General features: G+C 31.9%; 5 protein-coding genes, 2 long non-coding RNA genes and 2 pseudogenes across 14 annotated transcripts in view; 4 read left to right on the top strand and 5 right to left on the bottom strand.

Annotated features, from left to right (window-relative positions):
• The window catches only part of LOC114402620, a 4484-nt gene extending 945 nt beyond the window's left edge, over positions 1-3539 (bottom strand). Inside the window, exons 1-2 of the long non-coding RNA XR_003664481.1 lie at positions 3487-3539; positions 3028-3083 (exon numbers count right to left, since the gene is read on the bottom strand). This is a non-coding gene — a long non-coding RNA (uncharacterized LOC114402620). The remainder of the gene's footprint in view (positions 1-3027; positions 3084-3486) is intronic.
• Positions 3540-32984: 29445 nt separating this feature from the next.
• LOC114402257 (cyclic dof factor 1-like) lies at positions 32985-36346 on the top strand. The gene is made up of 2 exons (XM_028364766.1): positions 32985-33306; positions 34738-36346. The coding sequence occupies exons 1-2, from the start codon at positions 33127-33129 to the stop codon at positions 36004-36006; spliced, it is 1449 nt and encodes a 482-aa protein (XP_028220567.1). The 5' UTR covers positions 32985-33126; the 3' UTR covers positions 36007-36346.
• A 6888-nt stretch (positions 36347-43234) lies between these two features.
• Positions 43235-47664, bottom strand: LOC114402918 (annotated as a pseudogene).
• Positions 47665-53315: 5651 nt separating this feature from the next.
• On the bottom strand, positions 53316-57597 carry LOC114401362 (ATP-dependent zinc metalloprotease FTSH, chloroplastic-like). Of its 2 annotated transcripts, none has more exons than XM_028363871.1 (3): positions 56404-57596; positions 55859-55987; positions 53316-53633 (listed from the first exon to the last, which is right to left on the bottom strand). In XM_028363871.1, the coding sequence occupies exons 1-3, from the start codon at positions 56539-56541 to the stop codon at positions 53607-53609; spliced, it is 294 nt and encodes a 97-aa protein (XP_028219672.1). In that variant the 5' UTR covers positions 56542-57596; the 3' UTR covers positions 53316-53606. The 2 variants fall into 2 exon arrangements, with proteins under 2 accessions (XP_028219672.1, XP_028219671.1); XM_028363870.1 differs by lacking the exon at positions 53316-53633 and adding an exon at positions 53650-53828 and having other exon boundaries at positions 56404-57597.
• Positions 57598-67238: 9641 nt separating this feature from the next.
• LOC114401539 lies at positions 67239-69358 on the bottom strand. The gene is made up of 3 exons (XR_003664293.1): positions 68232-69358; positions 67919-68076; positions 67239-67846 (listed from the first exon to the last, which is right to left on the bottom strand). It is a non-coding gene; the product is annotated as an uncharacterized LOC114401539 (long non-coding RNA).
• A 5882-nt stretch (positions 69359-75240) lies between these two features.
• On the top strand, positions 75241-90372 carry LOC114401759 (GPI-anchor transamidase-like). 7 transcript variants are annotated; one of them, XR_003664365.1, is made up of 7 exons: positions 75241-76819; positions 76978-77255; positions 77561-77618; positions 78503-78580; positions 78716-78804; positions 87877-87994; positions 88357-88446. XR_003664365.1 is itself a non-coding variant. In XM_028364337.1 (7 exons), exons 2-7 carry the CDS (start codon positions 76811-76813, stop codon positions 88514-88516), a joined length of 672 nt encoding a protein of 223 aa, XP_028220138.1. In that variant the 5' UTR covers positions 75241-75627; positions 76725-76810; the 3' UTR covers positions 88517-88720. The 7 variants fall into 7 exon arrangements, 6 of the variants coding, with proteins under 6 accessions (XP_028220138.1, XP_028220137.1, XP_028220142.1 ...); XM_028364337.1 differs by lacking the exon at positions 87877-87994 and having other exon boundaries at positions 75241-75627; positions 76725-76819; positions 88357-88720; XM_028364336.1 differs by lacking the exon at positions 87877-87994 and having other exon boundaries at positions 75241-75850; positions 76725-76819; positions 88357-88720.
• A 4861-nt stretch (positions 90373-95233) lies between these two features.
• Positions 95234-100775, top strand: LOC114401797 (annotated as a pseudogene).
• A 1948-nt stretch (positions 100776-102723) lies between these two features.
• Positions 102724-103654, top strand: LOC114402623 (probable calcium-binding protein CML45). Its single transcript, XM_028365271.1, has 2 exons — positions 102724-102825; positions 102981-103654. The coding sequence occupies exons 1-2, from the start codon at positions 102781-102783 to the stop codon at positions 103437-103439; spliced, it is 504 nt and encodes a 167-aa protein (XP_028221072.1). The 5' UTR covers positions 102724-102780; the 3' UTR covers positions 103440-103654.
• Positions 103655-108587: 4933 nt separating this feature from the next.
• LOC114402958 lies at positions 108588-111178 on the bottom strand. Its single transcript, XM_028365668.1, has 3 exons — positions 110267-111178; positions 109487-110092; positions 108588-109185 (listed from the first exon to the last, which is right to left on the bottom strand). The coding sequence occupies exons 1-3, from the start codon at positions 110781-110783 to the stop codon at positions 108851-108853; spliced, it is 1458 nt and encodes a 485-aa protein (XP_028221469.1). The 5' UTR covers positions 110784-111178; the 3' UTR covers positions 108588-108850.
• Between the last annotated feature and the right edge of the window lie 33001 nt (positions 111179-144179).

Here is a 144179-nt window from a genome sequence, read left to right as displayed (position 1 = left end):
AAAATGCAACTGTCCTTTATTTCAAAGACAGATTTTTGGAGAATTGTTCTAACAGGCCAACACTGGATGGTGTTTACTTCTCCTCTCTGGATCTAAGAGACAAAGAAAGCCTTGTGTCCAGATTTAATGGATTGGAGATCAAATCTGCAGTTTGGGATTATGGGGGGGACAAAAGCCCTGGCCCGGATGACTTCAATTTTAATTTTATTAAACACTTTTGGGAGATTTTGAAACCAGACATCATGAGATTCATGGATGAATTCTATATCAATGGATCCTTTCCAAAAGGAACTAATGCTTCCTTTATAGCCCTCATTCCAAAGATTAATGACCCTCAATCTTTCAATGATTATAGACCCATCTCCCTTATAGGGTGTGTCTATAAAATTGTGGCAAGAGTTTTGGCCAAAAGGCTGGCTGCTGTATTACCTCACCTTATAGATGAAAGGCAGACGGCTTTTATGAAGGGGAGACACATTCTTCATGGTGTTTTAATTGCCAATGAGACTATAGCTGAGGCCAAATCTAGAAGTAAACCTTGCATGGTCTTCAAAGCCGACTTTGAAAAGGCATATGACTCGGTTTCTTGGTGTTTTCTTGACTACATGCTTAAAAGGATGGGATTTTGTGAAAGCTAGAGGAAATGGATAAATGGTTGTCTAAATACTGCAACTATATCCATTTTAATTAATGGGAGTCCATCTAAGGAGTTTACTCCTAAGAGAGGTCTAAGGCAAGGTGATCCCCTTGCACCTTTTCTCTTCAACATTGTAGCGGAAGGTCTCACAGGCTTGATGAGGTCAACTTGTCTAAGAACCTGTTCAAAAGCTACCTAGTGGGATCTTTAAAAGAAGAGGTGAACATCCTCCAATATGCTGATGATACTTTGTTTTTTGGAGATGCTACTAAGCAAAATGTGAGAACCTTGAAATGTGTTCTGAGGTGCTTTGAGGAAGCATCTGGTCTCAAGATAAATTACTCTAAAAGCCACTTTGGTTGTTTGGGTAAATCAGCAAGTTGGTGCAGGGAAGCTGCCCAATTCCTTAATTGCAGTACTTTGGAATTTCCTTTTACTTATCTTGGAATTCCAGTTGGGGTGTCCTCTAAGAGCTGGATCGTGTGGCAGCCTATTGTAAGGAAGTTTGAAGTCAAACTTGCAAAATGGAAGCAAAGAACTCTATCAATGGGGGGCAGAATCACTCATATTAATTTTGTCCTCTCAGCCTTACTTATCTACCTTCTATCCTTCTTTAGGATCCCCAAAAAAGTGGTGCAAAAAATTTTCTCCATCCAGAGAAATTTTCTATGGGGAAGTCACCAAGAGGCCAACAAGATTCCTTGGGTGAAGTGGGACAAAGTTTGTCTTCCTAAGAACAAAGGGGGTCTAGGGATTAAAGACTTATCTTTATTTAATGCGGCTTTACTTGGCAAATGGGGGTGGCAGCTGGCTAACAATCAAGACCAGCCTTGGTCTAGAATTTTAATCTCTAAGTATGGTGGGTGGAAGGAGTTGATTTGTGGTGGAAGGAGGAATTTCACTTCCCAATGGTGGCAGGATTTGAAGAGTATCTTCCAGCAGCATCACAATGAATGCTTAACTGATAATTTAAAATGGAGAGTGGGAAGGGGGTCCAGCATCAATTTCTGGAAGCATAAATGGATGGAGGACAACTGTACTTTCCAAGGAAAATATCCCCAGTTATATTTAATAAGTAAACAGCAGAATTCATCAATCAATTCTATGGGAGATTTTGTGGAGGGTAGGTGGGAATGGAAGTTATCATGGAGAAGGATTTTTTTTTATCATGAAATTCAATTGGCAGCTGATTTCCTAGTTGAGATCGATTCTGTTCACATTCACCAATCCAGCAGAGATTTCCTTTGGTGGAAGCCAGACACTAATGGAGTTTTTTCAACAAATTCTGCCTACAAAGTGCTGCAGGAGGCTCACCATAGTGATAGTGAAGACAATGTTCTTAAAATTATGTGGAAATTGAAAATTCCCCCAAAAGTGAGTGCTTTTTCTTGGAGACTTTTCAAGAATAGACTTCCTACTAGGGACAATCTTAGAAAGACACAGGTCACAATGCTTTCTTATAGCTGTCCTTTATGTGACCATGAAGAAGAATCGATTTATCATCTTATGTTCAACTGTGAAAAGACTAGGAGTCTTTGGTGGGAGACAATGAGATGGGTTAATAGAGTGGGTTCCTATTCCATAGATCCAAAGAATCATTTTTTACAATTCACCCAGTGGAATAGCAAAGATAGTACCAACAAAAGATGGGAACTTCTGTGGCTAGCCCTGTCCTTCTCCATTTGGCACCATAGAAATGCCAAGATATTCAAGAACCAGCCGTTCACTCCTGAAAAGGTCATGGATGATGCCTTGTTCCACACCTGGTCCTGGATAAAATGTGTGGAGAAGGACTTCCAAATGCACTTTAATTTCTGGTCAACCAATCTAAAGGATGTTCTTTCTTAGAGGGGATGGGTTTGTATTTTTGTGGGCTATATTCGGTCTCTCCGAATGGGATGCAGACTGTAATTGTCTTGCTTTTTAACTTTGTATCTTCAGTACACCTAGTACTGAATTTCATATATAATATATTGATTTTTGTTGTGCAAAAAAAAATGTCTCTTTGTAATCTGTAGTACCACTGGTACTTCTAATTATCAATATAAATTATCTTTGCAGTTCGAAAAAAAAATATTAAGCAGAACAGTACCACAGGTATTGAAAATAAAAGATACAAGACACAAAAGTGCCACCTTCCAAAAAGCAAAACAAACCCAACAATAACCCAGCACAAGGACCCCAATACATATAATCAGAAATTTAACCTAAGGCCATCATAAGCACCTTTTGAGGTTCAAAAGGAATGCCATGAAACAGCAAGGAATTCCTAAGCAATCAGCAGACCTTTCTATTTCTATTTTTTACACATTTAAAACTCAAACATATAAAATAAAAACTATATAACAAACTAACAAAGATAAAGACAAAAAAAGGAAATATAAATTCACCTCAGTTGGTGCTGCTGCCCATCATTTCACTCTCACAACAAATAGGAATCATGTACCTGCATGGAAGAAATAATCACACAACACACAATGATCAGAATAAGCAAATGCATATAATTAAGCATGATACAATATCAATATTCATGGAAGTAACAATGACTTGTCAAAAATTTGGATGAAATTCAATATGTAAATCAAAGCTTTGTCCCTGAAACCCTCTATGTAAATTTGACAGCCTCATGTCTCCCTTCCTGAAAACCCACTAAAAACTGCCTAACCCCCCCTGCTGTTACTCCATAATTTATTCTGCAATAACTGCTTAAGGCAGTTACATATGGTCCTAAATCACTACACATTCAGTTACGATTAACCCTTTGTGCCTAACTAGGGTTTCGAAACATCAAAACAGAGACAGACCATTGAACAATGGATTTTCATCATTAACATACAACAGAGACATACCTTCGATGGAAGCGCAGACACGAACTCCACAAACGCGAACTCGACAATGTGGTTGCAGTCACGGAAGCGCAGCCCAGTTTGCGACAAACACGAACTCAGGCAGAAGGAGAAACAACAATAAAGCCCTGGGTTAAAATGACGAACGCTTAATGTTAAAACGACGAACGCCTAATGTTAAAACGAAAGGACGTACCTCAATGGATAAGTGCCAAAGACGATCTCCACAATGTGGTTGCAGTCACGGAAGCGCAGGCGACTTTGACACAAGGAGAAAGAAGAAGAACGATAGGGTTCAAGCGCGGGTTGTGCAATTTCAGAAGTTTAATTTATAATGATAACAACATCGGTTTTTTTAAAATAACCGATGTTAACATCAACTACGTAACATCGGTTATAATAAAACCGATGTTAACATCGACTCGATAACATCAGTTTTTACAAAACCGATGTTAACAATGGCATACTAACATCGGTTTTGGAAAAACTGATGTTAACTAAGTCTACTTATTTACAAAAATGCCACCGCGCTTTCGTTAACATCGGTTTTAGCTATAACCGATGTTAATTGGGCGATGTAGAAAGCTGTTTTTTTAGTAGTGATAGTGGGTTGCGATTGGATGAGTGTGTAAGAAATTTTACATTGCCATTGTATAAACCTTTTTCTCTAATGATTATACCCAGCTCAAGGAAAATGACCTCCTATGAAGAATACATGTAGTCTATGAAAAAAAAATACTAAATTTCAATTTTGATTCCCTTTAACTCCTAATACACAATTTTATCTCCCTATTTTTTTGTGATTTTAGTCCATAGATATATGAAAATCTAAAATTTTGGTTCAATTCTCAATTTTACAAATAATTTTTCTTTATTTTAATTAACTAGAGTATTTTTTTATTGCTAAATGTTAATTTTCATCTCATCAAAATAATGACACATCATCACTCACTTGTCAAGTTAAATTGAAGATTTTTTTTGCTTCGGTAGTTGAATTAAAGATTGAACTAAATTTGAGAATTTAACAAAAAGTATGAGTTTTCTAGAATCTAAGGACTAAAATAAAGAAAAATAAAAGAAACAAATAATAATTATATATATATATATATATATATATATATTACATACTCATCACTCAGTGCTTAAAAGTTAAAATTTTCATATTTATTTTAGGTTTAATTGTAAAAATAGTCCTCCTATTTTTTCCAATTCACTAAATCGGTCTCTCTATTTTTTTAATTCACTATCAGAGTTCCTTTTTTTTTTCAAGCTAGTTCGATATCGGTGCAGTCACATGGGTAAGCTGTAAAATTAAATGTATAGTATAATTGTATACATTTAATTGTAACCGTGTAAAACTTATTAAATAAGAACCATGCCTAATATTATTAAAATATATAATATATTTTATAAGATAACATTGTCTATTTATTCATGTTTTAAAATTTTGTAAATAATGAAATACATATTTAATTTTATTGAGGTCATTGTTGTTAGATATGTTGTTAGTATATTATTTACAAAAGACTAAACTATGAAGTAAAAATCTAAAAATGCTAACATATTGAAACACATTCATGACAAATATATTGAAAAATAATTGCAAGACTAATTTAGAGCATCAACTTGACAATGTCATATGATAAATGATTAATAAAAACATGAGAATAAATAAAAGTATTTTTTTAAAATTAGAAAAAAAAAATTAAACCCAATAAAATAAAATAAAAATTATTTAATCTTATGTTTATATATAATTATTAAAAAAAAGTACAATGATGGTTAAGAAAAATATGACAATGGAGTACCACGAGATTGTATGTTATTCTTTATCCTTGTTCCCTAACCGTCTTTTCATCCACATCCCTGATTTTCGTAGATACTTACACAATATGATTGTTATTGTGTAGAACTTATTTAATGTGAACCAAAATTAATATGATTGAAGTATATAATATATTTTATAAAATAACATTGTCGATTTAGCTTTGATGATATACACGATTATTTATGTTTTAAAATTTTATAAACAATGAAATAAATATTTAATTTTATTGAGGTTATTGTTGTGAGATATGTTGTTAATATATTATTTACAAAAAAGTAAACTATGAAATAAAAATCTAAATTAAAACTGCTAACATGTTGAAATGCATTCATGATAAATATATTGAAGAATAATTGTAAGACTAATTTGGAGTATCAACTCGACAATGTCATGTGATAAATGATTTAATAAAAAACATGAGAACAAATAAAAGTATTTTTAAAAAAATTACAAAATAAAATTAAACCCAAAAAATAAAATAAAAAGTATTTAATTTGATGTTTATATATAATTATTTTTTCAAGATGTATGATTGAAGGTTAAGATAAGCATCATAGTGGAGTACAATGAGATTGTACGTTATTCCCTATACTTTTCTCTAACATCGTCTCCATCTCGTTCCTGGTTCTTGACGATGATAATAAACAAATATATAATAGAGAAAAGTAATATTAATAACAATAATAGCTACCATATATAGTCAGTAACATAATATAATTGTAAATATGTAGAACTTATTTAATGAGAACCAAAACTAATATGATTGAAATATATAATATATTTTATAAAATAACACTACCTATTTATCTTCAATGACATTCATGGTTACTCATGTTTTAAAATTTTATAAACAATGAAACATATATCTAATTTTAGTGAGGTTATTGTTGTTAGATATGATGTTATTATATTATTCACAAAATACTAAACTATGAAGTAAAAATCTAAGACGACTAACATATTGAAAATGCATACATGATAAATATATTGAAGAACAATTGCAAGACTAATTTGGAGCATCAGCTTGACAATGTCATGTGATAAATGATTTGATAAAAATTGAACATGAAAACAAATCAAAGTATTTTTTTAAATTTAGAAAAAAAAATTAAACCCAAAAAATAAAAACATAAAAAAAGTATTTAGTCTTATATTTATATATAATTATTTTTAAAAGAATATATAAATGATAGTTAATAAACATGATAATAGAACTACGAGATTTGTATGTTATTGTTCCCTAACATCATCTCGATCCCTACCCCCTAGTTTTGGACGAGGATAATAAATAAATATAGAAGAGAGAAAATGAATATTAATAACAATAATAGTTATCATAAATACTTATATAACATAATTGTAACAGTGTAGAACATATTTAATGAGAACTAAAACTAATATAATTGAAATATATAAATATATTTTATAAAATAACACTATCTATTTAGCTTCGGTTATATTCATGGTTGTTAAAGTTTTAAAATTTTATAAACAATGAAATACATATTTAATTTTATTGAGGTTATTGTTGTTAAATATGTTGTTAGTATATTATTTAGAAAAGACTAAACTATGAAGTAAAAATCTAAAATTGCTAACATATTGAAATGTGTTCATGATAAATATATTGAAAAACAAGGACAAGACTAATTTGGAGCATCAGCTCGATAATAAATAATAGTTATCATAGATACTTAGATTTTTGACAAATTTTTAGATACTTACCATAGATTTTGTAAAACTTCGTTGGAATGAACGATAGAATAATTGGTGTATATATATCGTTTATGGTACAAACCAAATATCAAAATGACATTATTTTTATATAAAAAATATACTTATATTTCTATTTATTTAAAAAACAGTATTTATTATCATAAAAATCAACCTTAAGTGTTAAGGAGTTTATAACAATTAACACACATTATTTAACTAACTACTTTAAATTCCTTGATGTTAAATTTAAGTATACTCAATAATATAAAATTTTAAATATTTTTTCTGTTACAAATAGATGTTAAAATAATTAAATAATATTGAATTTAATATTATAATTATGTATTATTTATTTTTTTAAAATTACTAAATTAATTTTATTTTTATCTACTTGTTGTCATTTTTTTCCTAGAACTCCACATCTTCGTGTTTTTTTTATAAATAATACATAAAATAATCTAATTATTATTATAAAAATAAAAGAAAATAGTTTTTTTTTGTTATTTGTCGGTGTGTGCAAGGAAGAATTTTTTTGTGTTGTGTGTCGCGTACTCTCTTCTCTTTAGATTTCGGATTTTTCATCACCTAATTTTTTCTACCTTTATGGTAAATAGGTCGGAGAGTGACAAACTTACCTTGCTATGTGATCCAAGAAAAATTTGTCAATATAGTTGTATTTATACAATCTAATGACAATCTGATGACAATCTTCATTATAAAAATTAATTTAATAAATAAAATTAAATAAATGATAAAAATAGGTTAATCTATTTGATCAAAAATAAATTGAATAAGATAATATAGTAATTGCATGGTCCAGTTAGTGTAATTATGTTCAAAAATTTTAATAGTAATCCAAAGTAGTTCCATTACATATCATTTATCCTATAGCATGCACAACACGCCTTTGGCACGTCCTGAATGAGGAGATCGGAGTAGCTTTTCATGAAGTGTAGAGTCATGCAAACCAAACCGAGTAGTAGGCAATCTGGGTTGAAGTGTTGAGTCATAACATGACCAATATTATATACTATTCATGTTTTTGCACATCCAAAAGAGGAAGTAGATGAAAATGCCTTTACTAAAAAGTGTGTTTTAAATTAGTTCATAGAGCTATAAATCATGTAAGAAATTTATTCGCACGCTAATAATTTTATTTTTGTTAAATTTAACAAAAAAAAAATTATACCAATATTTTTCTGACCTTTTTTTGTATCATCCAATACTTGCATATTTTTAAACATAAAATAGATGGAAACACCCTGTTCAATCGAAATTCTTTCGAGATTGGAAATGTGATGAGGTGTTTCAAATTAAATTCATTTTTTTCCTAGAACGACGACGCTATAACTTTGATAATCTTCTCTTCTATTTTAACTCCATATCTGCATTTTTAAAAATAAATACTAGATAAAATAATCCGATTATTATTATTATAAAAATGAAAGAAAATAGTTTTTTATTTGTCATTGTGTGCAAGGAAGAGTTTTTTTTTTTTTTTTTTGTGTCGTGTACTCTCTCCTCTTTAGATTCTGTATTTTCTCATCACCTAATTTCCTCTACCTTTATGGTAAATTATTTTTAGATTCCTTTTCAATAGTTTCAAGAGTGACAAATTTACATTGCTGTATGAACCAAGAAAAATTTGTCAATATAGTTCCAACAGACCAAATATTAAGGCCAAATCTAACAAAACTTATCCTTATAACTAATTTGAGATATCTAGACAATCCTTTGACTTCAGCAAACATCATAGTTATCACTTGGTTCCAAACTACATTAAATAAATACACACAGTGTTAATAGCATTAGTAAATCTTAAAATATCATTCAACTATCAAAATAAGAAATACCTTTTCCAGAAATCATTAATCTCTTCGATATCTTCATTAATAAAAAGCTTTGACCCATACATTGAGTTTTGAATGCCAATAAGATAATGTGAAAACTTTGCTAATGAAATCACAACAAACTAAGATCAATATAATTCATGAATAGAATGATAAAGACTGTATGCACTAGCATATTACTCCATAATGCTTTCCCCTCTTTGAAAGGTGTTGCATTTAAGTTGTGTTGGCCATAACTAATTCTACACATCAAACCAAGTAATGTAAGTGTCAAACCTGTGAAAAAAAATAATAATTAGTCCCTACAAACATGGGTAGCAGAGTAAAATATTGCATAATTCACCACACAACTCAAAGATCACTTGTTGGTGATATTGCTGATGTAGTGGTTTCATTCAGGACCCAACATACAGTTTGCTGCATATTTTGAAGCAAAATATATGTATGTATGTATGTATGTATGTATAATATCTCATGACCTAAATCACTTGAGGACCTCCAATTCTTTTTAGTGCTAATGCAATAAGTTTTTATCCACACATAATTCCATAACAGAAACTGTTTGGAACAACTTTAATCTTGAACACAAATTGTCTTTTGAGCACTTTGTTAATTGCATCAGTAAATGACATTAGACAAAATTCGTCATCCTGCATAAACATATTTAAGATATGCGTGCAAGGAAGAGTTTAATATGTAAATTAAGGTAGTGATATTTGCCAATGAAACTTATTTTTTTACCTGTAACCTACATGGGCAAAATAAACACAAAAATCAACACACAAGCCAAAATAGAACCAACACTAAAGACTATTGCATATCTTGTATAGGCCACAACCATAAAAACACCTCCCTGAAATATCCTCAGTCTACGATGTCACTAGTGGAACCTCTACATTACACAAACACATCACGTGAGTTTGGGACTCAGAGTCGTACAATGATGCACTCATTTCCATGGGAATACGATGCCAACAAGGAGGTGGCAAACGCGACGAGGAGGTTACTCGGTTTGTGTTCCAGGGGATTAAGGATTATTGGTAATGTGAAGGTTAGGGATTTGGGAGTAATGACAATGTTTGCGTTTACGGGTTCTAGGGAGGAAGTTTACTGGACGATGCAAATGGGTGAGGTGATCTTTTTTGTCATCAGTAATTGTTACTAAGATAATTACTAATGAGGATTAATTTAAACGACCAATTAAATGTGAACACGTGGCAGTCAATGTTTTACACTAATAGTCAACATCCAATTTTTGCTCTCGGAACTCAGATAGTCAATTTGAAAAAAAAAAGGAACTCTGATAATGAATTAAAAAATGGGGGGGGGGACCAATTTAGTGAGTTGAAAAAACTAGGGAGATTATTTTTTGCAATTAAGTCTTTATTTGATAATGCTTATATTTTTAAAATTTATCACATTTTTCTATATATATTTTGTGTTATATCGTATTCGTTTCATCTGTTTGTATTTATGTTTTAAAGTTAAAGTCTATTTACTCTTGAATCCTCCAAGTAAATTTTCTTTTTGGATCTGTCGGTAGGGAAGTGAAACTGGCAATGCTAATTCATTGAGTTCATTGGCCTAAAATATCTATTATAGCATTTATAATGCATGAATACTTAAATGAGTTGTTTATTTAAAATTTGTGAATCCTATAATGTCACATAAATTTAAAAAAATTACAAAAATTTACTCAAATACTAAAGTTGCTAGAGTACTTAACTTGAATCACATTAAATTTTGTAATTAAAAAATAGTTTTTTAATTGCTAAGAATGAATTAAGCTATGGATGCTCATTAGTAAGAGCATTTTCAATGAGTGAAATTTAAGCAATTCATTTTGAATTTTTTACTTTATGTTAATTGATCCTTATAATGTCACGTCACAGTTAAACAACTCATATTTATTTTGCTTTTATGGTATAGTTTTAAACAACTCTTAAGTTATACCCCTTAAATGATTCTTAAATGATAAGAAAAAATTCTTTTTTACTTATAAACAATTGTTGCTTATATAAGCAATCAAAGCTTAATTTTAAGCCGCCTAATATGACATGTAGATAATTTTCAATGGTAAAAAAAATTAAGCAACGATTTCTATAAATAAGCAACTAGTATTCGAGACACTCTAAACAACTCAAACACATTGTCAAGTCATTTATTCCAATAGTAAAAATTTATTAAACAATATTACTTAATTTTAAACAACTCATAAAATACCCGCATTGAAGATGCTCTTACTACAATTTGGAATATCAAACTTATTGCTATTGGTTTTGACTATTGGAAATATGCATTTTTTTTTGGAGCTTATTGAAACTACTATCCTCACTCTTAACTGTGATGTGCTATTTAATTTTTTAAGAACATCTTTCATTAAATAATACATTTTTATTGTCAATCAAATCAATTAATTCAGAATAATAATTCATTAAAACTAAACTCATTATTTTTTAGGGTAATATTAGTATAAAGTATTCATTAATTTTACTGATAACAAGAACTTGACTGATCACATTTAGTGTGATCTTTTCTTTCAATTATAGTTTTTTTTTATCTTAAGACTCAAACCTGAGAGCTTGATTAAGGGGATTGGATCTAATTTTACTCGGACTAACAACTTGTTAGTAATTTAACTCATTATTTATCACTACTTTTATATTTTAAACCAAATTCTTAAATATTTAAGTCAAATAATTAGTAAACTTTACAAATTATAAAACAAAATAAAAAAACTTTTTGATGTGTGCTCCTAATAATTTCTTGTCAAAACTAACAAAATGAAATTACCTTACTATTATGAAAGTTTTGCCGAGGTCCTTTATTCTCTGTCAATATACATTGCTTGATTCATAATCTCTATTTATTTAATTAGTGAACTAAAAACTTATTGAGTTAGTCTACATTACATGACTGGTTAATATACTTAGCTAAAGAGGAAAATTCAATTTAGGTAGCCTCTGAAGATTAATTTTAATGGCAGCCATGTTTTGTTTCCATTTATCTTAATTAGTCTACATTACATGACTTGTCAAGTCTGTGTTTACAAGTTTTGAGATCTTAAGCAAGTTTTTTATTTGAGTTTCATTTTAATACAAATCATCAATTTCTATTTTATTCTTCTAATTTTGTGAATTATATTTGTTAACTAAAGTTTAATAATGAAGTAATTTTAACATTTCATTATTTAATAACTTATTTAATCATCATCTTATAGGATATTTTATCTCAAATTAAATCTTAAAAATGTAATATTTAAAAAATCTTTTCAACAATCATTGATGATAATTGCAAGAAATAATAATAATATTCTATAAGCATTACATTTCTACGACAGTTATTAACCATTGTCGTAAGCCACATAGTAGAAAGTCTTCACTTTCTATTTTTAAGATAGTTTTTAGCTAAAAATCGTTTTAGAATGCATTTTTTTATATAAAAAATTAAAATATATTTGAGGATTCTAAGACAGTTTTTTGAGAAAACCGTCTTAGAATGTATTTTTTTTTTTAAAAATAAAATATATTTAAGGATTCTAAGACGATTTTCTCAATATAGACATTTTAGGACGGTTTTTCAGATAACCATCTTAGAATGTGTTTTGTTTTTTTTAATTAAAAATTTCATATACATTTCTTGCCATGAATCTTAGATTTCTATTCCTAGCTAGATGTTATTTCAATTTCATATATTCTGAAATAATAATAATAATAATAATAATAATAATACTATTAATAGAACTAATAATAATAATAATAATAATAATAATAATAATAGGATAAAATTATTAAGACAAATTGATATAAAAAATTAGGAATATACTCTTCATGCTAATAGATACGAAAAAAAAAGGAACAAAAAACATTGTCCCCTGAAACAAGCATAAAATTCAAAAGACAAACAACCCTAGGATGACTTACTTCTCAGAGAGCAAATTTTCATCTAATTTCCCAAACATATAAGTGATTTTACTTAAAAACATAATCATTTATCAAGAATTTAACTTGGCAAAACATCATAGTTGCTATAATATTCATAGATGATAAGCATGTAAAAAGGATAAAGGATAGTACTTCAAGTTAATATATTCAATATTACAATGCCCATCTAGAATACCAATATTATAAAACACTTTTTTCAACCTATCACATACAATTTAAGAATTTCAAATATAATAGAAAATGTATATTAAAATTATTTGGTTGCCATCAATTTTCTATTGGTAAACAAATCGTTCAAAATTTATTTTCCTAAATATAAATTACAACTTACGTTGACTTTTATCTATTAATTTGACAACTTATAATTTCTTTATCTTTTCCTTTTTAAACAATTGTTGTAAATATATATCCGGCTATTTAAAGTCAAGATATACCTATTGCTTTTCATACATTCTGACAGAGATCTGGGATTATAAATTCATCAGCAACAAAAATGAACAGCTATGAAACCTTAACCCAAAGTTCATCAACTACGCATGGAAAGGTGGAAATTGAATGGGAGAGAGAAGAGAGAAAAGGGTATCGGCAATGGTGGGAACATAGCTATCATCGACGTCTTGTTTTAACACTGAAAATGAATTTTCTCATTATAAAGATTTCATAGACGCCGACACGACGAGGCCTAACCTCCAAAATTGTTGGTTTTGAGGAGGAAATTATAAAAAAACAAAGGAGAGAAGAGAGACAATACGTATGCAGAGGAAATAGAATTATTCTATTCTAATTCAAATTGTTCTCAACAGCGATACAATAAATAGCAAAAGATAAACTAATTAGATAACAAGATATTAGCAAAACAGAATATTAAAACTAACTTGCTCCTTAAAGATAAGAATCACTTATTGACTAGGCTAATCCATTAAAAATGTCTTACTCCTAAAATATAGGAAATCAACTTATTTACTAAATCCTATTTTAAAAACTGAAAAATAAAATATTATGCAGTTACAAAAGTATATCTTCAACACTCCTCCTTGCTTTTGGAACTGCAAACTCCAATTCTTTGAGTTCAAGTTTGTTGATAGGTAGTGACTTTGTAAACATGTCAGCCAGTTGATTTTTAGACTTACAATAAATTAAGTTCACTTCACCACTTTGTTGCATCTTTATCAAATAATAGAACTTGATGTTGAAATGTTTAGTCTTCCCATGACACACGGGATTGTTTGCAATAACAATGGCTACTTGATTGTCAACAAAAATTTCAGTTTTGTTCTTTTGAGCAAATAGAATGTTTGGCCTTGTTGTAGTGAGATACATTAGACATCCAATCAAGCTCCCATAATATCCTTCATCAATGTTATCAACACCTTCTTCCTTGCTAAACTTCTCCTTTTGATTCATTGGTGTGCTAACAGACTTGCATTCTTCCATTTGAAACTTTTTCAAATTTTCTTTTGCATATTTCCTTTTTTTCATGTTTAGCATTCTTTAAAGATGGCAATGATCAAGTCTCTTGTGCCAGAGTTCTATGGGTGTGACTTGAGTGAAATAAGCTTTTACCTTTCATTTTAACCCTTAGAACTTCCCGGCCAAAATTGTCATAGATAAAGCAATGTTGATGTTCAAAGGACACTTTAAATCCCTTTTTAATCAACTGACCTACACTTAGCAAGTTTTGGTCAATGTTAGGTACATAAAGAACATCTGATATTAATTTGGTACCTGAACACGTTGAAATTGCAACAGTTCCTTTTCCTTTTAGTAGAATATAGCCACTATTCCCAATTCTTACCTTTGAGACACTAGTTGGCTTCAAATCTTTGAATAAAGTCTTATCATATGTCATGTGGTTCGTACAACCACTATCAATCAACCAACTTTCACTTGATTCACTACTCAAGAAGCATGTGGCCACAAACAGTTGGTCCTCTTCTTCTTGATTAGCAATCTGAGCTCCCTCATCATGGTGATTTTTGTTGGCGCAGATCACCGCTCATGCCCTATCTGGTTGCACTTGTTACATTTTGCATCTGGTCTCCTCCAACATCTGAAAGGTGCATGACCTTTTTTGCCACAATGTTGACAAGGTGGATAATTTTTCTTTTTATCCTTACCTTGGTTGTTTGCACTGTTTTCGCTACTTGCTGGTTGATTCTTCTTGAAAAAATCAATTTTGCTTTCATCAACTTCATGATGTTTGGCGGGCAAAGCACCTTCGACAACACGATCTTGCCTCATCAACCTTCGCTGCTCTTGAGCTTGCAGGGCATGTAGCACTTCTGCCAATGTGATTTTCGACAGATCCTTTGTGTTCTCCAATGAAGCTATAGATGCTTCATACCTCTCCGGCACCGTTACCAAAATTTCTCTACAATTCTCGAATCAGCAAAATCACTTCCCAACAACTTTATCTTGTTGGCAATACCCAACAATTTGTTTGAGTATTCTTTGATTGTCTCCGACTCTTTCATCCTTTGAAGCTCAAATTCCCTCCTTAAATTTAGCACTTGCATGCTTCATATTCTATCATCTCCAGCGTATTTCTCTTTTAGATAATCTCAAATTGCTTTGGGTGATTTAAGAGTCATGATTCTGATGAATATCATTTGTGAAACACCAGAGAACAAACATGACCTCGCCTTTGCCTTCTTCATCTTTCCTTCCTTGTGATTTTTAATTTGGGCCATGGTGGGATTTTCAGGCAGCGGATATATTTCATAATCCTCTTCCACAGCATCCCACAAATCCAAAGACTCCATGTAGGATTGCATTTTCACTTCCCAAAGATCATAATTCTCTCCATCAAAGATTGGAAGAGTTATGTGGGAAAAACTTGCTTCACCTTCCATGGTACAAGTCCCATAAGAATAAGGCTTTGATACCAATTGTTGGTTTTGAGGAGGAAATTATAAAAAACAGAGGAGAGAAAAGAGACAATACATATGCAGAGGAAATAGAATTATTCTATTCTAATTCAAATTGTTCTCAGCAACGATACAATAAATAGCAAAAGATAAACTAATAAGATAACAAGATATTAGCAAAATAGAATATTAAAACTAACTTGCTCCTTAAAGATAAGAATCACTTATTGACTAGGCTAATCCATTAAAACCCTAGATCGATGGTGACACAGATTTATCTAGCGAAGGCGACGCGATGCGTCGCAAGGAAGGAGAAATGAGAGAGGAGATGGAGTGATAAATGAGAGAGGAGAGGAAGACATAAAATTTAAAAGCACTAACTTCTAAGACAGTTTTATGAAAACTGTCTTGGAATAACAATTATTTTAAGACGATTTTGACGAAACTGTCGTAGAACGACAGTTTATAAGACTTCGTTTAACAATCTTGTAAATACGAGATTGTCACCGCATGACATTCTAAGACGGTTCCATATAATCGTCTTAGAATGTGCATCGTAAAAAATAATATTTTTACTAGTGCTTAGTCGCTTGCATCTCATCAAATCCTTAGAAAGTAAGATAAAATCCTATGGTTAATCAAGATGGTAAAAACTTTTAGAAAGACACCCTTTTCTAGGATAACATGTATCATATTCTTGACAATTCACTACCTATCAATGTACAATCCCATCCTCATATGAACTACATGCAATGCCCTTGAAGCAATACCATCTACCATCCACTCAATAATGAAGCTCTACAACATTTCTAACAAAATTATCACCATAAAAAAAAGATTCATTAATGGTATAGAAGCACTAAAGATCCTCCCAATGACCTCCTGACACCAACCAACTAGAGAAACACAAGAATGGCAAGGAAACAACACAAGGTGACGCAACACACACAATGTCACAACTAAGTAAAATGTTAGTTTACAACTTTAAATTTGTTAGCTTTTCATTTCATTATTGGTTTTATTATAGCAAAGACTTCCATTATGTTCAAATAATAATTGATCATTTATTTAATGTTATAATTAAATGACATGAATTTTGTAATTGACAAGGTCAAAACACTAAAAATGGACACATAAGGGAGTGTTTGGTTTAGTTGTTTCTTGTTTTTATTTTCAATGAAAATAGAAAATGGTGATGGAAATGTGTTTGGTTGGATTTTTGGAAACATTTTCAGTAAAAATATTTTCTCAAACGAACCAAAAAATGAAAACAATAAAATTCCGCTTCCAGTGTTTTCAGTTTCTTCTTTTTTCTCACCCCTTCCAATTTTTCCCATACACTTCTCTCTCTCTTTCTTTTTTTCTTCTCTCCACAGACAACAAACCCAACTCAGTCACATACGCTTCTTTCTCTCTTTCAATCACATTTTTCCTCTCTAAAACCAGTCTGCCTCACACCTCTCTCCGTCGATCCTACTCCACCACACCACCACCATTGCTTCGTCGCACCACTACCGCCACAACACCATTCCCGGTTGACAATCTCTTGGTGAGATTTGCTTCATGTCTCCTTTTTTCCCCTTTTTTTTGCTTCCGGAGTCCATTAATGAGAGTTTTAGGGTATTTTATGTTCTTCTGATTTCTTTAATGGGGATGATGATTCTTCATTTTAGGGTTTTTATTTAAGGGTTTTAAGAATTGGTTTGCTTAATTGTGTTATTCTTCTCATTTCGCTCCAATCTCTTTTCTTATACTTTGAGCGTTGTTGGAGGATTGTCTTCTCCGTGGTTAGCCACCATAACAAGAATTTTTTTAAACGGGGATGGTCAAACCAAACATGTTTTCATAATTCTAATCTTTTGAAAATGAAAATAGTTTTCAGAAAATGAAAATAGAAAATGAAAATGCAAACCAAACACACCCTAATATATTTAACTGGCCACCAAATCTAACTAAGCAACCCACAAATATCATCAACCCAATGAGAGGAATACTCAATCTAAACCTTTAGGGTAAAAGTAAACCACTTTGTCCTAGAAGGCCCCTAATACGATGACCAAATGAACTTAGTCCCTGAAAATGATCCATCGTAATGCAGATGCAAAGAAAAATGCACAAAGCACCCAAGAGAAGAATTAAATCATCGAACATTAATGGCAAAAACCAATGGAGGCCTAAAATGGATAAAGTGTGAAATCATCCCAAAAGGAGTAAGTCACACATGATTGATGCATGAATAATCTATATGAAATAACCCCCTAAAATAAAAATCCCATTAGTAGCTCAAAAGAAGTAAACAAAAATATTTTTTCCAATAAATTATAGAAAACAGCAAAACCTAATCCAACAATAAAATTGGAGGTGACCACATCGTTCATCACTATTGTCGCCTACACTGAAAGAGTACCACTAAACCATCATTTCAATATGATCTTGTATGAGCACAATCCTGCTAGATCCTTGTTGTAAGTCATTAATCAACTTTAAAACCATTGAAGAGTTTCAGAATACCTAGTGTTACAACCTTACAATAGTCCCCTCATACACTATGCGACCCAAAACTTTTGATTCATATAAAAACAAGTTGAGTCCAAAAAGACAAGAACAACATTACTACTCAAGCTCAAACAACTTATATAAGAAACATCATTCAAATCCCAACTACATTACCATGGACATTGTGTGGGGGATAGAATCCCATGAATAATTAGTAAAAAGTCTCTCTCGATAGTCACTACACCATCATCAAATAACATTATTTTTCAACTACATAAAAAAAACTATGAGATTTGATTAAATTTTATGCGTTTATATCTATATTTTGATTTGGTAATTTTTTTTGTTCATTCAGTCACCGAAAAAATAAATGAAACTACAAATGCTCCGTCCATGGCGGTGGCACATGATGGTTACAACGGTGAGACAAGAAAGAGAAAGATGGAGGAAAGGGACGATGGCAGAGTGAGGATACATAAAAGGGGTGGGTAAAATGGGAAAAAGAGGAAAAAAGAAAAAGGAAAAAGAAGAATAAATTTGTACTATCAGTTTTTAAAATTAAAAAGATGATATTTGACAATATACACATCCTCTTGCACGGTGTAAGACCTACTAACTATTGCAGGCAAAAGCACCAATTTGGGGTCTTTTTAGAAACTATTTACTAAAAGGGGGCTATTTTGAAACTATTTACCGAGGGGGGGGGGTCTATTTTTATTTGTATTGCACCAAAGGCAGGGGCGCAGTTCAACCGGGAGCTGACAAGTGGCATGAATTTGTTGTGCCAAAAACTTTGCGCAATGGGTTGCTACACATGCAGTGGCGCAACCACTTTTAGACAGGCTATGGCAGTGTTGACTGCTTTGGACAGCACGTGACTAGCTGAAAAGGTGTTGTGGCATGTCAGTTGGAGCAACCCTTTGCTCAAATTACCTAAGTAAAACGTATTGCGCCATTACTACCGGTGTAATACATGCCTATATAAACGAGACACACTTTCTGCTACATTTCTGCATCTCTCCTATTTTCTTTCTCTGGTACATTTTTGCATCTCTCCAATTTTCTTTCTCTCTATGTTACAACTTTGTTGATATTTCTTCTGTGGGGTGAAAATCAGTAATATATTTATTAATTTTTTATTAATTTGTATTATTTTTTTATGTTATTATAGTTAATGAAAATTATTGATGACATTATTGATTTATTTTGTAGGTTTTATTATAAAAATGAGTTCTTCGCTTATTGTTCTGGTTTATTTGAATGGAAGAATATTTCAAAGTGACGATGACATCAGATTTGAAGGCCCTAAAAAGGCTATTCAAATTAAACGTGGTGTAACTTTTGATGGGTTAAAAAAAGAATTCGTGATAAGGTAAAATTAGATAAAAATGAAAGTGGATCTACTATGACTTGTCGATTTTTAGTTGCAGGTAAATATATTGCATTGCAAATTTGTGACAATAAAGATATTGAAACAATGATTGAAAGTTTTCAACAACAAGAAATGGGTGTCATTGAATTGTGCGTTGAAGTAGATGTTGCTGATGCTTCTGCGTTGAATGTGGCAAATTCACTATTATCATGTGGGAATAATTTAGCTGGCAATGAATCAAAAGTTCAAAGATTTGCAATAAATTTAGATATGATTCTAACGATGATGATTACATTATATCTAATTCATATGTTGAGGACTCGTTGGATGAGGAGGAAGATATCGATGATATATCTAACACAGATGAAAAAGGTATATTTAATTAAATAATATTGTAATCTTGTAATATTTTAATCTTATATCTAATTCATAAATACTTTTGAGAAAAAACCGTATATTAAGATTTATTTGCAGGTATTTTGGGAATCTGTTTCTTATTATAGTAACATTAATTGGAGTCATCCGAATGAAGAGGACATCCGTGGTTTTGATATGGGATCAACCTTCAATATTGGCCAAGAATTATTTGTTGGCATGGAATTTGAAAGCAAAAATGTAGTAAAAATTGCACTGCAACAGTATGTTATGAAAGTGCACCAAACTTTTAAAGTTGTTGAATCAAAATCACAAAAATATGTTGTTTGCTGCACAAATTGAAATGATGACATCCCATTCCCTTTTTATATGAGGGCAATTGTATCTAAAAAAACTGATACATGAAAAGTTACGCAGTGGGGGGGACCGCACACATGTTTGAATACAAGTATAACACAAGACCATGACAAGCTTGATTCTGATTTGATTGTTACGTGTGTAGTAGATATGATTTTAACTATTTTAATTATTCATGTTTATTTATCATTGATTTGGTTTATGTTGATGATTAATTTTTGTTATACTTATTTTCATAGGGATCATTAAAGAAGATCCGTCACTGAAAATTTCTTTGATTCAACAAAGGATCAGTGGTATGTTTAACTATAAAATTTCATATAGAAAGGCCTGGAAGGCTAAACAAAAGGCCATTATGATTGAGTATGGTGATTGGGATGAATCTTATGGCCAACTTTCATCATGGATGAAGCACATGCAAAATCATTGTCCAGGATCGTATTATTAAATATGTGACGATGATTTTGTAGTTGGCAATACGGTGAGTCGTGAATTTTGTTAGTTCCATCGAGTATTTTGGACTTTTGGTCAATGTAAAGAGGCTTTCAAGTATTACAAGCCAATCATACAAGTCAACAGTACATTCTTGTATGGAAAATATCGTGGGACGCTGTTAATGGCAACAACACAAGATGGAAATGGTCATGTTCTTCCGCTCGCATTTGCTGTGGTTGAGGGAGAAACATTAACAGCATGGTCATGGTTTTTGGCACACTTGCGTGAACATGTCACAGATAAAGATGATATATGTCTCATTTCTGATCGCCATGCAAGTATAAAGTCAGCCGTTGCTAATGAAGCACTTGGGTGGCAACCTCTCCATGCTTATCATGTTTACTGCGTGCGACATATCGCAAGCAATTTCAACCACAAGTTCAAGAATGAGAAACAAAAACAAATGTTGAAAAAATTAGGTAAGATTTGACTTATAATATATCTTATTTTTTATGATAATTTTACTAAAATTGGTAATGACTAATGTGCATGATACACTCCTTACAAGCATATATTCGATAGGAATTTTGGCAAATTTTGTGATTTGAGTCCTGCCATAAAAACATGGATCGACAAGATTTCAAAAGAAAAATGGACCATGGCATATGACAGAGGAGGGCGTAGGTACGGTCATATGACAACTAATATATCTGAATGTGTAAATAAAGTTTTTAGAGGTTGCCGCAACATACTAATAACTGCCCTTGTGAAGTCAACCTACAATAGATGTTGACAATATTTTATAGACCGCGGTCGTAAAGCTCAAAGAGAATTACAAAGCGGTCAGATTTATTGCTCGAAGGTTATGAAAGAGATTCAGAAAAATCAAGAAAAGGCTTGTTCTCTCATTGTCCGCATTTATGATATTCAGAGAACAATGTTTGAAGTTGAGGAGGCTTACGATCCTATGTCTCAACGAGGTGGACAAAAGTGGCCAGTTAACTTAAACGACCGTTACTGCCAATGCGGTCAATTTAGTACTTACCATTATTCGTGTTCCCATATTATCGCTGCGTGTGGTGTTGTTAGCATCAACTTCTATCAATACATAGATGTTGTATACACAAATGATCACATCTTACGTGCTTACTCTCCACCATGGTGGCCCCTGGGGAACGAGGATGCGATTCCTCCATCTGATGCGTCGTGGACACTTGTGCCTAATCCAAGTTTTAATCGTATGAAAGGAAGGCCAAGATCAACACGGTTAATGATTGAGATGGATTGGAGGGAACCTTCTCAAACTCGTCAAAAATGTGGTAGATATGGTGTACAAGGACACAACCGACGCAATTGTCCTCTACAATCTAATCAGGGTAGTTGTTAACGTCATGGTCTGCATGTGATTAGTTATTATTGTCCGATTCAATTCATGATTTTTATTGATGTTGTTTGCTCAATTTTGTTACACACATCTTCTAATGAATTCAAACAATTTAAAATAAAACTAATTAATCATCATCATCATCATCATCATCATCATCATCATCATCATCATCATTATGATGTGTGTTATGGCGGGAGGACGTCCCACATGGTCGCTCCTATCTCCGAGCTTGTCGATCTGGATTCCTTCTCCTATCGCCCCTCCATTCATCAGCCTCAACAGAAAATTGATTATCTAAATCTACCCCTAATAAATCAGTAATGTTAGGAATGTTTCCTGACACAATCCCTGGAGGGCCCATTGGGGCGTTAGGCATTGATATCTGACAACCATGTGCAAATGAAGGGGTTCCCGCAGGAGAAGGAGACCCAAATAAGTCAACCATAACATATCTTGGTTGTAGCGAAGGTTGCGTTCCCATGAAATATGCATCTACATATCACAGTATATAACATAATAAATAAATAATAAATTAAATAAAATACAATATTAATGGACATTATAAATTAAATTAACACAAAAATTGCGTACCTGATGAAGTTTCACTTTGATATGGGTACGGATACAGGGGCGACATTTGAGATGGCTCTTGGGTGAACTGATCAAGTGTGTAATACATTCCATGTTGGCGCTCTGGCATCGCAGGAACAACATGTGCTTTTGCATCCACACTTTCCCTACGTCACAAGTTCATGATTGCAACTTGCAAGTTTTGTTTTCTTAACCAGGAAACAATTGGTTCCATTGTCTGTTGCTTAAAAGAGTAGTCTAATATTTTACTTTTCTTTTTTACTTTGTAACTTTCAATCTTCATGGATACTTCAGATTCAACATTTTTATCCCAAAAGTTTCAATTTTTTTAAAACAAGTGCAGAAAATAGACTAAGCCAGATCCACGGGTACTTGAGATTTAGCATTTTTACCCCTAAATTTGAATTTTTTAAAACAAGCACAAAAAACAAATTGCTTCTTTGTTAAGTGCTCAGGTCTTCTTTCTACTCTTCATTTAGGCACTAATGGGTTATTTATTTACACACTTATTGATATTTATTCACACAATTATAGTTGGTAATTATAGGTTTTGAATTCTTTCTTTTACATATTCTTTCTTCAAGAATTCTTTTTTTAGTGGGTGGGATGAAGTTGATAAATTGTTTTAGATCATTGGAATTTTACTAGAGAAAACACAAAAAAATTGATGTGTAATTTGGTTTGTGTTTGTAAGTGCTTAAATTAGTCTTTCAGTTTGAAAACAAGGTCGAATGATGTTGTGAAATTTTTGCCTTAGTTAAAGAGCAAGGAATTTCCTCAGTGCACCCTTCAAACAACTTATAGCTTTTAGATTAGTATGTGTAGATTCTGTATATGGATTGATCCTCATTCGGTTCTCATTCCTGTATAGTTTATGCCATCTACTTAAACACTGTTTATATCATTGATTTATTTGTATTGCTGCTATATTTTTCTTCTTCTTCTTTATTCATTTTCATATATAGGTTTTGCACATTCTTCCATGTTTTAGTTGAATATATTTGTTCTGCACGGTTTCTTTCACGTCAGAGGATGACTCATGAAATCCATAAAAATCTTTGTTGCTTTGCGTCTCGCGTATCTCTGAGTCTTATACAAGAACATATACAGTAAGATATAATAGATGTTACCAACATATGGAAAATTTCAAAGGTGAGATTTTTTTTAATTAAAATTACCAGAAATTAAGTTATTTCTTTATGTTTCAAAATTGTTCCATTGTTTCACTTGCTTCTTTTTTCTTTTTTCTTTTTGTTTTTAATGCATTTTTCTTTTTTCTATTTATTTTTATCACAAAATAACCCACATGTGTCTCCATTTTCCATGTTTAATAATACCTCTCCTATTTTGTACTTCTTATGCAGGCATGCCTCTTTTTGTTAATGTTCTCATGTTTTGAATTTGAATTCAGATTTTTTGTAGTTAGTTATTTAACTTAAATGTCATTTCAATCTCCTTATTTTGTTTAATATGCACATTTGGCTTTTTATCCTAAAGACATTTAATTTTATTTTCCTTTATAATTTTGCTCACATTTTTTAATTTTTAAATGTTTTATTTCTTATGTTTTTTATTATATTGAATTCTTAATTTAATATATTCATTTAAGGTACTATTGAAAAATGAATTGGTTGGTTACAAAGTAAAAAACAGGAAATAAAATATAAAAAAATAAAGATTAAAGAAAAAGTGTGAATTCAAAAAAAAATTTAAAAACCAAATTTTTTTTGAATTTTAATTCAGATTTTTTGTAGTTAGTTATTTGACTTAAATGTCATTTCAATCTCCTTATTTTGTTTAATATGCACATTTGGCTTTTTATCCTAAAGACATTTAATTTTATTTTCCTTTATAATTTTGCTCACATTTTTTAATTTTTTAAAAAAAGAAATAAAATATAAGAAAAAATAAAGATTAAACAAAAAGTGTGAATTTTAAAAAAAAAATTAAGAAACCACAAATTTATATTTCGAAACAAAGAGATCAAAGGTTGATACCGGAATTTTGTCCTGTTGACACATGTCCAATAAAAAAATAATAAACCCTCTACCTTCAGAAGACCCCTTTCCTCTTTTTGTGCCTGCTGTCATTCCTCCCTCTTTAAATTAATTAATTTATTATTTATTTATTTTCACAACCACCAAGCCACATGTCACTTTCTAATTGCCGGATTTCACCACACCATTTAGTTCTCCTTAATTCTAGAACTTTCTTCTCTTTCTTCCATTTCTCTTGCATGGGTCCGGATTCTCTTCCGCCTCCCTCTTTTTCTTCCTCAACTTCTTCTCTTTTCTTCTCTATCAATATTCAGTTTCCCCTCTTTTCTCTTCCTCAACTTCTCCTATTTTCTTCTTCGCTTTTGTTTTTCCTCCTTTATTCTTTTATAAAAAAATCCATTTCATTATTTTTTTACATCCCTTTCCATTTTATGATAAATTAAAAATACAAAAAATATGTGAAATATAACTTCAATTTTGTCTAAGGTTACCTTACTTTTGTCATCTAAAGTTTTATATGGGCCATAATTAAAACAGGCATTAAATATTATTGATAACATTAAAGATTTTTATACTAAATTCTCATTCTATTAATTTTATTTCATTCAACATTATAAAATTAAAATTAAAATTATGCCTTTTAAGTAAGACAAATGGTTTTAAATATATAAATATATATATATATATATATATATATATTTCATTTTTAAAATTAAAAAAAGTAACTTCTCCTAATTTAATATTTTATATAAATATAAATTCATACATGTATAAGAAAAGTTAATAATTAAGTGATGTGTTCCATCCGATTTTTAAAAAACATTAAACTATCTTCTTTATTTTAACTGGCTAAAAATATGGTTGATATTTTTATGTTTTTCCCTCCTCAATTTTGAAGCTTTGTGTTTTAATAGACCACTTCTTTCTTCCTTAGTGTCCGCTGTTGCAATTTTTTTAAAATAAATTATTTATTATCAAAAAATCCCTCCTTAGTGTTAGCTGTTACATATACGGTTTTGCTTCTCTTCTCCTTTTCTCTCTCTCATGCGTTTTCACTCTTTCTTTTCTTATCTTTTTTTTTTCTTTTGTCTCTGTCACTACCTTGTTCTCTCTCTTCCTCTCTCTTCCTCTCTTCCTCAGCAAGTTTGTTTTCTTTGATTTTTTGGTTTATGGTTAAATTTTTTCATCTTCATCAAAAAGTTTTGGGTTTTATGATTTTTCCCAAGACAAAATCTTTAATTTTTTTTAGGTTTTCTCCCTTTATTTTGTTTTTTGAGTTTTCGCAAATATTCTTTTATATACCTTCTTCTCATATTTTTATTTGTGCATACCTGTCATATTATATACATGCTGATTATTTTTTGCTCATATATTTGTTTCCCTACATTTTTATAAATATCAATATTGGTTGTGGACATTTAGTAAAAAAAAAAAAACACTTTGGCTGTGTACACCACCACAGATACATTCACAATGATTCACATGACTCTCCACCTCCAATCTTGTCATACTGCATTGAATGCTCGACAATTCTCAAACCCCTCCGTATTCCGCCACTTACACATTTTCACCAACCACTGTGTCACTGCAACATTTATTCTCCACAAACCACTTCTTCGGCAAATATTCAATGTTCATTCCTTTAACAAAAAATACTGACACAGCTTGGAGAATGGCTTCAGAGTTATCGACTGACACAACCAAGACAAGTACCAGTTCTGATTCATCATCAGCAACAAGCAAGGTGAATGTAAAACCAATTACTCGCTTACTTTTTCAAATTACTTTGAACATTGCTCATTCTCTGTTTTCCTTTTTCGGTTTGGGTTTTTGTTTTGCTTCCTACTCGCTCAGCTTTTGATTTCCTTTGCATGTAATCGTTTTATTTTTTATTTGGTTTTTATGTATATTGCTTTCGACTGAAATACTGAAAAAATGCGTGACCTTTGTCATACCTAGGTTTTCTTTGTCTCCTGCTATTCTGATCTTGATCTAGCTATGAAACAAAACCTTCTTTCTTCCTTTATGTTTTGAATGCATACATGGATATATTTTGACTCATTAATATTGTCAACTGTTGTAAACATTATTTTCTTCATTTTTTACCAGCAGACAACAAATGCACAATTTCCATTGTTATTTGCTTTGTTTATTTGGAATATACCACTGATAGATAGCAATTAAATATAATATTCTGCTGGTAGGATTGTTATTTCCTCTGTTTCTTCATGACTTTGCACGTTACAATCCCTTTTTTTATGCTTATTCTTTACCTCAATTTTTTCTGGATAGCAAATTATGCTGCTAAACTTTGGAATTGGGGCCTATATTGATCTCTCATCTTCAACAATAGTCACACATTGTAATTCTAGAACAAACCACAAAACACTGATAGTCCTATTCATTCATTTTATTATGTTATTGTAATTTTCCAGATATTTTACACTTTCCTATTTCAGTACCATACTTGGTTTTCATTTTTTGCATTTCCTCTCACTGCAGATTCAATATCCAATTCACACAAATCCATTAATCCTACAGTTCACTGCAGTATTACACAATGATATGGTAATGTTACATACTAATTGTTTTTATTCTTCATATAGTTTCATATTTACTTTCTTGCTATGATTATTTGCAGGACATTATAGAAGTGCCCTCTTTTTACCACCGACAATGGGCACCAGAATACCCTGAGTTTGTCAACTTTAGATATGATGGAACAATATACCAAATCAGGCTAAGGCAGCATCAGGCAAAAGTCGACTTTGCGGAAGGGCTGAAAGAATTCAGAAAAGATTTATCAATTTTTGAATCTGTGATGATTAAATTCTTGGCATGCAACAACAAATCCATGTTTGATCTTTATTTCGTTCCCTCACTAGAATGCCAAACTTGCGGAAGGCCAAAAGTTATGTCAAGACAACATATTTGGACAGTTGAAATCACACAATCAATGCTTGGTGCACCAGGACCACTGGTAACAATGAAAACCTCTTCAATGTTGCTTATTAATTCATGCTTATATATCATGTTGTTTTTTTCCCATGCAGAGACTCCCCAACTGTGCCATGACACATGTAAATGCCTGTGGTCAACACATGACCATTCTCAGAAGATTTGAACCTCCATTACAGTGGAATGTTGTCGTGGTTGATGGTGGAGTTGGACGCAAATATGTTGTACAACCATGGTATCAATTCCTTGCAGATAATGATTTCTCCCACGGTGATGAAATCTCCTTCTATTACAGGACCATTGATAAAATATGGGAAATTGTCATCCGCCGGAGAAAGAATTGGGACTATTAGCTTTAGTTTATGTACTTTGATTTATCTATCTTTTTGTCTTTTATGTTTTTCCCCTCTCCTCTCATTTAATTGAAACAACATTTATTTTTTTGTGTTGGCATTTTCATTTTCACCCACTCCTTTTGTTCCTTTCGTTTTCTTCTTTTTTACTTCACCCATCAAAAATTGGCCTTGCATCTGTTTTCTTGGCTTTTGCATTTTGGGTACTGTCATTCAATTTTTTATTTTGTGGTTTTTTTTTGTTCTGCTGACCTTTGTGGGTACATGTTTTCTTGCATGAGTATTGGTTCATAAAAACATTTTTATTTTGTTTTCTGACTTCTCACAATACGATCACTATTGTATGCACATGTTATTTTTATTTTATTTTCAACATGAATATTATTGGTAGAGCCACAATTAAGCATTTTGCGCATCGACTATATTTTTTATGCAGTTGACATGTGTTACACATAAATTTTGGCTTTCAGATTTTGTTTTGTCATATGACATTGTTAACAAATGTATCACTCAATTTTGAGATTTCATGGATTGAATTTGAATGAAATGACTCTGTTTAATTTAATCTGCTATATTAGTAATTTATAACTGATGTACTACAAATTTTTGGTATGGTAAACTAAACATTGTTGATAAAGCGATATTGTTGTCTACTTTGCTCATCTTACACATTCCCTGCTATAGTGATCTCATATTTATTTGTTGCCTCTTCCGGTGTTTATGTTTTATAGACCATGTAATATTCATGATCTGTTTTCAGATTTACTTGATCAGAAAAAAAATCCTATCACACCATGTTGTGTTCTTAGACCACATTAATATATATAATTTATGTGGGAAAAAAAATTTCATACGAAAGTGAACTTTTGGTTTGTCTTGCATTTGCTTCTTTTTTTGCGGTTATGTGTTCATTGTCTGTTTACCTTTTTCGGTTTCTTTTGGACTGAAAGTAGTGAAAACATGCGTGAGCTTGCTATTGTTTATGTCTTTCTGTTCGTTTTGATGCCTACTACTATTTCTGTTTTGTTCTTTTTTACACACTTTTGTATGTGGTTTGTTTTGGTCTTTATGTTCATTTGCATACAATATTTTTGAATTTATTTCCTATGTTTCTTTTCTATAATTTAAATCAATTTCAAAATGTTTCCAACACAATCAACTCTTTTTACAAATTATCTTTATATTATATAAAAATAGCACCTTGACTAATACCAACACAGAACCCTGACTAATAATATTTGTGCCACTTACAGTAAAATACCCTTCAAACCCGCAATATTTTTAAATTTATTTCCTATGTTTGTTTTATATAATTTAAAATAATTTCAAAATGTTTCCGACACAATCAACTCTTTTTACAAACAATCTTTATGTTATATACAAACAGGACCCTGACTAATAATATTTATGCCCACTAATTATGCAAATTTAGTCCCTCTTCACAATAAAATACATCTAAAATAAAATTTTCCCTGCAAAACCATAATATTTTTAAATTAATCTCCTATATTTCTTTTATATAATTTAAATCAATTTCAAAATATTTCCAACACAATCAACTCTTTTTGTAAATTATCTTTATGTTATATACAAACAACACGCTGACTATTTATCTTATATACAAACAACAAGTTGACTATTTATCTTATCTACAAACAACACCATGACTAATAGTATTTATGTTGATGCGAGAGTCTCGCGTACGGTTCTTTTGAGAAGGGTGTGATACCACCACCTATCAGGCCCACTACAAAATTATTTTAAAAATTTAGTCCCTCTTCACAATTAAATACATCTAAAATAATATTTTTCCTGAAAAACAAAATATTTTTTATTTTATTTCCTATGTTTCTTTTATATAGTTTAAATCAATTTTAAAATATTTTTAACACAATCAACTCTTCATACAAATTATTTTTATGTTATATGCAAACAACATGTTAACAAATAGTATTTATGTCACTTACAGTAAAATTATACAAAAAATACCCTCGCAAATATTATTTGTTCACTTACCGTCTAATGATATAAACAACACTTTGACAAATAGTATTTATGTCACTTATAGTAAAATACCGACCCGTGCATCGCACGGGCTCTCCACTAGTACAAATAAAAACAGACCCCCGGTAAATAATTTCAAAACAACCCCCTTTTGAGAAATAGTTTTTAAAAAGACTTCAAACTAGTGCTTTTGCCAACTATTGCAAGCTAGAACTCGTCGTGGAACTCGATTTCCAGTCTTGTGGAAGGTGAGTTTCTTAAGGATAAACATTATTTATCTAACTATAGATTTTGTTAGTTTCGTTTTTTGGGTTTTCCTAGAGTCCCCCCAATTACTATCTCCTTTTTCTTATTTTATTTTAATGGTATTTGGGGTTTGTGTGTGTGAGATCTTTCGGGTGTCAACCTAGTTGGGGTTCCCTCCCATCTCTCACCACTCGATCTTAATTTTATATGAAAAAATTATCTTTATTGTGAACGGGAACATAAGAAATAAATTAAATAAATAATTATTATAAAATAATTGTGCTCAATTGTATAAGAATTTTTCTATTAATTTTATCTACTTTTATTGATATGAAATTTGATTTGAAGTGAACTGAAATTTATTGTTCAGATTAAATAAAATGAAACTTTATTTAATATTTCATACAAACAATTCTTGTTGATGAAAGATCCAAAACTACTGTTAGCATAAAAAAAAATTTGTTATTGAATGGAAAGACTAAACCCCTATTTGCAATGAAGGAAAGAGACTGGAGAATGAGAAAGAAGGAAAAATTTGAAATTTGAATTTGAAAGAAGGTCAAAGAAAAGAATATTTTTATTTCTAAAAATCATTTTCTTTCTTTCTTTTTTGTTTTACTTTTTTTTCTTTAACCAAACACATACTATAAAAAAAAATTATTTTACAATAACTATGATAAAAAAATTATTTTTTACAAGGCTACCTATAATTTTAGTATTTTAAGGAGAACATTCCTATTCAAGTTAGCCATAACTATTATTGATGATAAAGTTTTTCTTTTGAATATTCAAGGTTTTATTGTCCGTAATAATTATACCTTACTCAATTGGAAATATTTCTTGTAAAAAAATATTTATAATCTTTTGAAAGGAGAACATTCTCATTCAAGTTAAGTGAAATTACTATAGACGATGAAGTTTTTATTTTTTATTTTTTTGAGTATTCAAAGTTTTATTGTCGATAATAATTATATTTGACTCAAATGAACTTATTTCTTGTAAAAACAATATCTATAATCTTGTTTTTTTTTATGGTAATATGTCTATAATCTTGTAAATAGAGAACATTCATATTCGAGTTAAGAATAATTACCATAGACTATAAAATTTTCATTTTGAGCATCCAGAGTTTTATTGTGCACCATAAAATCGGATTCAATAGCAATTATTTCTTGAAAAGCAATATCTATAATCTTGTAAATAGAAAACATTCATATTCAAGTTAACTAGAATTACTATAGATGATGAAATTTTCTTTTTTAGTATTCAAAGTTTTGTTGTCCATAATTATTATATCTGACTCAATTAAAATTACGTCTTGTAAAACAATATCAATAATCTTATGAATAGAGAACATTCCTATTTGAATTAAGAAAAATTATTATAGTCGATAAAAAATTAGTATTCAAAATTTTATTGTCCACAATAATTATATTTGACTCAATTGGAATTATTTATCGTAAAAATATCTCTAGTCTCATGAAGAAAGTCAAAAAAATCATATTTACTTACCATTAAAAAAACATTTAAACTAATTAATAAATAAGAAGAAGAAGAAATTAACATAGAGTCAATTTGATTAGGAAGAAGGAAGAACAAAGAAGAGGAATGTTCGTGGGCGGTTCGGGTTGGTTTTGCTCAAATTTAATATTTAATCTAATTAAATTTTATTGGTTTGCTTCGGTTCGATTTTCACAATTTATTTTTGAAATCGAACTCAACTCATTCATAATGGTTTGGTTCAGTTTGGACCAATAAGTTACCCATTTAAATTTGATATATTTTTTTTCTTAAAACTATTATTTTATATCATGATTCATCCAATTATTAAATATAATTAACACAATATTATCCAATGTCTGAAAGTAGTAAAATCAATTCATTTAATATCATTAATATAATATTCTAAAATACACTAATACAAATTAAAACAAAAAATCTTCAACGAGATTTGTTATAATAGTATGAATCATAACTATTTCTTACAAATTAATTTCTTATAATAAGTTTTTCTACAACCAGATTTGTTATAGCCAGATTTGTTGCAACTAGATTTAACGAAACAAATAAACAAAATATGATTCATTAAGAAAAGATAAATATGAAAAAAAGGTGAAACTAATAATATTGTACCTGAAAGTAATATTTTAAGAGGTTCCAACAATTAAAATTCCAATATTAACAATATTTAGAATTAAACCAAACAACTCTAAAAATTTTAATCGATTTTGACCACTTCGATCCGATTTTAATCGGATATATAAATTTAAATTCATATCTCAATTCATACACAAATAATTTTAATCGATTCAATTTTAACTAATATTAATTGAAATTAATTTGAGTTTACTAATAACCAATACACAAAAGAAAGTCTTATCAAGAGTGGTTGACGAAAAAGGCAAAAAGTGAAAGTGCTGACGGGGATGAAAAAGGGTGGGACAGAACAGCACTATCTTTAGAAGCAATGTGGGGAATCCAACAGCACACACAAGATCTCATAGGCCACAAGAACTTGTGGCTCAAAAAATTCCCCTACTTGCTGAAGTGGCAAACAGCAATTTAATTAATTTTCTTCCTAAAATAAAAACACAAACAAACAAACCTCACCACTTCACAGTTCAGACTTCAGACTATTCATTATCCGTTTTCATATCAATAATAATTAAATAATTAACATTACAAAAAGACACACAAAAAAGTTACTGAACACAACACAACGCTACACCAAACCAACTTCTCTATATATGTATCTGTCTGTACTTATGTAATATATTTTCCCTCGTTTCTTTCCCCATTTTTTTCCCTAGAAAGAGAAGCAACAACAAGAGAGAGATTCTTGAACCTGAAACTGTTACAACACAGGAATGTCAGAGGTTAAGGACCCTGCGATAAAGCTTTTTGGAAGGACAATTTCGCTGCCACACACACACATCAATGATTCTTTTTCTTCTGCTTCTGCTTCAGGACCTGCTTGTGCCCCTTCATCTTCCTCTTCTCCTCGTGAAGTTACCTCTTCTGCAACACAACAACAGCATGAACCTGAGGTAGGTGTTGTTAAAGTTGTCTTGTCTTGGTCTCAATTAAATTTGGGGGAAACCATGATGATTTGCAAATCTAACCGCGACCCATTTCTCAGAACCGCTCAATTGTTAATGGGTTTTTTTAAATCGTGAAAAAGCTTCCTTCTTGCCTTGGTGTCAATTGAATTGAATTGAGAGGCTTTTTTTGCAATTTTCTATGGTTATGTTGATTTTCTTTTTAATATAAGTTTTTAATATGTGGGTATTGAATTTGAATTTATTCAATCATTTATTAAGTGGTGGCTAGAATTCATTGCCTAGTTCCTTTCGGTGAAATTGGATCCAATCTCCATTATGCAATAGAAGTATAAGAATATAGCATAGAATATATTTTGTGGTTTGGCTTGCTTTATTTTTGCGATTCTGTTTTACAGTCAATGAATTTGCTTAGTGATTTTTCTAATTCTATTATTTAGAAAAAAAAATTGTCCAAAACCGGGTTCTTAATCATAGCAAGTTCAATGGATTTTTTTAAATAAAATAAAAATCATTGTGTTTATTTCTTATTGGATCTCTTTCAGCATCACATGTTAATTGCTACCTCGTTAGCTTGAATATTTTCTTGTTAGATTTATTGCTTTACTTAACTCTTTATCAAGCGTTGCTTTTCACGCCATGGACTTTAATTGGAGCTTCACTATTTTAGTTTGACACTTTTGTCCATATTATTCAAGTCCTTATTTAACAATTATCAAAAGACCTATAACCTTGTGACATCACGAGGACTTATTTATAGAATATGTTGGATTTATTTATTTTCCAGCTGTTTCATACTCTTATAATTTTTTTTCTTCCCTGCCCTGAATTCCAGAACTTCCTTTGTTTTCTATTCCTGTACATTTTAGTACAAAATTTGTAAATATCAAATACCATTTTTGGGATTTTTAGTTTCACCGTGGAACCGTTGCCTTCTAGAATTGTGATTTTGTTTTGCATCTCTAGAATTGGGATTTTAGTACTGAATTGTTCTTATTGACTATGCACTATCACGTGAGCGTTTTCATTCATTAAACAAAGTACACTGTTAGCTTCCTTAACGTGAAAGGAAAAATAATTTCTCCCCCGTTTTCCGTGGTATGAATTCACTCACCCTCCTACTTTTTCGCTTAAATTATCCAAGATATTTTGTATGGTGAATCAGTGTCACTAAGTCAAAGAAAAACAAAATCAATTTCACCTGTCTAATGCTTCTATTTTCGCACTATGTCATAACATGCTTCACGCAAAATTTATATGTCTTAACATATCTTACACTCTTGATAAATACTATTATACCAATATACTTATCCTTTTGTTTCATATATGAGGTTTTGAGTTCACTGTTTTCTAATTCCACTATTGTAGTTATAGTAAATAAATTAGCATTTCTAACATTGATCATGTTCATTGTTTTAGGAACCATCAAGGAAAGTACTTACCTCATCACAAGATGATGATGATGCCTCACATCAAACCACAGAGGATTTGAAATCTTCCACAACATCTTCAGGCATATTTGAGAATCCTAAGACTCCCTCAGCAGAAACCGAGACATCAATACCGAAATCCTCCACAAATGGAGAAAAAAGCGAGAAAAGTGCTTCTGAAGAAAAAACACTAAAGAAACCTGACAAGGTACTTCCATGCCCGCGATGCAATAGCATGGAAACCAAATTCTGTTACTACAACAACTACAATGTCAACCAACCTCGCCATTTCTGCAAGAACTGCCAGAGATACTGGACAGCTGGAGGTACAATGAGAAATGTGCCGGCAGGAGCCGGTCGTCGAAAGAACAAGAATTCCTCGGCGACTGTGTCACATTACCGGCACATAATGTTCTCTGAAGGGCTTCAGGGAGCCACACTCAATGCCCCCAATGGATTGCATAATGCTGTTATGACCTTTGGTCCTGATTCTCCCCTTTGTGATACGATGGCATCTATGTTGAACATTGCTGAGAGAGCACAAAGTTGTGTTCCAAATGGGTTTCATGTAACTGAGCCAAATAGTTTTGTTTCCTATAGAAAGGAGGAGGAGGAGGAGGATGGTACTAGTGGTCACTCTACTGGAGTTAATTCTGTTGCAACAACATCAACTTTAAGCCATAGTGGCTCACATGAATCATTGGATAAAAAAGTTGTTGAAGGTTTCACTCCTCAATTTCCATACTTTCCAAGTGCACCTTGGCCTTATCCTATCCCTCCTCCTACATTTTTCCCACAAGGGTACCCTTTATCATTGTATACTACACCTGCATATTGGAGTTATATGCCACCCTCTTGGAATAACAATATATCAGCTATCTCACCCCAATCTTCTGTTAACAACTCTGTCTCTAACCCTACTTTGGGGAAACACTCAAGGGATGGAAACATCATTGCTTCATCCAATTCACAAAGAGAAATGCATGACATGGAGCACAACAGCTCAGAACACAATGCCTTGATCCCCAAGACACTTAGAATTGATGACCCTAGAGAAGCTGCAAAGAGTTCCATTTCCATGTGGTCAAAACTAGGGATCAAGAATGATGACAAGGCCAGTTCCGGAGGCCTTTTCAAGGCTTTTCCATCATCCAAGGGAAATGATATCAATCATCAAATGGTTGAAGCATCATCGCCGGTGTTGCAGGCCAACCCTGCGGCTCTATCGCGGTCTCTTACCTTCCGCGAGCAGACCTAAATGGGAATGAATCACAGTGAGCCAAATCAAGTGCAACCTCATTTTGCTGACAAGTTAAGAAATTGTTTTGTTGAACAACCTCTCTATGCAGAATTCCTAGGACAGAAGAAGTGTTTCACTATGGCTTCTCTAGCTACCAATACCATCTAGAGCCTGTTAAAACTGAAACAGGTGTTTTGTTCCAGAATTAGATGATATCTGTTGAGTAAATATCTTGGTGTACAGATATATATATGTGTGAGATGAGGAAAACTAGGGGGAGAAAAGAGAAAGGAAAGGAGATTCTTAGACTAAAAATCCAATGGTGAAGAATAAACTTACTAGTCTTCGTTGGTTAGAATTCTATTGTTACTTTTTTTTTTCTTAAGATTTTTTTCTTTAATTATGTTAATCCATAAGGATTATTATCTAATTTTTATTTTATTTTTTTATTCTTCAATCATGCAATATATATATATATATATATATATATATATATATATGCACAAATATCAACTCATATGCCCTCTGCTTGCCATTATCTAAATAAAGTTGGAGGCATCTTTGTTTTTTTCTTTCTTTTTTGTAAGTTTACATTCAACTTATGCCACTTATTCAAATATGTGGAGATGAGTGCCTTGATGATGTGTAACTATGGTACCTCCAAGGGATAACTGTTTTTTTTTAAATAATATTATTTGAAAAAAATGGATTCGAAATGTTTTCTTTAAAATAAATTAATTTAAATACACTTTTCTAAAACCATTTACAAAGACGGAGAGTGTAAAACTATATGGATCTTTATATTGTAAATTAGAGTCTTTAAATTTTAATATAAGTTTTTTTATTATATTCTCTTTTTCTTTATGACACATTATTTTATGGTTATTAATCACTTACTTTAAATTTTAAAGAATTATCAATTTATAAGTTATACTTTTTCCTTTAATGTTAACATGAAAAAATAAATACAAATTTTAATTTTCAATTTCTTTTACTCTTTAAATTATAAAATGGTTATTCAATTTTTTTAAATATACTTTTTCTCTGGATCAAAGTTTGTTATTTTTTTACTTTATTTTTTATAAAAAAAAAGTTGTTGCACTGTACTAGATGTTTACTTGCTAGATTAAAGAAATAGAGAGAATAATAATTCTACTCAATTTAAATACGATTGCGTCGGTTACAGGATTTTGTGATTTGTAAAAAAAAAATAGATTTCTTGTTCCCCTTTATTGGTTATTTAATACATTAGGAAAAGAGAAAAGCCATTAAAATTAACGGGTGCCACTTTTTGAAGATTATAAAAATGGAAATTTGATGGCTGTACTTTCTTTTCACTATTATTTAATTAAAGAACTCCAAAATAGAGAAAGTTGATAAATTCCCATTCTTTTACGTCTATACATATCGAGGTCATTTTCAATCTTTATTGACGCAACAACATAAAGTTAGGTCTTGAAGCAGCAATATGCCAATCTTTTGTTAGTGAGATCTACCATAATATTCATAATATTCATGGTTCTACATTCCTATTACTCACTTTCCTCGCAGTAAGAGCTAGTATGGTGAAAGAAAATACTAATCCACAAATAAACAAAATGGACTCGAGCTTTAATTTATTGCATTTTGCACTATATTTCATAGACAATCAAAATTGCATATATATAATCAAGAATACGGTAAGTTTATCAATCATATATAAACAATAAAAAATAAGAAACAAAAATATGTCCGTGAAGATTATGATTTAACAACTATACAATCAGTTAATAACTCTCTTAATTCAGAGATTCATTAAAAAAAATTATCTTAGGTTTTAATTCTCAGTCAAATAAAAAAAGGAAGACGTACACAATTAACAAGCTAGCATGAGAAAAGTCAATTAAGAGTAAGCATATAGGTGTTGTTAATCCCCTTTATTCTCCCTGTAAAATATTTTTCTTTCTAAATTTCTTGTTATTTATTTTGTGATTTATATCCAGTTGCTCTTAATTATTTAGTTTATTTCCAATTCATTGACATAATAGTCACAATAATATTAATGCTAAGTCCTAGAGACCAAAGTTTTTTTACTAGACTAGCTTTTCATTTATACATAATGCTTTTATTTTATACATCAAATGATCTTTTTTGTCATTTATCTTTTTTTATTCAATTTGTTTTTTTATCTTTTAAAACCTTCATTTTGGTCATCTATATTTTTGAATTGGTTCAAAATAGTCATTTTGTCCATCTATAGTTAACGTCATTAATTAGATCAAGAAATTAATAGTTAAAAACCGTCACAAAATATCTTTTCTTCCTCTCATCCCTCCTCCTCCCCCTCTCTTTTCAAACCACCTAACAAAAGTATTCTAAATTTGAGATTGAAACAAAATATGATAACAAATAAATCTAAGACCAAATCACAAATTGCAACAACAATTTATCAAATTCCACATAAATTTTCACTCTAGATCCAAATCACAAATAGACCAAAACTTGATGGAAGCCATCACACTATCGATTGGAACCACAAATCAAGAACACAAATTTCTCGACATTAACATTCATTGCAATCCCAAATAAGCAACAAAACTACCAAAACAAGGAAAGGTAGGAAAAAAGAAGAAGAAATGAAACACCACCGCAACACCATGTCAAAGGCGACAGTTCCCCTCATTTGCCACTACACTACCACCATCTATTGCTCCCCCTCATCTTCCTTCAAATGACTTCCCTCTCCCCCCCCCCCAACAAACAACAAATCTCTTCTCCTCTTTTTTGTGTTATGTCATTTCTTTTTGTTTTATCCCCTCATGCCACCCTATTCTCCTCCCCTCCTCATTATCGCATCCTACATCATCACTGACTGTGTGTCATGTGTCACCGTTGACCACATCCCTTGAATCACTAAAAGAAACACAAACAAGATATTTAAGGAGAGGTAAAGAGGTCCAAAACTAGCAAAGACCCAGAGACAATGGATAAGTGGTTTTATTGCGGGAAAGGTGAGGTTGGGGAAGCACGGGATGGGAGATTTGGGATTTGGGGTTTGGGGCTTGGGGCTTGGGCTAGGGTTAGGGTTTGGGGAAGAAGAGGCCTTGGAGTGTTTGATATGAGAAAAAATGGTATAAGGTACAAGAGAGAGAGAACGAAAATAGAGGTGGGTGAAAGTATTAATGATGCTAATCTTTAACTTAACGAAATGATCATTTTGAACCAATTTAACATATAAAGGACCAAAATAAAATTTTTAGAAGACAAAAGATTAAACTAAGCAAAAAAAAAAGAAGATAAATGACCAAAAAGGTTATTTGACCTATTTTATAATCATATGAGAAGTTTCATTTGTTATGTGTTTTTTAACATGATAAAATTATCTGAATAGTAACTTTAATACCATAGGACGCCAAGTAAATATCTTGATCATGAGATCCCATTAGATAATGAATAATGTTCTTAAATATCTCTAATAAAATATTATTGCTAACAAGGTTGACAAGGATAAATTGAGACTAGCATTTGCATAGGCTAATATCCATGTCATACGAGTTATGGATATGAAATATCAAGTTTCCTTATAGGTACATATTAAAATAATAAGGTGTTATATATTGGCTCACCATGAGAATGCTATATAGAACATTATGCAAATATTGTCAAAAGAGATTTTCCAAGTGATCATGGTGTATGTAGTCCTTTAACTTGGAATTGATACATTAATTCCTCCATAGGAAGTTGTATGTTTTAATATATGTCATCCAAATTTACTTGTAACAAGGTGATGACGAATTTGGAAATTATTCATACAGCTAGGCATGATAATAGGACATTTTTGGGGGCGAGTTTAGCTTTCATCATCCCCATCTTTGCAAAAGATAGAGCGGGATTGAGTTTGATCCTAAAAGAGACATGTATAAAATTTTAATACACAATCTAATATCCATTGCATTTTATTGGGTTTTGGAAAATCCATGGGAATTTCGCCAAACATTTTTTTACAAGTTTAATTAATTTCTAATTTTTAAATAAATTATATATTAGTTATTAATTATATTTTAATTTAAACAATATATAAATTTTTATAAATAAAAAATAAATAAAAAATTAAGAATTAAGAATAAAGTTATATTTTTAATTGAATATATAATTTTAAGTTTGTTATTTTTTGTTAGTAAGAAGTATTTGAACCCTCATTTCTCCTTAATTCTCTCTTAACCATTAAAATAATTATTTTTTTATTTTTATTAATTATAAAAGGAGAAAGGCTAGCGACACTTTCTATAAACTCTCTCTGTGACATTTTCTCTACTATTGGTTGAAGTTTATTGTAATTACAAATTTTGGTGGATTTCACTTCTCATTTAATGACACACTCTCCTAATTTAGAAGTGGGACCCACACAAAATTTTAATTTAAAAAAATAACAAATAGTAAAGAGAGTATTAGAAAGAGAATGTTAAAATGAGTGTCACTAGCTTTTCTCTCATATAAAATAAAAATATAAAAAACAAATATTAACAATAATGTAATTGTGTGTGTTATAACAAAAAATCTATGCACTAGGGGGATGAGGACATGATGGGACAAGGAGTTACATCCCTAAACTCAACCCACCCTTCTTCACTATGGTCAAAGTAGGTTTTCATGTCAAAGAGTCGGGTCAATGAGTTCTCACAGGTTTAGATTTACCTGCCATGTCTACAAATAATAAGTCATAAAGACACATGTAAGTGTTATAGTTGAGATTAGTCTCTTTTATTGCCTTACATAACAAGAATGGTATTTTTGGAACATCTTGATACAATAAGATAGTGAAATGCATGATCATGATGAAATAAGTGTAAGATATTGATCTTTTTTTCACTAATGTATCTACTTAAGTTTCGAAGAATAAATATTTGACTATAAAAGAATGACATATTCAATGTTTTACGTACAATTATGATTTCTGGATGAAGGGGTAAAATTATACAAAAATATTATTGACATTTTCATCTCTTGAGTGGTAATGATATATTAATTACTAGATATCACTTATTGTTTATAAAATTAAATGAGAATTATTATTACTACTATCATTATGAGAACCTATAGGGTTACATAGAAAAAATCAAGTAAAAGAGAAATTACATAATATTGTAATTTCTCATGCAGTAGACCCAATCAGCATCACACCAACTCTTTTTTCTCATGTATATCAGAAAAGAGTGGTATTACAAGTAATTTTGGCTGCATTTTAAAAATGGTGTGAGAAAAATTGTTCTAACTTAATTTTTCAGCTAGCATTGCTCAGATAGACACTCCAAACTACGGATGTGAGACGTTTGTGGGTTTGTTCATATGAACTTTGTAAAGGTGTTGCTACCATTGCAGTAATTTAGTGATTCAAAAGCGAATAAGCGATCATCAATGATTTTGCTTTACAAGTAGCAATAATATTTGAAACTATGAATATACACTTGCACTTGAATTCCTTGAGAGTGTGTTTGGATGGAGAAATTTAAAATTCTGAGAAATTTAAAATTCTAAAAATTTCAAATACTTCAATTGAAATTCTTTTATTTTCAAAATTTTGTGTTTGGATAAAAAAAATTAAAATTATGAGGATGAAAAAAATGAATGAAAAAAAAGAGAAGATATGGTTGGTGTGCTAATTATGCGTGTTCCTCTATGCTCACATCCGATCGATATTTTAGGAGTTCAGATGGTGTTTCTTGAAGAAGACTCTAAGAAGAGAATTTTAATTTCTCATCTTTTATAAGGAAATTTAAATTCCAGATTTTTAGTTGTTTAAAATTCTATTTTAAAATTCCAAAATTTTAAATTCTTCATAAAAAGCATCCAAACAATGATTCTAAATTACAAAAATTCAAATTCTCTGATAAATTACTTTTCCTCAGTTAAAATTCTCTATCCAAACGCATTCTGACGGGAATTTTTTTCATAATGAGATGGTTTTCATTTAGGATTCCAGCAAATAACAATTGTAATAATTTATAATAGTATTGATTTTAAATTTGAAAATGTATACAAAAATAGCAAAAAGTATTTAAAAAAACAGATATGAAATATCAAATCCATCTTTAATTAGAGACAAAATTTTACATTATACTATTAGAGACGAATTGTATATAAATTTTAGAGACAAAATGTATAATTTGTCTTTAATTAGAGACAAGCAACTTTCAAACAAAGACAAATTGATTTTCTTCCATGCCTAACGTTAGTGACACAACGTACCAATTTAGGGTCAAAGTTATCTCCATATAGAGACGGATAAAGATTTCTATCTCTAATGTTTTTACCATGCCAATTTTAGCAACATATACAAATTCGTGTCTACTATGTAGTTTAACGAGGAATACATCCAAAATAAGAAGTGGAAAATGTTTCTCCCTAATTTTGACTTTTATAATAGTGAGGTCTCAACCAAATGTATTTAACTCAAAACTAATTCACTTCTTAGATAAAGTTATTGTTTTACTTAATTTAATCCTGTCACTACTGGAAATAACGTATTCTAAGTCGGTTAAAATAGGCATTTTATGACGGTTTTAAACCGTCGTAGAATTAGGCGTCGTAAAAGGTAAAAAGAAAATCACGACAATTTTGATAACCGTCGTTATATGTCTCACTTTTTACGACGGTTAATCAATAACCGTCTTAAAATGTCCTTAGAACTTACGATGGTTATTGTAATAACCGTCTTAGAAAGACATTTATTTTGCTAGGTTTACTAAGACGGTTATTTCCAAAACCGTCTTAGTAAGTCGTTGTCTACATTATAAACTACGACGGTTATAAATCAACCGTCGTAAAAAGTCACCTACAACTTACAAAGTCTTAGTATGTGGTTGTTTACCCTTTTAATTATTATCGTTGTGATCCGGCAATCTCATCGTGAAGGAGCTCATCGTCAAGGAGTAATATCATTCTCATCTACAGCTTACAAATATTTACATCTCACAAGTATTCATTAATGTTCACATCTTTATTTTTTTTAATATAAGTATATTAACAAACTTTAACCTTAGCCTGCCGTCGACCACCCTAATATTATTCATTTGTCTCTAAATAGATTTTATTTCCTATCAGTTCAATAAAAAAAAAGTGCTAATATAAGAGAAGAATTTTATACTTTTATCAAATAGGCCATAAAGAATGAAATGCTACGAATCATGATAATAATTGCCTGTACCTTGAATGTAAAATTATTGATTGGCATCTAAGAAAATTATTAGTGATTGGCGGAGTAAAAATATTTTTGAGCTCTTCCAACTAAATATTTTTTATTTGGAAATATTTTTGAGCTCTTCCAACTAATATCCACACATACAGTAAGTTGGTATGACACGGAGAAATATGTGCAAGAAGCAAAAATGATATTATGGGCAAGAAAAACAACAAAAACTACACAAATCACCTGTCCAGAGCGCCAAGGGCAGAATTGATTTTTGCCTTCATTGATTTGACTGAGCAAGGAATCATTTCTTGATGCATGAAAAAGCAAGGAATCAAGTTCTTCTAGTGACCTTCACAATAAGAACTGTGGATATATATGAATAAGAAAATACTCGTTGTAAATATATGAATACTATACTCAATAATAAGAAGGAAACCTCATAAAGCTTTTAAATAATATTAAACTCACTGGCATCTGGAAGCCCATCTTTTCGTAGTACAAAAGTTCTTTTCCTTTCATGGTCTATGATAGCAATTTTTGTGGGGGTGTTTAAGTATACTTTATCCACCTTTAACATAAAAAAAATGAAATAAAATAGTTATAGTTGAACCAATAAAATATTAGCAACACAAAAAAATTATTATACTTGTAATAAATATTAATCCTTCAATTCGCACTTCTTTGGACATAAGAATTGTGTTAATTAGCTTGCAAATATTACAAATAATAATTTCCAAAACAATGTAATTATGATATGATTATTGATTAAACATTTGAGTCGCACAAGCATGCCATGGTTAATAATAAATGTTTGCTTATTTTGGTTAATAGTATTTTATTAAATATTAGACGTGTTTAACATGCTAAATATTAAATGGGACATAATTTTAGTAGATAGTTTATTAAATATTAGACACTTTTAAGTTTACTACTATTATTAAATAACAGTATATATTTTCATAATTTCATACTAAAATATATAATTAAATATAGTAAATATTTTAATTTTCACAAATATGGTCCAAATAATTTTCATACCACATTAAATATAGTAAATATATCAATATATTAATTTTCACAAGAGACTTTTTTAATCTGAAGCATCAAACTAATTATATAGAAAAGATTCTTCCAAATAATCCAATTTTTGACATTATGCGTATTTATGCTATCTTACCAAATAATATACAATATAATTATCAATCAAACTTTATATCCTAGAAGCCGTAACTCTTAAAGTGCTAAATGCACAAACATATCAAAAAGATTAAAAAAATGTATTATGACCATTTTTTGTGGTAACAAAATTCAAAAAAATAAACTATAAGTGATTGTAAGTAAACATATTTTTTACATGCAAAATTCATTTTAATAAGTCGTAAACATGCTTAGTTTCACCAGTTACAGAATTTTATAGTACAATTAAAACATTTATAAGTTTAAAAAAAAATTATTAGGAAATTAATAAATTATTTTTAAAAAGATAGCAAGTAACAGCTCCACATATAAACACCTCAATTGTTAAGTGTTGAACTAGAGAGAAACAGGCTAAACACCAGTATAATTTCACTTCACTCATGTATCACGCTAATGCTAAAGGACTTCATAATATTAAAAGAACGAATGTAATTAAACAGAGATGATTTTGAGAATTACCCATTAAGAGCTGTAATTTTTTGAACACCATCTATCATCCCATGAACAAACTTCTGCAAACAAACACAGGAATCAGGAGAAGTTAAAAGCAAAAATAGAAAGAAAAAAAAAAGAATCACTGCCAATTTTTTTCTTTGTCAAGCTACTGGCTCGAACAAGGGGAACTTCCAATAACAATGGCCCTACTAATTCAATTCATTCAAAATAAGATGTATCTACTAATTCAATTCATTCAAGAAGTCCTTAAATATTGTTGATATTTTTAAAAAAATCAAACAAAAAAATTTAATTACGTGCGTGACTATTAAAAATGAAATTATAGCTTTTTTAATGTGTCTACTGGCTGGTACTACAAAGTTTACGAGACCAAGTGATAATTATCTTTTTAGTGAAAGTATATCTAGTTACAGGCAAGTTGGATGCTTCACCAAGGGAACGGGTTCTACATGTAGTAAGAAACTTCTCTGAAGGCCGTTTTAACATTAAAGTGCATATATATTCTGCAATAACCATAATGAAACCAATGAAATTAAATGTGAAGAACACGAGGTATTTCATAGCCTTGCGGCCAAAATGAAACACGGGAGAAAGACCATGCCCACACAGGGAGTATGCTTAAAGTGAAATAAAACATGTAGATCAAATTCAATTTCTGACCTATGTTCCACTCATAACAATTAAAATTTATTTCCAAATACATCAATGCCCATGTACACATCAAACTTCCAATCACCAGCAACAGCAACAGAGAGCCTTGGATAGTCTTCCTACATGGTAGTCATTAAAATTAACTAAGGAAAATGACTATTGATTAAACATTTGAGTCGCACAAGCATGCCATGGGAAGATAAGCAATACCTTCCATGTTCACCAATTGGGGTAATTAAGATTATTTAAAGTTAATTAATAATTTTAAATTATAAACTTAGATATAAGTGCATTAAATATTCGAAAAAATATACTTTACAACTTGTAATGATATTATGTCTCCAGCTGAAGAAGATAGGATTGAAGGTTTCAAAGATTTACCTTTTTCACAAGAACCAAATTTGAGTGCCTTTAGGAGTATTGACTCTGCTGCTGCAAGTAATGTGGCTGCACACCTGAGCATTTCGATCTCTAGCATTAGTAGTATCTCTAGATGCATGGCCCATCCCCTTTCTAGGGACTACCACCCCATCAATGGCTCTTTTACCAAAATATTCATCCATCAATTGCGTACTCCCTTCAAATCTGTAACATGAAAGAATGGTTTACTACATCATCAAAAGCTCAAACAAGCTACACAATTGTACAAGACAATAATTTTTACTAGTATATTGATAACAATGACTTATGTGCAGACCTCAATTCAAGCCACAACATAAAAGACTGGTCAGACTCAGACTTAGTGCATAAATTTGGTTTCAGATTCCATCAGGGAATAGGACAATTTCCCACTAATATCTACAAACTTGACCTGTAACAATGATAAATGTCTTCATAGCAATACCTTCTTTACATAAAAATTGGAACAACACAATATTAAGTTTCATAATTGATGAAATAAAAAGAAATGTGGTCTCATAAAGACAAACAAACAATAACCATTAAACCACTTTTGGTAGGTGCTACAAACAATATTAAGTTTCATTTTGAAACACTTTTGATAATACTATACTCACGTGCGAGCAGTCTTCTGCCACTTCCACTAACACCCACTCATAAAACTAACAAAAAAAAAGTAGAACGATCTTGCTCTATTTTAACATTGGAAAAAGACTTTTTTTTTTTACACTCACTAGGGTATTGCAAGAACAAAAGTATTGCTTACTCAGATCATCCAGTAACTGAAATTCAAGGTCGCAGAGACACACATACATAAACTTTCATTCCATTAACACATGACTTGATTCACTTCAAAGCGCAGTACTAGTTGAGGAGCTCCTGTTTATTTATCATTCACAATTTGACATACAAACATCTGAGCAGGAAATGGCGCCTAAGAGCAAGTGGCAGCAATTCAATGTAGTAAAATCAAAGAATGCTTACATGTAATGTATGGTCACAAGGAAACAGAAGAACAGTTGACAATGGAAGAGCCTTTGGGAATAGAAAGAACCTTCCCGAACCAACCAAGTTGACCCCACAATTCCCCATCCGAATTCTTCTTCACTCCAATCTCAGTGCACTAAATCTCTATTTCATGCCCATTCCCCTGACACTCCCAAACCACACACAATTTCCCACCCAAATTAGTCATCGTAGCCCCACACAGAAACCTGGGCAAACCCTTCTCCAACCCCTTCAACTCCTCCCACACCTCGCGCCCCACATTGAACCCTTTGATTTTCCCCAAATAATCATAGCAGTACAAAATCCCTTCCACCACGCACGCCCTCCCCTTCCACCCTTGATCCAATTCTACCCTACGCTCTCCCACTCGTCGTTGCTAAGCTTGTACGTGATGCCACCGTGATCTGCCATCGCGTAGATCCGCTCCCCAACGACGGTGTTGGCGTGCATCTACTTCTCACGGACCTCCATCGGACTGGCAACCCTCTCCCATTGGCCAGTGGCGGGGTCGAGGACCAGGTGTCAGCGACGCAGCCACCGAGGACATAGATCTTGTCGGGGAGGACTCCCGCAGCGGCGAATTCGCAGCCAACGCGCATGGAGGGACGACCGTGGAGCTAGTGGTTGAAGCGACAGTCGAGGAGCCAGATGTTGGGGGAGGGGACGATGGGGACAACCATGGCGGTGACAACGTCAACGACCTTAATGGCAGCCTTCTAGAGAACGTTGCCAGAGACATTGCTTCGTCCCTCTCACAAAGGCTATGGAAACCTAAAAGGGGAGTAAAGAGAGAGGGGAAGTCTAAGAGTCAGCAGAAGAAAGAGTGGAGAGAGAAATAAAATTTAAAAAATAATGAAAAATATTCTAAAACGGTTTTTACAAAACCGTCTTAGTACCTATAAAAATTTAGCTTTTATTTACGATAGTGCCACCGTGCCATATATTAAATTGGTTCTCGGGAAACGTCGTAAATTGGACGTCGTAAAAATAATGTTTTGTAGTAGTGTGTGAGACATTAATAACAATAGAGTTTAATTTATATCCACTTACATTGAAAAAAGTTCTATATTCTTAACCAATCAAAAGTTATGATAGATATAATTCTAAAGTAATTATTATAAAACTCAATACACTAACCATACATATCAATTTATAATTAAATATCAATGCAAAAATTCTTAATACTGCCAGTGCAAACTATTTACCCTAAACATTTCAATACAAAATTAAGATGAATTATAAGATGGGTCAGCTTTGTAGGTAATCCACCATGAACCACAAATCACAACCTTTGAATTAATCTCTAGTGTATAATCCTACCTTAGACCCTCTCCACCAAACTTTTTCTTCTTTCTCCCTCCCTTTACATTGTTTTGTTCTTTGACTAACCACCAAAACTCATCGCCACTTACCATCGTTAGAGGTAATTTCCGACGGCAATAAACTTCTCTCTCTCTCTCTCTCTCTTTTCCTCACTTTGTTTCTTCTTCTTTCTTCCTCTTTCTCAATACAATCTTCACCTAAACACTTCTTCAATGCACACTTTTTATTTTATCAACACAAAATTAACGGAAAGTTTTCACTCCAAAAATGTGAAATGAAAAGTCAATCAACAAAAACTTACTTGTAATAACAGCTAGGAGTTTCGGCTCGACGAAGGCAACACAAGCAAAAAAAACTAACATTGACAATGCTAGTTCCAAATCAAATGAGACATCATCAAAATCAAGATATGATATGCCTTCGCTCTCTCACACCTCCTCCACATTCCACAAAACCCAATCCGATGTTGCCAAACTATGCGACTCATCAATCATCACGGTATCCCTCCATGGCGGCATCACAGGTGAGCGAGGTTTTGGGTTTGGGTGAAGATCGTATAGAGAAAGAGGAAGACAAGAAAAGAAAAAAAAAAGAGGGAGAGAGGAAGAGAGGAAAAAAAGTTGTCACCACCGAAAATCACCTTCAACAACAATGAGTTTTGGTGGCCGGTTGAAGAATGGAACAAAATAGGGAGAAAGAAGAAAAAAATTGGTAGAGAGAACCTAGAGTAAGATAATACACTACAAATTAATCCAAAAGATTGTGATGTATGGTGGACGACTGATTCACCTTAGAATTTGTCCAAAATTAATTCATTCTTTGCCTAAAAAAATCTTTTTTTTTTTTTATCTTACATCTTTTTAAATGAGGATTGTTGGTATAATAAGTGGAAGATCCACATTTAAAAAATTACATAAATATCTTGAATGTGTATATTTTACTCCCCCTAGTTTTATATAGTTGAATCCCTTATCCTTAATTTTTTTTACTTCTTTTATGATAATAACTATTAATTTTACTTTTTAAATAGATTGTTCTCGTGACTTAAGGTCCTAGATTCGCCACTAGATATAATGACAACACAAATGAGTTCCTATAAAATATATACCAAGTTCCTTTTTACTACTAAAATTGTTAGAAGCAATATTTTAAGAGAAAAAAAGGTTATGCACTAACCGTGTAAAAAATTGTACACAGTCATCCAATCACAATCACCATGTACATGGTAAATTTGTTGACTTTTAAAATAATTATCTTAAAATAATTTCAAACGTAATTTGTGATTGAATGAAAGTATAAAATTATTTTATATTATTAGTACATAGACATTAAACTCAAATGTTAATGAGTCTTTTTTTATATAACTCATTGACTAACATGGAAAATGAGGATTTATTGTCACTTGGTATTATTTTATCACATCATGCGACATTTTAAAATCTAACAATTATAAAAATAAAATGTTAAACTTTATTTTATATTATTTTTTTATCCATAAGAATCTAAATTTATGTAATGGTAATTTACCAGAAGTTGAGGGACACCAAGGATGCATTGAGTTATTTCAACAGTCCAGATGTGTTGCCTCGATGAAAGTCGTGGTCTGGCACATGTCTGTTGATCTAGTGGAGGAATGAAGTGTACATCAAAGATGCAGTTATGATCGCAGGCAAAGAAGTTGATCAAGGTGGACTCGTAGATTTGTAACTGTGTTCTAAAGTCTTTGAGTCCATCCATTAAAAAAAATTTTCCTCGCTGCTGTCGGACTCGTATTTGGTAGAGAGCTCCGTCATATCTGAAGTGAACAAACTCGGGGTAATTTGGTGCCCATTGTCGATGGAAGGATGATGGTATTTCTATAAAAGTATGTAGGAAAAAATTGGGAAAGCTAACTAGTTATATATTGTATGATAATAATGAGGGAAAAAATGTAAATGAAAGTATAGTAAAATATAACTTGATCGTTATTGGATCAAGTGGCCTCAGAATAATTAAGAAGGGAGAGTTAAATTAATTATTAATGTGTCTTGACTAATTAAAAAATTATCCTTCTTAATATTACTAGATTCAATTAGGCTTTACTACTAAGTTATGAGGAAGTAAAGAACAAAAACAATAGCTTAGACAAAAGTAAAGTGAAAATAAAAGAACACAACGGAAAAGTAAAGAGTGTAGGGAAGAAGAAGACAAACACAAAATTTATACTGGTACGGCCACAACCCGTGCCTACATCCAGTTCCCAAGCAACCACCGGTTCTTGAGATTTCCAATAACCTTATAAAATCCTTTACAAGCAAAGATCCACAAGGGATGTACCCTCCCTTGTTCTCTTTGAACAACCAAGTGGATGTACGCTCCACTTGAACTGATCCACAAGAGATGTACCATCTCTTGTTCTCAGTATTACAACTCAAGTAGATGTACGCTCTACTTGTACCACAAAGGATGTATGCTCAAATGTGTTAAGACAAAGAATTCTTAGGCGGTTATTCCCTAGAATCTTTGTAAGGGGAAACAAAAGATACCTCAGGCAATTAGTCCTTTGAAATCTTTTGTTTAAGGGAAAGGGAAGAATCAAAAGAATTTTCAGACGGTTAGTCTTTTGAATATTTTTTCAAGAGGGGGAAGGGAAAATCAAAAGAATTCTCAGGCGGTTAGTCCTTTGAATCATTTGGCAAGAGGGAGAAGGGATGAAAAGATAGCACACTTTTGTTTTCTGCAGAATTTCCACTTGTAGAAAAACAAAGTTTTGAAACAAAGTTTAGAAAGCTTTTTGGCAAAGAAAAAGCAATGGGCAATAGTTAGAGAAAGATTGTGAAAAAGAATTGTTTGGAAGAATATCATATATGTATTGAATGTGTGCCAAAGTCATGCTTTTATAGACTCTTCATGTCTGGTCAAAGAAACCATTGGAAAAGTAATGACTTTTGAGAAAACCATGTTAAGAGTTATAACTCTTAACTTTTTCTTCAAAATTGTTCACTGGTAATCGATTACCACAAAGGTGTAATCGATTACACAATTCATTTTATGAAAAGTTGTGACTCTTCACAATTGGATTTGAATTCCAACGTTCAGATTCACTTGTAATCGATTACTAATATAGTGTAATTGATTACACTATTTGAAAATCATTTTTGGAACGTTGTAAACCATTTGAAAAACATTCTGAAAACCATACTGGTCACTGGTAATCGATTACTGATAACTGGTAATCGATTACCAGAGAGTAATCACTCTGGTAACTTAGAAAATTTGAGAAAATTCTTTTGTAAAACAAAACTGTGCTATTTGGTTTTTGAAAAAATCTTTTAATACTTATCCTATATGAAGTTTTGACTTGTTGCTTCTTGATTTCTTCTCTTAAATCTTGAATCTTGGATTGGATTCTTGATGCTTGATCTTGAAGTCTTGAATCAATTACTTGGGCTTTTGGCATCATCAAAATTGCTTGGTTCATCATCATGAAGTTTGCTTCTACAGTCGTTGTGGAAGGCTTCCATGAATTGCATGATCGACGGTGGCCTCACAATCGGATATGACATCTGCAATAAGCCAGGCATTGAAAATTTAGAAGATGAAATGTTGTGGTTGAAGCTAAGAGAAAAAACGATTGATAGGAAGAAAGGAAATTTTATAAAGAGGGCGCTTACTCTACTTGACATAGTGGAGGATGTGATACTCATTTTGCTGCTGCTCTGAAGGTTAAGGTATGGCGAAAAGATGGTGAGATGAAGTTTGCAGCGAAACGTAGGGTATAGTGTGGTGCAGGATAGTTTAGTAGTAGGGTGCAGATAATTAATTGATGCATCTTCCCAATGGTGTAAGTGGCGGTAGATAGCTTTTTGGGAACGGTGCAACCTCAATTGTTGTCTCTGAAGCGCCAAAATTAGTAGGTATATCAGCAGTTCTGAAGGTGAATAGGCACGCAAGTAAGTGAGGGGTTTTTTGTGAATGGTTTATGACGTTTTGTATGATTGGACTTTAGTGATAGAGGTTGATGATTATCACGTGCATGTAATAAGTGAAGTAGCAATGTAATGAAAGCATGGAATGCTCTGGCCCCAAATGGGTTAATTTTCTGCCATGAGCTATTTGGGTTAATGGATTAGTTTGATTAACAAAAGAGGAATAAGAAACCCAATATAGAATATTATAGTTGTAATATGATGATTGTCTTGTAAAAAATTTAGTGTAGAGGATAATAGGATAATATGATTTTTCGGTGGAATTTCAATGACTAGAATGTAATTGGAAATTGAATTTATTGATGATTATTTATACTACTAGAAAATGGAGATACTAAGTTGGTTAATTTGGGTATTTTACGACGGTTTTTAACCGTTGTTGAAATGGGCGTCGTAAAAGGTAAAAAGGAAATTACAACGGTTGTTTTAAACCGTTGTCATAAACTAAATTTTTTATGACGGTTACAGAATAACTGTCTTAAAAAGTCTTCACAATCTAAAACGGTCATTTAAATAACCGTCTTAGATTATCGCTATGTTACGACGATTTTTAGAATAACCATCTTAATAAGTCTCACATTCTATGACGGTCATTCTATAACCGTCTTAGAAAGTCAAGTATCCGATGACATTCTAAACCGATTCTACAAACAACTGTCTTAGCATGTCCACCATACTAAGATGGTTAATCCAAGAACCATCGTAGATTTGGTTTTTTTTTATAATTCCCCTGCTCCCCAAAAGAAATGGGTACAACAAGAAATATATTTTTGATTTATCAATTAAATATGTATATATAAGTAGAGACACATTTTTACCTGAACATACAATCATAATATATATATATATATATATATATATATATATATATATATATATAAATTAGTAGATAGAAAACAAATTAAGAAATTAATGTACCTCGTCCTCTTTGTACAAACTCTGTCTCATAAATTTTTTCCTCACCTACATACGTCACAAAACTAATTAATAGATCCATATTTATTTGTCTCGTGTAATTCCTTTTTTTTTTTTGTGTTAACATTAATACGTATATTTTTTTCCTTTTATATTTTATGTTGCCACACTAGTGGCACATATTTATTTTATATTACTAGACAATTTAAATTTTATTCAACATCCTAAAAAATTGTTGCACATAAAGCTCTAAATATCTGACTTCACTCTGTTCTAAATGACAGACGTTAGCTAGAATTAAAAAACATGTCTTATCTGTAAAATGTAGCTAGAAATACAATTCATGGGTGTTCTAAATGAGAGACCGTAGCTAGAAACTAAAATTAAAAACAAAATTTAGCTAATAGTGATCAGCAAGTAATCCCAAAAATAATGAACCATGATAACAATATGCCAGGAAAATTAATTGGGACTTGGCAACATCAGCTGCTTCTACTCAGACTTTTCTTTCATGCATTTCATGAAAATCATCTTCAACTTTGACAATATAATATCCAGCACTGTATAAAACCAGATTAAAAATAAAAATTCAGCAAAGGATTAAAGTATTTTTTTAGTAGTGACAAATCTAGAGGTAACGAAATAATTCTCATTTAACTAATAAAACTAACGTTTACCAAAAGATTCTCAATTAACTAATATGAATAACAAACTTAATTCCAAAAAGTGAACCATTCAGTCATAGAACCTTTCTCCTGTGAAGACATAAACAAACAAGAAAAAGTGAGCTTATAGACGTTAGCACAGAAAATAAGTCATAAAATAATAGTATAAAATTATTTAATATATTTTCAACATTGTCATGGAGTTTTCTTATAACTTTTGTTTATACGTGCCTGAATCTAAACTTAAATCAAAACAAGGATCAAAGAACCACTTTTTTTTTCCTTCCTTATTTTCCAATATTGAAATCCAATGACAATTTATATGCAAATCATCTCAATAGTTGCATAGAAATTTGATCTCGTCCTAAAACAAGTAGATGGAGAAAGCCATCTATTTACAATAGGAAATTATATTTATATAATTTAAAAAATATATTTAATAAGAAGAAAATAAAAAATATGATAACTAAAAATGTATTTGTACAAAAATTTGTTTATATAAATTTATTAACGTGATAAAAAATAAAACTATAAAATCTAATATTACATTTATTAAAAAAATTATATCTCGCTACAATATATGTGTTGATTCCTTTTTAAGTATAAATGGATTGTTTTGTATTTTTTTTAAAATATATTAAATATACAAATCATGTATAGCATTCGTTAAGATTTAAAATTCAGCATTTCTATGTTCTCCTTATCCTTTTAGATTTTGGCATTTACTCCAATTTCCCTTCCTTTAGTTTTGGACACGTGATCTGAAGCAAGACTTTTCTTGCTCTATAATATTATTAAAAGTGTGTGAGATAATAGCATTTCACATAATTAAAACGATACACGCACAATTCTATATTACATATCAAGAAAATATATTTCGAGGATCTAAGCCTTACGATAATTATATGTATAGTGACATACTAGTCAAACTCATAATACGTTTATTAGTCACCATATTCGTTTTTTTATTTAAAAGTGAAAAATAGAAGTTCAAACAAGCAGGAAAAGGTACGCCAACTACCACACACACTGATCCTTCCCATTCCTTCCCATTTTCTATTGCGCCCCAACCTGGTTGCTGCGATGTGTTTCACTTTTTATACCCCCTAACACCCGGCACCCTCTCTCTGTCTCTCTCTTAGTAGGCCTCTTCTCGGCCCATTCCCCAATGGCCCATCATCCTCTCCCACTTTGTATTTAGGTATTCCCAACTTTTCAGGACAAACCAAAGAAGCCAATTCAATATGAAGACTCTAACTATTACCACTATAACGCCAATTCATAAATTACTATATAATTAAGAATCATTAACTAGAAATTGACAAATTTCTTTTATTATTCTAACTATTACCACTCTAACTATTATTCTATCGATATTAATATATTCAAATAGAAATTGACAAATTGTTTTTATTATACTATTAATTCTATCGCTAATATTTATACATGTTACTAAATATCCATACTAGTATTAGTAATGGGAGATTTTCTATACTAGTTCAACAAAGAATGAGCTAGACTGGATCACTGCCCAACACACCACAATGTGAGATCCTTTCCAACAATTTTCTTTAAGTAAACACAGTAACACAAATATTATTAATAGAATATGGTGTCTACTGCTTCTGCTAATAGCACTTTATGCAGCACATCATTCCAATTTATTACATTCAACAAATTCATATTTTTAAATTTAATTCTATATAAAATGGACTATGATATAAGTGAGGGTAATTAGGAGTTTAATTATTGTTTTCATATTAGCTGATGAAAAGAGAAAAAATATCACATAAGTGAGGGTAATTAGGAGTTTAATTAAAAACATTAAAATGGTTTCTAAAATAAGATATCCCAAATTCCACACCTAAAATTTAAAAAAAAAAAAAAAAAATTTAAATTAACCAATTTTGGTCACAAGTCATTAAACCAGGAATCTGATAACCAGAGCATGTATGAACTAGAAATCATCAATCAGAGTATTTGAGAATAATTATAGTTCAATAGTGTGTCAAATCCAAAAATTCAAGCAGACAAGTAACTTGGTCCAAGCATCATCTACATATCTGCAATGGCATTGAAATATTTAAATGGCGAAAAATAGAGCATTTTCCATGGTTTACCTCAACACGTGGCTGTCCAGCAAGAATGTTTGCTACTGCAGTACCTACTACAGCATGACCAGCTTCATGCCGTGCAACTAGAGCCTTCTCAATTCCTCTCAACTTCGCAGTCTTCTTTTCTAAGGCAAACTACAAGTTGAACACATTGAGCCGAAATTAGATTCTTAAAACTCAATTAGACCAAAAAAAATTTAAGACAATAAAATTTTGACACTAAATAAGGTCAATACATACAGAGCAAAATGAGTATGGAAATACTCTAAATGTATGAATGCAATACACTTGTCCAGATTGAGAAATAAAAAACCATGCTGCGCCAATATTCTATCAAATTTTCTATCTTCAAATGATATTAATAAGTAATGCTCCCTACTTCAATTACAGAACAACCTAGCCAACTAAAAATCTTGTGAACATGATATGAGGTTATATAAAAGATATTTCATTACTGGTAGTTTTATTGCTTGATCACCAAATTTACCCTTGGATTTATATGATAACCAATATCATGGTATGAGAATGAAAGACTAGGTTACTGCACATACAATCTTGGTACCAACGGAGTTGCTGACTTTTAGTTCCACCACTTCCCCTATGGCAAATATTCCACCACCACGAATATTGTCAAGGCAATGTGAAAATACTTTTTTCACCTTTCTAGATGCAGAAATCTGTGAAAGCATAGAAAAATTTGATTGCCCAAAACCAATTATTCCATCAAGGGCTTCTTCAGAAGATGAACTCAATGATTATTTATTAGCGCAACCCAACCTATATTATATTCAGACTATTAGATTTTATAGCACATTTTAATATTTCTAAAACAAATTAATTAAACACCTCCAGCACATTACACATAATAGAAAAGTCAAAACCACCCCCTTTTGAATACACTGCCCATAGCAACCTCTAAACAGAATCTCCACCCCTTATATTAACCAAGCCAACAAAGAAAGAACCAAAAGCCAACATCAAACCGCCTGCAAACATTAACTACCACTTGCTTAGGTCACCACGCCCTCAATATGCGGTACCACCACAAATAGGCAATAAGCGAAGGCAATAACTAGTAATAATCATAAGAAGCTTGATATGTTGCGTGTGTCATAGTAACAAATACCTTCAGTTCAAATGGAAACCCCCAACTTAAAACATAAGCAGATATTCACACGGATTAGAACCAAAGATGATGACAACATCTGAAATTGACTACAGATCTTGTTTTACCTAACCTGTTGGTGACCGGAGATCGGTAGCACAGTAGTGGTAGCAGCAAAACAAAAAGACAAGAAAGAGGGGGCTTTGAGCACGACACCAGTGATGTTCTTGAACACGATCCCTCTATATCGGTCGAAGGCCGCTCTGAGAATGGCGGAGCCACCGCTGTTTCTGGCGACGGAGAGGGTGAGCGCGGGGTCAACGGAGAGAGTGTCGGAGGAGCTTCCCTAGTTTGGCGGCCTCCTTCTTGGCGGCCTTTTTGCTGACTTGGGCCTCCGACGATGCTGCGGCGACGGCGGGGTTTTGGGAATTCGAAGACGACATCATTTTGGCGTGGGAGTGTGGGTTTTGCGAGGACGTGTATAGTAGACCTCGTTGCATGGAGCTCCGCATTTTTGCGAGGACAGCATGGATCGTGTATAGTAGAGCTTCGTCTTTTTGCGAGCGAAAACGCAAGAGACGGAGGAAGGGTTCAAAGGAGGCGCAAGAGACGAGACTCAAGGAAGCGCTAGCTAGTCTAGGGATTTCAAATTAATTAAGTACACGCGTGGGGTAAAAACAATGACGTTTCTATACATAAACCCATCGTTATTTAACTTGACCCTAGTGCATTCTAAGGCGGTTAGGTAGAACCGTCTTAACCATCTTAGAATGTGTGTCATAAAAGAAAAATTATTCATTTTAATTACAAAATTGTCACCGCGTGACATTCTAAGGCGGTTATTTATAACTGTCTTAGAATGCACGTCGTAAAAAGGATATTTTTTGGTAGTGTTTGTTAATAAGGAAATTATGTGTGTGTGTGTGTGTGTGAGAGAGAGAGATATTACTGTGGGTGTTAATATTATTTATAATGATTGGTTTGGCATAGTATAAGATCACAACTAAAACTTGTTTAATTATTACGGGAGTAGCATATAATGCAAGGATTTCGTGGGATGGGTCAGGTGTAATGTATTTTGGTATACCTGTGGGATTGCTATGTAAATATATAGTTATTCTCAGGTTAAGGTAGTGTTTTTAGATAAAACAGGGTAAATCTGTGTTTTTGATGCAAAGCACACTAATGGAATAACAACAGTTTTCGGTATTTATGAAGTTGCTCATATTTGATTAAGCATACAGTATTTTAAAAAAACAGATGGTTGCGGATTAAGATGTGATTGATTGCTAAATATTCATTGGTTGTCAGTATTTTTGTAAAGCAATTGTGTGATAATCAGAATATTATTGGTCAAATATTAACCTCTAAAATCAACTGAAATAGATGGAATTTATAATCACAAGAGAGTATTATAAATTTTAGTTGGAAGATTCTAATATAGCAACTGACATTATGTACCTCACAATAGAAAATTTAACTGTCGCTCATATGATGTTGTATTTAGCTGCATATTAGAATGCATATGAGTAAGTTATCAGTTGAGTAAAATGGAAAATAAATGGTAAGAATTGGGCTTTTGCAGCTTGTTATGTTTCTGAACACCTCTTTCAAAATTACATTGGTAGTGGAAGTCATATTTTTCTGGTCTTTATCATGAATCATAATTTTTAATCCTTTTGTTAAGTTGACCCTTGATAATACAACATATAATTGACCATGGCTAAAAATAGGTTTTGGCAAATAAAGTCCAACCATAGATAGTGATTGCCCCTGCGACTTGTTAATTGTCATTGCATAAGAGAGCATAATTGAAAATTGTCTTCTCAATAGTTTAAAAGGCAACAGTGATTGTGAAGGGGACATTGACATTCTTGGAATATAAACATTGTGGCCAAGATTCTTGCCGGAAATAATTTCAGTTGCAATAACATGTTTTGTCAGTCTTGTGACTACTAATCTAGTACCATTGCAGAGTTCTTGATTTTGGTCTAGGTTTCTTAACAGCATTATAGGACTTCCAATTTTAAGCTTTATAGAATGATTTGGAAAACTAGATGTGGTCAATGAATTAAGGAATTCAGTAGTAATTGATTGGAAATAACAACCTTCGATGGTTTCTGATTTGTCAATAGAATCAGAGCTTAGGTATTCCATGTGCTCACCTATGATTTTTAAAATTTCAATTTGAGTAGTCATACTTTAAACTGAAGTAATGCCAATTAGATAAATGATAAGATGATTACCTAGAATCAATGATAGTATATAATCATTGACCTATTCTACTGTTTCATTGGTTGAAGCTAATATTGCCCTGGATTTGAAGAACTGAGGATTATTGTGGTGCTGATATAAGTCTGGGAATGTTGATTTGACTATAGCATTGATTGGATCATCATATTCAGTTATGACCAGGTGGGCAGGAAATTCAATTGTAGCATAACCATAATTTTCATGACCAATAATTTCATCTCCAATGTCTAGAATCCATTTAGCAAATGCGGCAGTTTCTTGTTCATCAATTGATTGTACATTACTTTGTAAATGCGTGTTTCTTGTTAGGCTTAATATTTCACATGAATGTCATAGATACGGTGAATTGATTATTGCATTTATAATGTCTGAGCGATTTCCTCTTGGGATGACTGGTAATATTTGGCGAAAATCTCCACCGAATACGATAACTTTGCCTCTAAATATTTGATTGGAGCTTGATTTATTTGTAATAATGTCTCTTAAGCTTTGATCAAGTGCTTCAAAGCAAAATTTTTGAGCCATTGGCGCTTCATCCCAAATAATTAGACTTGTCTGATTTAGCAATTCTACTAATTGACTGCCTTGATGTATGTTGCATGTTGAGTCTTCAAAAATTGGTACATGAATCTTAAATTTGGAATGTGCAGTCTTGCCTCCTGGCAATAATAGAGAAGCCATACTGCTAGAAGCAACCATAATGACAATTTGATTCTTTGCTCTCAATGAACTTGCCAATGTTCTACATATGAATGTTTTTCCTGTACCTCCAAATCTGTATAGGAAAAACATGTCACCTTCATTGTTGTTGACAACTTGGATAATTCGGTTGTAAATTGATCTTTGTTCATCTACAATTATGGATAAGTTAACGATATATACAAATGAAGAATAATTTAATTGTTGATTGAAAGAAGCAAATGCCGGTTATATTCTGTGTATTTTAGTGATAAGTTTACTGTTAGGGATAAAATTTATAATATACGAATAGGTAGATTACCTATCATGGACGCAAAAAGATGATCAAATTCTGATCTAGTTTCATCATTGTTGTAATCGAGCTCTGATAATATCAAGTTGTTGTCTAGACAGGATGTCAAATTGATATTCTCAGGATATGGCATTGCAAGATAGTCTTTGAGTGATCTTTGGTTTGTGTGCAATAGTTCTTCAATTTCAAACAATGTCCAATTCCTAAGAGCATGATCATCGATGTGTAATTCTAAGAAATAAAAAGCAAGTTGTTAAACAATGATTATGACTAATGGTATTCAAAATAAAAAAGAGTTAAAGCTAACCTGTGTTCACTGATAATTTCCTATATCGATATGCAATGTCATCAGCTAACCAATGCCAACATTGGTTCCAAACTTCTTTAGGTTTGCTGATGGCACCTGTTAATAGCATTAACACAAATAATTTTCTTAAATAATTGGTCGTGCCCCAATCCTTAGCCTCTTTGATTGCTTCAATATATTCTCTATCATCTTGTAAAAACCCATGGCAAAACATGTTTCTCTATATGTAGCGTATTGAATATTTGCAACAGTTCTAATATCCTTAAATGAAGTAGGTCCTTTGCAGGTACTAAGCATCATTCTTAAATAAAACAATTCTCCTGTGGTTGGTGGGACCCATATTAGTCTTCCAATGTTATATCCTTTTTTCTGAGTTGCCATGATCTGTTTTTATTATTATATACAAACCTTGAAACAAATTGTGAATAAGTAAGAGTTCTGCCTTTGGGAATACATTTATTGGTGTCCATCCAAGCTAGAAATTTTGAATCTAAAATGCTTGGCTTCGATAGGACATCATCTATATCATCATGATCTTCGTAAAGAACATTAGGTTGACCTGGAAAATGGAAATGCAATCTCTCAATAGCAGGCTTTCTCCCATGGATTGGAAAAGCAAAGATTCTCCAAGCAGCTTTGCAGGGAGAAATGTATCTGGCATAAAGATTGATTAATAAAAGTAACAATCAGCAAATGAATTATGCAGGTTAAGATAATATTATCTACAGTCTACATATTCTTTAAGCTCGTCATTTTGAATGCTAGGATTCTGAACTGCATCATTGCCATCATAAACCATAACAGCAGTCACTCTGTCATACCCTTTGTTTATGTATTTAAATAAATATTTGATTGAAGTACTTTGATTACACCATTCAATATTTACATGTGCTTGATATTTTCTCAGTAACTTTGGATTGTAAGGTACTATGTATCTATTATCAATGATAACACCATTTTTTGAAATTGTGCGACCATCATTTCTTCTGTGATAGACTGGATAACCATTTGAATCCAAAAGAGTCTGAGGCTAAAATACTTTAGGATAAAAATGATTGCACTTGCCTTCTTTCATACATGGAGACTAACATTGTAGAATTCCATATAGGTCATGTATCATATGATTTTGCACCAATCTGTACAGTTCTGGGTCATTTTCATGGGAAGGTATTTCTGCTTATATTATCTGGTCAATATCATCTGAAGATGGATATTTATTGTCTGGGTGTAAAAATAACAATAAATGGACGTGAGGAAGTCCTCATTTTTGAAATTCTATTGTATGCATATCTGCGATTGGTAAATGATAGTATTAATAGCCAAACAATAACATATAAATATTTTAGCTTTGTATTACATGATAACCAAAACTTGAAAAAAGTAAACTGCTGTGTAAGTTTAGCAACAAAAAAAATAGCAAACTTAGACAAACAGTAACATAAAAATTTAGTATTTGTATTATAGCATAAGCAAAAGTGTGGAAATGATAAACTGATGTCTAACTTTAACAACAAAAATTATAGTAAACTTATGTTAGTCGGTGAAAACAACTAACTTTTGTGTATAAAACTTGTGTAAATTGTATCAAACTCTTCCAAACTATGGTTATTTTGTAGTGTTATAAGTATTTTCTGTTAAATATAGGTAATAAATACTTAGTACTTCCATTTTGTGTGTTTAATAATCATTTTCTCTCAATTTCAGGTTAATTAGGTAAGCTTTGAAAAGTGTTGTTTTTCACCTTCTCGCTAAGCCACCTGCTCGCTTAGCGAGCGTCCGCTAAGCGCAACACTCATGGGCTAAGCGCGAGGAAGACTTTGGAAGAAGATGAGTTGTACAGGTTCGCTAAGCGCACCGCTTCATCTCACTAAGCGCACCACTTTAGTTCATCCGCTAAGCGAGAAAGGCACACACTAAGCGAAAATTCACTAATGTGCGCTAAGTGGTCCATAATTGCACTAAGCGCATGAGCACGAACAAGGCCACCTATTTATGCCTGAAATCAGATTTTAGAGAGGGAGTTTGGATTGGGATTCAGAGCTTTGCATGTCTAGGGTTTCTAGAGAGAGAAAGGTCCAAGTTCCAGAGAGTTTTGAGAGATTTTGTTGTGTGAAGATCTGCAGAGACTAGAGCTTGAAGCAGGAGCCAGTTTGAAAGCTTGAGATGAGTTTGTGAGTGATTGTGAGATCCTAGAGGTGAATGAGACATCCTCACCACTTGTATTTTTTCAATCTTTCATCTTTTTCTTCTCTTTATTGTAAAGAAGGCTTCCTGGTATGGAAAGCTAAATCCTCTGTTGGATCTTCCCTGTAAGTACCTGATGTAAATATATTTCTATCTATTTAATGATGTTTTGTGTGTTCTCTGTGCTATCTGTTTTTTACTCCAGTATGCCTTTACCTTGATCACGTAGATGCATGCTTTGTTAGGGTCATTCAACAGTGGAAATTGGTCTGACTCTAAAGTCCTTGATTGTACAGGGCTAAGTTGTCGTACTATCACGAGGAATCAGGGTACGATAATTTAGTTGTGTATGTGTGTCTTAATGCGGTCCTGGTTGAGTTTAGTCTTACAAGAGGAATCTGCGGATGATGCTTGATCAGGATTAGGCTAAACTATCATGAGGAATTGGGGTTTAGTATCTTGGGAGACACCATAAGAACACATGAGCATTGTTAGATAGAGAATATCTTTGTAGCATCAGGCACCTATTAGGAAGGCCAACGTGTTCTCTACTTGTTTTTACACATCATTTCTCTCACGTGATTTTCTTTCTTTTTGCACAGATAGTTTATACACCTGTTCATACTCACACTTACCTTTACACACCAGACACTTATTTGTTGAAATAGCTTACCAAATAACACAAGTTCCCCGAGTGTTCGATACTCGGTTCTTATCGTTTTATACTACTTGTGCGATCCAGTGTACTTGCCAAAAGTCGAACAACTTACATGCAACAACTTTTCTGAGCAAGTGATTCTTTGTTAAGTCTGAAAGCATTTGTTCATATTTCAATCTGAAAATTCGTGAGACAATGTCTGGCTTGTCTATTGCTTTCATATTCAAAGGTGAAAGTAATCTACGAATTTCAGGCCAATTTGGATTACATGTTAGAGTAATAAAAAGATTTGGGAAACCAACATGACTACATATTGTCATACCATCAAAATAAAGTTGATCCATGTAACGTGGGATCCCAACAAAGGTTGAAGGTAAAATGACTCTTTTCCCTTTAGTTAAGCCTTTGTTTGTTCCAGCATCCAATGAACTTTGTAAGCTGCAATACTTGTCAACTCTAAGTTTCTTTTGGTTGTTTCTGATGTAGCTAAGCCTCTCCGATTCAACCATGGTATATCCTTCAACAATGAATTGTTGAAATAGTTTCCTAGAATGCAATAAAGTTTGTGCTTCATTTGACCTGGAATGAAGCCTATAAGCGAACCACTGTCTCATTGTCAAACGATTTCTCTTTCATTTTTCGTTGGCTGATGTAGAACGGTGAAGTATGTCAACTCTATATCCTTCTTCACCATAAGGGAAGAGTAGAGGGTACTGTAGGCCTAGATAGCTAGAGTGCAATTCATGGATTCTTTGTAGTTCTCCATTTTGAGTTTCAACAATAATATCTCTTTTTGAGCTTCGATTAAAATCACCAAAAATAAGTGCAACAACTTTAGGAACATTTGAGATATTGTATACACGACCATCTTTTTCACGAGTAGCTATCAATTTCAATATGATATTATCGACTTGACTATCTGCCAATCTATCCCTGGCCATTCTAAATCTTTTAGCATGGGCATTGTGTTCATCCAGCATGTGACTTAAACGTGAAACAATCTGGGGTTGAATTCCAGAATGTTGGCTGTAAAAACCAATATTAAAACACATTCATAACTGTGACAAAATATCATGCATCAATGATTTATTTTTTTGGTAATACAAAAAAAGGATTACTACCTCATGGCATTAACTCTATTTTGAACTTCATTTTCTATGTCAAAGATATATAGTTGTGCAAATTTGGGTTCTTTTCCAGGCATCAGTAATAGGCTGCCTATCCGGTGGCATGGTTGGCCCTGTATTATAATTATAGGAGGTCTTCTAGAATCATTAATTGATTTGTCTAGCTTAATACCAACAAAAGTAAAGGCAAACATCATGTTATATGCTTGTATGTTATGTTGATAATTTTTACTATCAATTATATTATCATCAAAGAGAAGTCGTTGGAGATGTTTGGGTGGATTTTGTAATGATGGAAGTTTAACTTTGCCATCTCCACAGCATAAGTTGAACCTTGGAGTTGCACAATTTTTATCTTTTGATATTCTTTCATTATACCACATTTTTGCAATACAATATCTACATTGCATAAGTTGGTCACCAAGTTCAGAATATCCTGAAATTGTTAAATACGATAGTAGAACATGATGGTAACAATCGTGAACATTAATTTAAGAGCATGTGAACTAATATGCTTAACCATAAATCAGAACTATAGTTATCATCTTCAATGTTGATTGCAGGCTGATTAGCCGAGGATTCGCAATGCTCATTCTCAGTTAAAAAATTAGAATCATAACCTATAAGAATTGGAATTAGATATGATAGGAACATTTTAGCCATCGCGAAAAAAAGCATGAAAGGATTTTTTTCGTAGTACCTTGTGTGGATTCAAAATTTACACCCTCTGATGAATTAGATGCAATCACTTAAAAATAGAGGGAAAAAATGGGATTAAGTAATATAATTCAATTCATTTCTTGTGGAACATGGTATATCAGATGTCTTACTATCATATTCTGCATATTTTGAAGTGCAGTCCATAGTTGGTTGTGAAGGTGACTGAGTCTGAGGATGTCGTTTCTGCTGCATGATACGTTTCCTGTTGATCCTGACTTTTGCGGAATTAGATCTCTTTGCATGTTGGTAGTTCTGCATGTTGAATATGGGTAATGATAGAGTTGAGTGAGTTATAAGTTAAATAGAAGATCTATTTTGAAATCAAGTAAGAGATGTTTCTTTTAAATCTCGAGGACATCGAATAAATTTAGAAGATGAAAGAAATGGCAGATGAGGGACCAAGACTATAATTCAACATTAACAGCTAGCAAAATGGGTAATATAGGAATGATGACACTTGGTTGCACAAACATCGGGTTTTGGGACTGGTGCTAAGCTTGCAATGAAAGATATTGTGTATATAGGACTCAACTGTCAATCTAGCAACACAAAGAAATGGCAGATGAGGGACCAAGACTATAATTCAACATTAACGGCTAGCAAAATGGGTAATATAGGAATGATGACACTTGGTTGCATAAACATCGGGTTTTGGGACTGTTGCTAAGCTTGCAATGAAAGATATTGTGTATATAGGACTCAGCCGTCAATCTAGCAACACAATTTTTTTTATTTGCACATTTAAACGTGTAACATCAGCAATTCAACTTTATAGGTTGAATTTTTTATTTGGACAATGTTGAAGAAAAGATGGAACAAAGAACTTAACAGAACCTTGTATAAAAAATGGGCTATCGCTTGTTTATATATTGCTAGTTTCCCGTACTCTAAATTATTTTTTGTATTTTTTTCTCTCCATCAATTAGACTTATTTATATAGTGCTCGTTTCCTGTAGTCGAAATGGGTATTGTTGCACTTGCGTGACTTATGAATTAATTAAAAAATGCTAATTGAAATGGACCAACAGATGATTTTAGCTAAACATTGACACCTGGAAGAAGGGGGTATGTGGGAATGATTGCACTTGCATCTAGAAGGATCTGTTGGTGACATCGATGAAAAAGTTCATGTGAAACACGTTGTGTATGTAGGAATACGGTGTCAATATTGAGAGCTGGATTTATTTCGAGCACACATGGATTCACATAGTGATTCTATCATTAATTTATTGAAAATGTCCAATAAGGGGATTCATTTGGCTGATTTAATTGTGTGGAGCCTCTTAAAAATTCGCCATGACTCGCAAATCATCAATTTGGTATAAATGACCTGTGTTTAGTTGAACACCTGATATAAAATATAATTATCATTGCAGAATATTGCCACGTAAAATAAGTTCTTTTTTGTAAATAAAACTTGTCATTTTATGTTAGAAACACATTACATATGTAATTGTTAAGTTAACAGGTGCAAAAGCTTTAGCAAAAGCCATCGCACCGGGCAAAACTCCAACCCTTTGCAAAAAGAAAAACAAAATCTTAGTTAATTTGTTTTCTTTAATTGGCCATGTCCTTTAGAAATTGACTCATAATTGAATAAATTGCAATCTGCTAAAAATAGCTCATAGTTGCCTTTAGAACTGGTGGAAAATATAACACAAAAATGGATAGCATCAACAAACAAAATAACATGAACCCAAAAAAATGGATTTTCCCTTTCCACCTCAGGAACGCATAACACATGACAATGTTGGGAAAAAATATCACAGAGACACATCAGCAAAACCACATAATTTTTTGATAATTCCACAACTTGGCAACAGGACGGTCAAAAGACAAGCAAAACAATTTGGAATCAGCTAAATTCATTTAATGTGAGAATGTCTAGCTAATTTGTTAGACAAAAGTTGGGCTGGTGAAATTTGTGAGCTTCTTGGCTCATCATCAATTTCATCAGATGATAGACTTTTTTTGGCGTTAATGGCAACCCTGCAACTAGATCATGATCTGCTGTCACAAACACAGATTGCTGCATAAAACATAAACTGGTAAATTAAACGGATGCAAAGTTCGCAGCAGGCTAATTTTTTTATTGCTTCATAAAAAAATGTACCACCAAGACCCATAACAACAATCTTAGCTTATAGATTCAACTTGTGGAGCATCATTGCAATCAAGGTTTAGACTATCTACCTTGGAACATGCCTGCATGATATATAACTTAAGAATAGCCAAAGGCATACATTATATTGCTATGACAAAAACAACTAAAATAGACATCAGAAAACAGAACCTCAGTATCAGGCAGCATGTCCAGCACAACATTGATCAAATCTAATTCATTTGAGTATCTAAGAACAACAACATTCCTGAACTTTGGTTGAACCCTAACCTTAAAAGCAAGGACATGACCCAGCAGTCGAACAAGTGCTTAAGGAGAAGCATTTAGATCAACATCACCCTTCTTGCGCAAAGCAGACAAATCCACGAGTCAGAAGCTAGAATTGAATTACATACCAAAGAAACAAAATATTACTCATAAAATAAGAAGCATTATATGATAATACATTAACATACTTCTATTTTTACCCTGTTGACTTCATCCGTTGATTGACCAATCAACTCAGCACATTCACTTCAAGTGTATACCTGTCAATGTAGATAACAAGCTAAAGGAAAATCCTCAATGAAGACATACTAATTGAGCAGGAGTTCAATTACCTCAGGACAGGTTGATCATTCTCTTTGCCACATCCGCATTTGAATGGTGCTGCTTCTATGTCAGTTTTCTTGTGGCATTGAATGCAAGTTGGATAACACCACGAATGATTATCCATTACTATTCTGCTAATTGTGCCCACGGTAACACAAACAATATCCTGGAGAAAAACCATAGGCATCAAATTTCCAATGAACTCACGGCAGAATTAAATAAATACCAGGCATTAGCCTTAATCTGTTAATCTCAACAAATCTAGACTAATTGGCCTTTTCATTGTAACGAATAAACAACAAACATAAATAACAGGACCACCTTCAAAATGACATTGATCTCAGAAATCGTTTTTGCCTAAGCTTTTGAAAGAAATGCATCCTTTGATGATAACTAGCTTGACCCTGAAAGTTGCGATCTTCCTTGACCGCGAGGTGTCAAAACTAGCCCAACCTCAATACCTAAATCTGAAAGCCTATGGGAATGGAATAAATAGGAAAGAATAACAACAAAGATTCAACATACTTGATGCACGAATTTTATAGATACAAAGCAAACGACATGACCAAAATACCTCTCCCTGAATTCTTGGATTTCCAATACAGGTTCATTAATCAATAATTGTGAGGCCTTCAACAAATTACTCACTGAAGGTGGATAGGATCCTGTAGGTGTGGCAAAAAAAATAGGAAATGCTATGTAATGAGCACCACAACTGGCAAATATGACATCAGACTTACCCTGCCCTTCTTTGATTCTGGCATGTGTCAAAATGATAACCATCGGGCCATCATTTTCAATCTCATTCAAGTAGGCTAAGAACTGTAAATAGTAATTTTCCCAAATAGTGCAAGATAACACTTGGCCACTATAGGAAAGAAACAACAATAAATGTATCAGTTAATAACCGTCAAATTTAGATAACAATCACGGAGCAAGGCAAACAAAAATGGTGACAATATCAATTTATAATGACCAAATATATAGGGGGGAGAAAAGATTGTTGTACAACATAACCTCAAATCCTTGATTTTAAAAACAACCCTGGTATTTTTTTATGAGACATGGCGAAAGAGCACCTCATCAACGACGCCAATAATGTCTTAAAGAAGCAGAAAATAAAGACAGGTCATTTAAAAAAAGATAAACATCGTGACCAAAATGAGTGGACAAATTGCGACTGAGCTTACCAACCAACAGGCCAGCCTCGAAATTGCCATAAATGATATTGGAAAATTCAACAAATCTAAATTCCTTAAAAGGAAGGTCATCTAAATTGGATTGCCCAACAACAGTAACTCCAATAAAAACTAATTTATATTGATGCTCACAGACTCTGAATTGACCATCATTCTTCCTCACTTTAAAATTATGCATGACATAAGTGGAATTTTCCTTCAAATCAGCTTTCCAAGACTTTAGCTGGTCTGCCTTACAAACAACATAGATTTCATCTCCCTGTAACATGCAAAGTATGTAAGCAACTGATTGAATGGTTAACAATCCAACAACCAAATAAACGAAAAAAAAGCATACATCAGAATCTACAATAACAATTTCAGCTTGCTCAGACTTGTTGGGAGTCCCAACGAACCAAAGATCTGTGATCCTTACAGCAAGTTTAAGGGTTTCTCTTGACCCATCAATAGACTTAATCTTGTCAGGAGTACGTGCCATAATTTTGCATAGAATTGCCACTCCTAAATGGATGATGTAATGAATCCAAAAGCATGAGCAAAAATAGTCAAAAGGGCAGACAATCAGTTACGGACTAAACATGCAGATACAAATGCCAACAATGACCAACCAATAAAACACAAAAGTTAAACCTTCACACATGGAATTCAAACAAAACAACGTAACATAGTATAGAAAACAAACGGAACCCAGTGAAAAGCAAAGCAAGAAAATAAACAAAAAAAAAATAAAATAGGAACATAAAGTCTAACTACACATGCAACCACGGATAAGACTCAAAAGGATCCTAAAAAGTAACAACAAAGACCACACTAAGAACTACATATGCACCGACCTCAGCCCAAAAGTATTACCTTCACTCCTCGCAACCAAAGCGAACAACTCACCAAAGAAAAACTAGAAAACAAAGGGAGCTCAGCCAAAAACAAAGTACCAAAGTTAGTAGACAACATAAAAGGACACAAAAAAACAGGACAGGAAGGGAAAATTTAGTAAAGAATTATAGAACATGAAGTAAACAACAAAACAATAACAAACTGGCTAGAAAAATAGTGGCAGTCGCGCCAAAACTCGCACCTTGAATTGTAGAAGCAACCAAAAAGGAAGAAAAGAGGCAAGGGAATAAAATCAGAAATCACCAACCCAAAACCACAACCTCAAACCAAAATGATAATCAGCAAAGCACGTGGCAGAAGCAAAGGAATGTAGGATGTGCATGTTAACAAAATTGCAACTGAAATGTTACAACCGCGTGACACCAAAATTGGAAGTGAAATGTGAGAACCAAGGCAACAAAAAACAGCAAGCCACGTACCACAAAACCAAGTTGAGTATCTAGAACGCAGCGAAAAGCAAAGCAAGAAAATCAACAAAAAAATTTAAAAACAGGAACATCAAGCTTAACTACACATGCAACACCATTTCATTTCCCACAAAACGAAGTTGAGTATCTAGAACCCAGCGAAAAGCAAAGCAACAAAATCAACCACAAAAAACATAAAAACAGGAACATCAAGCTTAACTACACATGCAACACCATTTCATTTCTGTATTAACATAGTGGCACAAAGAGTACCACGTTGCATCTAGACTTCAAACTCCAAAATTATTGGTTAATAAACTTAGCCAAAAACAAAGCACGAAAGTCACCAAACAACAAAAAAGGACGCGGAAAAATAGAACATGAAGGAAAAATTTAGTAAAGAATCATAGAACATGAAGTAAACAACAATACAATAACAAACGGGCCAGGAAAATAGCGACAGCCGCGCCAAACACAGACATGCACAACATGCGCAAAAAACTCACACCTTGAACTGCAGAAGCAACCAAAGAGGAAGAAAAGAGGCAAGGGGATAAAACCGGGAACGACCAACCTAAAACCACAACCTCACACCAAAATGCTAATCAGCAAAGCATGTGGCAGAAGAAAAGGAATATAGAATGTACGTGTCAACAAAATTCCAAATTGCAACTGCAATGTGAGAACCAACACAACAAAAAATAGCAAGCCACGTGCCACAAGACCAAGCTGAGTATAAGATTATCAAAAAACCAGCAAAAGTGTCAGATGTCAAACATTCAGCCATGGGCACAATAAACATTTTGCTCTACTTCAGTTTTATTATATAGATATAGATTTTGGAGAGCACAAAAGCAAGTATCAGGTTATGCCAAAAACCTGCCAAAAAACAAATACTAGGTTATAATACGAGACAACAACTTAATTGTTCCTACTCCAACTATCATGGACCACTAAAGATATTAATGTGGTCGTTCACCAGTTTCTTCTTTCCTAGTAAAATCATCTTCGCTGGTCTAGAATCCTCTACTTTAATCGTTGTTTATTATAGTTCTATCCTTTTCATTTTGGAAAGGAGAAACCAGATTTCAAAAGATTAAGAGGACCAAACATAACTCTTCTTGCATTATAAATAAACTACAAAAGAGAACGGTGGTTCAGAGTATATAAAGTTCTTGTGATATCATGTCTTAAAATATAAAATATAGAGTATGGTCGTTTTTGATTAAAAATCTTAAAGGTCATTTCTTTATATTTATAATTCACTATGAAGATATTTGTATTATATGAATATGAAGATGTTAATAAATTTTAAGAAAAAAAATCATTTAACTTAAATATATAAATGTAACACATTAGAAAAATCTAAGAACTAAGATATTACTTTTTGGTAAAAAGAAAAAAAAAGAAGATATTAGCACTTTATAATCATTTGTTATATTTTAATTTAGATATAAAAAAGAGATAAAATAAAATAAAATAAAGTTAGTCTATTTTTAAAAATAATATACAAACAACATTCAAAAAATTATCATCCAACTATTAAAAAAATAATTTGGGGAACGTCTTCTTATTCTCATTGTGGGCTCTGGGTGATCACATTCATTTGCCACCACCCTAGGGTCGGCCTTGATTAAAAACGATGTATATAGAGAGTAAAAGGAATTAAAATGATATGCAGGGATAGGGATGACAAAGTTCTGATGCCAATTTTGATCTTGAAATCAAATTAGAGTAATTCTAATTTTTCTATCTAATAAATAGACATAGAATCTCTACTCTAACCACATCGAAAAATAATACACATTCCATCTAAAGTGATTATGTGTTAAAGGTTAAAAGCATTCTTTGCAATTAAAATTATAAATGCTATCAAATTTATCTGCTAAATTATAAAAAGAACTATGCCTGGAGGTTAATAATCTAATTAAATTAAATATACTGTTATTAAATTAAATATACTGTTATGATTTGGTGTACAAAATTTCATGACAAAGTATATCTACAAAAGTATCTACAAGCACAAATAATTATTCATTCATTAAAACTATAGAATAGATATTTATCCACAATTTTTCACAGGAATGAGTATGGATATTATAGTACTCACTCTTTTCCACACATTCTTTTCTTAAAAAATAATAATTATATTTTGTAAATTTTATGATTAACAGTAACGGTCTAACCTGAGTTATACATGTTTGGAAAAATTTTATGGATATATATAATTTGTTAAAGAAAACATGCATAACCTGAGTTTAAAGAAAACATGAATGTAACTTTCGAAAACCTGAGTTTCATTGATGGAAAATTTGTTAATTAACTTAATTAATCATTAAAATAAAAGTTCAATATATAACAATACTACTAATAATAAAATAAAAAAAGTTGTAGTTGCGAAGAATTTTGTGCTTAAGAGAAAAAAGAAATAGTTGTGAAGAATTTGGTGTATTCCTGTGCATATACTATTATTTGTGTCAATTTCATATTTAATTGTGCTTGTAGTTGGCCAACTTTATCTTCTTTTTTTTCTCCTTTTCCTTTATTCTTTCTTGCTTTCTCTTACTTTTTCTTTAGTTGTAAATTCAGCCCTGGCCAATTATATTGGTAGCTTGTTAAAGCAACTTTTATCTTCTATTTGTTTCTGAGGATAGACATTTGTCAAGTTTAGCTGTTCTACAAGTGTCCCTGAAATCAGAGTCAGGGAAGAAACACAGATATTTCATAAGTTGTTTTCATGGGAAGGAGACCACAAATTTTTATGCACTTGTTGCTGTTGAGGGACCCACCTCATGTGGTGGCATTATTCAGTTGTGGGAAGGAGACCACAAATTTTCATAAGTTGTTTTCATGGGAAGGAGACCACAAATTTTTATGCACTTGTTGCTGTTGAGGGACCCACCTCATGTGGTGGCATTATTCAGTTGTGACCTTTTTGTTGCTTTTGGCAGTCCTTTCCTAAATTCCTGGCAGTACTCTAAATCTGTCAGCATATCTTGATTTTGGCTTTCATCAAATGAATGGTAGTAATTTAGTAAATAGCTGCATGACCTACTATTGTGACTCAGTTAGTTGGATTGAATTTATTCTATTTTTCAACTTAATCTAATTAAATTTTGTGCATGTTCACGTTAAAATTTATAAACTTAAATTTGGGGTTAAATTTAAGTTTGCAAATAGAATTTGTAAAAATATTTCAAGCTTTACTTCTTCGGAATTGAGTTTGTAAGTAAAAATTTACTCTCAATCATATTTTTGAGGGGTAACGAAACATGACTCTAAACTCATTTTACTGGTATTTTTAAAACTTTGAAATTCAAACACATCCTTAGTTGAGTTGGATTGAGTTTATCTTTTTTTTTTTTTACATCCCAATTTAATCCAGTCAAATTTTAATTAGGTTACATTGAGTCATCAAGTTGAGTTGTTAAAAAGCTTCACCTCTTTAATTCTTAAAAAATTATTAGAAAATACCTCAAACTAAAAAAACAATAAAAAAGTTTTCAAAATCAGTATTTTCAAATTTTGGTTTGTAACTATTCTTTGATATAGGGTCCAAGAGAAGAAGTCAACCACAATCTATTTTTCAAAATCTTGTAACATAATAGTATTTAAAAATATATACTCAGTATTTAAAACACTATCTATATTCATATGATAAACCATAAACATGTAACCTATTTAAGTAATAACTCATTCAAAATGATAAATCATAAACATGTAGCATGTTTAACAACTCACATTATACATAATATTGATTTACAAATCATAATATTTAAGGCAACAATAATCATAAAAATATAATTAGTATGAGAGCTTATGTTAGACCTTTGAGTTTTCTATATTAGTATACTAATATTAGACAATTAGTATTTTTTTTGTTATATATAATATTATATATTTGAGTTGAATTGGATTTGATCAAGTCCAACCTATTACTCAATCTAATTCTAGTTAAGTTCACTAAATTATTTTTTATTATTGGTTATTCACCAACCCTTTTAGTAACATGTGGCGTTGCATGTTATTTGCCATTTTGGTCATTATATGTTTTGCAAGTGGCTGTCAAACCGTCAAAATATAAATAGGATCCAAATTTATAACAAATTAATAATTTAGGAAGTTATATAACATTAAACACTAATGAGTTCAACTAAGATAGATGTTCATCAATGTGTTTGGTTTAATCATTTTCAATATAAAAAAAAAATCTTATTTTCGAAAGCATGTAAATATGTTCCAAAAGTTAGATTCCAAAACAAATATATTTTTGGGAAATAAATTTCATAAGTATGAATACTTCACATTCTTTCTAAATTTAATTTTTGAAATATTGAATCCAATACAAAATTATTGTTGAAATAAATTTGACTAATAATGTTATAGAGGTGGGTGTGTTTGAATTTTCATTCTTAAAAAAGTAGGTTAAAATAAATTTTTTGTCCTCATAAATATAAAAATGTTCAAGATTTGTTTTTGTAAAATTTTCAATACGTTTTTTGTCCTTATAAAATTAAAATGTATTTTTTTCTTGAGATAAGATTCGAACATCCAAATCTATGTGCATAGTATTTTTACATCAATTATATGTATCATTAATATAAAAAATATCATATTTATATCAATTATTTGTATAATCGATATAAAAAATCATATATGTTTAGATTTACCTAAGCTTATATTTAAACCAAAAAATGATATATTTTAATTTTGTGAAGACATGTATTAAAAATTTCAACCAAAGAAATTTCAAATCTAGAAGGATGAAAAATATTTTTTATAAAAAAAAAGTATGAATCAGCTCTTCTTCTTGCACCTCTTTGCTTCTCTTCACACTTCTTTTTCTTTTACCTTTTAGTTTTTCTGATATTCCAGAAATACCCATCCTCTGTCACCTTCTCCCCCTCAGCTGCAACCCCACTCCCGCGGCCGCACCGCCTCAACAACGCCAAAGAGATCTCTGCAGGAATCCTCACCTTGTTGGATGTCTCTTTCATATTAAAGTTCCTCAGGCCATCTAAAGTAATCCAATCAAATTCTACCCGCTTTGCTGAGGCGGCAGGCTTGACTGTCTTTGATAGCACACTGTTGTCAATGTAATGGGGCCTCTCTTGAGTTTCTTTTTATTATATATAGCAATCCAATTACGTCTCTGAATCTATCTCAAGAACTTCATCTAGGATATGAAGAGTACCATATTATTGGCCTAGCGTTAATGTATTGTTTCTTCATCTTTTTTTTAAGTTTGTTTGGTGGTTGACAGGGTAGGAAATAACTTTCAGTGTTCATAAGCTGCTTATTAATGGCTCTACCTTGAACTAGATTCATTATCTAAACCATCTTGAATTTTTGCTAATTTGTGTCATGTAATCCAATCAAATTCTACCTGCTTTGCTGAGGCGGCAGGCTTGACTGTCTTTGATAGCACACTGTTGTCAATGTAATGGGGCCTATCTTGAGTTTCTTTTTATTATATATAGCAGCAATCCAACTGCGTCTCTGAATCTATCTCAAGAACTTCATCTAGGATATGAAGAGTACCATATTATTGGCCTAGCATTAATATATTGTTTCTTCATCTTTTTTTTTAAGTTTGTTTGGTGGTTGACAGGGTAGGAAATAACTTTCAGTGTTCATAAGCTGCTTATTAATGGCTCTACCTTGAACTAGATTCATTATCTAAACCATCTTGAATTTTTGCTAATTTGTGTCATATAGTACATTAGTTGGGCGGAGGTTGTCTAGGTTTGCTTCATCAAGTCTATCTTTAGGCTTGAGATATAAAATATCTAAATAAGCTTTAAGATCCCTTTAAATTAATTTACAAATAGATTGAAACATATAGTGATATTTAATTTAATTTAATTATTCATACATTTTTCTCTGGAGGCTCCTGTGGTACTATCATGTAAGTAATAAATTTTTTTGGAAATGGAAGTGTTGATATTAAGACTTTGCTTCAAAATGAGCCTAATTGAGCTAAGCTGGTCCTGGTAAAGAACTTTCTGTGATGATTTGAATGTACATTAAAAGTAGTTTAGTTCATCTATTGAGCAGTTGTACTGCAGTAGATTATGAACTATAAGCCATAACTTCTCTGACAGTTACCTAGGTTTGTCTCTTTTGTGAAAAGTCTGTTTACATCCAGAAAATATATTGCACTTGCATGTAATATTTTTATGTTCATCTTCATTCTAAATGTTATGATCGCTAGTGGTGAAGGTAGAAGTGCTATAATCTTCAATGGCTATAACTTGAAAAAAGGCCCTTGTTTATTTTCTTCTCTCATCTAATTGTTTCTCAATATCTTGTAGTATTTAGAAGAGAAGATATTTGTATCTTTCTACCTTTTTGGGCTTTTGATATGTAGCCTCTTTCAGAGGATGATTGTTTGCCTGCAATGGCTCAGGTAGATTATTGTGGCTATGAAGTAACAGTGGAAAACTTTTTACGGGTACTTACAGGACGTCATGAAACTTCTGTTCCATGATTGTTTTCATGTAATGGCTCAGGTAGATTATCGTGGCTATGAAGTAACAATGGAAAACTTTTTACGGGTACTTACAGGATGTCATGAAACTTCTGTTCCATGATTGTTTGCCTGCAAGGGCTCAGGTAGATTATCGTGGCTATGAAGTAACAGTGGAAAACTTTTTACGGGTACTTACAGGACGTCATGAAACTTCTGTTCCAAGGTCCAAGAGTCTTCTTAGTGATGAAGGAAGTCATATTCTTCTGTATATGACAGGGCACGGGGGTGATGAGTTTTTGAAGTTTCAGGACTCAGAAGAGCTTCAAAGTCATGATTTAGCTGATGTTGTGAAGCAAATGAAAGAGAAGCATAGGTATTGATTATTATTCAACTGTTTATTTGTGACCTATGAATTGTAAATTGATTACCTGGATGAATAATTTGTTAATGAAGTACAATTTATTGGTGTGACGATTTTTGCTTAGAAAGAGAAGGGAGGATAGTGAGTCCTTAACAGAAGTACAAAACAGAAAACACTAAAGATGAAGAGAAATCACAGGAACAAAGCTTTTTGTGTCATTGACAGATAGACTAATGAATCAGGACTCTGATTTCATATGCTTATCATTATTAGGTAAGAACTCATTTTTGACTCATACTTATATTGGGATTTGTTAGGTTTAAGGAGCTTCTAATAATGGTGGACACCTGCCAAGCCTCTACCCTGTTCTGCCAGGTTTCCAATTTATTTTATATGCTTATCATTCTTGAAAACTCCTATGCCAATTCTTATGAAATAACAGTATGTGACTTTGACTCTTTTTGAGTTTTCATTGTCCAGAATTAATTAACACATATCATTGATGGGCAAAATGTTAGTTTTAGAGTTGATATCTGTCCAAATTTAATGAATACCTTGTGTTCCTCAATAGATGTACTTTGTTGAATGATATTCTTGCCCTTGATGGCACGGTCATATTTTCCATCACTGGTAGAATAGTGCATTGGTTGGGGGCATAAAGAAGTCTGAAACTCTATTCCTCATATTTCTTTGTTGTTAGGCTGTTTAGCTGCTATTAGATGGTCTATAATTTGATGATTAAGGATATACACCTATATTTAAAGAGCATCTAATTCTATTCTGAATTATTTTTCTTCTATATAAATGATGGGTACTTTACTTTCAGTCATGGGCATTGCTATGGCAATTAAATAATTTTGCTGAAAGGAGTCTTACAAATTTCCTATACTGAGGATTCTGGTTTTAATTTTATCTTCATGCTAACATAGACCTGCATGATTAATTGTATAATATATTTCCCTCCCTCATAAACATCATATCATGGACTACAAAGAATACGAATTTATCCAGTCTGCTTTTGTTTTTTGTTTCTTTTCTTATCCTTCTCTAGCTTGTCTTCTTGGATTAAATCGATATTCTTAGCACATAGTGTGTATTCATTATTTAAATGTATAGATCATTCCAAGCCAGTCTGTTTCATTGTCCACCTGAAATTTAAATTTCTTATTATGTTATAATAATAAATTATTTTCTTCTTTCTAGTTGATTATTTTCCCCAAGTTTTGTTTCTGACTGCATTCCTTTTCTAAGCATGGCAGCTTCATTCGCCAGGTGTTTTGGCAATTGGAAGTAGTATGAAATTAGAGAATTCATATTCACCTCATTTGGACTCAGATGTATGTATGAATTTTATAGTCTGTCATACAAGTATTTGACATAATCTGCTACAGTTTTCCATTGGGTTTCTTCTTGTTTAAGTCCAAGTTTTGCACAACTAAAATTCTTTTGTAATTGTTCTTTAAAATATACAGGTTGGTGTTTCAGTTGTTGATCGCTTTACATTTTACACTCTTGCTTTCTTTGAGAGGCTGAATATGAATGACAATGCTTCATTGAGCGGGTACATTCAAACTTCTTATAAGCCTTTTCACATTAAGTATTTAATCCTTGCTATCAAGTGTCTATAGAGTATGTGTGTTCTTTCTTTCATGTTCTTTTAACTAAATTTTACTTTCCAAACATCTTGTTGCAGTTCTGTTTCTTATTCTTTGTTGAAACAATTCTCTTTAAAACTCAATTGGCGATTATCATTTGTAAATGCACAAAACCATTATCCTCACTTATTTGTTAAGCAACTTCATAAGTCCAGACTTAAGAGCAGCTGGAAATCTGGAATCCACAAATTAAATTATGTTTGCAGCACATCAATGAAGGCTAAATTGTGTACTCAGATTTTGTGTGTTTGTTTTGCAATCTTTTCAATTCATATAATCCAAATTTGTTGATGTCAACTGCATATTACAGAATGGATTGTAACTAACGCCATTTAGAGGAGTTAATAAAATTATGGACATATTTTTAATCTTTTGTTCTTTTTTTCTGTAAATTTATTGTTTTTGTGGTGAGGAATCTGGTTTTCTAAGGTTAAATTAACCTGTTACTTCCTGAACTATTTGAGGATTTTTAATTGGGTCCCTGAATGTTATGAACAGCAAAGGATAATCCTAGAATTCGACTAGGGACCTCCCAAAGAAAGGATGAAGAGAGGAAAAGGATTCTATTATTTTCTCTGCTCTCTATTACATACTAAGCATCCCTTATATAGAGGCACTAGCCAATTTAAAGGTCAGGAAGCAACATGGTGACTGCATATTCCCTATGGACCAATATCCTCCTGCGAGCTCAACACTTCTGTTAGAGGGAATCCACTAGGTGCTTGACGATTCTGCATTTGGGTCGTTGGTTTGTGCCCTCAGTGGTGCTTTGCTGGTTTGTTTTCTCCCTCAACATTTTGTGGTCCATCAAAACCAGCTTGTCCTCAAGGTGTTGGGGCTTCAAACCATGGCTTCCAAAAACAGTACCGAGATCCCAAATTAAAGTGGGTGTAGGAATGAGTGAATGTAGATTAGTGTGGCAGAGACAAAGCCATTTGGCAGCATCGAGAGTGGCGTAGAGGGTGAGGAGGAAGGGGTGGTCCAACTCCTTGTTCCTGACCTTGGTGGTGAACATGACAGAAAGCGATAAGCGGAAGTCGGAGGGAAGGATGCGACGGCTGGGGAACTCCGAGCGGATCCGATGGATGGCGGCCCAGTATGGGTTGAAGGAGGACGCGTGGGACTTGCTGTTAGCGAGAAGGTAGGAAGCAACAATGGGGAACGGAGCTAGCTTGGGTGTGAGACTTGGTTGCATGGGTGCAAGGCATGGAATCGAAGTCAACATGGGAAGTGGAATCGATATGGGGGCATCTGTTGGTGGTGACTTCGCAGGGGAAGAAGATGGAAAGTGTTGAGTGGCATCGCGAAGGGCCAGCCGCTGAAGAAGGTTGGCCAGTTTGGTCACCATGGCGTCTACGACAGCAGTGAGTTTGAGTTGAGTGGAGGTGAGTTCCGCGATGGTTGCTTCAATGCGGTCCATAGCGGAGTCAGTCATTGATGCTCAATGAAAGCACCAAATGTTATGAACAGCAAAGGATAATCCTAGAATTCGAGGACTAGGGACCTCCCAAAGAAAGGATGAAGAGAGGAAAAGGATTCTATTATTTTCTCTGCTCTCTATTGCATACTAAGCATCCCTTATATAGAGGCACTAGCCAAGGGTGCTGCTACGGAAACAGAAGGTGCTAGAATGCGAAAAGAAAATAACAGAAAAATAGAAATGGCGACAATGCAGTGCTGCACGATGGGAAGCAACATGCGGACAACATATTCCCTATGGACTAATATCCTCCTGCCAGCTCAGCACCCTCTAACGGAATCTATTAGAGGGAATCCACCTAGTGCTTGATGATTCTACGTTTGGATCGTTGGTTTGTGCCCTTAGTGGTTCTTTGCTAGTTTGTTTTCTCCCAACTAACACTGAACTTTTAAATTATTTTAAATGAGATGCATTGCTCACAAAACAATTTATACAACATTTTCTATCTCTATCTTGCTCCTCATCATTTTTTACATCTCATTTTGCTCTCATAAAATTTGTTGTACAAATAAATTTCTCATTTTTAATTGGATCCCTAGGTTAGGGTTTTGTTGAATTGGACAAAGTATTCTTGACCCCTATTAAAATACATAACCAGATAAGTTGCTTCGCGTACCTGAGAGTGTTCCCAACATAGCATCATGTGTAGATTGGATTCCTTTCGTGAAATTTAGTGATTTATTTCATTAATAAAGTATTTCTATCGTATGTTGTCTATACAATGTGTTTCATCATTTACCTCCATTCAAGTATCATATTTATTCTATAGATCATTTTGTTAAGCTATTACCTGAGTACCCGAGCGGAATAGTAAAACCACAAGCAAAATTCTACTCACATAGGGGCCAGTAGGTTATTTTAGTGTTTATGCTTATGTAAGTCTATATCATTTATCATGCATTACTGTCATTTCAAAAATTCAAAAGTTTTGGCCGTGTATATTTTTCTTTGTGCTGAACTATAGATGGATGATTTAGTTTATGTTCAATATAAACACTTGGAAGCTTCACCACCTTTAATGTGCGAGATTAGTAGATTGAATTGCATCAGCTTTAGGGGAAAAGGCCAATCAGTCAAATCCAAATGATTTTCATAGGTTATGTTTAGCCCTAATTTTTGGCTTGAAAGCTATTTTAAATTTAAAGCTTAAAAGAAGTAGAAGTTGTTTGACAATTTTAGCTTTAGAACTCATTTCAAACTAAGCTTCATTTCATTGTCCCACATTGATTTGTTCAGGATGAGAGGGACAGGGAAGTTATGCATCTTTTTTTTAAAAAAAAAAAGAAAAGCTACTTTAGTTTTTTTTTATTAAAAAAAAGCTACTTTCCCCCTTTCATTTATAAAAATTAAGCTCAATTTTTCAAGAGCTTTGATTGGATTTTGGCTCAACTTCTCCTTTTAAGGACTAGAAAAGTTAAAAAAGAGCTTTGCCAAACACTACCTCATAATTACTTATAACTAGATAGTTGCTCGTGCCGATGCACGGGCTAATAGTAATATTTGAGTTTTGATAAATGTCAAATATTACTACATGTATACAGTTTTATAATGTTGTTAATTGGGATGATAATAATGTTGAAGTATCGATAGAATGAAAACATTAAATACAATATGAATATGATACTAACCTCATGCAATTGTAGATAGTTTCGGATGGTATTGTTGTGATTATCATGAGATACATGTTGTTGTAGTGAATGAGAGTCTGCACAATGAATAGAAATGAATCTATTGATTGCATATATAGTTAAGATTACTGAACATTTAAAAATCCCAAATAGAACGTTGCTAATATATACAATACTAACCTAAAAAGGGGTAAATTGATGTGAAAATGCTTGAGTGGCTATGACCTAATAACAAATTTGCAGCATTTCCCTCGTTTTTGTTCTCCTGCAACATAAAGAAATAAAGCTATTATATCAAATTTGTTAAAGTATTATATTGTGTAGACAGTTGTATGTAGACAGTTGTATTGTGTAGACAACTATATGTAGACAGTTGTATTGTGTAGACAACTAGTGTAGGTGTAGACAGCTGTATTGTGTACTAGTTGTATCTTTGTAACAGTAGTCTTGACAGTTTTAGAAAAGGCTATTTTTAGTGTGGATTCTGTAAAGCCTAAGTAGGAGCAGGTTCCCTAGTCTGAACCTGTCTTTTCTTCTTTCTTATTGTACTCTTTCTATTTTATATAAATATATACAATGTGTGGCTGAGAAAAAAAAAACTCAGCACTTCTCTAATGTAATGTGTATCTCAAACTTTTCAACAATGTAGTCCTTAACTTTAACATAGTATCAGAGCGGGTACGATCTCGTTCTGACTGTCTCCGACGTCGCCATCGTCTTCGGCCACCGTCTGCCGTCGTCTCCGACTGCCGCCTCTGCCTTTTCTTCCGACGAACCCAGGGTTAGGTGCGCCTTAAAGAGCGTGACCCATCATTGGAAGTCGGGTGGCCTGAATCTCAGCCACACGCCGCCTCCAGTCCGCGCCAGATCCAACGCATGCAGTCCATGCGTCACCCTGCTGTCACCGGAAGCTCGTCGAACCAGTTCCAAAAGTCTCATCATCTCCATCTGGGCATGTTTCAGCCCCTGTTTTAGTCTCAACTGTTCCAGCTCTTGCGTCCCCTTCTTCTTCTCCATTAGGACTTTTTTTTTTATCAGAAATGGCATCTGTCGGTCCTGTCTTCTCCTTCTCCAAAGTCTCTTCTCTGGAACTCTCCAAATTCTCTGTTCATAAAATGGCATCTGCAAGTCCTGTGATCTCATTCCGTTGTCTCTACTGCTGCTAGTCGTCTACCACTGTCAACCACCGTCGTCAGCCACCATTGTACTTGTCTCACTCTGGCGAGTCCTATCCACTAGTCAGCTTCCACTGTTGTCGTCGGAGTTGTCACTGATTGACTGTTTTGGACTATTCTTCACCTCACAGTTCATTTCCATTGTCCTTTTCTTCTATTTCCATCTTCAAGATCATTGTTGGAACTGTTTTCGATCCATTTATCACAAATATGGCTGGTCCACTACACACACACACACATATAAGGTCATATGCATGTCCTGTCTGCTCAGACCTCCTCTTTTGGCCCTTCTTCTTTGTCTTCAGAACTGAGGCATGTTCTGGTCCTATTTAAGGCCTCGCTTGGTTTCTTGTCTCTCTCTTTTGTTACAAACTGCAACATTGTTACCAAGCCAGAAGGTACCCATTGCTTTGGCTTGAAGTCCTTCCTCAAAAGTAGTTGCTAAGTTTGGTATGGTTTTGAATGTTTTCAAGGCTCCCCTTCCGGCTGCCTTCGAAGTTGCATTTTGTTTTGGTTCTGAAAAATGTCAACTTCAGGCCCTGTTCTTTCTATTTCTTGGACATCCTCCATTGGACTTTTGAAGAAAGATTGGAAAATTTGAGTTTGCTCAGTTTGGGTTTGGAGTTTCTACCATGCTTGCAAGGTATTTGAGATTATTCCCTCCTCATTTGTCTCTCTTAACCCTTTGTTGTGCAGCTCCATTGTCTCTTGTCCTTTTATTCATTTGTTGTGTGGTCTGTTGTTTAATATCGTTGTCCTCGGGTTCGATCTAGTCAAGAACCCTACTATAGGTCATTTGTTGATCCTGTTGTCCAGCAACCTCTTCCTTGTCTCTGTCCTTGAAGCAATTGCTGTCCCCGGGGTTCAATATGGTCAAGAACCCCTACTATATATTAAAAAAAATCATTAAGCTTTGTCGATTCTATCCATGGTGGTTAAGCATTGATGTCAAGCTTCTACCATGGATGGTTAAACATTGGTGTGTTGCTTCTGCCTTTATGGTGGTTAAGCATTCAAATATTGTGTTTTGCTTCTGTCTTGAGTGGTTAAGCACCATGTTTAGCTTCTACCCTTGATGGTTAAGCTTTGGTTTGCTTCTCCCTTTTAGGTGGTTAAGTGTGTTTGCTTCTGTTAAGTGGTTAAGCATTGTGTTGTAGCTTCTGCTTAATGGTTCAGCATATTCCAATTGTCTTTGAATGTTTTCAATCATTTTCAATCTGTTACCAATGTATTTCCGACGTGTTTCATTGTCTATTTTTCTACTTGTATTGTTCATCCCAAGCTAGAAGGTGGAGTCAGCTAGAAGTGTTAACTCCACCTTCCATCTTGAGGGGGAGTGTGTTGGTTGTCTCCTAATCAGTACTAATCATTCTAAAGGCCAGCCCCATTGTGTTGTTATCTGAGTTTGGGATCCCTCCTTGTTTTGGTCTGAGGAAGTTTATCATGGCTCAGCATCTGAGTTTCAGTCATGGGTTTCAATCAAGCAATCAAGCTCCATCGCATCATCTAACTTAGAAGAAGAATCTTCCACCCACACTAGAGTTCTCTAGCTTGGAGTTGTTATATGTTTGGACGCTGCCAAGTCTTTTCATAATTTCCATCCCCCTGCACACTCTTCCAAATATCATATGTTTTACCATCTGAGAGAGGGGCATGGAGCTAGAGTAATAAAGAACTAACTACCACTGGTGTGTGAGCAAAATCAAAATGTAGGCAAGCACAGAAGGTGGTGCAGCTTGAGATGCTTCAGCTCATGTTCCAAGCTTGGAGAATTTAATTTATATGCTCCAACTTCAGGGGGAGTGTTAAAGTATTATATTGTGTAGACCGGTGATGTAGGTGTAAACAGCTGTATTGTGTACTAGTTGTATCTTTGTAAGAGTAGTATTGACAGGTTTAGAAAAGGCTGTTTTTAGTGTGGATTTTGTAAAGCCTAAGAAGGAACAGGTTCCCTAGTCTGAACCTATCTTTCCTTTTTTCTTATTATACTATTTCTGTTTTATATAGATATATACAATGTGTGGCTGAGAAAAAAAAACTCAGCACTTCTCTAATGTAATGTGCATCACAAACTCTTCAACAATGTAGTCCTTAACTTTAACAAAATTTATTTGAGATTTGATCATAATCAAATTGCAAAAGAGTGTGCATGTTGAAAGCAGTATAAGTATTGGTAAAGTAAAATATGTAGTGTATTGTAATTCTCTGATTATAAATTGATATGTTGAAAATGAAGTCAATCAGTAATGTTGTAGGTAGGAAACATTAGTATGTATTACTATATAGTTTGATAGAAAGTGAATCTGATTTACGATAATGCATATCTAACAATAAGAATTTGGGAAGCATACCTTGTTTATAAGTTTGCAAATACTTCTTTATATACTACATTAATGGTAATATTTTTTGGAGTGTCTTGTTTATCATGAATAAGAATATGCAGTCCGTTTTCATTTTGCACTCATGAAAGTGTAACATATAGCTGGCCATGGGAAATTACTGGGTTTGGTAAATACAATCCTACATGTGTCAATGACTATCCCTGAGACTTGTTTATGGTCATTGCAAATGAAACCATAAATAGAAACTGTCTTCTAATTAGTTTGAATGGTCATGGGGAATCAAAAGGAGACATATTCATTCTTGGTTTGTATGTCCTATGACCTATATTTGGTCCAGTAATAATCTTTGCTTCAATCACATTTGAACCAAGTCTTGTGACAATAAACCTAGTTTTATTGCATAACCCATCTGCCTGATCCAAATTTCGTAATAGTATGATGAGAGTGTCAACCTTAATTTTTAACTTGTGATTAGGTATTCTTGATGTTTTCAACGAGTTCATAAATTCAAGTATTAGAACTCCAAATGCAGGATTTAGTAGTTCATCAGATTTATTAACACTATTAGTACTACAATACTCTTTCTCCTCAGTGGGTATCAAAGCTAGGACATAGTCATTTATACTGTCAACAACATCTTTTATAGAGGCTAGAACAACTCTTTTTTGCAAGAAATCTTCGTTGTTATAGTTTTGTAATAAGTTTCTATATGTTGTCTCAACAATTGCCTGGATAGGATCATTAAAGTCCTTGATAAGAAACTCATCTGGAATGGTGATTTTTCCATATCCATCATTAAGTTCTCCAAGTTTGTCATCGCCTATGTATAGTAGCCAATCAGAAAATTGTTTGTCATCTCCAAGTTTGGTTTGCAAACGCATGTTTTCTTGTCAATTTAAGAATTTGACACTGATCCCAAATTTATGATGCATTTAGAGTTGGATGGACGATATTAGAGCGATTACCTCTTGGCACAATAGGTAGTATTTGACGGAAATCACCACAAAAAATAATGACCTTTCCTCCAAAAGGTCTATCATTGTGCATGATGTTTTTTAAGCTTTTATCAAGTGCTTCAAAATTGAACTTGTGACAGATTAGAGCTTCGTCCCAAATTAATAGTTTTGTCATCTGCAGCAATTCAGCCAAGTCACTCATTTGATGAATATTGCATGTTGAATTTTGTGTTGCGGGCACTGGTATAGCAAACTTAGAATGTGTTGTTCTACCTCCGAGCAGCAGTACTAAAGCAATCTCACTTGAAGCTACTGTTAAAACAATTCCACAATTAGATCGTATAGCAAATGATAAATTTTTCCAAATAAATGTCTTCCCGATACCACCATATCTACAAAGAAAATAAACTCCACCCGATTGACTTGCAACAACACGCATAATCTTATCAAAAATAAAAGTCTGCTCATCTGCATTTAGTAATGTATACATCATGAATTAGTAGTATAGATTGTTGGGAATGAATATTATATTAAGAAAAACTAAAATATGTTGTGCATACCTGCTAGTGAGTGACAACATTTGTTGAATTCAGTGCACAAAATTTCCTTATCATAAGCCATTTCATTGTAGATGAGCTTATTTCCATGTGGATTGGCAGCATATCCTATTGGGTATGACATTGAAGGAAAATCTCGTAGACTTTTCCCGTTGGCTTGCAGCAGATTTTCAATTTCAGTCAAACATAGATGCATTATTTCTTTGTCAGTTAGTTGAATGCCTGTGAATAGTACAGAAATTACTTCGTTAGTAAGTGACTTGTTTCATATGAATGATATGCAATTATTTAGGATGTTTGAAATTACCTTGTCTTTTATGATTAAATAGAATATCATCTGTCATCCATTGTCATGTTTGTTCCCACACATATTTTGGTCTATTCATGGTATTCATAAATAGCAGCTTCACAAATAACTTTCTAAGAAAGTGTTCAGATCCCCAAGTGTTAGCTTCTCGTAAAACACCAACAAATTCTTGATCATTTCCTAGAAAACCTTTTGCAAAACATGTTTCTCTAAATGTATTGTAGACCACATTTTCTATTGTTCTAATATATTTCTAAGATTGTGACCCTTTAGCGGAGGATAGCATTATCCTCATGTAGAATAACTCTCCACTTGAAGGGGGTACCCATATGATCCTGCCAATTGTATTTCCTTGTTTTCTTGGTTGCTAGTATCTTTTGTGTGCAACATAAACGAATTTGGACACATATTTAGCATAAGATCGATCCTGTCCATGAGGGTATATTTTATTAGAATCCATCCAAGCTTTAAACATTGATTCTTTTATTGTACTCTTTGATAGTACTGAACCTATTTGCTGACTATCTTTTCAGTAAATAGGTAGGCTGTTGATTTTCAAGGTGAAAATAGAGACATTCAACTGCTGGTGAACGTTCATGCATTGGGAATGCAAAAATCTTCCAATATGCCTCATAGGGCGACACATACCTGGTGAATGAATAATAAAACATATACACATAATGTAACATCTCATTTTTCATAAACTAATTTAAAAATAATTTTTATTTATAAATAAATAGAGTTTAAAAAAATGATCATGTTTTTATAAAGAAATAAATAATGAGAAATAATGGTTTGAAGAAAAAAAATATTTGATTTATTCATTTGATAGGGAATAAAATAGAGTTTCTTTTTATAAAATATTAAAAATAAATAAATAGAGTAATAATAAGTTGCATGTACCCTAGGTATAAATAGCGATATTAGGTCAGGTTTAGACTGACGTTGTCTCTTTTTTCCCTCACTTTCGTTTTTTCTGCTTCTCCTTTCAAAACTCTTTCTTTTTTTCGCAGCCCCCAAAACTTGTCTCAGAAAAATGACGATCTCGGGCTCATTCCCCGTTGGATCGACATGAAATTTGAGCACCACCTTCACAACCCAATTCCGAGAATTCTCACCGATGGAAATTGTAAAAACATGTCAGAGCTAGGAGGAATACCCTTCACACGGTAGCTTTCTCTTTTCTCGCAGAAACCCAAAACAGTCTTAGTAAAACTATGATTCTGGTTTCGTTAACCGTTGGATTTTGATGAAATTTGGATACGTTGTTCGAAATTTAATTGTGCACACTTCCACCGTTGGGATTTGCGAGATAATATTTTTGAAGGGAAAAAAAGGAATCGCATGAAGACAGTTCAATCTCTTCTCCGTCTCTCTGATGTTTGGGAATTCTATCGGAGCAGTCGAAGGAATAACTGGAGGAATCTCATGGAACCGCTAGAGATGCCGCTATCGCTGTCGGAAGACACGTGAGTCCGCTCAGAGGTAAGGGATGAGTTTATTGCAATTGGGGGTTAGAATGAACATGTGTAGAGATCTTTAGAGAACTAAATTTGGGTTTATTTTAGGATGTTTATTGAATTATAATTTTCTCTTTATGATTATAAATACAATATTATTGTGTTTTATGTACCAATTGATGTCCTGATGAGAATTGATTGATAAACTTGAGTGCTCTTGATGTCTTTGTGTTTAACCCATGAATTTGATTAATTGATTTTGATATAATTGTGAGAAACTATTTCAAGGATTTTACACCCCATGTTGTGATAAAATCTTTTGCATAAATTGTTATGTTGAGGTTATGAAATGATGATTCAAACTGTGATTATGTGATAAATTGAACATGTGACGGATGATGAAATACATGCGTATTGAGATGAGATGTGTGTATTGAGTTGTGAACTATGAACTATGCAATCACACAATTGTAAGACCCTTTAAGGGCGGCGAGTATTGTGATGGGATCCATTGTGGGAACCCGATGAGTTAAAATTATTTTGAAAACAATTGAGTAGTTGTGTATATTGCATAGTTCATAGGTAAAGTGAATATGATTCATGAGATGTGATAACATACTATTTTGAGATTATACCATTGTGATTGAGATCGAGTGTATGTGATAAATTGTGTATGTATGTGATTGAGATGTTGTGTGCATTGAGTATTAACTATGAATTGTACAATCACACGACTATAAGTCCCTTTAAGGGTGGCGAGTTAATGCTAAGTCCCTTTAAGGGCGACGAGTTAATTTTAAGTCTTTTTTTGGGCGACGAGTTAATGTTAAGTCCCTTTAAGGGCGACGAGTTAATGTTAAGTCCCTCTTAGGGCGATGAGTTAAAACTATTTTGAGAACAATTGAGGAGTCGTGTGTTTTGTGCAGTTCATAAATAGACTCTGTGTGCTAAAATGTTTTCTGGGTTGGACCTGAATCAAGAGGGAGAGGCCCTGACGGACTATTCGGAGTGTAGGCCTTGGGGGTCACACGGTTTGAGTGCTCCTTTAAGTCTATGTTGATCCCATATGGTTGGAGCATTCTCGCAAAATACTGTGACCCTGACTGGTGTCCCTATGATATTACCTAGTGAGAGTGACTTGACTTGCTAGTGTGTGGTTTGTCTTGTCATGTACTCCTAGGCGCCCGACGAGGTTTTTCACTGACATGGTACCACATTGCATATAGGCTTGAGTCTTAGCATAACTGTTGCATACGCTTGCTAATTGTTTATTATGAAATTAATGTGTTATTATGTCTTGATCGGAGTGTGTGATTCTTGTGTATTGTGATTGATGATTGAAAAGTGAATTTTGAATGACAAAGTGATGAAATAATGTGAGATATGCTAAGTAAATTGTATTTGGCTACTATATGTTGTCTTGTCTCTCTCTAGAAGTTAGGAATGTGATAACTCACTCCCAGTTTGTTGTTTGTGTTTGGATCCTGTGATGATCTTGAACTTTATGTTCGGGGGAGCAGATGAATAGGTGGATGACTATGAAGAACCTCATGCTAGAGGACATGGGAACACAACGCTCTGATAGGATGTGACATTAAGATATAGGTTTTATATTAATTGTATGAAGTTTAGACGGTCTTGTTTGAGCCGAGATGACTTTATTATTTATTTGGACAAGTTTGAATATGATGTAGAAGAAAGTGAATGTGAGTCTTTTACCCCTTTGAAAGGCTTGTATTTAAAAATGTTTTAAAAATACTTTTAATTAATATTTAAATTTTTATTCCTTTATTAGTATATATGTGAGGGGTAGAGGGTGTCACACATAATATGTATTAATGAATATAATCGGGAAGGGTATTTTGTGTGTAGATATTATGCATTTAATGATCAGATGATTGACACATACTGACAATCAAGATAGTGTTTAATTTCATCATAAACCTCAGTTTGTTTGTCATCCTGGTTTTGCACATTAACAATAGCTATTGTAATCTGATTGGATCCTCTGTTGATGTACTTAAACAAATATTTGATTGATGTACTCTGATTGCACCATTCTACATTTAGGTGTGTTCTATATTTGAGTAGGAGATGTGGACTATATGGCACAACAAATCGATTATCAAGTTGAATACCATTCTTTTGAACTGTATGTCTGTTGTTTCTTCTTCTATAAACTAGAAATCCATCTTAGTCAAAAATTGTTGTTTGGTGGAACTTCTTTGGGAAAAATCTAATACAGTTCCCATCAACCATACATGGTACCCCTGTATTTGGCAGTCTACATGGTCCATGAATCATATGGTTATAGACTATTTCGTACAATTATGGATGTGTGTCCTTATTTGATATCTCAGCAGAAATGATGTTACCAATGTCTTCTGGATTTGGATACTTACTTGAAGGATGCAGAAATATTAAAATATGAGCATGAGGCAATCCTCTTTTTTGTCACTCAATGGTGTAAACAACTGCAGTCCAATTGAAATATTAGCAGCATGATTATTAATGTATATTTGAAAATATAATTGTAAAATTGAAGTGTAAAAAATGATTGGTAGAGGTGGTAATTACTTACATCCAACAATGACACCAAAGATATGTCCACTTTTGAGATCATTCATCAATTGATTTAGCTTCATTTTGAATATCCGTGAGACAACATCAGGGGAATCCTAAGGTGTAAGATTGCATTTCCTAACTTTTTGTTGAATTCCTGGTCATGCTGGATTACATGTTAATGTCAAGAATAGGTCTGGAAATCCAATATGGACACAAATTGTCATACCATCAAAATATAATTGTTTCATATACCTCTGACTACCAATAAAAGAGTTCGGTAGTATAATTCTCTTACCTTTTTCATTGCCAAGTGTTTGGGGCTCATTATTACAGGCATTCAAATTCATGTACTTGTCTACTCTGAGCTCCTGTTGATGTTGTCTAACATAGTTTAGTTTTTGAGACTCAATCATACAATAGCCATCAACAATCCATTGTTGAAACAATCTCCTTGAATGTAGTATTGTTTGAGTTTCATTGTCCCTTGATTGCATTCAATAACAAAAATATTCACGCATGGTAACTTTTTTCCTCTTTGCGGCATGGATATTTGGATGATCCTTATGAAGAATATTTGATCTATAGTCATCTTCACCTTTGGGGTACAAAAGGGGATATTGCAACGACAAATATGCAGGATGTAGTTCATTTATTCTTTTGAGCACTCCTGTATGCTCGTCACCAACAATCAAAGCAGCAACTTTAACAGTATTTGACAAGTTATATAATCTTTCATCTGATTGTCTATCACTAATGAGTTTTAGTTTGAGGTCACAAATAGCTAAAGATTGTAGTTTGTCCCTTGCCATTCTGAACTTCTGTGCATATCGATTGTGCTTATCTAGCATATTCTTGATTCCAATGATAATCTCTTCATCAAGAATATCTTTGATCCTGAACATTGTTGAAGGTGCATAACCAAGTGTTCATGGTATACAATATTAAAAAGACATTTTAAAAACTATAATGTAACATGAAATTTTTCGAATGTTAAGACTTACGGGTTTTGGGCAAGCCTGTTCTTGACTTCGTTGTCTGTATCATAAATATATAGTTGTGCAAATTTGGGTGGGTTATTAACCATAGGTAGGAGACTTCCAATAAGTATAATGTTGATGGCACTAATTCGAAGACGAGCGATGTTTGACAATGGTGTGCATTGTGTATGTAGTGTAGGACTGTCATCAATAAAGTGTGGGTCACATGTTGAGATATGCTTACGCTTTTCTGCAATAACAATGATTATAACTGAATTAGTATTTATAAAATATGTATAAATCAATTGGGGGTTTGTATTCATTGTTATCATTAGATAAATGCTGACTTGGAGTGTCAAAACTTTGTCTTCTTGCTTGCAAAATGTGTTTTCTATTTTTTCTTTGTTCGGCAGAATTTTTCATTTGAACTTTCAGTTGTCAAAGTATTCTGCACCATTTTGTGATACTTTGAAAATCATAATTTAAGATCAACATATAATGGAGCAAGATGTAGTATTATTCCCGTATATGTAGCAATATAGGAATAGTAGTGACTTAATATTGTTTAAGAATAAATAATGTAGCAATTTAGGATCACTGACAAGGCGTAGGTTCCAAATATTTAACCATATATTTCAACCAAGCACAAATTCAATAAAATATGTCAAATAATATGTATATTTGCCTTTTGTCAAATCTGTCGATACAATTTTTGAGGAGTAGGTTCGAAATGGCACACACTATCATACAAAAGCTGCCAACACAATTAATGAAGAATACATATCAAATACTGTAGCGGTGATAAAAGTCTTATGCTAATCCACACAAATGTCTAATCATAGACTTGGTGGGAAAACAAAAAAGCGAGGGAATGTACAAGGGGCCCTTCTTCTTTTTTCTATACTAGCTTCTGATGAATATTAATGGAGAACAATATGAAATTGTTCATCACCCAACTTCATCAACATTAATTCACATTCAACAACAAGTAAAAGGAATATGATGATAAATGATGAACGAAATGGGAAGCCGAAAAGCAACATTTCTACAACAATACAACTTACCTTCATCATGAACAACAAAAGTTATATTTTCTACTCCTAACTCTGAAGTAAAGTTTCTATCTTTATACAATTTATTATATGTTATACTTAATATTCTATCACCCTTTCATGTACATTGTTTATTCTTAAACAATATTAAGTCACTATTATTCCTACATTGCTACATATATGGGAATAATACATCTTGCTCCATTATATGTTGATCCTAAATTATAATTTTCAAAGTGTCACAAACTGGTGCAGAATACTTTGACAACTGAAAGTTCAAATGGAAAATTCTTCCGAAAAAAGAAAAAATAGAAAACACATTTTGCAAAAAAGAAGACAAAGTTATGACACTCCAAGTCAGCATTTAGCTAATGGTAACAATGAATAAAAACTCCCAATTGATTTGTACATATTTTATAAATACTAATTCGGTTATAATCACTATTATTGCATAAAAGCGTAAATGTATATCAGCATGTGACCCACACTTTATTGATGACAGTTCTAAACTACATACGCAGTGCACACCATTATCAAACATCACTTCGTCTTTGAATCAGTGTTGTCAACATTATATTGGGGAATTTCAAATTTGACACAAGATTTAGTCATTGTACGTATCGTCAACGCTTCTTCAATCCAGATGAATATGTTGTACAAGTTTGGGAAAGAAAATTTAACTTCACTAAACCTCAAACGACCATCAACTTCTACAGAACATACAACCACAGGTGTTGTTCCAATTCAAACTGTCAGCACGTCTCAACATATACATTCAGGAAGATATACATTACACAAATCAAATCTAATAGAACATATTTCATATGATAGTGATGAGGAAATCAATATAAACCAGACAAACATTGATATAGGTAATATGTGGTTATTGTTATTACATCTAAAATGACTATATTCGTGAGGATTTTAATTACATCATGTCAAATTGTTCACCATGTATATTTAACTTCCTACGTATCTGCTTACTTAATTAGATATACACACCTCATTTTAGATTACACAAATTTGTGTCATCTAGATTATTCATTTGACGACCCACCAACGGAGGATGGTCATTATAGAAATCAAGACACACCATATGATCATCAAAATACCGATATTGACTTTCAACTTACATTTTGTTGTCTTTTCATTTCTTTTGCACGTGGGGAGAATCTAAACTTCCAAATTAATTTGTAGGTCCAACATACAATGATATTGGAGATCCAATTTGGCAATACAAGCACTGTAATGTTATGATATGGTATGATAAGAGGATTAACAAAAACAAGCAGTCCAAAAACCCAAGGTTTGCATTATGTTGTGGTGATGGAAAAATACAACTACCTCTACTACAACATGTTCCACAACCATTGAGGCAACTACTATTTGACACCAACAGTTCACAAGCTAAGAACTTCCAGAAAAATATTCATTCATACAATCTAATGTTTGCATTCACATCGTCTGGTGTCAAAGTTGACACAACCTATAATACTGGAAGAGGTCCTCCTATAATTCGCATACATGGTCAAGGGCATTATTTTATTGGGAGTCTCCTACCTATGGTTAATAACTCACCCAAATTTGCATAGCTATATATTTATGATACAGACAACGAAGTCAAGAACAGGCTTGTCCAAAACCTGTAAGTCTTAACATTCAACAAATTGCATGTTACATTATAGTTTTAAAATGTCTTTTTAATAATGTATACCATGAACGCTTGGTTATACACCTTCAACAATGTTCAGGATCAAAGATATTCTTGATGAAGACATTATCATTGGAATCAAGAATATTCTAGATAAGCACAATCGATATGCATAGAAGTTCAGAATGGCAACGGACAAACTACAATCTTCAGTTGTTTGTGACCTCAAACTAAAACTCATTAGTGATAGGCAATCAGATGGAAGATTATATAACTTGCCAAATACTGTTGAAGTTGCTGCTTTGATTGTTGGTGATGAGCATATAGGCAATAAAAGAGATAACATCATTGAAAAGCAAATAGGAGTGCTCAAAAGAATAAATGAACTACATCCTGCATATTTGCCTTTGCAATATCCCCTTTTGTACCCTAAAGGTGAACATGACTATAGACCAAATATTCTTCATAAGGATCATCCAAATATTCATGTTACAAAGAGGAAAAAAGTTATCATACGTGAATATTTTTGTTACAGAATGCTATCAAGGGACAATAAAGCTCAAACAATACTACATTCAAGGAGATTGTTTCAACAATAGATTGTTGATGACTACTGTACGATTGAGTCTCAAAAACTAAATTATGTTAGACAACATCAACAGGAGCTCAGAGTGGACAAGTACATGAATTTGAATGCTTGTAACAATGAGCCCCAAACACTTGGCAATGAAAAAGGTAATAGAATTATACTACCGAGCTCTTTTGTTGGTAGTCAGAGGTATATGGAACAACTATATTTTGATGGTATGACAATTTGTGGCCATGTTGGATTTCCACACCTATTCTTGACATTAATATGTAATCCAGCATGGCCAAAAATTCAACGAAAAGTTAGGAAATGCAATCTTACACCTCATGATTGCCCTCATGTCTCACAGATATTCAAAATGAAGTTAAATCAACTGATGAATGATCTCAAAAATGGACATGTCATTGGTGCCATTGTTGGATGTAAGTAACTACCACCTCTACCAATCATTTTCTACACTTCAATTTTACAATTATATTTTCAAATATACATTATTAATCATGTTGCTAATATTTCAATTGAACTGTAGTTGCTTACACCATTGAGTGAAAAAAAAAAAAAGGATTGTCTCATGCTCATATTTTAATATTTCTGCATCCTTCAAACAAGTATCCAAATCCAGAAGACATTGATAACATCCTTTCTGCTAAGATACCAAATAAGGACACACATCCAGAATTGTATGAAATAGTCTCCAACCATATGATTCATGGACCATGTGGACTGCCAAATACGAGGGCACCATGTATGGTTGATGGGAAGTGTATTAAATTTTTCACTAAGAAGTTCCACCAAGCAACAATTGTTGGCCAAGATGAATTTTCAGTTTATAGAAGAAGAAACAACGGACATACAGTTCAAAAGAATGGTATTCAACTTGATAATCGATTTGTTGTGTCATATAGTCCACATCTCCTACTCAAATATAGAACACACCTAAATGTGGAATGGTGCAATCAGAGTATATCAATCAAATACCTATTTAATACATCAACAAATGATTCGATCGGATTATAGCAACTATTGTTAATGTGCAAAACCAGGATGGCACACAAACTAAGGTTCATGATGAAATTAAACACTATCTTGATTGTTGGTATGTCTCAATCATCTGATCATTAAATACATAATATCTATACACAAAGCACCCTTTTATATTCATTAATACATATTATGTGTATATGTTTTATTATTCATTCACCAGGTATGTGTCGCCCCCTGAGGCATGTTGGAAGATTTTTGCATTCCCAATGCATGGACGTGCACCAACAGTTGAACGTCTCTATTTCCACCTTGAAAATCAACAGTCTGTTTACTAGAAAGATAGTCAGCAAATAGGTTCAGTACTATCTAAGAGTACAATCAAAGAATCAATGTTTACAACTTGGATGGATTCTAATAAAATATACCCTTACTTATGCTGAATATGTGTCCAAATTCGTTTATGTTGCACACAAAAGATGCTGGCAACCAAGAAAACAAGGAAATACAATTGGCAGACTCATATGGGTACCCTCTTCAAGTGGAGAGTTGTTCTACATGAGGATGATGCTATCCTCCGCTAAAGGGTCACAATCTTACAAAGATATTAGAACAGTAGAAAATGTGGTCTACAATACATTTAGAGAAGCATGCTTTGCAAAAGGTTTTCTAGGAAATGATCAAGAATTTGTTGGTGCTTTACGAGAAGCTAACACTTGGGGATCTGCACACTTCCTTAGAAAGTTATTTGTGAAGCTGCTATTTATGAATACCATGGATAGACCCGAATATGTGTGGGAACAAACATGGCAATGAATGACAGATGATATTCTATTTAATCATAGAAGATAAGGTAATTTCAAACATCCTAAATAATTGCATATCATTCATATGAAACAAGTCACTTACTAACGAAGTAATTTTTGTACTATTCATAGGCATTCAACTAACTGAAATTGAAAATCTACTGCAAGCCAATAGGAAAAGTCTATGAGATTTTCCTTCAATGTCATACCCAATAGGATATGCTGCCAACCCACATGGAAATAAGCTCATCTACAATGAAATGGCTTATGATAAGGAAATTTTGTGCGTTGAATTCAATAAATGTTATCACTCACTAACAGGTATGCATAACATATTTCAGTTTTTCTTAATACAATATTCATTCCCAACAATCCATACTACTAATTCATGATGGATACATTACTAAATGCAGATGAGCATACTTCTATTTTTTATAAGATTATGTGTGTTGTTGTAAGTCAATCAGGTGGAGTTTATTTTCTCTGTGGATATGGTGGCACCGGGAAGACATTTATCTGGAAAATGTTATCATTTGTTATACAGTCTAATTGCAGAATTTTTTTAACAGTAGCTTCAAGTGGGATTGCTTCATTACTGCTGCCCGAAGGTAGAACAACACATTCTAAGTTTTCTATACCAGTGCCTGCAACACAAAATTCAACATGCAATATTCATCAAGGGAGTGACTTGGTTGAATTGCTGCAGATGACAAAATTAATAATTTGGGATGAAGCTCCAATGTGTCATAAGTTTAGTTTTGAAGTACTTGATAAAAGCTTAAAAGACATTGTGCACAACGATAGACCTTTTGGAGGAAAGGTCATTGTTTTTTGTGGTGATTTTCATCAAATACTACCTTTTGTGCCAAGAGGTAATCGCTCTGATATCGTCCATGCAACTCTAAATGCATCATACATTTGGGATCGTTGTCAAATTCTTAAATTGACAAAAAAACATGCATTTGCAAACCAATCCTGCTTCCCATACCAACCATCATGACCTCAAACAATTTTCTGATTGGCTACTAGACATAGGCGATGGCAAACTTGGAGAACCTAATGATGAATATGACAAAATCACCATCCCATATGAGTTTCTTATCAAGGACTTTAATGATCCTATCCAGTCAATTGTTGAGGCAACATATCCAGACTTATTACAAAACTATAGCAACGGAGATTTCTTGCAAAAGAAAATTGTTCTAGCCTCTACAAAAGATGTTGTTGATAGTATAAATGACTATGTCCTAGCTTTGATACCCACCGAAGAGAAAGAGTATTGTAGTGTTGATAAATCTGATGAACTACTCAATCCTGCATTTGGAATTCTAACACCTGAATTTCTGAACTCATTGAAAACATCAGGAATACCAAATCACAAGTTAAAAATCAAGGTTGGCACTCCCATCATACTATTACGAAATTTGGACCAGGCAGATGGGTTATGCAATGGAACTAGGCTTATTGTCACAAGACTTGGTTCAAATATGGTTGAAGCAAAGATTATTACTGGACCCAATATAGGTCATAGGACATACATACCAAGAATGAATATGTATCCTTCTGATTCTCCATGGTCATTCAAACTAATTAGAAGACAGTTTCACTTGCAATGACCATAAACAAGTCTCAGGGACAATCCTTGGCACATGTAGGATTATAGTTACCAAACCCAGTATTTTCCCATGGCCAGCTATATATTGCACTTTCACGAGTGCAAAGTAAAAACGGACTGGATATTCTTATTCATGATAAACAAGGTATTCTAAAAAATACTACCATTAATGTAATATACAAAGAAGTATTTTCAAACTTATAAACAAGGTATATTTTCCAAATTCTTATTGTTACATATGCATTATCATAGATAAGATTCATTTTCTATCAAACTATACAGTAACACATACTAATGTTTCCTACCTACAATATTACTGATTGACTTCATTTTCAACATATCAATTTCTAATCAGGGAATTACAATATACTATGTATTTTACTTTACCAATACTTATACTGCTTTCTACATTCACACTCTTTTGCAATTTGATTATGATCAAATCTCAAATAAATTTGATATAATAGCTTTATTTCTTTATGTTGCAGGAGAACAAAAACGAGGGAAATGCTACAAATTTGTTATTAGGTCACAGCCACTCGAGCATTTTCACATCAATTTACCCCTTTCAGGTTAGTACTGTATATATTAGCAATGTTCTATTTGGGATTTTTAAATGTTCAGTAATCTTAACTATATATGCAATCAATAGATTCATTTATGTTCATTGTACAGACTCTCATTCACTACAACAACATGTATCTCATGATAATCACACCAATACCATCCGAAACTATCTACAATTGCATGAGGTTAGTATCATATTCATATTGTATTTAATGTTTTCATTCTATCGATACTTTAACATTATTATCATCCCAATTAACAGCATTATAAAACTGTATACATGTAGTAATATTTGACATTTATCAAACTCAAATATTACGATTAGCCCGTGCATCGACATGGGCAACTATCTAGTATAAATATATAATTTTGATCCACTGAAATCCACACTACCCATCCAAAGAGAACGCCCAAAATAAATATCAGATTTTTTTTTCAAGGGCCACGTGACCAACCAATTTAGACCACTTGCCCCAAGGGAGTTACTATTGGTCCCATTCCATTTTCTATTGCCCACTACCAAGGGCCTGACCCTTTTATATTCCCAAATTGTCCATCTCACGGAATCATGATTCTCTTGTGTAACCATTTTCGCACCCCCTTAATCACAACATAATCATAATTCTAATGCAAAATGTATAACGGAATTACAATTCCATTGTAGATCTTTTGTCAACCCAAACATTACAACAAAATCATGATTTCTGTGGTTGCTTTTTTGGCACCCCCTTAACGCAACAAAATTGTGTTTTGGTTATGAATTTTTTCACAAACAACATAATCATGATTCTATTGTACTATTTTTTTTTTAAATAATTGAATAAAATATGGTTGATGCTTTAAGGGGGTACTGGAATCACGATTCCATTATAATGTTTTTAAAAAAAAATGAAAAAACAAATTATGATTGTACAATAGAATCACCATTTTGTAGTGTCCTTCGTTGTGATTTTCTAAAGCAAAAAAAATAGAAAATGTAATCACAATTCCATTGCCTATTTTTTCAGGAAAAAATATAAACGGAATCACGATTCCATTGAACACAAATTAACGGGAAAAAGGGTACCTTAGAAGAGTTGGGGAAAGAGAGACAAGAAGGGTTGGGCATGGGTAGGGAAGTGAAGGAGGAGGGTAGGAAAAGGAGAGGAGTTGGGGAAGGGAAAGAGTAGGATTGGGGAGAAGAGGTAGGAGAGCATGGGGAAAATGGAGGGTGGAGTTTTTGAAATGGGGACAAAATGGGGTTTTCACAATAGGGTAGGGGGCAAAAGCAAATTGTGTAGGGACCAATAGTATTTTTCTTGCCTCAATTGAAAGATATTGAAATCCAACAAGATATTGGGGGCCAAGGGGAAACATTACAAAATAAAAAAAAATGGAGCAACTAAATAAAGTAAAAAAATAATAAATAAAAGATAAATATTAATTTATACACCAATTATTCAATATTTTGGATGAGGTAAACAAAGAAAAAGTTAAAGGTGCATTTCCATTTTTGGGGTGCATGAGTTGAAAGAAAAGAGAGATAAAAAAAAAGATTATAAATGTGTAAATAATATGATTTTTTTCCTATAATATTATTGCAAGAATTTATCAATTAATTATTTTTAGTAAGATCTAAAGATGAGCTCGGATGGGTTAGGATGAGTTTATCTCTCTCCTCACTCGGCTTAAAATTTATTTAGGGTCAATTTCTTGAACTAAAACCTAACCTGATCAAGACCCAATAAATTAGGGAAAAGATTAGGCCAACTTGATCTATTATTGTAATATATCAATTTTAACATTGTGTATAATTAAATCGTAGAATGAAAAATAAAATTTAAAATAAGATATATTTTATGATATATATATATATATATATATATATATATAATATAAGTATTATTACAAATATAATATCATATTATACAAAATATTACTTATTAAAAATATTAATATATATTTGTTAAAAAAGGTAAACTTTTTAAAATACTATAGGACTTATGATCGAGTTGGGACAACTAAGACAGCCTAAACTCTTTCTCAAAATATATCAAATTTAATTTTTAAAATTCAAATTCTTCCAAAACAACTTCAGGCGAAATTGGATTTGGGGACGAGTTCGGTCTTTATCATTCTTAGCCAACACGCACCAATTTTGGGATATTGCTTCTTGTATTCTTACTATTGTGCCTCATTACATTTAGTTTGGATTGGTCTTTTCAAAATGTAATAAGATGCAATACGAAGGGATGTGAGTGCAGGAAGTTTTGGCCCTTTTTCTGTCATTGAGATTTTAGTCATTCCATTAACAGTTGTGCTTCATTTCTTTATCTCAAGCAACTGCATTTTTTTCATCTGCCTCAACACTTTGATAACTAAAACTTCACAATGGGCATAAAAGCACAAAAACCTAGATACTCTCCAACATGAAAGGACAAAGAACAAATTTAGTTTTTCACAGCCTTAATAGCAAGGCAAAAGTCCTTACCATTTCGTGGTAGTTTCAGGGACAATTTCCTTTCCGACACGCGACCACGTTTTTTTCTTTTGAAACGTACCCTTATCGTGCAACACAAGCACCGATTGCTATCAAATGTCATCCTACTTTATTATTGACAAATCGAAAACCACTTTTTTTATTTTTTTTGAAGGGGTCGAAAACCACTTAAGTCTCAACGCATACGTACATGGCACACAATATTCATATAATAATAAATTTTAATTTACAATATTTTTATAATATTACTTCTTTTTTAAGAAACTTTTCTTTCTTTTTATTCATCACGCTATTCATAATACCACACGATTTTTTGTTCTCTCTTATTTTTTATATTTTTCATGTTTGTAATTTTTTTTGTACAAACACAAAAAAAAAAAAAAAAAACAAGAGTCCTATCTTAATCGCCAAGCATGTTCGCAGTCATTGTGTAATTTGTTACTTCCATCCATTCTCCTTTTGGAGTCTTCTTCCAAGTCTTTGTTTTCAACTGGTGAGTTTCATAGAAATTGCACATATATTTCTTTCATTTCCCAATGTGTTAGTGCTAAGCAAAAGAAAACTATGTCCCACTATTATTACTTTTTATTATAAATAACGTACTTACTTTTAATTCCCAATTCCCAATGAACGCGCTTATTAAGTACTAATTCAGTTAATTATATGGTGAAGGTTCACTTTTATAGGCTATATATATGAATCCAAGAACTCATCCATGCACAATAAGTCCTGCCCTAAGGGTGAATGCTAAATATATGTGATCTTTTTTTTTCTATCAATGGAGCAAACACATGGAAACATAATTATATCTGGATTATCTTTGTGTCTTAGAATTCTCCTTAGTGATATTAAATTTATTAATGGTTTCCTCTCAATTTTATTTTTTTCTTTGCAGTCTTTGGGCAATTGGGTCTCACGAAATTGGAAAAGTTGTGGCACCAAGAAGCCTAGGAGTTATTCAAGTCCCGAACCACAAAACCACAATTTGAATTTGAATTTCATTCAACATGGTGTAAGATTGTGCAAAGAAGAGGTGATTGTGGTAATGCAAAAGCTGGGAATGAGTGTTGAGCGAGATGGGGATGGAATAGAGGACTTTGGAGAACAAGAAATTACTCAAATGTCTGAAAATGAGGTTATTAGTGTGGAAGAGGTGAAGGAAGCTTTCAATGTGTTTGATGAAAACAAAGATGGGTTCATAGATGCTGGTGAGTTGCAAAGGGTGTTGCGTTGTTTGGGTTTGGAGAGAGACTTTGTGCAGTGTCAGAAAATGATTAATGGGATTGATCAAAATGGAGATGAACTAATTGACCACAACGAGTTTTTCATGTTGATGGAACAGAGTTTTTGTTGAATATATATATTATATCCTCTTAGTCTTGCATTGCAAGTGATGCTTTTATTTTCTCTCTTTACTTTCTTTGGGACATGAGAAAGAATAATCAAATATCAAGGAGATATTAGCATTTTCTTAGGCTTAATTTTTTATGCCATTATTAATTTATGTCATCATTGTACGTGTTGTATATATAAAAATAAAAATGTGTTAGAAATCTTTCCCAGTATTGAGTTTGCTATGTTAATTCTGTAATTTATTTTGAATTATAACTTTTTCTTGTTTTTAACTAATAACCCAGTTAAATACCTACTTACCCTACTATTAACCATTTGTCAATTACTCGAAGAAAACTAATAATATACGTAGTAAATTAATTAAGGTTATTATGTGTATAGTTATTTAGTTTTTTCTTTCTTCCCCCTTCTAATAACTGTGAGAAAGAAATGTTAGCGAGGGCAAAAGATTCAACAAATTAAACTTAAATTAAGGAAATATATATTAAATCAATTTAAAATAGAATATTATGAGGAAGAGATTAGTAGTACCAACGGCTATTTGGTGAAACATTTTTTTTAATTAAGTTTAGTTGTAAATTCATTATCCAACTTTCATTATTTTATAAATTTTATCATTCATGTCTTATTTTTACAAATTTTATCATCTAAATTTTTAAATTATATATATTTTATCACCTGTCACAAAAAAGTTAACGATAAAATAAAACAGCATCGTTTTAGTTATCAACATGATGATAAAATATATAAAAATAATATAAATGGTAAAATTTACAAAATTGGAGAAGTTGAATGATAAAATTTATAAAAAAAAAAAACATACATGATAAAATCTGTTACATTATAAAAATTGGATAGTAAAATTTACAAAAATAAAACTTAAGTTATAAAATTCACAAAATAATAAAAATTTCATCATAAATTGAAAAATCAAAAGGCTTAATGGTAAGTTTTATGATGAAATTTTTATTATTTTGTGAATACTACTTCGTACAAATATTATCATCAAACAAAAAAAACAAAAATTTACCATTCCACTTAGACAATTTTCCAAAACTGGATAAATTGAAAATACCCTTGTGACTTTCACAGGAGCATGCAAGTTTTGTGCGAAGCAAAACAAAATGAGGGGTTTTGACCATTACCGGGCTTCTTTTTTTTTTTTTTAATTTATCAAATGGAGGCAGTTCTTAAATTATTTATCAATTGGGGGTAAATCGTATGGATTGTTACAAGTTGAGATACAAAAGTTGTATGATTTTCGGGACTTTTTTTTATGAAGTCATAAACTATTTTATGATTTTTGTTATTTTTTAATTTTTATTTATTTTTTAAAATTAAATGAACTAAATTCGTATAGGACTACACGACTTTAAAGTTGCCAATTATCTTGCAACTTAAAGTATTATTAATTAATTTTGACAATTAATCCTAAGAAAACAATAAAAATACTTGTCAAAATAATTTAAATAAGAAAATAATTTACTAATAAAAAACTTCTTAAAATAAAAACAACATCATACATTAAAATAATCAAAACAATACAAATTATCCACAAACATAAAATCATACATTAAAATAATCAAAACAATACAAATTATCCACAAACATAAAATTAGACAGTACACACACAATAAATAAATATATATATATATATATATATATATATATATATATATATATATATATATATCAAGCAAACAACTACTAACAAATCAAGTACAACAAGATAAAATATTACAACTCATATCTAAAAAAACTGATTGTAAAACATCATCCCAATATTAATATTTTTTTAGAAAAAACATTACATTTTTTAAAATATTTTATTTACATGCTTTTTTATCCCTTGCAACAAATAATTAATAATATTATAAACATAAAAATAGAAAATAAATAACTTACAAATAATATTTTATAATATTAGAAAAAAAAAATAAGTTGCAAAAGATAAAGAAGGACATGACTTTAAAGTCCCAAGAAACACATGACTTTGAAGTTGTAAGATATCACACAACTTCAAAGTCGTAACATTTTTTGTAAAAAAAAAAATAGCTAAAATCATCAAAATAGATACGACTTTATTAAAAAAAATAAAAGTCTCAAAAGTCATACAAATTATGTGTTTAACGTCATAATCATTCATACAACTTATCCCATTTGATAAATAATTCAAAAATTATCCCATTTGATTAATTAGAAAAAAAAAAATTGTCCCCTAATGGTCAAAACCCCACAAAATGAAGTGCAGACCATGTTTGACATCTAAGGCTTGAAGACAAGACTAAAAGTTAAAATACATATATGATTTTGTTGTTATTACTTTGACTTCAAAAAAGAATTTGACTCTATATTGTACCTCCATCCTAGTTGATCCAAATTTCATATTAGAAATATACATAGATTAAAGTTTGAATATTTCGAAAGATATAAAGACTAAAATCAATGTTTTAAAAGTAAAAAATATTTCTTAAAAAAGATTAAAAGCAAGGTGTTTCTAGGCAAAATACCTATTAACAAGTCGATATACACAATGCCTAGTATCCATCCTTTACAGCTAGGACTATTGGGATATTTAATCATATTCACTCCCTTTGATAGTGTTGATCCAACATAGTGCTTTTGTCGTCCATGTTCTTTTTTATCTCTACACATTTCATCGCTTTACCAGAAATTTCCTCTGTCTCTGCCCCTATCGTAATCCAGCTTGGTAGTTTCCACGGCCTGTCCAGCGTTGAGTCGTGGGGTTTGATGGAAAACTTAAAAAGCTACCTTAACCCTAGTGACAATCATTGCAGGCCGTTAACTCTCTTATTGAGGCTGAAGGCAGAAGGACATTGGCGTTAATGATCACAATTAGATTGGGCTTCCTTGCTCCCCAAGTGGGCTTACCTTGGGCCGTCATGCTACGACGACAACCTATGGCCCTACTACATCCACACACACTTGACACTAACTTGGCATGACCAATCAACAGTGGTTTATGTCAGGTGTTACATGGCAGAGTAAGTAATGGTAGGGTCACGACACAACATTCATGTTTTTCTCATCGTAACACATCAACGATCACTATCACTTTTGTAATAAAATGAGACGGTGACGTTTTCCAACTCTTCTATGGTTTCAAACCCATAATTTATGGAATTACAAGTTCGGCGATGCAATGTCACATTCAATGCGCGCTCGAGTTAAGCTCGATCAAAACATTAATCTTACACGTTTTCTTTTTTACTGAATTAATCTTGCATGTTGGTTAGTGTTTTCAGCCCCAAAAAATTTTAATTTAGATATACGGTCATATTTTTTTATATGTAAGAATCAAAAATAAATATACAATAATTTATAATAATTCATTTTCAACCAATTCTACTGAGATCTCATTGATATTTATCTATGGGTACTATGAACGTTTGATAGACATATAATAAAACTTTATCCAATTGCAAAATCTTAATAATATAATGAATAAAACGATGAGATAAAATGAGCAATTCTATTAAATGTTTAATTGGAAAGAATCGCAGTGATTGTATATGGAAATGAAATTCATAAAAAAATTATTAAAAATTACAATAAAAATATATTAAAAAAACATTGATTATTATTTTTAATAAAAAAATTTACTTACAATCTTTTACTAGTTCTAGGAACACATTTGACAATAATCTTCTCAATTAAAGGCAATCACTTTAATATCAATAGAAGTGAGATAAACAATTAAAATTAATAACATTTAACAAAATGAAACACAAAAATTTAAAAAGATCTGAAATAACTTATACTTTGTTATGTGAAGAATAATGTAAAAATAATGTCAATAGTAGACTCCCTAATACACATTTGATTTTTGAAAACAATCAAAAAAAATTATAAAAATCGTTTGGATCCTACTTTTGATTTTAATAAATCTCATTCACAATTCTAAATAAAATTTAACCAATAAAAAAATATGTTAAAAGATATGTTTAATAGGTCTTCCTAACGTGAAAAAACTCCCTCTATATACCAGTATAAAAGTAACCGTCAAATTTTGTCAAACATAGTTTTGATAACAACGGCTTTTAAAAGTCATTCATTGGCAGAGCATATATTTCTTAAGTTTGCATTAAGTGTGAGATTTAACAGAAACTGATATATTTATGATGGTCTTTTTGAAACGGTCAACATAAATGTATCATATTTTTCCAAAGAACCAACAAGTTAGTTTATTTAGGATCCATAGTTCCCCAAACGTAGAATCTGCATATCAAGAGGCCTAAAGTAAAAATTAAAAGAAATTTTTTATTTTAAAGAAAAAGATTATATCTAAAACCTTTTAATTAATATATATAACATTTTTATTTTAAAAAAAACTAATAATAAATGTTGATAGATTTAAAATTCAACTTTTAATTATTTTATATTTAGATCGGTCCTGTTCCAAAGGAATTCAGTGATGAACAGCCACATATCCCATCATGTGAGTAGCATGAATTTTTTCAAAGAGATTGTTTTGGTGATGGGGGAAGCATGCTCTGAACAGTTGGCCATCTTGAATGCTCAAATGGATGAGGTCAGTTGCTGAAATTGTGCCTTAGTTATTGCATCACAGCCCCATGAGAAAAGGATGTTCCCAACAGTTTCCCATTTTCCCAATTCCCTCCCTACTACTTTTTTTCCATCATCATCATCATCATTCCCCCAAAACAGTTCCACACACACACAAAAAAATATTAACACTTTTCTGTAGTGAAAAGTCAAACCACCCTAACTTGAATTGAAACAATGACCAGGAGTAAAGTAACACATTAAAATTTTACAACCTTAAAAATAAGGAGTATACATTATACACTATACTACTACACCAATTCTTGTCCTATCATAGCTTCTTACACTTATCACCCTATTCAGTCCTTCTGTCTTCTAACATTGTTTTAATTAGTACCTTCCTATTCTTAGCCATATATTCTAAGTATATAACAAACGAATGTCTCGGACACATTTATTATCCAAATGATCCGTTTCAATCTTCATTTGGCTGGTGGCCAAATTTAACCAAAAAGGGATTCTTAATTATTATTTATTAGTATAGAAAGCAGCAAAAAATAATTAAGAGAAGACAATGGTTATGTATAGTAATCAAATCTAAATTTTATTATTATTTTTTTTATTGAGGGGGTGGGGGGGGGGGGGGGGTCGCCATGTGATAAAAGAAAGGAAATCACAACAGAGATTCATAGGTTGTGAAGTGTGATTCTCAACAACAGGAAGTGACGCACGAGATCATCACAGTCACCAAACTGAAGCAGACTATCCTTTCTGTTTACCTCGAATGGCTTTCTCAGCAATGTTGGACCACACCTATATTGAGGAGCTTCCGGGAAAAAAAAGTTTGCAGCTTTTTGTTTTGTTTTGTTTCGGTTCTAACTTTGATCAAGTGGCTCCTACTCCAAGGAAGTCAATAAATGGAGGTGGAATTGTTGTTGTTGCATCTGGGGGGCACTGATCACTGCTCAAGTTTTGATGATCTCTGTGTTCTTCTGCTGCCACTGATGATGATAGTGAGGCTTCACTGTGGCCTAATAAAATCTGTGATGTGGAATTTGAGAAACCGTAAAAGTTGTTGTGATTGTTTTGTTGGTGGCGGTGATTCATTAGCATCACATATTGGGGGTATTGAGGGTAGAAACCAGATGAAGGTTGTTGTTGTTGGTGATGAAGGTTCTGGCCAAAATACTCTCCCACCATGTCACTGCTGCTTCTAACACCTACAAATCCAAATAGCATAGTTGTGTTCAACTATAGAAAAAAAAAAAATGGGACTTTTATGAGTATATGCAAGTTTTCCAAAAAGGGTTGCATCAGTCACTGTTGCAGACCAAACTGATAGATGGAGATTAAAACATGGGAAAGTAGGATATTTTTTTAATTTAACTTTGTTTGAAAAGTTGGAAATAGTGATTAGTTGAAGGGTAGTGAGTAATGAAATGAGGCTTTTTGTAACAAGAAACATGAAAGTTGAGAAAAAACAAGTGAGACTGAAACGGACATTGGACATTTGACACACACCTGAAAAGAAATCAAGTGATGTTTGTTGAGGATACAAGGCAATATGAGGAGGGGCCAGCTTGGTGGTTGAGAATGGTTCTTTGGCTGTAGTCATGTGGGGTGAGGAATTTAAGCCAAATTCAATCCCACCAGAAGAAGGCACTACTCCATGGAAGGATGCAGCAGCATATGGAAAACTAGACATCATGTTAATGTTGTTGTTGTTGTTGATGATGTTGTTGGCAAGTCCTCCATTATTTGAGAGATTGACACAATAGGGTGGTGGTGGTGGTGCTTGTTGTTCTGTGTCTCTGGAGACAACAATGCTGTTTGTCGTTGTTATTGTTGTGTTAATTTCATCCACTCTTCTGTAAACAGAAGAAGATTGGCTCAGCCTTCTTCTCCTGTAGGCACTGGACTGTTCTCTGTACTTTCTTGCCATTATAACATGCCAGTGATTCTTCACAGCATTATCTGTTCTCCCTGGGAAAAGCCTTGCAATCATGGCCCATTTGTTGCCATAAATCCTATGTGCCTGCATCAGCCTCTCTTCTTCTTCTTCACTGAATGCCCTCCTATTGATCCTTGGATCCAACTGGTTGAACCACCTCAACCTACAACTCTTTCCTAAAATCACAAAATATAATAATAACATCTCATCAAAACAAGGATTAAAAAAAACAAAACATCATGTCATTATAATTAAAATAAAAAGGTAGAAAAAAGTTCTTTTAAGAAAAATGAAGAATAAGAATATATATGATAGTACTACGATTTTGCACTTGTTTTTACTTTTCACACCTGATCTTCCTTCTAACTTCTCAGCAATGAGGTTCCAGTTCTGAGGGCCATAAAGAGCAACAAGCTCCTTGAGTTTGGAATCTTCTGCTGGTCTCCAATGCCCTCTAGCACAAAGCTTGGAATGCCCCGAACCGCCACTATTAGAATTATTCTCATTAGGGTTGTTCTCATCGTTAGAGTTATTAGCATGGTGGTTAACTTTGTCACTGTCTTCACCAGTACTGCTATCAGAGCCTTTACCCTCTTCTTCTTCAGCAACATCATCACTGTTGTTGGGGCATTCCCTCATGAAGGGAAAACCCCAGTTTGTGCCCCCGTTGGAGACATAGCAATCTTGGTGATGAGAAGAAACCACAGTACCGTAGTGGGAACAAAGAGAGAGAGAGTCCATGTCGGCATAGACCATTCCCATTGAAGGAGGAGAAGAAGAGTGGGAGGAAGAAGAAGGGTATCTAGTGAGGCTATTTGTGTTCTCTTGTGAAGAAGGGTATATCACCCTAGCTGGCCATGCCTTCATCTTTTTGTCTCACAAAAGAAGAAGAAGTAGAAGAAGAAGAAAAAGGGTATGTGAAAATATGAAAGTGTTGCAAAGTGGCAAAAGCTAAGAAGAAGAACAAGAAGTAGAAGAATATTTTATGTGATGACGATGAAGAGGAGGAGTAACATTGAGAGCAAAGTTTGACAGGACAGATAGTTCAAGGGGAAGAAGAAACAGAAGACAGATTTTTTTGCAGGAAGTGTTAAAAAAAGCTAAAGTGCTTTGGTTTCGAAAGTGTTCAAGTGTTGAAGCCTTTTTAACAGATGCCTACACTAATGAAACCATTGGTTCAATGAGAAAAGAAAAGAGAGAGAGGAAATTTTGTGTGTGAGAGAGAGAGAGAAGTTTGAAGTAGTTAGGTACCCAGACTGAGGCAATGACCCTGGCATTCTTCATTTAACCAGTTGCTGTCATTATATTACTACTATTTATTCTATTCTTTTAACAAAATCACACCTCACTCACACGTGTGAGAGTGAGAGACAGGAAGAAAATAACTTTTTATATATTTTCTCTCTCTCATTCTCTCTCCATTCATGGGGGGGTTGCAGGGTCTTAGGCTGTCTTTCTCTAAATTGACAAGAAAGACACTAATGTGATGGGTGCTTACTTCGGCTTGTGGCAGCAGCAAGGGACACCTTTCTTTTCAAAGCACATCAAAGTTTTTTTTTTCTTAAATATTTTGAAATTCCATGATAAATTACGAAATTTTATTCAAAGTCCTATTATTTTTTTATTTTATTTTAAGTTTATATTAAAAAAATTATTTTAAATCTTAGTTATAATCAGTCAAATGATTACATATCATTTTATAAATTAATATTTTAAATACCATCTAACAATTATGATGATACTACATCGTTATACAACTAACAATAAAATTTTAAACAAAAATTTTAATATATCAAAAATTTAAAACAATAAAAAAATTATTAGACATCTAAAATAAAATTCAATTATTTATAAAAACTTTAATCATATTTTGTTATATTTTTTAATTAGAGGGGCTTTGTTGCTATTGCTGCACAACACAACGGAACAAGCCTTGTCATGCTCAAATGCACTAGTAAATATGACCCTAGCTAACATACATATAGCATAGCCTATTCATCAAAATCCTCTCTCTCTCTCTCTCAATTTCAATATCTCTGTCCCCATCAACATCAGTGTCACCCTACTGCATTAGTCCCTCGGCTTGTGCTTGTGTTTTTGCTTGGTCGTGTTGTGTTATTAACTAGATTATTATGTGCAATTCAAAGAGGGTTCAGTAACCTTGGTTTCAGTTGAGGTAACCACTTGAAATCGACCTAACGACCAACCAAATCCAATCCCTTCGGTAAAGAATTACTCTACACAATACACGTACCTCAATTAATTCACTGTTACATTCGTTCCTTTTTTTTTTACTTACTTCAAAAATCATGGTTATTTCAATTCATTAATTAGATATTAATTTTGCTCGTATATGACTGTGTTAGATTAAAGAAATTTTACAAATAATGAAAAATGAATATAAATTCTCATGTTAAATACATTATTCTCATTCATGTGAATTACATGAATATAAATGCAACAAGCTCTTGACCATTATGTTAATCCTTATTTGTAAGATTTAATTATTTAATTCATCAAAATAAAAAAAACAATTAATATAATTGATAACAATAAATTTATTTTAAATTTATATGTTTTAAAAATATCATTCTTATTAATGTTTCTCTCTTCTAAATGCATATTAATATAATATTTTTTTATTTAATTAGAAATATTTTTAATCTAAAAATAATTAGTGTATAAGAGAATATAAATTTGATCGTATATAAAGGAACAAATACATTTTAAAAAATTTGATCTTATAAATAGAAACGGCCGATCCTTTTGAGTTTGTTAATTATTAGTTTGTGTTGACTCATTGTTACATATGTATAAAGTATGAACAGACTTTGTATTCTAATTATTAGTTTAATAGTTATGTATAATTCCATAATGTTATTTAATTATAAATTAATAAATTTATTATATATAATGAGTTATGATAGATTATGTGTTAGTCTTTTCTATTTTGAGTACTACTTTTAAGATTAATTCATGTATTATTATGTGAATTTAGGGTGGATTTGTAATGTTTCCTTAAATGTTGTTTATTTAAATAAATTTTTTTGCTCGATTTTATTGTTCAGATATTAATTATATTAGTACTTACTAGTGTAATTTTTACTCTTAGTATTTCTAAATTTAAATAAAAATAATTTAAAGTTACTGCTTAATTTAATTAGTTTAACACATTTAAAAATGTTGGCTAGAAGGAACTTATTTTAACATTTTTATTTTTTTACAATATTTTAACATTTTTCTTAATAGGCCTTATTTTGCAAATACAGATTAAAAAACATTTTTCTTAATAGGTGATGTTCGTTTTAATCTCGAAATTGCTTCCTCTAAATTGAGTAAAGGTAAAAGAAGTAATTTTAGTAATTGAGTGGTATCAGTGGGTTCTGTCATTTGTAAAGATGTTTTCTTACTCCTCTTCCTCATATAATAATTACCATCTGATTCTGTCTTTTTGGAAAACCAAGCTCTGATACCACTCGAATTAGTTGCCTCAATTGATTCATAGATATCTATTATCTTAGTATATTTGTTATGCTTTTTGAGTCACCCTTGGGCATTAAGCATCTTTGGATAACTTCGACTCAAGATTTCTACAGACCATAGAGATAACCCCCAATTGATATCAATATTCGGCGTTCTGATACACAAGATCCTCAAAGAGGCGAGTGTAGAGCATACTAGCTGGTGAGAGTTTCAGATGATAAACATTATATAACTCGGAGCTTCAGAGAAGAGGGAGTTTAGAGAATGGACATTTTAGTAAAAAGAGAGTGTTATTGAATTCAGTGTGCCTAAACATACAAACTAGTCCCCTTTATATAGGAAGACGACGTACATTAACATACAAGGTCCTATCCCGGGAAGGATAAGATTATTACAAAAGAAGATAACAAAGAATCTACTTTTCTAAAAGCAAAAAAAGGTTGAGTCATAAAGCAGACTCAAGATAAGATGGAGACATAAAGCAAATTCTGACTGACAATAGACATGTGGCACACGATGAGAAGGATAGGATTTCGGCCATCCTTATCCTGAAAAGTCACTCTCTTACTGCGCACCTTTATACAAGATTCCTTTAGCAGTCCATTAGTCTGATCTAGTGGATAATGACAAGTTGTAACGTTGCACTTCTGACCGGGTGAGACTTCCATACACTAGATGATAATAAGGATATCGCTTTTTGTATAAAAACTCCTCCATCAATTGAGCATTGTAGTCCTCCAAGTCTTATTCTAAAGCGAAATTGCCATCAGCTAAATCTTTTACCCTTTGGAACTCAAGATCTGAAACATAAATCTCTGTGCGATTTTGACTGTCATTAGCATTCTAAAGTATTATCCTATCAGTAGGATAACAATCCATTGACCTTTGGGATGAACTTGGTAGGTTTGGGTCCAATGGTCTGTGTGAATAATTATTAATCTCACAGAGATGTCTTGTCAACTGGATCCGATAGCTTTCATCTAAAGGATATGCTTCAAAAGTTCCCCAAATTTGAGCTTCATTTCTAGACCAAAGTTGTCCTTATTCCATAAAATAAGGACAATGAATAATCACAATAGAAACTAGATTTTCTTATGTGATCTTCAAGGATTCCTCTTTGCCATTCAATGTCTAGAATTTGTTTCAGCTTCATACGCCACCAAGCTAAAGGAGAAAATTATTCTAACATCGTCCATAAAAAATATTCATCTTTATATGGATCTGTCAATATGTGGTATGTCATCAGGGGCTTTAAGGCGATGGGAATAGAGTATTGAAATGTATTACAGCAAATAGCCCATATGGTTGGTTCACACAAATCCCATCCAATCTCACAAAAAAGTTCAAATATAGCTCCAAAGGGTATTTCAAGGTCAAATATTTGTGTGGAGTGTATTTGAATCTCATGATTTCGTGAAGGAAATGGAAGTAATGAGACTTAGCATATTGAAGAATTTCTGTTGGAGTATGGATAGCCAAACCCTAGAAGGAAATTCCTAATGGTTTTAGTTGTATCTCCTAATTTTGTGGGAGATTCAACTGACTCTTGGGAAGAGATATTTAATTTTGTAGGTTCTTTTTTTGGTTTTGATTTTTTCTTATAAGCAGAAGCTGTAGGTAAAGACCATGATGAACTAGCTTTGGGAAAAAAGTAATCTTGAGGGTTTTGGAATGGAGAATAGAAAGTAGGAGAATGAGGGGCTAGCGAAATTGTCATCAACTAAATCTTCTACCCTTTGGAACTCAGGATCTAGAATATAAATCTCTGTGTGAATTTGACTATCATTAGCATTCTGAAGTATTATCCTATCAGTAGGATAATAATCCATTGGCCTTTGGGATGAACTTGGTAGGTCTGGGTCCAACGGTTTGAGTGAATGAATTAATATTTTTATATATTTATGATTTATTATACATTTATTTGTATATTGGAAAAGTCAAATACCATGCTGAACAAACAAATTAAGCCCTCACAATAAATAAATTGGTCATACTCCACAAAATAGACATAGGGGATCTCCAATATTTGGCTAGTCGAATAGCCGAACACCCTCTAAACAAAACCAGATACATGGAATACATGGCTAAAGTCATAAGTATTTTGTTGACTAAATAGTTGAGTACTCCCTTTAGAAGAAGAATCGAAGGTGCGAGGGCTTCAAGCACCAAAGCACTAGGAATACTTCATAACCACAACCAACAATAAACTATAAGAATATCATAATCAGAATTATATAAATAATTAAGCATCATAATAATGATTATTTAGACTAGATTATCTTCTTTCAAGAACAAATTAAGCTCTTTTTCGCTAACAACCTTACTTTATGTAGTGGTTATGCATATATAACTCTCCCATTAACACCTGCTTTCTTTTACTAAGGTCTTTCTTTTGCTCAAATTTCATTTTTTATCATTTTATATTAAAAAATGTTAGCAAATTATTATTATTATTCTCTAACACAATTTTCAAACATAATATTTGTTAATTTATTAAAATTTATTAAAAAAACATAAAATTTAATGGGTCTCACTCTTTTTGAACACCTATAATTTTGTAATTTCGAACTAATAATAATAATGTATGTTAAAAAATTTGTTACTATAACCCTCCCTAATTAGCAAATTTCTCTTACTTTTTTACTTTTAAGTCTGATTTTTTAATCATTAAATCAATTTTATATCTCATTTAAATATGCTAATTGAATATTGATTTTCGATCACTTAATCAAAATCATGCTGAGGCTCTAGTTAATTTCAGTTCAAAACCATGTAAGTGTGTAATAAAAACATAATTATAACAAAATAAAGATAAAAAAAGGAAAAGAATGTTGCTTATATAAGGAATTCCCCTAGGCTGGCGATCAAAACGAGAAAAAACGAACCATATGGATGCTCCAATGTAATATGCAAAATGTAAATCCAAAATTATTTAATACCTCAGCGGTATATATCAAAATAAATAACATGATATAAACTTTTAAAGTATATAAAAATATGAATATTTAATTATTTTTTTATTGTTCAACCATGATAAAATTTAATACGTTTAAGATAATATATATTAATGATTGGATTAATAAAATTATTGACAATATAATATAGTTGTTGTGAGTTACATTTATGTAATTTGATTATTCTCATATATGGAGAATAATTAAATTATATCAATATAACTTATAACAATTATTACATTATAATTTTTTTTATAAAATATAATTTTTATTGATTCAACGTTGAATTATAGTTAATTATTATTTTAATTAATTGTATCAAAACTAAATAATAATAAAAGAGTAATCAAATAATTTATATATATATATATATATATATTACTCAAATAATTTTTGGTACTTAAATTTTATTTATTTATCTGTTTTTGAAATAAATACATGTCTAAGAAAATACGCTGATGACATGATTAATAAATTACCATGTCACAAAATCAACATCATTTAAAAGTTATTGAATTATTGATTCAGCAGTCAAGTCATTTTATACAATAAATACCTTTCTAAAAAATAAAAAATTATCACGCCAAAGAAAAACAAAATAAAAGTTAGGTTTTAAAACCAAAACACCGGTTAATACTATGTATTCTTTAATAAATTATAAAATAGTAAAATTTTATTCTTTTAATACTATATATTATAATTACCTTCACGTACTATCATATATAATATTATTTTTAAATTTTTTATAATATTATAATTACAAAGTAAAAAACCGTTCAAAACACGAACATTATCTCTATATAAATTCTCTCATTTCTATAATTATTATTGCATCTCCAATAAAGTCAGCTGTCAGGCCTACATATAATTAATGGTTCTGATCATCATTCATCAAAGCAAATATCCCACGGAAAAGATCTCTGCACATTCTAAATTTCCATCCCAATCGCATGTACCCAATCCAACAAGAAACTTAAACAGAAGACGGAAAAAGAAAAGAAATGTATGGGAAGGTTTTTTTTTTTCTCCTTATAAAATATGTTTGCTTCTTTTTCCTCATTAATGTATTTTTAAATAACACTTTGAAAGTAAAAAAAAAGTTTTGAACAGTAAAAAATGCTATTTAAAATATTTTAAGGAGGAAAAATAAAATAAACATATTTTATAAAGACAAAAATAATTTTTTTACAAGAAAAAAAATAAAAAATAAAGTACTAAATTGCAGGAATAAAAAATATATTTAATTTTTTTTAAAGTACATGCATGGTTACATGGAATTTTATTTTTAAGCATACTTAACCCTTATTAGGTTTTATGAAATTGCACATTTTTTTTTTTGAACAAATACACACTGTTTTAATTCTTGAAAGTATATAATATTAGTCAAAAATAGGAAAAATATACATGACTTAAATAATAATATTAGCATATATATTAAGGATAAAAATGAAGTAACTGTTTAAGTTGGAGAAGTTAGATTGAAGAATTGAAATTTTCAAGTATTTATTTAAAATTTTCTTAATTTTAATTTAAAATTTTCTTAATTTTAAGAACTAATATGGCATTTAAGGTTGAAAATAGATCATACTACTATACAGAGGTTATGATTTAACCTCCATCGTACTCATGTCAAAACTTTAATTAAAATGTATTTTTTATCTTAACTCTCTAGTTTATCAAGAAAAATGAATCTTAATTAATTCAAAATTTGGTTGGAAGATAAATAAAATCTCACTAATAATTGTTTCTGACAAAAATTAAATTTGAATAGTACCTGGCTAATATTTTAAAGTCTATTTAATTAAAAAGGTTAAATTTTTAGTCCAATCTAAAAGTCTTTTAGACCTAAAAAACCTATCTATTTTAAAAAATATAAAAATATATTTATATTTGTTGTGAGTTTATCATTATATTAAATTTGTTATAATGTATTAAAACTTTACAATTATTTTTTAAAATGTCAAGCATGGTAATCTATATAAAAATTCAACCTTCAGCTTATAAGTTTATTAAAACATAAATTTATTTCTCTTTAATTGTAAAATATGTTTTTAAATAAGTTATCATGAATATCTTTAAAAAAAGTTTTCATGAATGTCAGATTAGACATTAAATATATGCTTATGTCATAAAAATAAATTAGATTCAATTTTTATAAAGCTTAATATGCATAATCACCTATATTTTTGTGTTAAATTATCATAAAATAAGCTTTTAAACAAAATTGTAGGCTATGCCAAACTTTTATATATAGATCAAACCAGGTCTTTAAAAAGGGATTTGGTAAATTAACATACTAGTTTCAAGCCATTTATTTTAAACCAAAGTTAGGTTCAAGCCATCAATTTCTATCTCTAATTATTGTTATATAATTTCAGGGACCAAATTAGTAGTTTACTTTTTTTTAATGTATATAACACTTTTTGTTATAAGAGTATAATAGTATATGATGTAATGTGTTTTTTAGGTAATAGGGATGTTAGTGTAATATAGAGAGAGTGTTGTTGTAGTAAATTTAAAACTATTAGAGGGGAAGTGTATTGAAGGGAATTTGTAGAAGAATGATGATATATGAACACTCAAATATCAACATTAGGTTAGATTGCCTCAAATTTAAAATAAAATAAAGTCTAAATCAATCTAATATGATTGGATTGGTTTGGTTTGAGTTTGATTTCTTTTGCTAATCTAATTATGATAAAAAATTATTATATTTTAAAGTTTTTTATCTTTGATTATTATTATCTATTATAGATAAATTTCTAGCTTTATACACGGTAATTAATAATATTTATTATTCTTTAACGATTAAATATTTATTTTATTTATTCTTTAATTTTTCTATGGCTATACTTTATATATCTCATTAATTTTTACCCAAAACATGATAAAAAAAGTTACATAATAAATATGATTAAATTAAAATATTTGGTAACACTAAATAGATCATAAAAAATCATATTGTATGAAGAAGAAGAAAAAAGATAAACGAAAAAAAAGCACCAAAGTCTAAAACATATTAATTTAAATTTTAAAATAATTGTTTGGATTGTCAAGTTAAAAAATAATAAATATAATTATAATTTATTTGAATTGTACATGAAGTAAAAGAACTAATTCAACAAATCAATTTAAACCAATTTAATTAGTTTGGTGTCTATCATGAAGTCCATTGGGTCAATATGATCCAATAAACACCCCTAATTATTTCCCTCTATCTTACTTACACAAATTTGTACATCAAAACTCTAGCTAAGATACATCATAATAAATTTGAATTTCAGTAACAATTACACACCAAAAGAAAAATTGTGATTAGTATTTTTTTATAATTAATGTAATTAAGATATTTGATTTTTTTGATAAAATTCTGACCTATTTCCATAAATTTTAGATCGACTATCAAAGCAATCATCAATTTAAAACTTTAATTATCCTTAAAATTTAATGTCTCTCTAGCAGTAACCAATATGGCTTTTCTTGTTTGCTACTTACTTTTTCAATTCTCAATTAAACTATAAATTAATAGATGACAGTGTAACAATATGTGCAAAATAAAACCCACCCCCTATCTTTTAAATTAATTTTTACTCTGAAGTCGGGAAAATCCAATCTTAGACGTTTCGTTTATTTCTTTCACAGTGGTGAAACAGAAACGTATTCATCAATATCTGTTCCACGAACAACAGTAAAAAACGGTGGACTTAAATTAAATAAAAGAAAAATAGTATATCTTCAATTCGATCTATGAGAAATGATGAAATATAGGCATGCTACAAAACAGAGTTTAGATCCAAGTGCAGTTATCAATTCAACTTTAAAATCATTAAATTCAATTTTAAAATATAGAGTTATCACACAATAAAATAAATCATGATTTTTAAATTCTCCAAAAAAAATCTTAAACATTACTGTATAAATTAACTTTAGGTCAGTAATAACAACAATGATAAACATAATGACTTATATTTTTTAACTAAATGATTTAGATTTAAATTTTAATTAATCTTTAGATATAAAATAATTTATATTAAAAAAATATACATGTATTTATAATTCTCAACAAAAGTTAATCATCACTTTTAAGTACAACTATTTTAAATTAGTATTATGATCAGGAAAAAAAAACTTTATACCTATAATAATAGGTCGTTATGTGTTAAAATATTTTTAATGTCATGAGTAAAATTGATATTGGATTTCACATAAAGAAAAGCTGCAACTTAACTAACCTAATCACTACTATTTAGAATACCATAGGACATAGAGGGTGAAAGGGTGGTAGGGACCCTCCAAAACTGGAGTATGTGCCAGTTCTTCAAATTCTCTTTAGCACTTCGATATGTGACTATGGTCTTGGGGGTCCTAATAAACAAAGGTCACATTATTCTGTCACACTACTTTATTACTAGCAACTCAATCACTCACTATGGTAGCTTCAAAAGGTTGAAAAGGATGATTGTAGGGAGAGACTATGGTACTTGTTTATGCCAATAATAGTAAGTTGCATATTCATTCATGTGAACAAGATTTGGGAGATTTTTTTGGCTTTTCCATGATGCATGAAATCATGCATGTCTGTAGAGGCTTTTACATCGGGAACCTGCGAGACACTACTATAGGATTGCACTAGTTAGTATTTAGCTTCCTCTTTTTAGATTGTATTCTGATGTAAACTCTATAAATGATGATTAAGATGCACTTGGTGCATCTTTAGTGTGAGTTTTTTTATATGGGTTTTTTAATTTTTTTTTTATTTTCACATTGTTATGTAATTAATAAAAAAATTCATATAAAATTTTATTCAATACAAAAAATTATAAGAAACTTAAAAAAAATCTATATATTTATATTTTTTTTATTATAACTCATACAGAACTCACCTCTTCACCTCTCCATTTTGCAAAGATTGTAGAGAGCTCTCCACACCTTTATTTTCTTCCCACTTCCCCACCTACCCACTCAACTTCCCACGTCCCTTCACTCCTCACGGTCACTTTTTTTCCTTCCCTATTTTCCCTTCCTCCACCCCTCTTTCTCTTCTTTTCTTCATCCCGGCACCACCAACGCGGCACCATGGTTGTGCTTTTGGTTTATATTCTGAGTTTTTTTTCCCTCTTTTTTTCATGGTGATTGATGCTGGATAATATAATGTTTTATCTTAAGGAATAATTTCTTATATAAGACGTACTTTTTTTTTATAAGGACTCAATTCTGTCACGAAGACACTTTCCAGTGAAGAGATTCTTCACGAAACTGTTTCTTCAACTGAAGAAACCAGATAAGAACCCTGCCCTAGAAATGTTCTTAATTAACCACTATTTGCCATGTTTGCTATTGTGTGAAGATTTTTTTTTTATTTCCAATTTCTTTACCCCATAAGGCCCACTTGAATTCAGAAACTATAATGTATACTGTATTTCATTCAACAATTTTGAGATGTAACTGCACGATCTTTATATGTTTATTACTTTTTTCAACTATTGAGGTAAAAAAAATCATTGTTAAAATGACTATCTGTACTCTATTGCTTAATAAAATGGGATTGTACTACATATTGAGATGCCAATTCGAATTATGATTGACTATCTGTACTCTATTGCTTAATAAAATTTTACTTATAAAAAACTGAATACATAGTATTGTATGCTATTTATAGAATCCAATACAAAATAATAGTATCTATAAGCTAGGAAAAAAATCTCTGTTCCCTCTCACTCCCTCTTCCTCCAATACTAGGACAAGAATATCTATACTCACAAATAAAATAAATGAATATCTTTTCTACTCCCTTATTAATGGAGGAGGGAATGGATATAGTAAGGTACTTTCCACCTACAGGTACTAACAATTTGAAATTATTTATTTTAGTATAAATATATATATTTTAAAATTATTTATTTTTGTTTTTTTTTTACAATTTCATTTAAAATTTTATATTTTGACAAATATTTATAAAATTCATAAATATCCGCTTAACGAATATTTATACAAGTATTCACTAGTACAGACAAATTTTTACCCAATGAAACCAATGCCAGAGTTACTACTCTTACCTATCACGCCCCACTGGCATCCATAATTTGAAAAGAACATATTTTGATAGAGTGTTAGTGTCTCACCCACATTTTTCATTCCTTCACTTTTTGAAATAATTTCAAAAGATTAAAGAGATTCTTTTTATCTATTTGTTTTTGTCATTTCTCAACCATTTCTTACAAAATTCACACTACCAAACATATCGTTACACAGATATCATTCCTAATTAGTTATCTAAAATAATAAATCAAACTGTATAAATCTAATAATAATATCTTTTAATATATATATGATTCATTTTTGTTTTGGTGGTAATTGCAAGCATAACAACTTTTTCTGAATGAGTTAAGAAAATAATAGAACTAATGATCTACATCATCCTAAGAAGGATCCGATCCCAGAGACTCATAGGACCTACAAGTTCAAATTGTCAGGATAATGGATGAACTGGAATCATATGTAACACAACCCATTCATCCATTTCAATGACCAGAGGGGTAGATTTAGATCTAGGACCAGAGTTTAGGCCATCTCGAAACCATCAAAATTTGGCTGCTCTATACTATTTTGGTTTTTTTTTTATTTTTTTATACCAAGATGGCTATAAATTTTTTAGGCTTTTTTGTATGAAGGTCAAATTTAAATAATTATTGAAAATGAACTAAGTTATAAAAGCTGTTATGACTTTTGAATGAAAAGTCTTAATATATATTATAATTTTAAATTTGTATGTGTCTTTTTATTTTATTTTACTACTTTGAAGTTGTAGAATTTCGTTCTTTTTTCGTAGTTTTTTGTTTTAGGATTTTTTATTTACTTGTATTTTCTTTTTTATTCTTTCAATAAAAAATTGTAAATAATTTTGATTTTACTTGTTATTAATTTTATTTAATATTGTATATATATTTTTCATATGATTTTATTCAATATGCTATATATATATATTTAATACTGTTTTATTTAAAATATTTTATATATTTTTTGAATATTTTATTATTTAATACATTTTCTATATTTAAAATTTAGATAATTTTTTAATGATGTTATTGAATTTGATTTTTTCTGTAAATGAAATAAATAATACAAAATACTTAAATTTAAAAAAAACTAAAATTTTAAAACACTTTAGTTTAAAAATCTCATACATTTAAATGAAAATTATATTTTTTTTTTAAAAAAATAATAATGAAATGATGTCTCACAACAAATTCTTTTAGACATGTGTTGACCTGGACGCATGCATATCTACATATGTGCCACAAAAAAATTACATACTCGTGTAAAATTTTTCATTTGTACTTGATTTACAAATGATTGTTGTATTCTTGTTGTACGACACCTCCACACATATCTAGAAAAATTCGAAACGTTATTTTATTATTAACTTTATATATATATATATAAAATTTGCATTTAAATGTCTAGGATCTTTAAATTAAAGTGTTTTAAAATTTAAGTCTTTTGTATTAATTATTTCATTTACAAAACAAATTAAATTCGATAACATTATTAAAAAATTATCTAAATTTTAAATATACAAAATATATTAAATAAAAAAATACTAAAAATATATAAAAATTATTTTAAATAAAACAATATTAAAAAAATATATAACATATTAAATAAAATCATATAAAAAAATATATACAAGATATTAAATAAAATTAATAACAAGTAAAATTAGAATTATTTATTTAATAATTATATAAATAAAATTATTTATAATTTTTTTAAAAAATTAAAAGCAAAGCAAAAGAAAATACAAGTAAATAAAAAACCCTAAAACAAAAAATTTTACATGTAAAAAAAGAAAAAAAAATTATGACTTCAAAGTCGTAAAATATAAAAAACAATAATTAAACTTATGACTTTAAAACTGTAAAATAAAAAAAATAATATATATAACTTTGAAGTCATAAATAAAAAAAATTAAACAAAAGTTATAAAATATTTTATGACTTCAGTTAATGGTAATAAATATTACGACTTCCAACTTAAAAGTCGTACACCTGATATATCACATTTTCAATAATAATTTAAAATTAATCCCATATAGAAAAAATGTAAAAAATTTGCCTTCATTTTTAGTACAAAAAAAAATCCTTCTATTTTGTATGCAACAGCCATATCCTTTGATAGAATAATTGATTGAATAATTAATAAGTTCCATCTTGAAATCCATGCAAATAACAGTAATATCTTTTTTATATCCTTATTTTCATTAAAAATTAAATCGGGACGGAGTTTTCAATTACAATCATTTTTTTCATCGATTTTGTCATATTATTGGTATGAAATATTTATTAATTTTATCGTGATTAATTTTTTATGAAGAATTTGACTGATAATTTATAAATTATAATGAACTAAAACTAAATAACTATATATAAAGAGAGAATTTAATAAAACAAAAATTATAAAAGTGAAAAAAAAAGATGTGTATAAGTGAAAGATGAAAGATTCAGAAAACCTCATGCCAGTCATATAAATTATTAAAATTGATAAAATGATTTTTATTATTATGTATTACTATATGATTAAATTTTTTATTTTTAATTTATCTTCTCATATTTTTATTAGATAAATCAATATATATATATATATATATATATATATATATATATATATATATTCTGGATTTAATTAATATTACAATGTCTAGCTGCCATCTTAGAAAGTATTGTTTAAACTATATATTTTTGGGATAATTTGAAGACCATTGTCTAATGATCTTCTTGAAGACAAGCTTCCTAAGTTTGCTTCTACTTACTCAAAACTCAATAATTTGAAGACCATTGTCTATAAATTTTTGTCTTCTAGTTCATAAACACTGAGTTTTATTTCTAGAAAAACTTATATATTAATACTTGGGTTTGTATAAAAGAATATGAGCGTTTGAACCAAAGAGGACTTGTGCAATTATACTTGGGTCTATCAGGTTGAACACTTTGTATTCTTTTTTTTAGATAAATGTTAATAGTTAGTATATTATGTTAACGGGGATTCAAATTTATCACTTTTTTTCCCTCAACCATCAAACTATCTTAAAACTCTTATACACATTGTACTTAAATTGCTTGATAGTGAAAATCGTCATTGTGCATGAAGGAATATATAAAAATTTAATTGTTTAGGAATGACCTAATATAAACATATATTATGATTTTATCGTCTTTCTCTTATGTTGTATTTGGTTGAGGGGAGAGGAAAAGAAATATAAAAGAAATAATGTGGATCCCATATGAATTTTACATCTCTTACACTCAACTTAAATTCAAATATATTTCTCATATTTTTATCTTCTCTATTTCATCATCTCAACCAAACGCAACATTAATCAATTTTACTAATCTAGAGTTTGAATTGTATCTTTGAAATAAAAGATTTTTAACATATTTTTTAAAAGGACTTTGTTCTTAACACTTTCCATATTTATCGTATCAACAACTAGCATTGATTCTTATATTAAAAAAACTAGAATTGATTCCAAAAACTTATTCATTATTTTTTAATAAGTTTTTAAATGTTTACAAAAGATTAAAATTTTAAAAGGTTAAAAAACATAATTCAACCTTCTTTTTGTAGTTTTTTTTTTCCTTTTCAAACTTGTATATGAATCATGATTGGAAAATAACTTATTTTATTTATAAAGTAAAAAATAATTTGACTCTCTTATTAAGTTTGGAAATAAAATTTTGCATCGGAAGCGAAGTACAAAAAAAGTAATAAAAGGTCAGAAAATTGAACTGTATATGATTTTCTTAATTTTTTGTTTGGTTTTTTTACAAGTATCTCCATTATAAGTCAATCATATTTGAAAATATTATAGGACACTAATGTAGAAATTATCCCAGCAAAGATTCAATGATTTTTTTAATTGGATAATCGTTAGTTTGTTTATAGAAATTAAAATATATAAAAAACAAGGGAAACAATTTCGTTCTTATTTTACTTTTATTAATTCCTTATTTACTAATATAATTTTCAATGTCATAATTCACAAACTCACTCTATTTTAATTAGTTATTTATGATTTGGGTACTTGCTTAATATTGATCACCAACTATCGTTATCTCTTGGATTGCTTTGTCCTTATCCTTTTCCTTGTAAAGTACCTTGCTTATTAATAATTATATATGCCTTTTGTCTTTCAAAGTGATATTTAATTTCTTGGAGTTTATAAATATTTCTTCTTTTTAATTTTTCTTCGTAGGTTTCCAAACATTCTTCATTAATCAAAGGATGTGACTTCCGGATTCTATATATGATTGTTAAATAGTGACGACAACAGATTTTAAATTATGAAAAAATATTTATTTCTGTTACCAAAATTCTTTAATTTGCAACCACAAATACCCTTATCAAATAATTATCTATAGACTTGACATTTGTATATAGATTCAATTTCTTATTAAAGTTGGGATCTGTCTCTTTTATTAAAGTTGGGATCTTTCTTAAAGTTGGAATGCAAGATGCACCTTAAAAAGGAAAGTGTGAAGTGATAATTATTGATTGGGAAATCAATATATTGTCACGAAATATATACATCTATAATAAATTATGAAATTCTTGACTTTTTAATGGATTTCACTTCTCATACTATTACTCTCATTTCACACTTTAATAGAATCAAATTCTTTAGAGATGTACATCATTTTCTTTGTCAATTTCGAGCTTTTGAAAATATTTAAAAAATCCACTGAAGCTGATTTCCCCTTTGCTCCTCAAACAAACTTCTCAGCCATATTGTCACTAAAGGCTGCATAAATAATGTAATTTAATTGATAAAATGCGCAATTTCTTTAAAAATAATTCCTTTGAATTTAAATTAGTTTCACAATACATTTAAGTTATTTTATAATTTATTTAACTAGTTACAAGTTTATTTGACTAAAATAGATCTTATTAAATGAGTTTATTTAACTAATTTATGACATTTTCCTTATGTGTTATTCAAGTAAGGTTTAAGCTTAAAGTTTATAGTCTACTATTATTATTATTATTATTATTATTATTATTATTAATAATAATAATAATAATAAAGTTACACCAATTGACTTAAAAATTGGAAAACCGAGTGTCAACACAAATTCTTCGAAATTATGAAGGTGAAATTATTGAGCTACAACCAGGGGTGATTTGATTTTTAGATAAAAAGTCGTTTGAATCAAACATAGAATAAAGATGTAATTCGATTTGTTTAAGTTTAATCTATTGTCATAATTTAAAATTTATCAATTAAATTTACATAATTATTATGTTATATTATTTTAAAATGAATTTTATTTTATTATTAAATTTTGTCTAACATAATTTAGTTGAAAATTATTATTTTCACTTCTAGTTAGTATTAATATGAAATGATATTATCAACTCTTTTTATAATATAATAATAATTTGTTCATCATTTTTTAACATATAAAAGTAAAATATGTATTTTGATGGTAAATTAAAGGAAGAGTAATAAATTATTTAATACTTATTATTAATTATCATAATATAAATTAGTATAATTATAATATGCATTTTGTTTAATTTGGTTCAATTTTTATAACAAGATTCGAAAATCAAATCAAACCAAAAAAATATGTGGCTTTTAGATTTTTTGTTTTTGTGATTTTTGGTTTTTTTGGATTGATTTGATAATTTACAAATGGTTATTTGGTTTAGTTTTGAACCCTCTTAGCTATAACCTTAGTCTGTGGAGTTCCACCAATAGCTGAGGGAGAAGCTTCAAGTCTCCTTGCTGCTATATCTTGGGTCATTGAGAAAGGCTACACCAACGTTGTCTTTGAGATGGAATGTAAGCAAGTGCATGATGATCTAGACTCCTACAGACCAAACAGCTCAGAGTTAGGCACAATCTCAATTGCTTGTAATACAGCTCAGAAACATTACAAATTCATCTGTGAACTTAGTCCATAGACAAGTAAATCAAGTTGTTCATGCTCTATCAATGGCATCTAGATTCTATGCTAGCTCACACCATTTTAATCATTCACACGATTGTATCAATGCTTTGTTTATTAGTGAAATGATAAGGTATTTTCTAGTAAAAAAAGTCCCTTTATCTTAAAATTAAGTAAATTTGGTCCCACACTTAATTTTCTTTTCCATAAGACCTTTAAACCCTCATTTTCTACTCAAAATTTTAATAAATTGAATCAAGTAACTTATTTTAAACCAATTATGCTCAGAACTTACTAATCAAAACATCAAACTTAAAAAAAAACTAAATTTTGTCACCTCGTTCAAACCTAATTTCATAGCCTATAAAATCCTTTAAATTTGATTAAATTTTCACTAAATATTTTGTTAGAAATTTTATTTCTAAATGTCAGTCTTTTTATTGATATATTGAAACAGTGATTTAATGATATCATGATTTGTTATAAATATATATCTTATAATTAATTGATATTATTGATGTGTCATCATTTTCTCATATTTCTTAACTTTTTTTGTCACCATTTTAATTACTGATTAGTCTTAATTGTCAAATTCATTATGCAATTTTATCATTTGGGTCTACTGGATTAATTTTGTGTTTTTAATTTAATTTCAGGAGAATTATAAGCAATTGGGCTTGAATCCAGAATTGGACTTGGGCTTAACCCAGAATTGGGCTTGAACTTGAAGAGAGCAGACTATTTTATTCTACCAAATTTTATCTTATCTAAATTTTATCTTATCTAGATATTATTTAGATTTGATCTCATCTAGATATTATTTCATCTAGATCTTATCTTATCTTATCTAGATTTTATTTTATTTATGGGCTTGGATTTAAAACAGATTTGTAAGCTTTGGGGCTGAAAACTATATAACAGCACCAAGGTTCTAGTTTAGGCTCTCTTCTCTCTCTCCTCTCCTCTCTCTTTTTCGTTTTAGTTTTAGAGTGCTACTCTCAATTCGTTTTAGTTTCTTTTTCGTTTTGAAGAATAATTCTAGTTTTCTTCGTTTCTACTACAATTTCGTTTTCTATTGATTAATGGAAGGCTAAGTCTCCAGCGTTGTTTTCTCTTGAGGATCAAGCACAACTCTCTTTGAGGTTCTAATATTACTATTAAATTCTGATCAATTTTTTCTATTCACCAATTACTCTGTATTTGTTGCTATTAATTCATGCATGCTTAGTGCTTGATTAATTGTTTCTGCGCTTAATTTACGTTCATGCTTAATGATCGTTCATGATTAATTGGTGTATGTGTTGCTTAATCACATAATGAATGCCTTATGTTAAATTTCGCTTAGTAATTTAATTTAGGGTTGGATTAAGTAGCTGAACTGATAAAGGATAAGCTCTCGTAACCTAGGATAAGAGACTTGCTTGTGAATCAAGGGGAAGCAATGTGTTTTAATTATGATATTTTCTAATTCAAATCTATTCGTTGTTTAATTTACAAAAGCAAACAACCCCCCCTCCCCCCCCCCGCAATTCGTTACTATTTTCCTACTATCTGTTATGAACGTTTGGTTGACCATTGCTCGTTGAGAGACAACCTAAGATCACTTTCTAGATACTGCATTTTTAATGTTTATTTATTCGAGTACGGCCTCGATCAATTATACATCATACGGTAAGATTATTTAAATGATGTAGTTTATAATAGAATGAATTCATGATAATTAAAACTCTATATTTTTTTATTCATAGTAATCGAAAACGACATTAAAAAATCTATAATACTTACGTATTTTATTTAATTAACTGAATTAGATTCTTTTAATATATGAAAGATCTATCAAAGTGATACCAATAGAATATTAAAGTTATAACCCTTTATGAAATGGTAGATTTCCTCATCACATTCTCAATGAATAAATGTCAAGAAACATTGGAAGAAACTTTTAACTTCACTCCATACTTACCCACCAAAATTTGAAAAACAAGGAAAATAAGATCTTATCCTATAACTAAATTCATTCAAGGAAAATTAAATTAACTAAGAAATAATGCCTTTATGAGGAAGCACCCCATTGATCTTTTCTATTTGTTTTGATATCCCCATTCATGCACTATAATCCAATTTCATTAATAGATATATGATTCATGACGTAATTATCCAAAGTTCAGTGTAAATAATAAAAGAAAAAGAAAAAAAAAGTTCACTGAATGGGTACGAAGAGCAACATGATGAATGATCACTACTAGAAAAAAGCATTTTTAACATCGGCCTATTAGCATCGATTTTGGACAAAACTGATGTTAAGTTAAACGTGGTGACATATTTGTAAATAAATTATCCTTCTTAACATCGGTTTTCCAAAAAACCGATTTTAATGCATACACGTTAACATCGATTTTTCGAAAACCGATGTTAACTAATGATGTTAACATCGGTTTTTCTCATAAAACCGATGTTAACGTTAACATCTATGGATTAACATCAATTTTTTTGAAGAAAACTGATGTTGTACTTATAATTTAAAATATGAGACCATGAGCCCTAGTTCCTTTCTCGCACTCTGTTTTTCTTCTTCTTCCTCGCGCTCCAATTTTCTTCTTCTTCCTCACGCTCCAGTTTTATTCTTCTTCTTCGCTTCTTCTTCTTCTTCGCGACCTCATGGTACAAGCTTTTGTAACTGCGCGTTACCCAGGTACAACCTCACGGTACATGGTTTTGTTCTTCGCGACCTCACGGTACATGCTTTTGTTCTTCTTCTTGTTCCTGTTGTTATTTGTTTGTTTCTTCTCCTTTTCTTCTTCTTTGTAACTGCATGTTACCCAGGTGGTCACTGCAAGAAGGTTCATGCTTGCAAGTTGCAAAGTGCTCAAGGTGGTGACTTTTAGTCCGTTGTTGTTAACAAGGTGCTCGCAATGTGCTTCGTGCTCCCAAGATGCCTATTTTATACTTTTGGTTATTTCTGGTTTATGAGTATGGTTATGTAAATATTGTTATTTTGCTAAACGCGTATGAGTAGAGTATGATTAGAACTTTTTTGGTTTATGAGTATGAATAGAACTTTTTTGTTTGTTTGTTTGTTATCTTGTCTGAATGAGAATTGCGATTTCTGGAGGGGTAGATTGCTACTGGGCTTTGTTTGAGGGGTAGACTTATTAGGTTGCTTTTGTGTTAGAAAATAATAATCACCCCACTAGAGAATGACTTGATTGGTACTGGTCTTTGTTTGAGGGGTAGACACAGACATTGGCTTTGCATGATGAACAAAATTTGAGTTAGGCTTCTGTGGTTGGACTTTGGTATTGTTGAGGGTTGAAGTTAGATAAGTTGCTGTTTGGTGGACCTCAACTACTGGGACTCTATTAGTACTCTTGTTGGGGAAGTGGTTCTAGGCTATTTTTCCCCTGTTTTGGTTGCCATTGGTGCTTCTCAATTATTACTGATATTGTTGGACTGACAGGTACTTCTCAATTATTACTGATATTGTTGGAGGAGTGTGGTTGAGGTGGTGGCTTCAAGCTGCTACTGCAATGTCAAACATGTTTATGTTTGTTGCCGAAATGAGTAGTGACTCATTCCAGCTTCTAGGGATGGCAGAGAGGGGCATGTTACTTGAGTTCTTTGGCAAGAGGTCATGTTACGAAACCCCATATAGGTGAATAGAATGAATATAGACAGTATTGAATGTGCTATAAACAAAGAGTCCTCCCAAAATTTACTTGGAGTAGTAAAATTCACTTAGAGTTTGTTAATCAGTTAATTTATTATGGTTACTTGTTAGTGCTTATTAGTTAATATAGAAAGGAGCAGTGAATTCTATAACTACATGGTTGGTCTTCTACTTGTTTGCATATGAAATTTGAAAACTTGGCTACGGGAAATCTAAAAGTTTGATGTCAACATCAGAAGCAATGAGTTGGATGATGCTTGAGACTTGAAGATGAGGAGGAATTATCATAGCAAGAAATTTTATTTTATTTTCTTGCAAAATACTGGTAGAATGAGAAGGCACTGTCAATACTGTTGGTAGGACGCCAATGATATGATGGGTTGCTAGTAAAAATGTGCGGAAGCAATGCCTTCCAATATTATTTTGATGATGCCAAAGAATAAAGAGTCAAGCAAATTCCAAAGATTCAAGAATGAAGTTTTCAAGAATCAAGTTTCAAGAATCAAGATTCAAGAATAATCAAGATCAAGATTCAAGACTAAAGATTCAAGAATCAAGAGAAGAATCAATCAAGATAAGTATTAAAAAAGTTTTTCAAAACATTGAGTAGCACAAGAAGTTTTCACAAAATCATTACCAAAGAGTTTTACTCTCTGGTAATCGACTACCAGAATGTAGTAATCGATTACCAGTGTTTTTAAAACGTTAAAATTTTCAAAATTCAAAATGAAGAGTTACATCTGTTGATGTGAAATCGATTACACCTTAATGGTAATCGATTACCAGTGACTGTTTTCAAAAACTACATTTCCAAAAGTCACAATTCTTCAAGTGATTTGTTTCTGAAGATTCTTTCAAAAGTCACAACTTTTCTAAGTGACTAGTTTTAAAAGAAATTGCCAAGAGTCACAAACTTTGACTTGAGTCATCAAGAAATTATAAATATGTGACCATGGCATGTATTTTATATATCAATCAAGAAATCTATCTTTCAATCTTCTCTCTCAACATCATTCAAGTCTTTCAACAGATTTTTTTTCTGATTCATCTTCTCTTCATCTTTCTAAAAGTTTTTGTTCAAAACTTTTTCTTTCAAGAAAAGTTCTTTGATAAAAAACTTGTGTTATTCATCTTTTCATTCTCTTCTCCCTTTGCCAAAAAGAATTCAACAAGGACTAATCGCCTGAATTCTTTTTGTGTCTCTCTTCTCCCTTTTCCTAAAGAACAAAGGACTAACCGCCTAAATTCTTTTGTGTCTCCCTTCTCCCTTTTCAAAGAATTCAAAAAGACATAGTCTGAGAATTCTTTTGATTCTTCCCTTTCCTTTAAACAAAAGATTTCAAAGGACTAACCGCCTGAGATATCTTTTGTTTCCCCTTCACAAAGTTTCAAAGGACTAACCACCTGAGAACTTTGTCTTAACACATTGGAGAGTACATCCTTTATGGTACAAGTAGAGGGTACATCTACTTGAATTGTTGTAACTGAGAACAAGAGAAGGTACATTTCTTGTGGATCAGTTCAAGTGGAGGGTACATCTACTTGGTTGTTCAAAGAGAACAAGGGAGGGTACATCCCTTGGGGATCTTTGCTTGTAAAGGCTTTTACAAGGTTGAAAAGAAATCTCAAGGACCGCAGGTCGCTTGGGGACTGGATGTAGGTACGGGTTGTTGCCGAACCAGTATAAAACTCTTGTGTTTGTCTTCTTCTTTCCTACACTCTTTAATTTCCGCTGCGCACTTTAATTATCGCTTTTACTTTTGGTTAAGTTTCAATTATTGTTCTTTACTTTTTTAACTTTGTAGTAAAAGCCTAATTAAATCTAGTAACATTAAGAATGTTAGATTTTTAATTAGTAAAGGTTCATTAATAATTATTTCAACCCTCCCTTCTTAATTATTCCGAGGCCACTTGATCCAACAAAATGTATCAAGAAAAATACTATACAAGCCTAAACAAATCGCAAGCAATTTTATCTATCATAACTACTTAACTAGTTTTTGATCGTCAATAGATCTCGTTAAAGAAGGTTACCCACCAAGTAGGATTTTAATAACTTAGGAGTATCAACCTCATTCATGGGAAGGATAAATTAACTACAAATCCTTAGTCATATATGTGGACTATCAGCATAGGCCCATCCAAATTTTATAGGCTTAAACCGCAGGCGGTTTCATAATGCAACTAATAAACTAGTACTTACCCAAGTGCCAAAGAGTCTCTTTGAGAGGAAGGTTGCTCACCAAGCAAAATTTTAGTAGTATTAGGGAGAATCAATCCCCAAATTTATGGAGAGGATGAGTAAATTTTGTGTCATTAATTACTTGTGTCAATTGGCATTCACATAGCAAGAAAATATTGCTAATGGACAATGAAATCTCAAGTAGAGTTTCCTTTACGAGAAGAGCATATCAAGGATAACACTAAGTTGATTGTGAGTCCTTGTAGTCAAGTGATAGGCTGTGGGTTAGCCTTAAAACCTTGTAACCTCATTGTCTTGAGAAGCAACAAAACTTCACATATATCCCCAATCTAGGCATAGGCTGAGATCAACGAATTCCATGAAACCAGGTCCTTGTTATCTATGTAATCAAACAATTTCGTAGAATACTCAATGTCACACAATACTCAATGAAGTAAAACTTACTTATACACTAATAGTCTAAAATCAAAAGTTTGCAAACTGTTTGGTGGTGGGTGAGTTCAGGTCATTAACCTCATTTTTAGCCAATAATGGAATTTCTCATAGACTTTTTTCCCACACACAATATTGCTATCAAGTTTCAACTGCATCTACAACAATTTGCAGTAAACTTCCAGAACTCATCTACTCTGGCTTATGGGGACCTGTTGTACAAATGTTTTATAATATCTCCTCTTAATTATACTGAATAACATAACATAAATATAGAATCTCAGAATGCAATATAGGTTACGAAGTGTTTTCTGGTCATCAATAAGCATGCGCCTTTCAACTGAGAAGTCGACATTGACAAACTTGTTATAATCAAACCATTCATTTTGAGATTTGGTTGACTCCTGACATGGACTTGGCTCAAGACAATGAGACTGATATCTGATCAGGTCTGCTTTTGGTACTGGAGAAGGAAAGAATGTTTGGTAGCCCTATCTTGAAAAGAAAATTAAAATATAAGTAGTTAAAAATTATGCATGCACAATAACCTAGACTACTCAGCCAGAATGTCATAAGTAATGAAACATACTACAAGTATTACAATCGTGTAAACATGTCTTGAGTTCAAAATTAAGGATGGGGGGCAAGTACTACTTCATGGAGGATGTTACTATGAGTTTAATTGTGATCCATTACATGTTCGTATACACTTCTTAACACTGTCAAAACCAAGGGTGAGTTAAGATGAAGAGTTTTGGAGGGGAATTTCTTTATTACAGGTGAGCATCTCCTAGTTTAAGAAATTTACAATTCAGACAAATGAAATGATAGACTATTTGTAACCTTCAAATCACCATTATTCATTTACTTTAACATTTTTAATTCCCTATATTAAGAAATGAAATATTAACCCTCCCCTACTCCAACCTCCTTCCTCCAAAGATTGATCAATTATGAATAAGAATTATTAAAAGTAACACAAGAATGTATAATTCTATTCCTTTCATTATAAAAACAAAATATACAAGTGAAAATTATAGAACATTTAGCAAAAATGAAAAATTCACACCTATTCCCTGCATTGCCAAACATACCCAAGAGTGATCATACCAAGGTCACATAGTCATAATCCCTTTGCTAATAGTTAATATGAATATAATCAACACACCCTTTTTTCCAATATAACACCATTGCATCCATTAATATTGGTAAAACCAGTAAAAATCTCAACTTGTTGATGTTACCTTCATGGTAGCCCAGGGCAAGCCTAGTACTTGTGGGTGCAAGACAAGGCCAGGAGGGCAACCTTGAGAAGCCATCAAACAGAGACTCTGCACCGTTTTTTGAAAGAAACTCGGCTAAAGAAACGACTTTCTGTAGCCAATAGTTTCCTCCTTTCGTGCCCTCGGTCACCACGCCCCCATACCATACACTTTATCCCTTCTTCTTTAGCACCTCAAATCCTGGGTATTTTCCACAAACCCAAAAACACAAATATTAGGTTTTATTGTGATCCATCAGCTAAAAAAAATAAAAAAATCCAGTTGCTTAATCTAGAAACTTCCGAAATGGAAGATCCAATGGTACGCACAGGCGTGGTAGTCAACGTTTGTATCCCACAAAAGACAAAAGCAGCTTGTCCTCGACTTCTTATCTTTCACTCCATATTTAGGCATACTACTACGTTTACTTATCAATAGCGTCTTCCAACTACAGCTCACAGTCCCACCTGAAATTCCATTTGTAGATAGTTATTTGTAGTACAAGTTATTCTACAAGTAATTGAATTTATGCTCTTTCAATTTGCTGGTTAGTTATTTGAACCTTTGTTATGTTTGAAATGTTATACTTTATTGCTAACAAGAGTTTTATGTCAGTTTTGTTTGTCTTGCTGGGAAGACAAAGTAAAACATGAGATCCAACTAATACCTCTGCATCACACACTCCATTCCTTATTGTTACTTTTGAATGTTTTTCAGGTTATCATATACTACTTGTAATTGTCGTTGCTGTGGAAGCTCTTTGATTATAGCAACTACAGGTATGTACATAGGAACTAGTATGTATATATTGCTGTTTGATTTAAAATCTTATATACTGGTGTTTGATTTAAAATTTATATGCAATTAAGAGCACATCAAAGAATGCTCTCACTTCAGCCTATACAATTAAGAGCATGTTTGGTTAACCATTCGAAAAATAATCCAAACATGTTAATGTACTAAGTGCAACAATCCGTTTGCAAACTTAAGTTTAATCAAAACATGCACTAAGTTTGAAAACTTAACAATTGTAGAAGGGTTTTCTCCTTTGGCAGAGCAGAATAATAGATTTTTCACTCTGATTTTCTTCTCTCTCATCTCTTTTTCTAACCACTGCAACCAATTCAATGCCCTTTCCTTCTAAATCATATAACCTATCTTTTCGAGATGCTATCAGTTTCTTGCAAGCTGATGCTAATAGGGTGTGACTTTTATGTAAACCATATCAATTCAGAGATTGTAGCGGTTGTTTCTGTCTCTGGGAATCTCTCTATGCCAGCAATTGGAATCTTACAAACCCCAATCACACACACACACACACCCTCATGACAAATAGACACAAACACACACACACACACACTTAGTCAACCTCACTTGCAACCTAGTCAACCTGACTTTGTCCTTTATTAAACCAACACCCCTTAGCTTTGTGTCATTCATTTTGTCTCCCCAATATGATTTTCTTGCTACTAGTGAGAGAGTGATCAATCCCCATCTCTGAATGTCTCAGACACACTCACTAGTTTCAGCTCCTCACTCCACCATTTCAATTTCCATTTCCAAAGCCGCAACCAAACATAAACCCAGCAAACCACTCCCACTTTTCCTTTCGATTCCCCCTAATTATTGCATCGCCTTGTTTTTAGATACTATATATAGATACTACCTTCATTTTTCTGTTAATTATGGCATTTCACTGCTAGTTAACATGTTAACTGTAGGGTTATATAGACTTGGAAAAAAAATACAAAGTTGTTTAAATGTGATTCTGTGAGTTGTCTTATTTTAATTGTGTGCTTAAGTGAACTGTGTAGACTTTGCCGATTATCTTCATTCTAATTACCAAACTACCATTCGAGCTATCATTTGGTGTTGCTCAATGCTCGGTTGAGTCTACTCTACTCGTTTAAACAGATCATATTTTTTTAAGCTCAAATTCATATTCATATAAATTTACAGGTCAACCCATGGGAGACAGCTTGGCCGAGAAGTGTAACAAACTCCTAATATTATTGGTTAAAATTGATCAAAACCTATAAAATTAGGATAAGCTTCTAAAATTGATTTAAAACTATAAAACTGATTAAAAAGGTAATTAGAATAATTTTGAAATAAGGATGAATAATTAAAAATTCAAGAAAATATAATTGATAATGTTACATAATACTCTAGGAACCAAAGTAAACTTAACTGAATCATTTAAAAAGAACAAAAAAAACTAGGAACCAAATAGTAATTATTGTGAGAGGTTTACACAACCATCTAGTAATCCTCAGCGTAGTGTGGTCCTAAGTAAAAGCAAAATTATAAGAAAACTTTAAAAGGAATGGGTTGTCTTGTATTATGCCAAGCCTGTCCCCATGGAATAAGAGTTACAAACTTAAAAGGAATCACCACTTAGGGTAATCTTGTATTGCATAACACCATTTCCCCTTAATGTCGTCCATCCTATTTGCAGCTCAAGTACTATAACAGCGAACCTAATTGATTAATTTATTTTTATAACAAGAGTGAATTCATTAAAAATGATAGAACCCTGGATTTTAGCATGAGAAAGGCAAAAGATCAGACTTGAAAGTCTGATACACATGTCCTTAAAACCAATTAATCAGAAAAACTAATAAGGCCGCCTAAAGCAAAAACCTCAATTGCTAACAAAGATTATCCTACACATGTGTGGCTGTTGACATCATCTCCAAACACCAATATCGAGCCATTTTGAGGTTCCATTGATTCTTATGGAACCACAATTAAAAAACACCTCACTCTTATCCTCAAAAGAGGATATGCAATTCACTTGAATTCCAAGTTGCAGGCAGACAATATGAATGATTTAATTCCTGCCTCTTGAGATGTCAAAGTTAAGAACATAAGACAATCTGGCATTTCTTATCTATTAGTTATTTTGGCCAGCCCAATAATATTATCTTCCGTGTCAAAAACCATATTTTTGTTTTGACACTGTAGGAAGAGTTCAAAATGAAAAACAAAAAAAGGAGAGAAAACACAAAAAGCAAACTCTTTGGCTTTACCCAAAAATTTGTTTAAGCTTATTAAATAGTGATGAAAGGAACTAAGCCAAGTTTGTTTATTCTCAGCAAACTCTTTGGCTTTACCCCAAAGCACAACATATAAACTAGCAATAACTACAACAACACCTACCAAACTGAAAATGAATCAGCAAAATCCCACCCATAAGGCTACTTCTCATATCCTCAAAACTACTATATATGTTGCAGCCCCCAAACTCCTACGTGCCTCAGGCATTTGGTCATAAAACAAATCCGTTTGGTCTTCCCAAGGCTGCACACACTACAGGCCACAACTCAAGTCTGTGCCAAACACACACACACACACAAAGACACAGACACAGAGAGAGAAAGACACACACACACACACACACACACACACACACTCCTACAATAATAAAGCACCAGCACCCCCGAACCCCACAATTCCAAATTAGTTACATAAAGAACTGTTGATGTCGATATTTGTCTGTAATCAAAATTTACATCATGGCTTCTCCACCTGCCTCCCCTCCTCCTCCTCCTCATTCTCCTCCTCCTTCCGACGCATCGGCTTCACCGTTTGCCGTGAAGCAGACATGCAAAGCCTCACGTCTACGATCCTTGTCTACTAGACCACCTGTGCTGAGAGACCAGTGGTCCACGTTGATCCTGCTACTGGCAAGGCCGACGGTCCCCACAGGAAGAAATTAAGAACATATTTGGGGATTATGGGGCGTGATAAGGTGGGCGTCACGTACGAGAACTGGAAGGAGGTCCTTACTGCTCAGAAGGGCATGATTTGGGAGGATATTCAGATATTTTTCTTTTCTTATTTGATGTTGTTTAATTAATAGCCAAAAAATTCATTATTGTAACAAATAAACCTTATTTGTTATTGTCAGGAGAAATTTGAAATCCCAGAGGCTTCTGACAGTAGGACAAAAAGGAAGTTACTTCAGACTGTCAGTTAGAGATGGAGGCAGTTTAAATCATACCTCACGAGGAAATGGGCCCTTGCAGCCGATCAGGACGGTGTGTACGACACTGTATGTGAGAAATACGACATAAGCAAGAAAAAATGGGCCCAGTTTTGCCAGACTCGCAAAGACCCTTCTTGGGAGGTATGTACCTTGCCATTTAAGTTGTTTTTCAAAAACATTAACTTGTTATAATTCATTCTACCAATTTGAAATATTATTGTTTTATTTTTGCAGGATGTGCAGAAAAAGGAACAGACGATCCAAAAACTGAACACTGCCCCCCACGTTTTGTCTCGTGGGGGTTATGAATATTTGGAGCAGAAGCTTCTGGCTGAGAAGACCAAGAAGAAGCTGGAGGAAGCTGCACAATCAGGAAGCATTGATGGCGTGATCGACCCTCCATCCCCCGTCAGACGCCACGCGAAGTGGAAGATGGCCCGCACCAAGGAAACAGGGGAGATGACGACTGAGGCCGCAAAGAAAATCGTTGAGAAGATCGTAAGTCATTTTCAACTAACCATTACAATTATATTTCAATATTTTGTGAATGTCATGTACAATTGTGTGTTTTCTGTGCAGGATTCCTTTGAGGAGCAGGCGACACAGGGATCCTTCGTCCCCTGTGGACGTCAGGATGTTCTCACCGCTGCTATTGGACGTCCAAAGCACCCTGGACGTGTCCGTGCTGCTGGAGCCGGTGTCACCATCAAGCAATACTTTTGATCGGTTCCACGAACGTCCCATAGCTCTTCCTTGCTGCCTCTTGAGGAATTGCAGCAGCTGACCCAGCTAAAGGAGTCGATCACAGAAAAAGTGACTCAACAGTTCATGGCATCGTTCAACCAGATGCAGTCCCAGATGTAATCTCAGGGACTTGCATTGCCTCCGGAGCCTCTGGTTGGTCCCTCAGGTCCTCGAGTAAGCACAAAGGAGAGTTGTGTTGATCCCTTAGGAAACGATCCTAAGATGGGTGACTCAGATAGGTGTGGCTTGTACATCGAAGCAAATCCTGCCCGCCTGGTTGCCCTGGGGAGAGTTTATGAGGGATCCACTGTTGTTCATAACACTCATTTGTTATCTGGCCAAGTAAAGGTGGGTGTGGAGGAGGTTAAAGATCCAGATGCTCCAGTTCCTGTACCCACTGATGAGGTTTCCTTAGTGGGGCAGGCAATTCACACCTTCCTTGCTTGGCCGACACATCTGGTCAAGTCTTTATCATAGCAGGTACTTTACTCTTACTATATGTTTCTTCTTTTTGAATTAATTCATTCAGCGTTCCTCAAATTAACCCATTTAACTTTGTTTCATGAACAACCAGTTGTGTCTTCGGCAAAACCACCTCAAAAGCCAGATCCGGAGGTCGATGATCCGCTTTATCTAATGACATTGACCATCCCAGAGTTTTTCTTGAGGCCTTACCAGGTTATATGGGATGCCACCGTGTTCGGGGTCTTTAATCCAGACTTCCCGTTCTACATAAAGCATGAAGACCTCTCTGAAATTGCACACGGTGGTCAATGTCTCAGCATATCAGTGTTACAGTTGTGAATTCTGTAAGTAATTTTAGATTACTTTTAATTACCTAAGTTATTGCTTTCAATTCATAAATATTTAACTTTGACTTAACATAAACAGGCATCTGACTGAAACAAGTATGCGAGCAGGAAATTCCGATATGTATGGATTCCTTGAGCCACAGTCCATTCAGAGGCTGGGCAATCACAGTTTGAGATTGAAAGTTATATAAAGAGTTGGATGCAGAGTTCAAAACGCGATGTCTACCTTGGAGCCTACCTGAATGGGTAAGTCACACAAAATAACTTAATTTAATTAATGTTTACTAATATACTAACCCATATTACTCCCCACTGCAGCGGACACTAGCAGATGGTGGTCATCGTGCCCAAGGAACACCTAGTTGTCTGGTTTTGTTCATTACATAGCAGGCCAGACAACTCCCTTAAGGGGATAATTAACAAGTCAGTGTTCTTTTCAATGCATTTGCATTCAAATACCTCAACAACACCACTTTTTAATTGTTACTCATCTGGAACAGTGCTTTAAAAGTCTTGATGATGCTCCACAACCTAAATCAAAGGCTCATGCTAGGTGGATTATCGCCAAGGTACGTCATTTACATAAAATCAATGCTTATATATACTTCTTATGTGTCTGTACACTAATTGTTTAATTAATATCCAAATTTCATTATGTATTTAGTGTAATAGACAAAAAAGAAGTACTGAGTGTGGCTATTATGTCATGCACTGGATGTCCACCATCATTTTAGAAAGTTTCAGGAATAACTGGGAAGCGGTACATTTATTTAAAACAAATGATTGACGTGGACATCGGTTTTCTAGCAAAATCGATGTTAAGTAATAGATGATGGACGTTGACATCGATTTTCTAGCAAAATCGATGTTAATATATTCATTAACATCGATTTTCTATAGAAAACCAATGTTAATCTATAACATTAACATCGGTTTTTCTAGAAAAACCGATGTTAATATATTACTTAACATCGGTTTTCTAGAAAACCGATGTCAATGTCCATCATCTATACACTTATTTTGTTGTACTTAGTTATATATAACATCGATTATTTATAAATAACTGATGTTAATGTTTTTATGTTAACATTAGTTTTTCAAAACCAATGTTAACAATAATACATTCAACATCGATTTTAAAACCGATGTAGAATGTCATAAATAACCGATGTTGAAAGTGTATTTTTTAATAGTGGATGCAATACTTAAAATGATGAGAGAACAATAGGAAGAGATTAAAAATAAATATGAATATTTAATATCAAAATAAATTGATTTCATCTCTTTACATGATGTCACACATAAAAATATATGACATTATGTAAAGAGATTAATATTACAAATTCATGTTAAATTCAAATAATTATTTATAAAAATTGATGTAGATGAATATATGTATGGATAATTTGATATCCACTCTATAAATATGAATATAGGGATTTTTTTCAAGCAGATATGGAGGCAAATAGCCAAATATTAAGTCATACTTAAAATTTACTAGCCGTCAATTTTAATAAACTTTTATGGCAATTTGTTTAAAAGAGAAAAAAGTTAATTAAGATCGATATGTTCTTATATTATTTTTTTAGAATAAAATATGTTGTTGGTATCTCTAAATTTAGTTTGAGTCTTCCAATTTTATTTATTTTTTCTATTTTCGTTCATTTAATTTAGAAGTACTTCACTTTTGCTCTTCAAAGTTTAAAGAGTGTAGTTTTTGATGGTTTATAACCGCCATTAAATAGTAATTATAATTACTTCGAAGACTAAAAATAAAATATTTCCAAATCAGAGGAACCAAAATAAGATAAAATATTTATAAAGGACTCTTATGGAAATAATATCCAATTTAATCCTTAAGTCAATGTATACTTACTTTAAACAAACTTGAAAACAACTGTTACAAAGGTCATGTCGACTTCTCTTATTAACTGTGGACTAAAAGTAACCGTCCTAAAGAGTATCAGGCATAACTGCTAAAATTGATAAGAGCACACAAGAGAAAAAATATATTTTACCTTTCAGTCCAAAATATCTTAAGGAATAATGTTAAAACTAATTCTTTTAATTATTATCAACTAAGATTGATTAGTCCAAAATGTATTTTATCCCCTTCTGTTGCTATTCTAAAATAATTGAGGCATTCTAACTTCTAAGGAAAATGGAGATTAGTTAGTAGTACTAAAAGGTGACAATGTTCATGTTTGTTTGGCCCTTGTGGTGATATTAAAGGGATAAAAAGGGGGCTACCTGGTTTCCAACTGAAAAGAGATTTGAACAATCATCAAATACGTGCGCGTAGGATGTGGTGGATTGACGGGTTAAGTTGTTCAGGAGACAGCACCAAGCGTGATATATGATATGGTATATATTTTTTTTATTAGTATGAATTAAATACGATATTAACAGTTTTTAATATTCATACATATATATTTTTTTCAACAGTTAGAACTCGTTGATATATGACATGATATATATAATCTCATCTTGGCAACCAAAATCAAACTTATGTTCTTTTAAAATAAATTTATTCTTATTAATTAAATTAACTTTTATTGGTGGGAAAAGACATTAGACAAGATGAATCATATTTGATAATTCAATATTATATACAAATAATTAATTGATATTAATTTTTTCTTACTACAATATTGAGTAATTAAAAAATTATGATTAATTTTTTCCACCTTTTGTGCACTTTTTTCGAATATTAACAAGTATATTTTTTTTTACATAATTTTGTTTAAGGCAAGATTATTTACTGTAG

Source organism: Glycine soja, chromosome 20, assembly GCF_004193775.1.
Source record: "Glycine soja cultivar W05 chromosome 20, ASM419377v2, whole genome shotgun sequence".
Lineage (NCBI taxonomy): Eukaryota > Viridiplantae > Streptophyta > Magnoliopsida > Fabales > Fabaceae > Glycine > Glycine soja.
Note: the sequence above shows the minus strand (reverse complement) of the source record. Positions and strands in the feature narration are given on the sequence as shown.

Coding starts and splice junctions, on each gene's coding strand:
- LOC114402257 (XM_028364766.1), top strand. CDS start 33,127: ATGTCAGAGGTTAAGGACCCTGCGATAAAGCTTTTTGGAAGGACAATT. Junction 33,307..34,737: donor AACAACAGCATGAACCTGAG/GTAGGTGTTGTT, acceptor TCATTGTTTTAG/GAACCATCAAGGAAAGTACT.
- LOC114401362 (XM_028363870.1), bottom strand. CDS start 56,541: ATGCTTTCACAGATTTCTGCATCTAGAAAGGTGAAAAAAGTATTTTCA. Junction 55,988..56,403: donor ACTCCGTTGGTACCAAGATT/GTATGTGCAGTA, acceptor TTCAACTTGTAG/TTTGCCTTAGAAAAGAAGAC. Junction 53,829..55,858: donor CTGGACAGCCACGTGTTGAG/GTAAACCATGGA, acceptor ATGTCTTCACAG/GAGAAAGGTTCTATGACTGA.
- LOC114401759 (XM_028364337.1), top strand. Junction 77,619..78,502: donor CCTCTACCCTGTTCTGCCAG/GTTTCCAATTTA, acceptor TAAGCATGGCAG/CTTCATTCGCCAGGTGTTTT. Junction 78,581..78,715: donor CACCTCATTTGGACTCAGAT/GTATGTATGAAT, acceptor TAAAATATACAG/GTTGGTGTTTCAGTTGTTGA.
- LOC114402623 (XM_028365271.1), top strand. CDS start 102,781: ATGAATCCAAGAACTCATCCATGCACAATAAGTCCTGCCCTAAGG. Junction 102,826..102,980: donor CAATAAGTCCTGCCCTAAGG/GTGAATGCTAAA, acceptor TTTTCTTTGCAG/TCTTTGGGCAATTGGGTCTC.
- LOC114402958 (XM_028365668.1), bottom strand. CDS start 110,783: ATGAAGGCATGGCCAGCTAGGGTGATATACCCTTCTTCACAAGAGAAC. Junction 110,093..110,266: donor GAAGTTAGAAGGAAGATCAG/GTGTGAAAAGTA, acceptor TTGTGATTTTAG/GAAAGAGTTGTAGGTTGAGG. Junction 109,186..109,486: donor ATCACTTGATTTCTTTTCAG/GTGTGTGTCAAA, acceptor TTGGATTTGTAG/GTGTTAGAAGCAGCAGTGAC.